The sequence below is a fragment of the Nomascus leucogenys genome, chromosome 15, assembly GCF_006542625.1.
Source record: "Nomascus leucogenys isolate Asia chromosome 15, Asia_NLE_v1, whole genome shotgun sequence".
Taxonomy (NCBI): Eukaryota; Metazoa; Chordata; class Mammalia; order Primates; family Hylobatidae; genus Nomascus; species Nomascus leucogenys.
The window spans coordinates 10,185,380-10,329,131 of NC_044395.1; the positions used below are offsets into that span (position 1 = coordinate 10,185,380).

At 44.0% G+C, this 143,752-nt stretch overlaps 4 protein-coding genes and 1 pseudogene across 7 annotated transcripts; 4 read left to right on the plus strand and 1 right to left on the minus strand.

The window, feature by feature from the left end:
• The first annotated feature begins 36,174 nt into the window (after positions 1-36,174).
• Positions 36,175-36,593, plus strand: LOC100587871 (annotated as a pseudogene).
• An 11,027-nt stretch (positions 36,594-47,620) lies between these two features.
• On the plus strand, positions 47,621-81,783 carry MSANTD2 (Myb/SANT DNA binding domain containing 2). Of its 3 annotated transcripts, none has more exons than XM_003253333.4 (4): positions 47,621-48,156; positions 73,261-73,516; positions 75,199-75,259; positions 80,245-81,783. In XM_003253333.4, the coding sequence occupies exons 1-4, from the start codon at positions 47,647-47,649 to the stop codon at positions 81,095-81,097; spliced, it is 1,680 nt and encodes a 559-aa protein (XP_003253381.3). In that variant the 5' UTR covers positions 47,621-47,646; the 3' UTR covers positions 81,098-81,783. The 3 variants fall into 3 exon arrangements, with proteins under 3 accessions (XP_003253381.3, XP_003253380.3, XP_030685278.1); XM_003253332.4 differs by having other exon boundaries at positions 73,417-73,516; XM_030829418.1 differs by lacking the exons at positions 73,261-73,516; positions 75,199-75,259; positions 80,245-81,783 and adding an exon at positions 69,098-71,687.
• A 4,046-nt stretch (positions 81,784-85,829) lies between these two features.
• Positions 85,830-94,921, plus strand: ESAM (endothelial cell adhesion molecule). Its single transcript, XM_030828840.1, has 7 exons — positions 85,830-86,185; positions 89,738-89,916; positions 91,494-91,695; positions 91,874-92,029; positions 93,288-93,410; positions 93,711-93,837; positions 94,086-94,921. Exons 1-7 carry the CDS (start codon positions 85,924-85,926, stop codon positions 94,399-94,401), a joined length of 1,365 nt encoding a protein of 454 aa, XP_030684700.1. The 5' UTR covers positions 85,830-85,923; the 3' UTR covers positions 94,402-94,921.
• A 91-nt stretch (positions 94,922-95,012) lies between these two features.
• Positions 95,013-100,579, plus strand: VSIG2 (V-set and immunoglobulin domain containing 2). The gene is made up of 7 exons (XM_003253334.2): positions 95,013-95,968; positions 96,466-96,623; positions 97,128-97,335; positions 98,175-98,333; positions 99,279-99,398; positions 99,504-99,648; positions 100,386-100,579. The coding sequence occupies exons 1-7, from the start codon at positions 95,908-95,910 to the stop codon at positions 100,516-100,518; spliced, it is 984 nt and encodes a 327-aa protein (XP_003253382.1). The 5' UTR covers positions 95,013-95,907; the 3' UTR covers positions 100,519-100,579.
• Positions 100,580-100,842: 263 nt separating this feature from the next.
• NRGN (neurogranin) lies at positions 100,843-108,132 on the minus strand. 2 transcript variants are annotated; one of them, XM_012495942.2, is made up of 4 exons: positions 107,943-108,132; positions 102,332-102,558; positions 102,071-102,088; positions 100,843-101,649 (listed from the first exon to the last, which is right to left on the minus strand). In XM_012495942.2, exons 1-2 carry the CDS (start codon positions 107,955-107,957, stop codon positions 102,337-102,339), a joined length of 237 nt encoding a protein of 78 aa, XP_012351396.1. In that variant the 5' UTR covers positions 107,958-108,132; the 3' UTR covers positions 100,843-101,649; positions 102,071-102,088; positions 102,332-102,336. The 2 variants fall into 2 exon arrangements, with proteins under 2 accessions (XP_012351396.1, XP_012351397.1); XM_012495943.2 differs by having other exon boundaries at positions 102,071-102,091; positions 107,943-108,129.
• Between the last annotated feature and the right edge of the window lie 35,620 nt (positions 108,133-143,752).

The following is a 143,752-nucleotide window of genomic DNA, read 5'->3' on the forward strand; positions in this document are numbered from 1 at the left end:
GCTAAGCCGCTGCTAGAAAGAGAGGGCGGGAGATGCCTTCGGAGGGCCCCCTCCAGGGCCTCGGAGAGGCCTTCCGCGGCTCAGCTCCCTGCGTTTAGCTTTCTCCTCATTAACTCCCCGGCCTCATTAATCAGCCCCGATGAAATGCGCCCCCGGGAACGCTGCCCGCCCGCTCCGCCGTTTGGCGCTTTAATTATCCTCCCAGCGGGGGGAGGCGGAGTTGGCGAGGCTGTGTGTGTGTGTGTGTGTGTGTGTGTGTGTGTGCGCGCGCGCGCGCACGCACACACACACATGCGCACACACACAAACGCACACATGCATGCACAGGTCCGAGGATGGTCGAGCCAAGCAGAGCCTGGGGCGTGACCCAGCCAGGGCTGCAGACCCGGCTCGCCTCCCAGGACATTACCTCAGCCCCAGGCAGCCCTAATGTCTCCTGGGCATCTGCCCAGCGAGCCTACTGCCAGGCGGTCGTTTGCATCAAGTCCCTTCCCTGCAAGAGAAGGGGGATCTTCTTTCTCTCCAAAACAGTCCATAAAGCTTCATCTCTTTTGTTTAATTTCATTGACTAATGAAATCCTTACTGGCCTGCACCTACTTTGTGCATAGGGAACATGATTGGGAACATGATCTAGGAGTTGGAGATACAGACATAGCCCCTGTCAGGCCTCAGGAAGCTCCCACACCGGGCAGGAGGGAAACAAGTGAAAAAACAAACTAAGCAAAGAACAAAACAATCCATCAGTGGCAAGATCCTCATCTTAAAGGAAGCCAGAATGCTATGGAAGTGCAGAGTAGGACATGGAATGCAGACAAGGCTTGCCAAAAAGGCTTCTCCTAAGATCAAAGCCTGGAGTGGGACTTAAGCTATAAGTGGGAGCCAGCCAGTGAAGCAGTGGATGTTTAAAGGAGTAAATAGCAAATACAGAGAGGACATAACATAGACAAAACTGTGTGCACAGAGCCCTGTGGGTATTCCGTCCAGCTGGAGGACAGGGTTGTGACAAGGAGACAGCATGAGGTAAGGAGCTAGCCATGGTAGAGCCCAGGACATGAGGAGCCTTGTGTGCTGTGCTAACGTTGACTTCAATGTAACCTAAAGGCAATGAGCAGTTAGTGACGGATTTAAAGACAGAGGGTGACATGGTTAGACATATGTTTTGGAAAACCTCATTGCGAGTGAGGAGGATGAGTTGGAGGAGGACAGGAATGGAGGAAGGGAGGCTAATTAGCAGGCTAGGTGGCTGATTGGATGTGGGAGGCAAAAGACAGAGTGGAGTTTGGAATATTCCCAAGTTTCCTCTGCAAGGTGTGTTTGGAAATGGGGAGGAAGGTTATCTTGAAGTGGTCCCAGGTCTCTGGCTCAGCTCAACTTGCAGGTGCGGCAGAAACCAGCTGGTTTTCCCTGTTTGCTTTACCCTCGTCTTGGTAGGCAGCCAGGAGACTTGTCTTCCAGTCTCAGGTAGGTAAGCTACTTCATCAGCTCTCTCATCTATAAGGTGAGAGACTTGGATTGGATCTGCTTTACAGACTTTCCCTGCCGGGCAGAGGGTCCAGGGTCTAAGAAGATAAAAGCATGCCAAGGCAAGAATGAATGCCTACTGAAGGAAGCAGTGCCCCTCAGCCAAAGCCTGCTCTAGTCTTGCTGGAAAAGGGCTCAAGGTTGCCAGATATTCTACAATAGAAGCCAGAGGTCAATGTTTTTAATATGACATTTCCTAATTTTAAAATGCCCAATCAAAATATACTTGGTTTGAAATACATGAGATATATTTAAATCCATTAGTTCATAAGTGATTTAAAAAAATCATTGGTCACCATTAGGGGAATCTGAGGAATCATCTCATTATTTTGATAAATAATAAGGGAAAGAATCAAGCATTTATCCTGCCTTTCCTATTTGACGTGTACCTCTGCATAAACAAATCATTGATGACAGATTCTTTTTAGAGAAGTATTCAAGCTCATAAATGAAGAGTGAATCATAGAACTAGAATGTCACAACTTGGCAATCCCTAATGAAATAATGGGTCTAGACAACGGTCATCACTGACAAGCAGACATTACTTTGGATCGAATTAAACTATGGTCTATGAATTATTCTTTAAAAAATCAAGCATTAATTGATCAAGCCTCTATATCTAACAACCAATTTACAGGAAATGTAGAGGTAGAAGAACATGTTTAATGGCACCATGGGGATACATTTAACAAAATCCAGACTGTGAAAAATTCTGCAGAACAAATGATCTGGTTTATTTAACAAATAAATTTCAAGGAAAAAAGGAGATTAACTGGGGGATTATCCGATTAAAGGAGAGAATGCACTGTGGAGATTCATTTGGATCCCAATTTGAACAACAATAAAGAAAAATAAGACAATTTGGGAAGTTTGAACATTGACTATATATTTGAGGACAAGGAATTATTATTTTAGGTGTGATAGTGATATTATTATGCTATTTAAAAGAATTCTTATCTTTTAGGACTACTTTTTAGTACTTGAAGAAATGATAGGATTTCTGAGATTTGCTTCAAATTCTGGAGGAGAGTGGGAGAATAGATGAAGTAAGATTGCCTTTGAATAGATTAAGTGCTGAAACTGGGTGGTGGGACTATGGGGGTTCATTATAGCATTCTCACTAATTTATATATATTTATGATCCACAATATGCTATTATTCATGATGGAAAGTTTAAAAAACACTCTATGGACCAAAATGTGTTGGTGGCCTGGATTTGGTCCACAGGCTGCCAGACTGTGGCCTCTAAATCTGATGACACTTCAGCTTCCATCCAACTGTAAATTGCCCGTGAGTCCAAACCATCAGTGGCGGGACCCCATATTACTAGACTTTGATTCCCCCAAACCTTTTTCGGGTCCCTTGTCAGGTCCTTTCCCAGAGGTTCCCATCCCACAGGGAACGCGATAGTGTGGCAGAGAGGAGCATTAAACAAAGCCATGACGACCAGCCAGAGTTCTCTGGGACGGAAGACACCAGAGGATTGGGGTGCTTAGGATTGGGGTGCTTGGAGCAGGGCGTCTGGAGCTGTCCCAGACTAGCGCTGCTCCTCTATCCAGTTCTCTAGCCTCCATGTTAAAGATACACACTGCATCCGGCCAGACCCACCTTTTGCCTGAGCATTCCAGGGCCCAGCCAAGGCAAAGGCATCTACTACCCAGGAAAAACTAATAATAAAAGGCTGAAGGCTCCCCCGCGGAGTTCGGGTTAGAGAAGAGGGTGGTCAATCTCAGGGAGACAGAGCGATTGGGGCAGAGGAGGGGAGAGAGTGAAAGTCCCCTTGTCCTAAGGCACGTGAGAAGGACAGTGCTGCAGACGGGCACGGAGCTATTTCCGTGCGGTCGCTTGTTTTATTGCATGCCCCCCCGCCCCACGCAGTGAACTACCCTTCCCTTGGCACGTGTCTGCGGCGCTGGCTGCTCATTTAGAAACTAAGGGGCCAGCTCGCAGAGTGCATCGCGCAGGCGGCCGCAGAGGGGACGCACAATAAGCAATCAGCGGCCGCGGGGAGGGCGGGGAGGGCGCGGGGGCGCTGCCGTGGGCGCCCGCAGCCTGCACGCTCCAAGGGCGCTTCCATCCCTCCCCAGCCCCGGGGCCTCTTATTGTTCGCTGGACCAGCTCCTGTTCGTCGGACTGGCGCTGGCGTTGGGGATTTGGCCAGAGTTCGTCTCGGCCGTTGCCCAGCCCAGGGTCCTGCGTGCAGGCGCGCCCTCCACTCGCCCGCGCTCCCACCCAGGTGTCCGCGTTCGGGGATTAGGCGGCCCGCCCGGCTCCCGCCTCCTCCATCAGCTGCTAATGGGCCGCCCTCAGCCTGGCCCCCGCGCCATTGTGTGCGCGTGGGGGTGACGCCAGGTCTCCGCGGCGCGGTGGAGGGTGACCGCGCGCCGCTGCCACACCGCTTCACACCTGCTCCCCGCCCCCAGCCCCGGCCGCGCTTCGTGTTCCCTCCCTCCCTGCGGGAGGGGTCTCAGCTGGGGCTGCACTTGGTAAAGAGGCCGTGGAGAGGCCGGCGGCGGCCCGAGGAGGAGCCATAAATTTGGAGCAGATGCGGCCTGACAGTCACCCAGCTCAGGGAGGTGGGGGAGGGCTCTGCGCCCCTCCCAGGCCGCGTCTTCTGGTTTGCAGCTGAGTTAGATGGATTCCAAGCCGAGATGACCCGGGACTTTGGACACACGGAGCCTGTGCTCCTCACGCCCCCACCTCTGCCGGCCGCCCATTGTGTGCCCACGTGCAGGGAGAAGGAAAAGGGGGCAGGGACATGCCTGCATTGGCTTATGACTTTCCCCCTAAAAAAAAGTCGTTTTCCAGCAGAGACTGTGACAAAGTCGGCCACCCTGGCTCTGAGCTGGTGCTTTTTGACAGCAGCCAGAGAAAAATAAGGAAGATAATAGAAGCAAGCTTCAGCTGTTCATGCTGCACTATTTTTTAAGTGCCTGTTTTGTGCTAGAAAGGTAAGGAGGCACATGCATCCAGGATGGGGAGATGGGAAAAGGTGGCAGAAAAAATACCAAGGACTAATACTTGCCATACTATAAGTATTGTGTGTACTGTAATTCTGCACATTAAATAGTATCTTCCTTTAGAAAGTGGCATTTCCTCCAGCAGAGGAGGGAGCAGGGTGCAGTGTCTCGGGGGTTGATGGAGTTCGCTCTCAATCCAGGTATCCCATCCACAAATATGCCTGTGTCAGGGGTGCTTTCCACCGATCTGGAAGGGAGTGAAAAGAGTTGGAGCTGCGCACAGGTGGGGTGGACACAGCCCTATTTATCTTACTTGTTCTGGGTACTGTAGGGATTCTTCTCTAGTGTCGCTTTAATTGAAGACTGAGTCTCCCATCTGAAGATCTTGTGACCATGGGTGATAGGGAGGTCAGTGTCCACAAAGCTGGTGCTGAGTTGGCAAAACCTCTGCAACCTCACTTTGTGGCTGTTCTCTGCTCCTTCTGACACTCTGGGCTGGGCCGGGTAACTAGATTGGCTTCTAGGACCCATTGCTTCTCCCCTTAGCTCCCACTCCGACAGGTCTCCCTGGTCTGTGCCCACAGCATCACCCTAAGACTAGAGTAAGCTTGCGCAACCCACGGCCCACAGGCCACATGCAGACCAGAACACCTTTGAATGCGGCCTAACACAGATTCATAAATGTTCTTAAAACGTGATGAGGTTTTTTGCAAAAAAAAAAAAAAAATTTTAGCTAGTGTATTTTTATGTGTGGCCCAAGACAATTCTTCTTCCAATGTAGCAGTGAAGCCAAAAGATTGGACACCCCTGGACTAGAGGTTCACAGCTTGCATGAAAATCAGCTGGAGGCCTTATTAACCCTGCCCTACAGTTTCTGATTCCTTTGATCTGGGGTACAGACAGAGATTTTGCATTTCAGAAAGTTTCCCAGGTGGTGACAGTGGTGATACTGGGGTCCACACTTTGAGAGTACTGGCCTACAAGGGAATGAAAATAGGGGCAGGTGAAAAAAGGAAGGAGCTGAAGTCTTCAGTGCTGGAGGAGGTTACTGGAAGCTGAAGCTCTCCAGGGTACTGGGGTATCTTCACCCTCTGTGAGGGATCCATAGGCCAAATCCCCAAATAATTGTGGACATATTCCAGAATTCATATTCCAGAATTCGAGTGTGTGTGTGTGTGTGTGTGTGTGTGTGTGTGTGTGTGTGTGTCTGAAGACCTAGCACTCCCCCTAATGGCCTCAGATGATTCTGCACTTTCCTCAGCCTTTCAACGGGAAGCAAGAATTACTCTTATTTTCACAGCCTTACTTGGTTATCCACTCCCATCTCTTTGTCACTGATGGAGCGGGGCATTGTCTTACACATTTGTTTACAAATTGATGAGCGTAGATTTTTTGACACAATAGTTTGTGTACTAGTGAATGAATTAGCGCTATCTTTCCTCTTTAGGAGAACGTTGTTCTCCTAAAATCTACCTTAAGTCACATTTGAAGTGTTGTAGAACCACCTACCAGTGTTCTAAAACACTTCAAATGTGTTCATAAGGGATTGAGTTCCAGAGGGTTACCTAAAAATTCTCCCCAAGGTGTCGGTGCCATTGTCATCAGTTGGGAACTTTTGGCTGGCGGCAAGCACAACCCAAGTCAGAGGTTAAGGATGGGTTTGCAAAGTGGAATTTTTAAGTGTGGTATATGGACAGATCAGATGAGAAAATCAGGTGGCATTTTATTTCTCACCACCAGGTGGCAGACCTAACCTCATTAATGAGAATCATCACTAGACCTGAAGCCTGGCCTGAATTCTACTTTTTTCATATATGAGCCAGGGCAAAAGAGCTGTTTCTCTACTTAAATGACTCAGATATTTGGGGTAGGGAGAACAATGCTTGAAAATATCTTTGTAGGCCGGGCGCGGTGGCTCACGCCTGTAATCCCAGCACTTTGGGAGGCCGAGGAGGGTGGATCACGAGGTCAAGAGATCGAGACCATCCTGGCCAACATGGTGAAACCCCGTCTCTACTAAAAATACAAAAGTTAGCTGGGCGTGGTGACGTGCACCTGTACTCCCAGCTATTCGGGAGGCTGAGGCAGGAGAATCGCTTGAACCCGGGAGTCGGAGGCTGCAGTGAGCCGAGATCGTGCCACTGCACTCCAGCCTGACGGAGCCAGACTCCGTCTCACGAAAACAAACAAAAAAAAGAAAATCTTAGACTAAGTAAAAAGTAAAACCCTCCAGCCCAGAGTGCTTCTCTGCACTGGGCAATTCACTTTCACTGCCAGAGCTGCCTTATACACTTTAAATGCTTATAAATACACTAACAGAGCCTATGGGAAACAATATAAGAGGATTGAATAGTAAGTATTTGGTTTTTTCTATGTACTTTGTTAACAGAATCAGTCAAAATATATTTATGGAATGCCCACAGGCTACATAGCATGGTACTTCACCCTTCATTGAAAATCCATTAAAACAATTACTGGGTCATGCTTGGAAACTTTTTTCACAAAGGAATTTTCTTTAGTTGCTGGGTTGACAGGAACTAATTTGAGATGCAAAACTAACAACCCCATTTGAACTAGCAAGCCCTTATGTAAACCACTACAAATGATATGTTTGAATTTATTCGCACTTGTACCTGTATATATGGACTTAAAAGCTAAAGATATCATGGTATTAACATGCATATAAGGGAAGAAGAGTTTTATAAGTTAGTGAATCTTCTACTAACTCTTGGTAAATGTTTACCAAGAAGGTTGTGCACTGGTTATAGGCTGGTAATGACCACCAATAAATAAAACTGTTTTCACCTCTATAACAGTTATGGAATGTCATTCCTTCTTGCCTTTCATACCAGGAAAACTAGGCTGAAAAAAGAATCACTTCTTTTTAATCAAGGCAAAAACAGACTCACCCAACCAAAAACCAACCTTTGGTATTTGAAATTAGTTTATTAACATAGGGAGATTTCATATCTTTTATTGTTTTCTCCCACCGCTAACTTTAAGACTTTAACAACCTTTATTAGAATACACACACACATCTATATATAAATATATCAAAATATATATAAATATATAAATATATATAAAAATATAAATATATATAAATATATACATATATAAATATATATAACTATATAAATATATAAATATATATAAATATATATAACTATATAAATATATAAATATATAAATAAATATATAAATATATATAAATATATAAATATATAAATATATATAAATATATAAATATATAAATATATATAAATATATAAATATATATAAATATATAAATATATATAAATATATAAATATATAAATATATATAAATATATAAATATATAAATATATATAAATATATAAATATATAAATATATATAAATATATAAATATATAAATATACACAAATATATAAATATATATAAATATACACAAATATATATAAATATATAAATATATATATATAAATATATAAATATATAAATATATATAAATATCTAAATATATAAATATATAAATATATAAAATATATAAATATATATAAATATATATAAATATATATAAATATATATAAATATATATAAATATATATAAATATATATAAATATATATAAATACATATAAATATATATAAATATATATAAATATATATATAAATATATATAAATATATAATATATATAAATATATAAATATATAAATATATAAAATATATATAAATATATATAAATATATAAATATATAAATATATAAATATATAAATATATATAAATATATAAATATATATAAATATATAAATATATATAAATATATAAATATACACAAATATGTAAATATATATAAATATACACAAATATATATAAATATATAAATATAAAAATATATAAATATATATAAATATATAAATATATATAAATATATAAATATATAAAAATATATAAATATATATAAATATATAAATATATAAATATATATAAATATATATAAATATATAAATATATAAATATATAAATATATAAAAATATGTATATAAATATATATAAATATAAACATATATAAATATATATAAATATATATAAACATATATAAATATATAAATATATACAAATATGTATAAATATATATATATAAATATATAAATATAAATATACAACTATATGTGATATATATAAATATACATAAATATATATAAATATATAAATATACACAAACATACATAAATATATAAATATATATAAATAGATATAAATATATATAAATAGATATAAATAGATAGAAATAGATAAATACATATAAATATATATAAATATATATAAATATATATAAATATATAAATATATATAAATATACATATAAATATATAAATATATATAAATATATAAATATATAAATATACATATAAATATATAAATATATATAAATATATATGAATACATATGAATATATATAAATATATATAAATATATATGAATATATATGAATATATATAAATATATATAATATATATAATATATATAAATATATATAATATATATGAATATATATAAATATATATAATATATATAATATATATAAATATATATGAATATATATGAATATATATGAATATATATGAATATATATAAATATATATAAATATATATGAATATATATGAATATATATAAATATATATAAATATATATGAATATATATAAATATATATAGATATATATAAATATATATAGATATATATAAATATATAAATATATATAGATATATATAAATATATGTAAATATATAAAAATATATAAATATATAAAAATATATAAATGTATAACAATATATAAATATATAAATAATATATATAAATATATAAATATATAAATAATATATAAATATATATGAATATATATATAAATATATAAATATATATGAATAAATATATAAATATATAAATATATATATGAATATATATAAATATATATGAATATGTAAATATATAAATACATATATGAATATATATATAAATATATAAATATATATATGAATATATATATAAATATATAAATATATATATGAATATATATATATAAATATATAAATATATATATACATATAAATATATAAATATATATACATATATGTAAATCTATAAAAATATATAAATATATAAAAATATATATAAATATATAAATAATATATAAATATATAAATAATATATATAAATATATAAATTATATATAAATATATAAATATATATAAATATATATAAATATATAAATTGTATATAAATATATATAAATATATATAAATATAAAAATATATAAATATAAATATATATAAAATATATATAAATATATATATATAAATATAGGCCAGGCGCGGTGGCTCACGCTTGTAATCCCAGCACTTTGGGAGGCCGAGGCGGGCGGATCACGAGGTCAGGAGATAGAGACCACGGTGAAACCCCCTCTCTACTAAAAATACAAAAAATTTAGCCGGGCGTGGTGGCGGGCGCATGTAGTCCCAGCTACTCGGAGAGGCTGAGGCAGGAGAATGGCGTGAACCCGGGAGGCGGAGCTTGCAGTGAGCCGAGATTGCGCCACTGCACTCCAGCCTGGGTGAAAGAGCAAGACTCTGTCTCAAAAAAAAAAAAAAAAATATATATATATATATATATATATATATATATATATATAAATATATATAAATACATAAATATATAAATATATGTATATATAAATATATAAATATGTAAATATATGTATATATAAATATATAAATATATAAATATATGTATATATATAAATATATGTATATATAAATATATAAATATATAAATATATGTATATATAAATATATAAATATATGTATATATAAATATATATAAATATATAAATATATGTATATATAAATATATATAAATATATAAATATATGTATATATGTATATATAAATATATAAATATATAAAAATATATATAAATATATATAAATATATAAATATATAAAAATATATAAAAATATATATATAAATATATAAATGTATATGAATATATATGAATATATATGAATATATATGAATATATATGAATATATATGAATATATATGAATATATATGAATATATATATAAATATATATAAATATATATAAATATATATATAAATATATATATATATAAATATATATATAAATATATATAAATATATATATAAATATATATAAATATATATATAAATATATATAAATATATATAAATATATAAATATATAAATATATATGAATATATATAAATATATATAAATATATATGAATATATATAAATATATATAAATATATGAATATATATAAATATATATAAATATATATGAATATATATAAATATATATAAATATATATGAATATATATAAATATATATAAATATATGAATATATATAAATATATAAATATATATAAATATATATAAATATATATAAATATATAAATATATATAAATATATATAAATATATAAATATATATAAATATATATAAATATATATAAATATATATAAATATATATATATATAAAATTGGTTCTGTCTTCTCTAAATCATTTGTTTAACAAGGAGTTTTTTTTACTTAAGGCACTGGTATAGAAAATCTACCCCATTTCTTGCATATCTTGCATGTTGTGGGGTCTTCTTAAGTGTTTCCAAGTTTAGTGGAATCACCACCATTTCTACCCTGGTCCATATTTTTAGTTCCAGATCTTCTCTGCAACCACTATCCCAATCCAAAACCCTCTACTGTATTCCCTGTCTTCTTAGTGCAGAGGAGAAAGAAAGAGCAGGGTTGGGCAGAGGGTCTTATTCTGCCTTAAAAGAAGGTTATACTTTCTGTCAAAGGATAGAACTCTGACTGACTTAATGAAAAATACAGTAGTATAAGTTTAGACCCAAGGTTGGATAGTCCTGGGGCTAAAGCTCAGATCCATCACTTAGCAATTATGTGATTTGCTGCAAGTCACCTAACTTCTCTGAGCCAAGGCTGCCCTTCTCACTTGTAAAGTGAAGCTTAAATAAGATAATACATATGAAAGGCTGGGTGTGGCAGTTGCACCTTAGTCCTTGCACTTTGGGAGGCCAAGGCCTGTGGAGCCCTTGAGCTCAGGAGTTCAAGGCCAGCCTAAGCAACATGGCAATACGCTGTCTCTACAAAAAATACAAAAATATGCTGGCTGTGGTGGCATGTGCCTGTATTCCTAGCTACTTGGGAGGCTGAGGTCAGGAGTTCGAGACTAGCCTGAGCAACATAGTAAAAACCCATCTCTACAAAAAATACAAATATGCTGGTCATGGTAGCGCATGCCTGTAATCCCAGCTATTCAGGAGGCTGAGGTGGGAGGATCACTTGAGCCCTGCAGATTGAGGCTACGGTGAGCCGTGACAGTGCCACTGCACTCCAGCCTGGGAGATAAAGTAAGACTGTCTCAAAAAGAAAAAAAAAAAATGCACATGAAATGCTTAATGTCTGCCCTACTACAAAGCACCAGCGAATAGAAGTTATTAGTGTCTACCGGACCCAAACCTCTGTGAGAATAGAAGCCTGCTTCACTTCTGTTGCTTTGGGCAAAACTTCACCTGTGATCAAGGGAGTATGTGTGTGTGATACTGTGAAATATATATTTGGTCTTCTCCTGTTTCCTAATATATAGCTCCCCAAATCCTTGGAATCTCTAAAGCAACAGGAGTCTTTTGTATGCTAATGAGGTAAATGGTGGCCCAGCCATGATTAGAGGGCTGAGACTTTCAGCCCCACCCTCCAACCTCTGGGGAAGGGAAAGGATCTGAAGTTTGGGTTGGTCACCAGTGGTCAATGATGTAATTATTCATGCCTACATAATGAAGCTTCCATGAAAACCCAAAAGGACAGAGTTTGGGGAGCTTCTGGATAGCTGAACACATGGAGGTGCCTGGAGGGTGGTGCCCTGGAGAGGGCATGGGAGCGCCACACCCCTTCCCTGTGCATCTCTTCCAGCTGGCTCTTCATCTGTGTCCTTTGTAACATCCTTTTAATAAATGGGTAAGTGTAAGTAAAGTGTCTCCCTGAGGTCTGTGAGTCACTCTAGCAAATTAATCAAACCCCAAGGTGAGGGCCCTGAAAACCTCAATTTATAGCTGCTTGGTCAGAAGCACAGGTTACAACCTGTACTTATGACTGGCATTTGAAGTGGGGCAGCCTTGTGGGACTGAGCCCGCAGCCTGTGGGATGTGACCGAGCCTGTCTCCAGGTGGAAGGTGTTAGAATTGAACTGGAGGACGCACAGCTGGTATCTTCAGTTTTTTTTTTCTTGCCTCTTTAGTATGCATGTGCAATACAACAGATAGCTAAGCACAGTGGCTAGCACCTGTAATCTCAACACTTTGGGAGAGGGAAGCAGGAGGATTGTTTGAGGCTAGGAGCTTGAGACCAACCTGAGCAACACAGAGGGAGAGACCCAGTCTCTTTAACTTTTTTTTTTTTTTAATTAGCCAGGTATAGCAGTGCATGGCTGTAGTGCCACTTACTCAGGAGGCTGAGGCAGGAGGATTGCTTGAGCCCAGAAATTCCAGGCCACAATAAGCCATGATCTCACCATTGCACTTTAGCCTGGTGATAGAGCAAGACCCCATCAAAAGAAAGAAAGAGGGTGAGAAAGAGAGAAGGGGGAGTGGAGAGGAAGGGAAGAAAGGAAGGAAGGGAGGCAGAAAAAAAGGAAAGGAAAGGAAGAAAGAAAGAGAGAAAGGTGAGAGAGAAGGGGGAGTGGAGAGGAAGGGAAAAAGGGAAGGAAGGAAGGAAAGGAAGAAAGGAAGGGAGGCAGAAAAGAAGGAAGGAAAGGAAAGGAAAAGAAGAGAGAGAGAGAAAGGAAGAAAGAAAAGAGAAAGAAAGAAAAGGAAGGAAGGAAAGAAGGAAGGAAGGAAGGGAGGAAGAAATATTGAACCACCAAAACCAGGATACTGCAGCATAGGACTTTCTTTTCTGGGAAAAAGCTGTGTTTTGAGCAGGATTAAAAGATGACCAAGATCTTTTGCCTTTCTCTAATTGTTGGTCAGTTGAGTTGGATCCTTCCAGAGACGGACACTGAAACAAGCTTTTGAGTGCAAGGAGTTTCTCTGGGGAAGATCACCAATAGGAAAATAAAGGCGTGAGAAGGGAAAGAAGCCAATACAGGGTAAATTGTGGATAGCTGGGGCTTAATTCCTTCAGGGAACTCTGGGAGAGATGGTTTAGGATGCACCTCAGAGTTTTCCTACCTCAGGGGCAAGGAAGTTGGGATATTTATCTACCAACTCCCTATCCATTGTTTGTTAAGATCCACTTCTGGGAGCATTAACTATTGCAGGCATGGCCTTGCCACAGAACCCTAGAGGCCAATACTGCAGGTTTCCTAAGAGAACTTGCAAGAGACTCTGTGTGGCCTACATGCCTGCAACAAGCATCTCTAGCACCGTGGAATTACCAGGCACATGGCCCAAGCAGAAAGACCACTTCAACTGCAAGTAGAACCTGCTGCAGAGTGTAGTCTTGCTCTGGGCCTCCTTCAAAATCCGTAGCCTTCTGAGTCACCCAATACATGAGTGGGAGCAGTATTCAAAGAGATGTGTTGCTATCTCCAAAATCCAAAATCCCAGCAGTACCATACCTCTAGGTGGAAGAAAAGCAAGGTACAAGAACTTGTCCTAACCCTGGGATGTCTTGGCATACCCCAGACAACTGGACCCCTAAAAATTTCACTGATATGGGAGGCCCTGGGTCATTTTGGGGTTTATTTTCTCACCTCTGGTGATACAATTGACATAATGTATCAAAATAGGGAAACTGCATGGAGTTCTGGGATAAATATCAAGAGAACAAAGGTCTTTCAGGCAATATTTTGAGGCTGCTCTTGGAAAAGGCCTTTAAGATTCTCAGAAGCCGTGACTGCAAGGTTCCTTCAGACATTGCCTTAAATCATTCAGAGGTTTTCACAGGGGTTCTTACAACCATACCCTTATGTGATTTTTGGCTTTAACTTTCAGGAAGTCCAGGTCTTGCTCTGTTGCCCAGGCTGGAACGCAGTGGCTCAGTCATGGCTCACTGTAGCCTCGAACGCCTGGCCTCAGACAACCTTCCTGCCTCAGCCTCCCAAAGCACTGCCATTACAGGCATGAGCCACCAAGGCTGGCCAACTTAGACTAATTTTTACCAGCTGGGAAAACAGAGGATAAGAGACAGTTATGTTTTCCAAACTGGCAAATCCCTGGGCTTCTGTAAGTCCTCTAAACTTTGCTTATAAGCTGAATGGTTCCTTCCTTTGCTCATCTCTCTTTTCTTGTATGTTATCATACACAGGAGAAGCCAAGTGGCACTTTCAACATTCTGCCTGGAGATCTCCTTAATCATGTTTTTAAAATGTTATTAGGTACATTATTTTTTTATCTTTCAAGTTTCCCCAGAAAACATTTTGCCAACTATTCCAATGACGACATAACACAAGTTGCCCTTTCTTCAGCCTGCAGTGACTGTTTTCTCACTGCCTTTCCAGCTCTAGTTGCCCTTTCTTCCGCCTGCAGTGACTGTTTTCTCACTGCCTTTCCAGCTCTAGCAGCTGTTGGTTTGCCATTTCTCCAGCCTCTGCTCACAGCTTACTTGGTGCTTTTCCAGCCTCTAACCACCAACTGGTCTAAGGGCAGAATTCCAAGAGAAGGAGAGTGGAAGCTACAAGCCTCCTAAGGTTAGGCTCTAGAACAACATCACTTCTGCCACACTTTATTGGTCAAAGCAAGACACAGGGCCTCTCCAGATTCAAGGAGTGGGGAAATTGACCCAACTCTTTTTGGAAAGAGTTGTAAAATAATGGAACAGTGTTTTTCAATTTGCATCAGACATCTTTTCACTAAAACATGGATAGATCTATAGAATAAATTCCTAAACGTGAACTTGCTGATTCAAATGCAAATATGTATTTGCAATTTTGTGATGTATTGCCAAGTCACCCTTCACAGAGGTTGTACCAATTTTGAATGTTGCTGCCAATGTATGGGCGTGCCAAATGAGGTTTCCCCAGATCTCACAACATGGTGTGTTATCCAGAATACAGAGTTTTTCCTCTGCCCATATGACAGGTAAGAATGGCATCTCCCTGTAGTTTTAAGTTGTCTTTCTCATATTATGAGTGAGATTGGGCATCTTTTGTTTAATTAAGAGCCAATTACATATTTTTTCTCAAAACTGGCTATTCATAAGTTTGCCATTTTCTATTTATCTTATTGGCTTGTTATCTTTCCATGCACTCAACAACTAGCATATGTTAGGAGTGGGGTATCTGGATACCAATTCTGGGACAGGCTGTCTCCAGACTCTGGACTTAATTTTCCTTAAATAACCAATTATGGTCTTGCTGAGGTCAACAAATTCTCTCTTCCCCTGGCAAAGGCCATCAGTATGAGGAGAATATAGTAGCTTAATTAAATAAAATATGTCCAATTTCACTCATTGTATGCAAAGTTTACTTACTTCAGACCAGCTCACTACAAAATAGGAGGTTCCTACGCTCACCCTCAGGTTCAATAATTTTCTAGAATGACTCACAGAACTTGGGGCTGACAACTATAGTTTTATTATAATGACAGGATACAAATTAGAACAAGCCAAAGAAAGAGACACATGTGGCAGAATCCAGAGCTAAGAGCGTCCTCAGGAATGTGTGGCAACCCAAAAAGCCCATCCTAGTTTTGATGTCCAGACTCTCTATTGAGGCTTCAGTAAATAATAACTCAATTATTACATGGGTATAATTGAGGGTGGCTGGAATTGGCTAAACACAATTTCCCACCACCTTCCCGCCCTGGAGGTCAGGCTGATTTCACTCCTGTAACTCAGGAAATTTCAAGGGATTCGAGGGAAACTTCCAGAGGCAGAAACAAAGGTCAGACCTTTCTTTGCATAGTAGTAATTCTTCACTACACAAATACCAGTAGTTTTTCTTTGCTTTGGTTTTTAAATCTTAATTTAAAATGTATTTTTCTACAAAAATTAGCCCAGTGTGGTGGTGCACCCATAGTCCCAGCTATACTACTTCAGAGACTGAGGCAGGAGAATCGCTTGAACCTGGGAGGCAGAGATTGCTGTGAGCCGAGATCATGCCACTGCACTCCAGCTTGGGTGACAGAGTGAGACTGTCTCAAAAACAAATAAAATTAAAAATAAGGCCGGGCGTGGTGGCTCACGCCTGTAATCCCAGCACTTTGGAAGGCCAAGGCGGGTGGATCACAAGGTCAGGAGATCGAGACCATCCTGGCTAACACAGTGAAACCCCGTCTCTACCAAAAATACAAAAAATTAGCTGGGCGTGGTGGTGGGCACCTGTAGTCCCAGCTACTAGGGAGGCTGAGGCAGGAGAATGGCATGAACCCAGGAGGTGGAGCTTGCAGTGAGCCGAGATGGCGCCACTGCACTCCAGCCTGGGCGACAGAATAATAAATAAATATATAGATAAATATATATCAAAAATAAATAAATAAATAAATAAATAAAATGTAGTTTTCTTACATAGTAGCATAAAAAAACAGCTGACACTTGCCTTTCACAACTTGTGTGGCCAATCCCATGTACTTTTGATACGTTTTGGTCCATTTCTGAGTTGTATCTTTTTTCCTTAAAGGACTGGGGCATATACACCTCCCACGGAAGGTCCCCTTCATTTTCCCTATGCTAATGTGATGGTGTACAAAGTCTTGGAAGGGACAGAGTGTCTTTCATGTCCTCCCCATCTTCCTTTTCTGATGTTTCCAGTAACCAAATCACCTTCCTTGTGCCCTGTGCACTTTGCTTACTGTGCCTAGGTCCTCCGTTCCTGCTTTTCACTCTTAGCCCTTGCTGGGGAGAGCAGTGTTCAAAATTTACCAGGTTACCATTTTCGCCCTACTCTCAACTAGTTATCTGCATGAAAAAACAATATAGTGAACTCTTTATTTTTTCTTTTTTCTTTTTTTTTTTTTTTTGAGACGGAGTCTTGCTCTGTCGCCCAGGCTGGAGTGAAGTGGCATGATCTCAACTCACTGCAACCTCTGCCTCCCAGGTTCAAGCGATTCTCCTGCCTCAGCCTCCCTAATAGCTTGGATTACAGGTGTCCACCACTATACCTGGCTAATTTTTGTATTTTTAGTAGAGATGGGGTTTCACCATGTTAGCCAGGCTGGTCTCAAACTCCTGACGTCAGGTGATCTGCCCACCTCAGCCTCCCGAACTGCTGGGATTGCAGGCGTGAGCCACCATGCCCCGCCCAATATAGTAAACTCTTAATGTTAGGCTATTAATGTCTGATACAGATTTAGTGTGTTCTCCTTTTCAGGTATATTTGATTTTGAAAAAGAGATTTTTGTAAAGCACATGGGGATGATTCTCTAATTGCAGAATTTCAGGCCAGAGGGGAAGATATACTTGACAGAGGTCCTGATGAGGGAGTGAACCATGTGGATATTTGGGGAAAGGGTGTTCCAGGCAGAGAGAATAGCAAGTGCCAGGGTTCTGAGGCAAACATGTGCTTTATATACTCTAGAATCAACAAGCAGGCCAGGGTGGCTACAGCAGGGGAGGCAACAATAGGAGATGAGGTCAGAGAGGCAACTGGATTATTCTGATTGTTTGGGTGAAAGTAGACTGAAGATGGTGGAAGGATTAGAAGCAGAAAAGTCACTTAGTTGGCTCTCAAAATAATCTAATCAAGAGATAATGGTGGCCAGAGGCGGTGGCTCATGCCTGTAATCCCAACACTTTGGGAGGCCAAGGCAAGTGGATCACCTCATGTTAGTAGTTCGAGACCAGTGGACCAATATGGTGAAACCCCATCTCTAATAAAAATACAAAAATTAGCTGAGTATGATGGTGGGGCATGCCTGTAATCCCAGCTACTCAGAGGCTAAGGCACAAGAATCACTTGAACCTGGGAGGCAGAGGTTGCAGTGTGCCACGATCGGGCCACTGCACTCCAGGTTTTGAGACTCCATCTCAAAAAAAATAAGGGGGGGGCGGTGATAATGGTAATGGTGACTTGAAACAGCAGTGGATGCTGTGAGAAATCCAATTTAGAATAAATTTTGAAGGTAGAGCCACCAGAATTTGCTGATATATTGGACATAGAGAAACAGATAATCACAACTCCATGGTTTTTAGTCTGAGCAGCTGGAATGATGAGGAGGACGGGAAGGAGCAGGTTTGGAGGGGAAGACCAGGAGCTGTTTTGTGCATATAGTTTGAGAAGCCTGTTAGGCAATGTGGAGATGTCCAGGAGGTGGCACATTATATAAGTGTGAAGTTTGGAAGAGAGGCTTGGCCTGGAGATATAAATTTGGAAGCAATTAACATGTGGATGAGTACTGAGAACTGGAAGACTTGTGCCCTCGATGTGGCACCATTCCCTGGGGTGATCAGCCCGCTATTTGGTGGCAGGTTGATTATATTGGACCTTTTCCATCGTGGAAAGGGCAGAGGTTTGTCCTCACTGGAGCAGACACTCCGGATATGGGTTTGCCTATCCTGCACACAATGCTTCTGCCAAGACTACCATCTGTGGACTCATGGAATGCCTTATCCACTGTCATGGAATTCCACATAGCATTGCCTCTGACCAAGGCACTCACTTTACAAGTAGAGAAGCATGGCAGTGGGCTCATGCTCATAGAATTCACTGGTGTTACTATGTTCCCCATCATCCCAAAGCAGCTGCATTGATAGAATGAGGCAATGGCCTTTTGAAGTCACAATTACAATGCCAGTGAAGTGATGGTACTTTGCAGGGCTGGGGCAAAGTTCTCCAGAAGGCTGTGTATGCTCTGAATCAGAGTCCAATATATGGTACCGTTTCCCCCATAGCCAGGATTCATGGGTCCAGGAATCAAGGGGTGGAAGTAGAAGTGGCACCACTCACCATCACCCCTAGTGACCCTAGCAAAATTTTTTCCTTCCTGTTCCCACGACATTACATTCTGCTGGCCTAGAGGTCTTTATTCCAGAGGGAGAAACGCTGCCACCAGGAGACATAGCAAGGAGTCCATTAAACTAGAAGTTAAGACTGCCACCTGGCCACTTTGGGCTTCTCTTACCTCTAAGTCAACAGACTAAGAAGTAAGTTACAGTGTTGACTGGGGTGACTGACCTAAACTATCAGATGAAATCAGTCTACTACTCTACATTGGAGGTAAGGAAGAATATGCATAGAATACAGGAGATCCATTAGGGCACCTCTTAGTATTACCATGCCCTATGATTAAGGCCAATGGGAAACTACAACAGCCCAATCTAGGCAGGACTACAAATGACCCAGACCCTTCAGGAGTGAAGATTTGGGTCACTCCACTGGGTAAAAAACTACAACCTGCTGAGGTACTTGCTGAAAGCAAAGGGAATACAGAACGGGAAATAGAAGAAGGTAGTCGTCAATACCAGCTACGACCACGTGACCAGTTGCAGAAACGAGGACTGTATTTGTCATGAGTATAGCCTCCCTATTTTAAGAACATATTTGCGCATGTATACACTTGTACTAAGAAAATATCTTCATTTTATTTCCTTTCTTTTTCTTTTATCATGTGACATAGGTTTATGGACTTCATGTCATCATTTAAGTGTTGTTAACTTTATGTAATAGCATTTAGGTTAAGGATTAGTGCACTTCCAGTTGTATGAAGGATAGCTGTATTATGCTAGGCATAATTATGACTGTATTATTGTCTTTATTTGAAGATTATGTATAATTTCAGGAGATGTGTATGGGTTCAAGTTGACAAGGGGTAGACTTGTGACGGTTAATATTGAGTATCAACTTGATTGGATTGAAGGATGCAAAGTATTGTTCCTGAGTGTGTCTGTGAGGGTGTTGCCAAAGGAGGTTAACGTTTGAGTCAGTGGACTGGGAGAGTCAGACCCACCTTCAGTCTGGGCAGGCACCATCTAATCAGTTGCCAGCATGGCTAGAATAAAGCAGGCAGAAGAATATGGAGTGAGAGAGACTTGCTGATTATTCCAGCCTTCATCTTTCTCCTGTGTTGGATGCTCCAAGTTCTTCAGCTTTTGGACTCTTGGACTTACACCAGTGATTTTCCAGGGTCTCAGGCCTTCAACCCTATACTGAAGGTTACACTGTTAGCTTCCCTACTTTTGAGGTTTTGGGACTTGGACTGGCTTCCTTGCTCCTCAGCTTACAGACGGTCTACTGTGGGACTTCACCTTGTGATCATCTGAGCCAATTCTCCTAATAAACTCCCCTTCATATATACATATATCCTATTATTTCTGACCTTTAGAGAACTCTAACTAATACAATATCCATGTTAGTGGTGGCAAATCCATAGGGGTCTACAGCAACCTCAATGTTTGCCTCCTCAGAAGAAAGAATTCAACCAAGAGGCATAAGGCAGAGTGAGAGACCAAGGCAAGTTTTAGATCAGGAGCAAAAGTTTATTTAACAGTATTAGAGTAGGAATGAAAGGAAGTAAAGTACACTCAGAAGAGGGCCAAGTGGGTGACTTGAGAGATCAAGTGCATGGTTTAACCTTTGATTTGGGGTTTTATACATTGGCATTCCGCATGTGCGGTGGCCTGCCAGCAGCTGGGAGGGGCCACATGCAAGGTGTGTTTACTGAAGTTGTGCACGTGCTCACTCGAGGCGTTCTTCCCTTACCACTTGAGCGTTCCTATAACAAAGTCATACACCAGTTAAACTCTGCCATTTTATCTCTTAGTGAGCAGCCTTGAGCCTACTTGCCCAACTCCTGAGATCTTATCAGGAAGCTGGTCAGCTTATCAGCAAGTTAACTTGGAATGGCAATGTTTCCAGGTCTTTCTATCTATTGGGAGACTGCCTTTTCCTGGCTCCAGCCAGTGTGACAGTGAGACAGACAGTGTGACAACCACCTGACCATCACCTGATGGTCGCCTAGACATTCCTGTTGTGGCTGGTGGGGTGGGTCTCTCCCGCCCCGCTCATGTCTGTCTGACTACCTACTGTAACATCAGGATCCCTCCCCTGAAGCTTTTAAAGAAATATATGGCCAGATAAGTGAGTATGGTGTGTGTTTAACAAGCATCTGGGTAAATAAATGTGCATTAATCATGGGAACATAAAATGGGAAAGGGAAGGGAGTAGAGAATCATAGCGCATTCCAAGGCTGTATTTCAAGATGAACGGAAACACATGTGCGGTTTGTCTCAAAGTTATATCTTCAGATTGGGGAGAAAGGAGGAAAGAAAACAAAGTTTTAAAATGTAATTTGAAGCCAAGCTGCTCAGTTACAAGATCACCAAGGAAGTAAGTGTAAACCAAAAATAAAATTCTAATGCCTCCCAACCATCTGAATGGAATTTCCCCTCAGCCAGGGCATTCTTAAAACTTAACCAGAAAGACTGGTTCAGGACATGATGGAAAGTGGAGGCTAGACATGCCTCATTATACCTCTTCAACATTAATATCAATACTGACCTTTGAGTCTGATAAAAAGCATTTATAATCTATTCTCTCTGTAGCCTGCTACCTGGAGGGTTTATCTGCATGATTAAACTTTGGTCTCTACAACCTGTTATTGCAACTCAGACATTTCCTTTCTATTGATCCCAGGTCTTTAGATAAACTCAACCAATTGTCAACCAGAAAATCTTAAATCTACCTATAACCTGAAAGCTCCCCCACCCAACATCCCCCCGACTCCTGCCACCCTACCCAGCTTTGAGTTGTCCTGCCTTTCTGGACCAAACCAATGTGTTTCTTAAACAATAATTGAAGTCTCATGTTTCCCTAAAATACGTGAAACCAAACTGTACCCCAACCACGTTGGACACATGTTCTCAGGACCTCTTAAGAGCTGTGTCATGGGCCTTGGTTATGCATATTTGGCTCAGAATAAATCTCTTCAAATATTTTACAGAGTTTGACTCTTTTGGTTGAAATAAATGTAGATAAAAAGAAAAGATCTAAGGACAGGTTCTGAGGTACCAGCAAAGGAGGCTAAGAAGTAAGATAATATATTGATAGAAGTAAAACTAGGAACTAGGAGAGCATAGTGTCCTGAAAACAAAGTGAAGATAGCGTGTCAAAGAGCAAGGTGAGACCACCTGTGTCAAATACTGCCGGCTGGTCAGATAAGATGAAAGTGAGACTTGACTATTGGATTTAGCCATATGGAAGGCATTGGTGACCTTGACGGGAGCACTAGGGTTCATGGAGGGTTAAAGCCTGATGGGTGGTGTTGACTCAAAAAAGAATTTGCAGGTGGGGAGGAGACAGGAATTGAGCATAAAGTACTAATCAGGCTTTCAAGAAGTTTTGGTTAAAAGAGAAGAATCATTTCTGGAAAGGCAACGTTGTTGTAGGACTTTCTCCTTAGTTCAGGTAAAAACGGGGTCCTTGTCACACGACCATGAAATATATTAGGCTCACAGACATTTCCAAGGGTGAGAAGGGCAGGGTTTATTGGGTGAAAAGGAAAAAAAGGGAAACAGGGACCCGGCAGAGCAAGTGTCCTGCCAGTAGTCTTCCCACCTCACAGAATGAATCCCAGGTTCCACCCAGAACAGGAGAGGCCAGGCTCCTCCCCTCTGCAAACTGAGTGAACTTCCCGAGGCTCCACCCCAGTGAGCACTCCTCCCAGTGCGCAGGTCAGTTGGAGGTTCTCTGGTGACCCCTTTACACTCGGCTGTCTCAATGTGAGGAGCTCCAAAGACCCTCTCCCCAACAAAACAACTGTAACTGGTAAAATTATTTTTAAAAATAACAACCTTTTAAAGTCCCTGGAAATTGTCCTAAGGGCATGCAGTAAATGAAGAAACATTTATTCAAGAAACTCTACTAAATCTCAGTAAGAATGGGCAGAGTCTGTGACACTTAAGCTATAATCTGCTCTCTCTCTTGCCCACTTCCCCCAGCTCAGCAGCATAGATGCTCTACTCTGGGTAGCTGCAGCCATGAAGACAGGGCTCCCAGCCAAGCACTGTGCTATCTCCCTGTTAGGGACAGACCACCAGCATTTCTCATACCCCTAAACTCTGTGTTGCAGGGGCCAAATTCCAGGGAGGTTCTCCCAAGAGGTTAGGAGCTCTCTTTCTTCACCCAGATCCCATTTTAGATCAGAGGCTCTATCCGGGAGTGGCAAGCCAATAATGAAACGACCTTTGCAAAAATTGTATCAATGAGAAAATTATGAGAGTGGAAGAGATCGGAGATAGCCCACCCTGGATCTTGTCTGTCCATTAACCATTCCTGGGCTATTGGGTGGAGCTAACTTTGGAAGACATTTAGGGTATTGTCTAGATGATGACAGGGCTTTCCCAAAACTCAGCAGCTTTTATAAAGCTCATGGGAGGCCATCAGACTGCAGAGGAGAGGAGCCTAAATCCTGCTAAGGGGCAGACAGAAGCGATTGCCAGCCATTACTCCAGAGGTTATAAGATATGCAACTTCCCCAATTATGCCTGCAGGTAACACCACTATTGTAGGTTGGCCTTTTGAGATATCTTTGCAGGTTTTTCACATGTCTAACACCCATGGCTCGACCTGGACCCACCAACCCCATTCCTGTGGCCCCACTCAGAAGTAATTCAGCCCACAGGAGGATGGCTTCAACCCCCTTGATTTCATCTGCAGCCCAATCAATCAGCAGCAAGCCTAGCCACCCCCACCCCTTTTCCCTAAACTGCTTCTGAAAAACCCCTAACCTACCAGTTTTGGATGAGATTATTTGAGCACAAACTCCTTCTGCCAGGTGGTATGGCTGGCCTTGTGTCTATTAAACTTTTTCTTTACTGCAATGCTGTGGTTTTTTTTTCTTTTGAGACAGAGTCTTGCTCTGTCGCCCAGGCTGGAGTGCAGTGGCGCGATCTCGGCCCACTGCAACCTCCACCTCCTGGGTTCAAGTTATTCTCCTGTCTCACCCTCCCGAGTAACTGGGACTACAGGCGCACGCCACCACGCCCGGCTAATTTTTGTATTTTTAGTAGAGACGGGGTTTCACCATGTTGGCCAGGATGGTCTCCATCTCCTGACCTCATGATCCACCCACCTCAGCCTCCCAAAGTGCTGGGATTACAGGCGTGAGCCATCGCACCTGGCCACTGTGGTCTTTCTTTATGCTGCTGGCAGGAAGAACCCCTTGGGTGGTTACAGTAATACTGGGGCTCCAGTCGCCCTAACCCTAGTTCACTCATAGGGCAGAGGTTCCACATGAAGATAGGCAAGACAAAAAGACCAGAGGCTGACCACCTCCATGATGTGCCCTGCAGAGGCAGGTCACTCTGAAACAAGCAGGCCACTGTCCCTGCCACCAACTTGGAAGCAGTAGTACCGAGATTTTGCACACGAGAGAAGTAGGCCATAAGAGTAAAGAGCGCCTGTGCTTTCCCCAAGGGAACTGACTTTATTTGGAACCAAGTGTGGGGAAGTTCAAGCCTAAGGGCACTTTTTGAAAACAATGAAGATGCTGGTGGTAAGCAATTAAAAGAAGGCTGGTAGCTCTATGAGAACAATAAGCTAAACTGTAGGCTAGCTAGTGTACCAGAAAGAACCAGGGGAAAAGACAGCAAAGAACAGCCTTCCTGGGGTCAAGACAAACCTCAAAGACTGTCTTTCAAAACTACCCCTGCAAAGGGGCCCAAATTTAAGTGGATTAGACTATGGAGCAATTTGCACCCCAGGTTATAGCATAAGACAGTAGAGCGATTTGTTGGCAATTAGCGGAACCTAACAGTTGGGTGCAAATAGAGATGTAAAAATCCTCAACAAAATACTAGCAAACTGAATCCAGCAACATAAAAAAGGGATTATATACCATGACCAAGTGGGATTTATCCCAAAAATGCAAGGTCGTTTTAACATATGAAAGTCATTTAATGTAATCCATCCACTATACAATATTAATAGAAAAGAGGACAAAAATCACGTGATCATCTCAATAGAGGCTGAAAAAGCATTTGAAAAACCAACACCCCAATGTCCCTTAGCAATAAAAATACGCAACGAACTAGGCATAGTAAGGAAATTCCTAAGCCTGATAAAGGACATCTATTAACAAAATCCACAGCTGACATAATTCTTAATGGCAAAATACTGAATGCTTTCTCTCTAAGATCAGAAATAAGAAAAGGATATCTGCTCTTGCCACTGCTATTCAACATTGTATTCTAGGATCTAGTCAGGGAATTTAAGCAATGCAATGAAGTAAAGAATATCCAGATTGGAAAGAAAGAATAAAACTATCTCTATTTCTTAGATGGCATGATCTTATGTATAGAAAATCATAAGGAATTCACTGAAAATATTAGCATTAATAAACAAGTTCAACAATGTCACAGGCTACAAGATCAATTACACATATCAATAGTATTTCCATACACTAGCAATGAACAATCTGAAAGTGAAATTAAGAAAATAATTCCATTTACAGTAACATCAAAAAGAATCAAATAGTTAGGAATATATTTGACAAATGAAGTTCAAGATTACATTCCAAAAACCACAAAAATTATTAAAAGGAATTAAGAAGACCTCCACATATCGAAAGATATTTTATGTTCACTGATAGAAAGACTTAATATTGTTAAGATGGTATCTTAGTCTGTATGTGCTGCTATAACAAAATACCACAGACTGGGCAATTAGAATATACATTTATTTCTTACAGTTCTGGAGGCTGGAAAAATTCAAGATCAAGACATCAGCAGGTTCGGTGTCTCATGAGGGCTGCTCTCGGCTTTCAAGATGGTGCCTTGTTGCTGCATCCTCATATGACAGAGGAAGTGACTGCTGTGTCCTCACATGGCAAAGGTGAGAAAGTATGAAGATACATTACAAGAGTGCAGCAGGCAGCACAGCAGAGAAGGTGGCAGACATCTTTGGGAATAGACTGATATACTGTTTGCAGCATTTGAAGGTGAAACAGCTGAATTGTAGAAGACACAAACTTGACTAGTAAGTTGAGATGCAAGTGCTGAAAGGAAGGAGAAGGGCTCCTCATAATGAGGAGGCACTGAAAAATGACATCCGAGGTTGAGATGTCGGGGAAGGTGACGGAGAAGGAGCAGATGGAGTAAGTGTAACTGAACATAAAAGTGGTTTGTCAGGGGAAGCATGTGTGGGCTCAATAAGTCCACCAGGTTGGAGAGAATGGAAGAGAGTAAAGGAAGGGTGGTTTAGAATGTCAGAAGAGTCAGTGGGGCCAGAGAATTTGGCCAAGCACATCTGACAGGTTCAGCAGAGATTGGGGTCCTGAGAGACAGTCAGGAAGGCCTGGACATAAAGAACTTCAGACCATTTCAAGAAATTATGTCAGAAGAGGTCAAGCTGTAAAACAGTATTGGAGACAATGGTCCCACCCAGAGGCCAAGCCTCCTGGTCTGGAAATTTATAAAGTGGCCATTTTGTTATTACATGAGAAAATTAGATGTTTCTTTTTGAAAGTCTGAGGGTCAAATTTATCCCAATGCTTTAAAATGCAGCCCAGGGGTGAGTCTGAGGGAATGGAAGGGCTTTGTCCCATAGTGGGTCCAGGAAAGAATCTCTGCTGGGGACACGAACCACAGTTTTCTTGGGGGCATCCCACTGAGGGAAAAGCGCTCCCCTCACATTCACTGAAGGACTCTGAGATGCACTTTACAAAGGGGCAGCGCACCTACCGGAAAGGATCTCCTGGCACTAGGGCCTTGTGTTAGATGAACACTGGGTGAGCAACCCCAGGTCAGTGCACGTACAAATCACACTGAGTGCTCAATCCAGGTACAAGGGGAAAAGATTGAAAGAAAACTTACCATCCCAGTGCTGTTTGGGTGATGGTGAAAGAACTCACCATCCCAGGGCTCACCTGGCTTAACACATCTGGAGCTGGCTGGTGGCTGTCTTCATGGAAGAATTTAGAGAAAGAGGGGGTTTGAGTTCCCCGAAACATGTGTGGATTCCTCCTGGTCAAGCTGCCACCACCAATTATGCCCCGCATAGGGATAGGGGACTTCTGACCAGAAAGGATAGGAGAGACCCTTCCTTCCTTTCAGGCAAGGCAGCCAAACCTGTTCACCCCCTGGACTTTAGGCTACACCAGGGAGTCACCCTGGCCAGTTGCCATCACTTGCCAGAGGGATACTAGAGATTGTCAGCTAGAAGACTGGAAAGTAAACCCTAAACTCTCATCCAACTGGGCAGTGGTCAGATGTCTTTCCACCAGGACCTTCTGTTCTGCCAGGGAGTGGCCTTGGCTAGGATTGTCAGTTGTCTCCAGGCCCGGACACTGTTTGCCAAGAGGTTGGGGTTGAAGTGGAAGAAGGGGAGAGTTCCCCATTATGGGCCACCAAAATATCATGGGTTGCGACTGGCTGGGGCTGGAATCCAAGGTGATAAAAGAATTTACCAAGACAGTTGTGAGTAAAGGAAGGCAGATTTATTAGAGAAAGCATGAAGATACATTGAAAGAGTGCAATGGGCAGCACAGCAGAGAAGGGGCTATCTGCCAAGAGGCAGTTATAAAGGGTCGTGCTGGAGGGGACTACATGTGGATAAGGTGTGCAGATAAGGGTGTGCTGCCAGGGCTATATGTGGAGCAAGATATTTGGGAACAGAATGTTGTACCAGCGGGTTGTTTGCAGTTAGCCATTTCTCAGAACAATTACTCTCCACAACCTGGGGCCCTTTCCTCATTGTTGCTTACTTATCAGGACTCCAGATCCACCTCTTTTTTCGTTTGTTTGTTTGTTTTGTTTGTTCATTTGTTTGTTTAGAGACGGAGTCTCGCTCTGTTTCCCAGACTGGAGTGCAGTGGTGTGATCTCGGCTCACTGCAACCTCCGCCTCCCGGGTTCAAGAAATTCTCCTGCCTCAGACTCCAGAGCAGCTGGGACTACAGGTGCATGCTGCCACACCTGGCTAATTTTTTGTATTTTATTTTATTTTATTTATTTATTTTTTGAGATAGAGTCTCACTCTGTCACCAGGCTGGAGTGCAGTGGCATGATCTCAGCTCACTGCAACCTCTGCCTCCTGGGTTCAAGTGATTCTCCTGTCTCAGCCTCCTGAGTAGCTGGGACTACAGGTGCGCACCACAACGCCCAGCTAATTTTTGTATTTTTAGTAGAGACGGGGTTTCACCATGTTGGCCATGATGGTCTCGATCTCTTGACCTTGTGATCTGCCCTCCTTGGCCTCCCAAAGTGCTGGGATTACAGGTGTGAGCCACCGTGCCTGGCCAGTTTTTTGTATTTTAGTAGAGACGGGGTTTCACCATGTTGCCCAGGCTGGTCTCAAACTCCTGAGCTCAGGAAATCCGCCCACCTCGGCCTCCTAAAGTGCTAGGATTACAGGTGTGAGTCACCGCGCCTGGCCTTTTTTTCCTTTCCTTTTTTTTTTTTTTTTTTTAGACAGAGTTTCACTCTCGTTGCCCAGGCTGGAGTGCAATGGTGCAATCTCAACTCACTGCAACCTCCACCTCCTGGGTTCAAGCGATTCTCCTGCCTCAGCCTCCCAAGTAGCTGGGGTTACAGGAGCCCACCACCATGCCTGGCTAATTTTTTTGGTACTATTAGTAGAGACGAGGTTTCACTATGTTGGCCAGCCTGGTCTGGAACTCTTGACCTCAGGTGATCCACCTACCACGGCCTCCCAAAGTGCTGGGATTACAGGCGTGAGCCACCATGCCTGGCCATCTACCTCTTGATGTAATCACATTGGATCTTAGGTTCTAGCATATGAATTTTAGGAAACACACATATTCAAACCATAGCAGATGTAAGTACTCCCCTTCTACAAATTGATCTACAGATTAAATGCAATCCCATCAAAATCCTAGCTTTTGGCTTTTTTTTTTTGCACAAATTAATAAGCTGATGCTAAAATTTCTATGGAAATGCAAGGGACCCAGAATAGCCAAAGCAGTCTTGGAAAAGAGCAAAGTTGGATAACTCATTCTTCATAATTTTAAAACTTACTATAAAGCTATAGTAATGAAGATAGTGTAGTACTGGCATAGGGATAGATATATATTGATGGACCAGATGAGAGTCTAGAAGTAAATCCTCATGTTTACAACCAATTGACATGGGGGTCAATTCAATTGAGTAACAATAGTCCTTTTCATAAACAGTGGTGGATCAACTGGATATCCAAATGCAAAAAAAAAAAAAAAAAGAAAGTTGGATCTCTCCCTCATACCATATGCAAATATTAACCCAAAATGAATTATAAACCTAAGTGTAAGAGCTAAAATTCTCAAAGTCTTCAAAGAAAATATAGGAGTAAGTCTTTGTGACTTTGGGTTAGTCCTAGACTTCTAAGATTTGACAGCAAAAGCACAAATGACAAATTAAATAATTAGGTGACTTGAAATTCATCAAAATTTAAAACTGTTATGCTTCAAGTGATGTTATCAAGAAAGTGAAAGACAGCCAGGCATGGTGGTTCACCCCTGTAATTCCAGCAACTCAGGGAGGCTGGGGTGGGAGAATCTCTTGAGGCCAGGAGTTTGAGACCAGCCTGGACAACATAATGAGACCGTTTCTACAAAAAAAATTTAAAAATTAGCTGGGTGTGGTAGCCTGTGCCTGTAGTCTTGGCTACTCAGGAGACTGAGGTGGGAGGATAGCTTAAGCCTAGGAGTTGGTTGGTTGCAGTGAGCTATGATCATGCCACTGAACTCCAGCATGGGCAACAGAGTCTCAAAAAATTTTTCTTCTACATGAATATTCATGGCAATATTATTCATAATAGCCAAAAAGAAGAAATAACCCAAATGGCCATCAACTGATGAACAGATAAAATGTGGTTTGTCCATACAATGGAGTATTCGTTGGCAATAAAAAAGGATGAATTACTAATTTATGCTACAATATGGATGATCCTTGAAAAGTTATGATAAATAAAAGAAGCCAGTCACAATAACCAACATATTATATGATTCCATTCACATTAAACGTTCAGGATTGGCAAATCTATAGGGAGAGCAAGTGTATTAGTTGTTGCTTAAGGCTGGGGTGGTGGGAGGAAATGGGGAGTGATAGCTAATGGGTATGGCATTTCTTTGGGTGACAATGAAAATGTTCTAAAGTTGATCATGGTGATGGTTGCATAACTCTGTGAAGGTATTAAAAATCATCAAAATGTACACTTTAAGTTGGCCAATTATATGGTTTAATAAAGAAAAAATAAAATATTAAAAAATTTAATAAAGTAGCTATATCTTTTTTTTTCTTTAGATGGAGTCTCACTCTGTCACCCAGGCTGGAGTGCAGTGGCACAAATCTTGGCTCACTGCAACCTCTGCTTCCCAGGTTCAAGCAATTCTCCTGCCTCAGCCTACCAAGTAGCTAGGATTACAGGCACGTGCCACCACGCCCAGCTTATTTTTGTATTTTTAGTAGAGACAGGGTTTCGCCATGTTGGCCAGGCTGGTCTCCAACTCCTGACCTCAGGTGATCCTCCAGCCTTGGCCTCCCAAAGTGCTGGGATTACAGGCATGAGCCACCGCGCCTGGCCGTGCTCTATCTCTTTTTAAAGGGAAAGAAATTGGACAGTAGCTGGAGGAAGAGGGTAGGTTTTGAGATTTTTTTTAATCAGACAAAAATAATGAAAGCATGATATACTGATAAGAATGATCCAATACAAGGGGAAAACAACTGTTGCTGAAGGAGTTAGAAGAGAAACTTTCTGGAACAATGTCCTTGTAGGTAGAGATGACAGCATTTAGTGCTTAAGCAGAGGCATTGATCTTAGCTAAAAGTACAGACTACTAATTAGCACTAACTAGAGGTACACCACGCAGGTAAGTAAATGTGTTGGGAGCTTTGATTCTAATCCTTTCCATTTCTTTTTCAGTGAAACAAGAAGAAAGACGATGAACTAAGAATGAAGATTGGAGAAAGAGATTTTCGAAGTTTGAGGTGGCCAAAGGCATAACATAGTTCTATAGGAGAGTGAGAGAATGAATTAATACGAGAAACGAAATGGTTGCTGAGCCACATTAAGAGCTCACTTGAAATCTGTGGTCACATCTAATTGAAAGGAAGACCGGTCGGCATAGTTTTGTGGTTTTTTTCTAGCCATAAGCAGTTATATGGTGCAGGCGTGACATAGGCAGACAGTTGGATTTAAACAGGATTGTGGTTTTGCCAAATGGATACTACAAAGAAAGGAAGGAACCAGTGAGCTGAGAAGTAATAGCCCTCACTTACAAGGGCTGAGGGGGAAATGAGACAGCCAAGTTTGAGTAAGAGCCAGAAAGTGTAAAGAATGATCAGATAAGAGATTGAGGACATAGGGACTTTTTTTTTTATCACCTACCCTGAATACCAGAGGATTTTGGAAGGAGTGAGTAACAGAATTGGAAAAGAGAATTTACGGAGTCTCTTGGTTACTAAATTCCAGAACATTTAGAGTGTCCTCAGATTCCTGGGCTTCTCATGGTGAGTCTCTTCAATGGGTAAAAGGGCATGATGAGATTGCTGTTGGTGGTTCCAAGTCAGATGGTGTGACAAGGCTGTCAGTGTTGGATAGGAGTGGGTTTGGGGATGGAAGCCCTTCCATGCGGATGGGAGGAAACAGCATCAGTAATCTTTCATTGTGTTTAGCAGTACCAGGCTCCATGCAAAGTACCCTTCATGAATTACCTTATTTATGCCTCATTCTTTCCTATGAGGTAGGCATTATGTCCCCATTGGGCAACAAATGTGACACAGACTACCTTCAGTGTTACAGTGGCCCAGTGTGGGCTGCACTGTGGAAGGGAGGAAACACTATTGCATTATTTCTTCCAATACGTCTTTTTTAAACAACTGATTTTCCTTTCTTAAAAATCGTGAGACCATCACTCCTTTCTATGTAAGAAAACAAAGATAAACAACAACAAAACAAAAAACCAGCATTCAGTCTAGCCAGTACTAAAACCAGTTGCATATTTATTTCAGCCCTTTTTAGAATTAACAAATGTAGGCCTATTTTTAAAAAAAAAACACATTTTAATAAGCTTTATTTTTTAGAGCAGTTTTGAATTTATAGAAAAATTGAGCAGCAGTACGAAGAGTCCCCCCTGACACCCCCCGCCTGGCACCCCCCACAGTTTCCCCTATTGTTAACATCTTGCTTTAGTGTATAGTACCTTTGTTACAATTGAGCCAATACTGATACATTAGTATTAACTAAAGTCCATCACTTACATTAGGGTTCACTTTTTGGGTTGTATAGTTATATGCTATGGGGTTTAACAAACATATAATGTTACATATCCGCCATTACAGTATCATACAAAAGAGTTTTACTGTCCTAAAATTCCCCTGTGCCCTATCCCTTAATCCCTCTCCACCTCCCCCATGGTAACCACTGGTCTTTTTACTGTCCTTATAGTTTTACCTCTTTCAGAATGTCATCCAGTAGGAAACATAGTCTTTCAGACTGGCTTCTCTCACTTAGGAATATGTATTTAAGTTTCTCTTATGTTTTCTCATGGCTTGTTAGCTCATTTCTTTTTATCAAATACTATTCCATTGTGTGAGTATACCACAGTTTGTTTATCCACTCTTCTATTAAGGGGCATCTTCCTTCCTTTCTGGTTTTGGTAACTACGAATAAAGTTGTTTTGAAAATTCATGTACAGGTTTTTATGTGGACATAAGCACTATTGCTGGATCACATGGTAAGACCATGTTAGCTTTGTGACTGTACATTTTGCATTTCTACTAGCCATGAATGAGAGCTCCTGTTGCTCCACATCCTTGCCAGCATTGGGTGTTGTCAGGGCAAAATGAGTAAAACGTAAAGCGTTGGGTGTTGTCAGCGTTGGGTGTTGTCAAATGCAAAATGAGTAAAATGTTTTGCATTTTACTCATTTTAATAGGCGTATAGTGGTAATTCATTGTTGTTTCAGTATACCAATCCCTAATGACATCTTTCCATGTTCATAGTTTTCAACTGCTTATCATCTTTGTATAGATCTTTTGCTTATATTAGGAAATTGAATTGTTTGTAATTCTTATTGTTGAGTTTTAAGAGTTCATTGTGTATTTTAGATGCAAGTCCTTTATCAGATTTGTATTTTGCATATATTTTCTCCCAGTCTGTGGCTTGTCTTTTCATTCTTTTAACAAGCCTATTATTATTATTATTATCATTATTATTATTATTATTTAGGAACATGGTCTCACTATGTTGTCCAGGCTGGCCTCCCGAATAGCTGAGACTACAGACTACAACTGGCTTAAACAATGTTATTTTGAACTAAGTTAGTTCATTTACTATACCATTTTTTATGTCAGAATAATATTTCATGGAATGAATATAGCAGTGTTTATTAACCAGTCTCTTACTGCTGGCTTTGTAGGTCAATTCTAATTTTTGATATTATCAACAGTATCTTGATGAACAATCTTGTGACTAAATCTTTGTGTGCAGTCTTGTTTTCTTAGCATACATTCCTAGAAGTGGGGCAGTTGGATCAAAGGGTTTTTATGTTGTTTAAGCTTTTGATATTTATTAAAATTGTCCAACAGAAAATTTCTCCCAGTTTACATCTTATTAGTAGAGTAAAAGAGAACACCTATTTTCCCAATCTCTTGTCAAGTAGGTACGGTAACATGCTCTATTTATTTATTGAGATGGAGTCTTGCTCTGTTGCCCAGGCTGGTCTGCAGTGGTGGCATCAAGGCTACTACAACCTCTGACCCCTCGGGTTCAAGTGATTCTCGTGTCTCACCCTCCCAAGTAGCTGGGATTACAGGTGCATGCCACCATGCCTGTAGAGATGGGGTTTCACCATGTTGGCCAGGCTGGTTTTGAACTCCTGACCTCAAGTGATCCACCCACCTCTGCCTCCCAAAGTGCTGGGATTACAGGCATGAGTCACCGTGCCCGTCCATAACATGCTTTAGGCATGGAAATGGCTTTTGTTCTTCCAAATATAAAATAACATTCTTATTCTATCATTTAAAATTATTTGCAAACTGAAAGGTTAAAAACAGTATTTCATTATTTTAATTTGTATTTTTAAATTGCTAATGAAGTTAAACATTTTGTCAGAAAAAATATATTATCTTTAGTGTCGCTTAAATGACATGAATTTGATGGATATGTAACAGATGATAACATTCCTTTTTTTTTTTTTTTTTGAGATAGAGTTTTGCTCTTGTTTACCAGGCTGGGGTGTAATGGTGCTATCTCAGCTCACTGCGACCTCCACCTCCCGGGTTCAAGTGATTCTCCTGCCTCAGCCTCCCAAGTAGCTGGGATTACAGGTGTGTGCCGCCATGCCCAGCTAATTTTTTATATTTTTAGTAGAGACAGGGTTTCACCATGTTGGCCAGGCTGGTCTCGAACTCCTGACCTCAGGTGATCCGCCCACCTCGGCCTCCCAAAGTGCTGGGATTACAGGGGTAAGCCACCAGGCTTGGCTGATAACATTCTTAAAATAGCATTTATTGAGCACTTACTCTAGCATGGCATTTTGCCAGGTATTACATAAACATGTATGGAATAATCAATCCCTAACTGCTAACAAGTCACAGTCCAAGAAAGTCAACGACTAGTTTATAAATGTTTATTGAGTGTCTACTATTGCCTGGAACTACTTTTTATAATAACTTTATTAAGGCATAATTAATATACAACAAAGTGTACATACTTAAAGTGTACAATTTGATCGCTTCTAACATAGGCATACAAGTGTAAAACTATCACCACACTCAAGATATCCACCACCCTCAAAAGTTTCCTTGTGCATCTTTGTAATCCTGGCTGACTCTGGCCCCTCTGTCCTCTCACCATTTCCAGGCAATCACTTTTTGTTATCATATATTAATTTGCATTTTATAGAATTGTATAGAAATTGAATCATGAAGTATATACTCTTAGGGAGCAGGGTCTGACTTCTTTGACTTACCATAATTATTTTGAGAGTAATCTTTATTATATGTATCAGTAATTCATTTCCTCTTCTTTTTTAATCCAGCTTGTGTGTGTCAGAGGTTTATTTCTTTCAACTGCTAGGTAGTAAATATACCACAATTTGTTTATCTATTCTTTTGCTGCTGGACATTTGGGCTGTTTCCAGTTTTTGGCTATTACAAATAAAGCTGCAATGAATATGCATGTATATCTTTGAATGACCATATGCTTTCATTTCCCTTGAGAAATGTCTAAAAATTGTAAGGTTGGGGCATAAGGCAGATGTATAACTTTTTTAAAAACTGCCAAACTGTGTTCCAAAGTGGTAGTGCATTTATCTATCAGCAGGGTGTGAGAGTTCCAGTTGTTCCAAATCCTCATCAGTTAGTATGATTAGTCTTCTTAATATTAGACATTCTAATAGGTGTGTAATGGTATCTCATTTTGTTTTAATTTGCATTTTCCCAGCGGTCAACAATATTCAATATCTTTTTGTGGGCTTATTTGCTATCTGTGTATCTTCTTTTATAAAATGTATGTTAAAATAATTTCTTAAATTGGATTGTTTTTCTTATTATTGAGTTTTGAGATTCCTGTGCATATTTTGGGTACAAGTACTTTATCAGATATGTAATTTACAATTACTTTTTTTTCCGAGTTCGTGGCTTATCTTTTTATTCTCTTAACATTATTTTTCAAGGAGAAAACATTCTTAACTTTAATGAAGTCCAATGTATCCATCCTTTTTCTTCTATGGATTGTACTTTTGGTGTCAGACCTAATATCTTTGCCAGTCTGAGAGATATGTCAGAGAGCTGAGCAGCTATGACAGCCTATTTCAATGAACAAGACTGCAAGCTATTGAACCCCAAGCAGGAGACCCTAACCCACATGCTGCTGGAGCTCGCCAGATCACTTTTCAATAGGATGGATTTTGAAGACTTGGGGATGTTAGTAGATTGGAATCACCACCTCCCCAGGACAGTCATCAGGAGCTCTCAGGCTGAGAGACACACACAAGTGCCCCATGTGCTTGAGGAGGAGACTGTCATTGGGATGCCTTGCCATTAGCTTTTCCATTCTAACTGCATTTTGCCCTGGCTAAGCAAGACAAATCCCTGTCCCTTGTGCTGCCAGGAGCTGCCTGCTGATAACGACACTTGTGAAGAGCACAGAGGAGATAAGGCTCGAAACAGCAGCAGCAGCACTGTCTGGAGAACCTCTACAGAGCCATGTACATATGAGAGGCTAGGGCTAAGCGCTGGCTCTCTACAAGGTCCTCTTCTTACACCTTGAACCCTCATTAAGGGTTTCTTTACCCACAAACACAAGAAAATATCTGCCTAATCCAAGACACAAAGATTTTATTCCCTTTTTTTCTGAGAAATTTTAGAGTTTTAGGTTTTTACATTTAGGTCTAGGACCTATACCTATTTTGAGTCAATGTTTGTATATAGTGCAAAGCGTGGATCCGAGTTCATTTTATGGATACCCAATTGTTCCTGCACCATTTGTTGAAGAGATTATTTTTTCTGCGCTGACTTGCCTTTGTACCATTGTCAAAAATCACTGATCATATATGTATGAGTCTATTTCTGGGACAAAACCCTTTTGAGGATTGTGTAGCACCGTGACTCATTAATCCTAACAATTGTGCCTCAATATTCTCTGCTATTTCATCCATTCTTCTAGTTATGGTGTTAGCTGAAAGAGGAACATGTACCACCTTTTGAACAGCAGCCTCTCCTAAAATTTCAGGACAAATGTCCTTAGCAGCAGGCAGGATCAACTCTTCATCAATACTAAAGGGCTTCTTACCTTTAATAACGTGGTTAGCCACTACGAACGATGCTCTCAGTACAGACACACTTAATGAAGTAGTGGCCTTCAATAATTACTTCTGTTCTCTGTGTTCATGTTTTTTCTTTAGAAAAACTCCAGAGGCTTGTCTTTTAATGCAGGGTGCTTGGTCTCCAGGTGATGAAGCAGTTTTGAAGTTTTCATGGCTTCCTTGAATAATGGGTCATCACATAATATACAAAGTGGGCTTAGAGAATGTGAATCACCTGTTGCAATTAACCCATAATTTAAGTAGAACTTTTGGCATTTTCTTTTTTTTTTTTTTTTTTTTTTCGAGACAGAGTCTCAGTCTGTCACCCAAGCTGGAATGGAGTGCAGTGGCACAGTCTCAGCTCACTGCAACCTCTGCCTCCTGGGTTCAAGAGATTCTCCTGCCTCAGCCTCCCAAGTAGCTGAGATTACAGGCACGCACCACCATTCCTGGCTAATTTTTTTTTTTTTTTTTTTTTTTTTTTTTTTTAGAAACATGGGTTTCACCATGTTGGCTAGGCTGGTCTCAAACTCCTGGCCTCAAGTGATCCACCCGCTTCAGCCTCCCAAAGTGCTAGGATTACAGGTGTGAGCCACCAAGCCCAGTCTGGTATTTTCTTTTAAGTGCAGCTTTCTTTTTGTTGGCAGTCTTAGAGTCTTCTGCTGTCTCATCATTGGATCTCTCTGACTTTTCAAAAAAGCTCTCCAGTGATGTTTGCTTTTTACTCATTTTAGCTAGGGTTAGCTTGTGGGTTTGCCAAAACTGTGACTGAGACAAGTGTTCAGTGCAGGAAAGAGGCACAGACAGAAGTGGTAAATAAAATAATGGGCAGGCCATGCAGACTAAATTAAATGTCGGATTCTGACTTAAAACTTGCCACCAGATACAGCTGTGCAATTGAAATACATCCACTCACTTGCCTTTATAAAGTCTGCCACCAGATGCAGCTTAATTGTCACTTGCCACTCACTGATAGGGTTTTGATATGAGTCTGCAGGCAACTGTTTTATTATGGTCTCCATGCAGTCAACCCTCTCTGCTAATGTTAATCTGTATTTGGGGCCACTCCCCAGCAACAAAATACCTACTACCTCCTAGCCACACTGCCTCAGCTGCACCTCACATCATCAGGCATTAGATTCTCATAAACAGCGTGCAAGCTAAATCCCTTGCATGTGCAGTTCACAATAGGGTTCATGCTCCTATGAGAATCTAATGCTGCTGCTGATCTGAGAGGAGGTGGAGCTCAGGTGGTAATGCAAGTGATGGAGAGTGATGGGGAGTAATGCAAGTGGTGGGAGCTATAAATACAGATGAAGGTTTGCTGGCTAGCCTGCCGCTCACCTCCTGCTGTGCGGCCCAGTTCCTACCAGGCCATGGACAGTACTGGTCAGTGCCCCTGGAGGTTGGGGACCCCTGCTCTACCTAATGCTCCATATCTATGGGGTCTTCCAATTGGGCTGTTGAGAACTGAAATTATTCCTGGTTTGTATGTGCTCCAAGTATTTTTCTCTTCATACTTTCAGGTGATTCTTCCCCTGGCCTTGGGGTGCTTTGTCACATGCACGTACTGATACGTGCACAGCTGAAGAGCTGAGATCTTCTGCAGATCTCTGAGGTTCTCTCTGTGCATCTGTTTTCTCTCTGGTACTCTGCTCTACAAACTCCAGCTGCCTTGGCCACTCTGGAATTTCAACTTTGTCTCCTCAACTCAGGGACACCACAGAACCTCCGAGGATCCTCCTCCCTGTGCCATGCTCGGGAAACTCTTTCCAGCTAGTAATGTTGGGCAATTGTATTCACCTTGTTTGTTTCCCATCTCAGTGTTTACTGTCCTTGATTGTCTGATGTCCTATGTCTTGAAAACCAGCGTTTCATAAACTTTGTCTGGGTTTCCAATTAATGAAGATAGAAGGGTATGTCTTTTTCCTGTTATTCCATCTTGGTTGGTGGGGAAAGCCTGCCTGGCATTCTTCTAAGTGCTGGATCTATTGGAAGTGAACAAAACAGACAAAGTCCTCAGCTTCAAACAGCTTACATGCTAGAAAGAAAATGCAGACAATAAATACATGAAAAAAATTAATATGCACAAACAAATGTTTTCTGAAAATAAGTGCTGTTGACAAAATGGTAACAGGCCTCTCTGGGGAGGTGACATTTGAGGAGATGAATTACAAGAAGGGGATTGTCACTGGAAGAGCTAAGATAAGAGTGTTCTAAGATAAGGAGATACGACAACTCCAAACGCTCCAAAACAGAAATAAGTTTGGCTCGCTTGATAGGACAGATGAGGTCAGGGTGGCTGGAGCATATTTGAGGTGGTAGATAAAGTTTGCACAGTAGGTTAAGCTCAGAGTAAAAAGGGCCTTACAGATTGTTGTTCCAAATATCCATTGCTATGTACAAATACCCCAGAATTTAGTGGGTTAGAACATAAAACAATAATTCATTTTGCTCATAAATGGAGGGTGCCTGGGGTCAGCTAGGCAGCTCTTAGGATCTCTGATATGGTTGTTGTCAGGTGGTGGCTGGGGCTGGGGTCATCTCAACACTTGTTCATTCACAAGTCTGGAGCCTGGAGTAGGCAGAAAAACAATTGGAGGCTGGAATATTTCTGGCTCATTGGCTATCTTTCTTGTTCTCTTTGTAGTCTCTCCATGTACACTTAGGAGAGCCTAACTTCTTACATGGTGGATGAAATGATTCCGAGCAAGTATCTCAAGAGAAACTGCCAGAAGCTGCAGGGTATTTTCAAATCTAGCCTTGAAAGTCACAGTGTCACTTGTATCGCATTCGGTTTATCAAGGTAGTCACCAAGACTCACCCACATTCAAGGGGAGGAAATATAGACTCAGTTAATTTCTGCCTGGGAGAATGTCAAACAATGTGCAGATGTGTTTTAAAACCATCACAGGCACGGCAAAGAGTTTGGATTATATCATTCCAAGGCAAAGCCATGGGTGGATTTTTTGTTTGTTTGTTTTTGAAACAGGGTCTTGCTCTGTCACCCAAGCTGGGGTGTAGTGGCTCGATCATGGCTCACTGCAGCTTCAACCTCCCAGGCTCAAGCAATCCTCCCACCTCAGTCTACCGAGTAGCTGCAAGTACAGATGTGCACCACCATGCCCAGCTAATTAAAAAAAAAAAAAAAAAACTTTTTGTAGAGACAGGGTCTCACTAGGCTTGGATTTTTAAAAGGAGAATGACGTACAATGATACACAATTTTAGTCAACTGCTCCATCAGGATTACTAGATACAAAATAAGATAATCAATTAGTATTTTTATATACCAGCAAAAACAATTACAAATTAGCCAGATGTGTTGGTGCATGCCTGTAGACCCAGCTACTTGGGAGGTTGCAGCAGGAGGTGTGCTTGAGCCCCGGAGGTTGAGGCTGCAGTGAGCCATGTTCACACCACTGCACTCCAGCCTGGGTGACAGGGCAAGACCCTGTCTCAAAAGAAAAAAAATAGAAAATAAAATTTAAAAATGATACCACTTACAAAAACATTTAAAAAAATCAACTACCTAGGAATAAACTGAACAAAAATGTGTAAGACCTTTATGAAGTAAATAATGTAACTTTATTGAGAGACTAAAGACTAAATAAATGAAGGTTTATACCATTTCCAAGGACTCTAAGGGTGATTACTGTACAAATGTCAGTTCTCAAATTGGTCCATAGATTCAATGCAATACCATTCAAAATAACCGCAGTTTTTTTCTGTAGAACTTGACAAACGAATTCTAAAATGTATAGGAGAATATAAAAGATTAAGAATAGCAAGCTACTCTTGGAGGAGGAGGAGGAAAAGCAAGAGGGTGAGATGGAGGCACTTGCTGTATTCGACATAAGACTTACTACAAACTCACAGTAATTAAAGCAGTGTGATATTATCACAAGCAACACAAATAGAAAAATGGATAGACAAATAGGCGAATGTAATAGAAGAGCCCAGAAACACACCCATGCATATAGAGACACTTGTTTTTGTTTTGTTTGTTTGTTTGTTTTGAGACGGAGTTTTACTCTTGTTGCCCAGGCTGGAGCACAATGGTGCCATCTCGGCTCACCGCAACCTCTGCCTCCCGGGTGCAAGCAATTCTCCTGCCTCAGCCTCCTGAGTAGCTGGGATTACAGGCATGCGCCACCACGCCCAGCTAATTTTTTTGTATTTTTAGTAGAGATTGGGTTTCTCCATGTTGGTCAGGCTGGTCTCGAACTCCCGACCTCAGGTGATCCACTTGCCTCGGCCTCCCAAAGTGCTGGGATTACAGGCGTGAGCCACCGTGCCTGGTCCAGACACTTGGTTTATGTCAAAGATGACATTACAAAAAGGGAAGGAAAGGATAATATTTCCAATAAATGGAGTTGGAATAATTTTGTATTCACATGGAAGGAAGAAAGGAAAGAAGGGAGGGAGGGAGGGAGGGAGGAAAGTAGGGAAGGAGGGAGAGAGGGAGAGAGCTATAGAAATACTCGGACATATGACCTGGGAGATGTGTATAAGAATGTTCATAGCAGCATTATTCATAATATCTCAAATTTGAGACAACCCAAAATTTCAACAGTAGAATGGATAAATAAAATATGATATATCTGGCTGGACATAGTGGCTCATACCTATAATCCCAGCACTTTGGAAAGTGGAGGTGGGAGGATTGCTTGAGCCCAGGAGTTTGAGACCAGCCTAGGCAACATAGTAAGATCCTGCCCTACAAACATTTTAAAAATTAGCCAGGTGTGGTGGTGCACACCTGTAGTCCCAGCTACTTGGGAGGCTATGCTGGGAAGATCACTTGAGGCCAGGGAGGTTGAGGCTGCAGTGAGTTGTGATTGTGCCACTGCACTCCAACCTGGGTGACAGAATGAGACACTGTCTCAAAAGAAAAAAAAGTGACATATCCACAAAAGAGCATTTTATAGAAAAAAATGAATAATCTACAGCCTCATACACATATATAATTTTTTGTTTTTTTTGAGAAGGAGTTTTGCTGTTGTCGCCCGGGCTGGAGTGCAATGGCACGATCTCTGCTCACTGCAACCTCCACCCTCAGGTTCAAGCAATTCTCCTGCCTCAGCCTCCTGAGTAGCTGGGGTTACAGATGCCCGCCACTACACCTGGCTAATTTTTGTATTTTCAGTAGGGACGGGGTTTCAACATGTTGGCCAGGCTGGTCTCGAACTCCTGACCTCAGGTAATCTGCCTGTCTCCACCTTCCAAAGTGCTGGGATTACAGGCGTGAGCCACTGTGCCTGGCCTGAAACTTAATTTTTAAAAACAATATTCAATTAATCAGACACAATACATAGTACATAATTTCATTTATAAAAAGTTCAAAACCAGGGAAAACTTTAGTATTTAGCAATGCATAGTAAAATAATAAAACTATAAAGAAAGACAAGTCAGGAGTATGGTTATCTTTATAAGGAAGATGAGGGTAATATTGGGAAGGGGTGAGTGGGGCAAGACCTCTAGAGCTTTGGAAATATTCTATTTCTTGATCTGGATGGTACTTATGTGGTATTTGCTTTATAATTCATATAATTGTACATATATGTTTTATCTATTCCTCTATATGCATATTTCACAAAAAAAGTTTTTAAAAAGCAGGTTCACTTCAGCTACTGTGTAGGCAGGCAAGTGTATAGGCAGGAAATCCAGTTGGTGAGTAAAGACAGGGTGGAGGCTTGGAGTAGGGTTGAGAAGTGGCCAGATTTAGGAAATATTTCAGAGGTAGAAGGAATAGGACTTGATGTGGAATGTGAAGGAAATAACAAAACAAATACACTGACTCATAAAACATAGTGCTAGAGCACGCAACAGAATTAACGAAGATTTTGAAACAGAAAACATCAATGTGAGGTGCCAGGTTGTATGAGTAGGTAGTAGATGGAGGACTTCTGTCCAACCATCTCAGGGAAGACATAGAAAAGCTGGAAAAACCAACACTTGACACAGATTGTGGAGGAAATGAATGAAGGACGATACATTTAAAGGGAGTAGTTGACAGTCTGCAGGTAGAAGATGAGTATGTATTGTTTTATTCTCTTTTGCACATTATATTATTTTCAAGACATTTCATACATTACTTCTCAAGTAGATTTTTATTTACTTATATCATTTAGATCCACAATTAAAGGCGTGCCACACTACTTCAAAAACAGTAGGCATTCCATAAATTGACTGGACTATGAAGTCTTGAACAGGAACCTCACACATCCCCCAAAACCCAGGACCAGCCATGGTAAGCCAATATGACAGACACATGATCTTGGCTGCCTATTCAGCAGTGCCTATATAGTATGCAATAAATACTAATAGCTTTTACAGTATTAGCTTAGTTTTAACTTTAGGATGTTGCTGGAAATTTCATTTTTGTTATAACTTTTTATCATTACATAGACTGATGGGTTTGGGAACAAGGTGGGGAAGGGGTAATACAGAAATAATGATTAGAAACAGAAGTTTGTGGGAAGGGAGACTTCCCAATCAAGCCATGTTATTTAGGAAGTCGTCCTGTATGATTCAGGGTTGATTTGAGAATCATCCAAAATTAGGCAATAGTGATGGCAGCAATGCCCTGTCTGGAGTGGCTGCTGCAAAAACGCCAGCTGCAGCCGGGCTGTGTGCTCCAGAGAGCCAGCAGGAGCAGGGAACAGACAGGAGCCGTGCCCCCTTCCAAGATGGCAGGGCAGGAGCCCCGCCCCCTCCAGGCACAGCTGCAGCCACCCAGCCACAGCTGCAGACCTGGGCATCCTTGTACTCTCAGAGACGTGGGAAGCTCCTGCCCCTGCAGGCTCAGAAGTGCCTGATCCCACTGCTTGGCCTCTCCCCACTCCCCGTGCCCACTCTGATTTTGGAGCAAGGTTGAGGCCGAGCCTAGGTGCTGTTGCGACCTGGCCAGGTGTGCTTGTGCTCAGGGCAGCGCTGACATGCCAGCCCCCTATTCCCTCAGCCCCCTCTGGACTTTGGACACCAACGAGCATGGGAGGGAGGATGAGGGCAGCTCAGTGTAGGCCTGCAGACACCCCTCAACACAAACAGCCTGGGTGCCATGGGTGCTGTGGACAGCAGGTTGACAGTGGCAGGAGGTAGTCTCCTGGGCAGAAGGGGGTAGGTCTCAATGAAGCCCCCACCTTCAAGCCAGGGGCAACCTGAAGCCTGAGGGCTGGGCTGCCAGTTCTGTGGACCAGAGTGAGAAGTTACCACGCTTTTTCTGGACCTGCCTATGGCCACCAATGGGACCAATCGGCATGCACTTTCTCCCCTCTGAAGCCCATAAAAACCAAGGACTCAGCCAGATTCAGGCAGACAACAGGATGACCTGCCTGCAGATAAGAGCTACCCACTCCAGTTCTCCTCTCCACTGAGAGCTGCACTCATTGGGACAACCTGCCTGCAGAAAGGAGTCATCCACTTTAGGTCTCCTGAGAGCTGTACTGTCTCTCAGTAAAGCACTTCTTTGCCTTGCTCACCCTCCGGTTGTCTGCATACCTCATTCTTCCTGGATGAGGGACAAGAATTTGGGATCTGCTGAATGGTGGAACTGAAAGAGCTGTAACATAATTAGGGCTGAAACACACATCTAATTTGCCATGTTGTGGGTGATAAGGAGAGAAGAGCTGTGAGCCTTTGGGAAGTCCAGACCTAGGAGCTCCCTGAACCAGGGCTGTGACACCCTCTTTGGGACTCTGCAGTTCCTGGTGTCGCCAAGCTTCTGGGAGCCACCACATTCCCTGGTACCAGCAGTGGAAGCTGCTCACGGTATGCCTGGTCCAGCCACAGCCTCACAGGGAGCCAGTGCCCATGCTGGCCCCTGGAGCTGCCCAACCTGCCATAGCTGATGTGCCTGGCTGTGTGCAGTGGCCAGACCCCACACTCGCTCGCTCATGCACCCCTTGCTGCTCTGTGCCTGGCTTACCCTTGGCAGGTGTGGGATGCGGGCTGGTAGCATGAGCTGAGTGCAGCCTGCCAGGCTGAGAGGGCAGAAGGAACCTAGTGGGCCCAAGCAAAACTTGGGCAAAGGCACCACCAGCCATAGAGATTTCTGGCTGGCAAAGCCACATCCCAAGGATCCCATGATAATAGGAGGAGGGGTTTTTGTTGTTGTTGTTTTTCAGACTTGTGGGACAATGAGAGAAGGTTAAAGTGGTAATTTAAAAACTCTTTGCAGGGCTGGGTGCAGTGGCTCATGCCTGTAATCCCAGAACTTTGGGAGGCAAAGGTGGGGGATCACTTGAGCCCAGGAGTTTGAGACCAGCCAGGGCAACATGGTGAAACCCCATTTCTACAAAAAATACATAAATTAGCCGGGTGTGGTGGCACATACCTGTGGTACCAGCTACTTGGAAGGCTGAGGTGGGAGGATCGCTTGAACTTGGGAGCAGAGGTTGCAGTGAGCTGAGATTACACCACTGCACTCCAGCCTCAGTGACAGAGCGAGACCCCGTCACACACACACACACACACACACACACACACACACCCCTTTGGTATCTCTGATTTAGTATATGATTTAGGCACAACTCTCCCTTTCATACACACCAAATACCTTATGACATTAAAACATTTATCAGCGGGCTGAATAAGAGTTAATTTTGTTTTGGTAGATGTTTCAGATTCTTTTACAGTCGTCACACAATGTTTACTGTGAACCAGGCACCGTTCTAAGGACTTTACCTGTATTAATTCTCTCAGCAATGCTGAGATGTCATCCTCATTTTACAGATGCAGAAAACAAGGCACTGAGAGCTTGGTTAAGTAACTTTGCTGAGGTCGCAGAACTGGAATTTGAAGCCCGGCAGTCTGACTTTAGAGTCCATATTCTTAACTGAGGTGCTAGACTGCATCTTTCTTTGGAAAAAAGGGAAGAGGATATCATAAATTCGGGAACTTCCTTAGGCTTCTTCTGTTAGCTTATAAACCTATGGTAGTATTTTCATATGACATACGAGAACAATTATCTCCTTCTCTACTTTATCCCTATTGCTTAATCCTTTAGCTTTTCAGTAACACCCAAAGACAACCAGTCATTCTCTCCAGTGAGTCTCAGAGTTAAAAATTTAGCTGTCCTCAATAAGAATGATACTTTGGACTTTGGGGACTCGGGGGCTCGGGGGTAAGGGGAAGGCTAATGAGGGACAAAAGACTACACATTGGGTACAGTGTACATTGCTTGGACGCACCAAAATCTCAGAAATCACCACTAAAAACCTTATTCATGTAACCAAACGCCACCTGTTACCCCCAAAAATCGATTGAAATAAAACAATAATTTAAAAAAGCACATACCCCCCCAAAACATAGCTTACCTCAGCTTAAAAAAAACCAACATACATTTGTTATTTTAAAAAATATTGCATAGTTTATTTGCATTCATTGGTCAGCATCCTCAGTTATGTCTGCTTTGAAAGAAAAATCCGCTGAGGTTTTAAGTTAATGATCCAAGATATCCAATTAAGATTTTCAGCTTTGAAAAACATGGAAATACGGTACAGCTGTGTACTGGATGTGGTGTGCTACTGTTAAGTTCCAGCACTTTAAGGAAAGTTTCAGGAGTGACTAATACACTAATTCATTACCGGAGGTCACAGAGCTGTCATAATTGACAGCGTTCTTTGAGTATGAAAAACCGGAAAACGATGCAACTTCCAAAGCACGGAAGATGGAGAATGGTATTGGAAAGTAACTTTTTTGCTGGGCTCAGGAGTTTTTATATGCTCAAGCTATAGACAACTGTACCAACGCAATAAAGACTAATGTAATCTAACTATTCTACAAACGGTCACACCTACCCAGACTAACTGGAAAACAATGGTTTATAACTGGAATTAAATAGTTGCTGTTCTTTAATTAATGAGATCGGTGTTCTTGAATAGCTACAGCGTACGAACTCTACCCTGGTCCATATCTGCTTTTTAAAGCCTTCCCCAGAACCGCTCTCACTTCAGCCTTGGTGCCTTCCCGGATATACCCTCCAGAGGCTTCCCTGCTCCCCATCCTGGACGTCAGCCTCTGCACCTAGAGGCCGGCTTAGAGGGAAGACGGGCAGAGGCGGGGGAGACAGGAGAGAGAGAAACGGTCAATTCCTCCTTAACTCCGGGCCCCCTCGCGGGCCTCACCCCTCCTCCCGGGGGCTGAGATTGGAGAGGAAGTGGGAAGGCTCCAATCTGTTCCTCACTCCAGCGCCCTCATGCCCCCACCCTTCTCTTCAGCTCGGGGCTTCGGCGCGCCTCGTCCCCGCCCTTCGCCCCGGGAGAGGAGCGGGCGGCGTGGGAGGGCTCGCGGAGAAAGGCCCAGGGGAGTGGACGACCTCCGCCCGGCAGCCACATCCGCGGCAGCAGGGACCCGGAGCCATCCGCCCGCGGGCGAGCCAGGCCCGAGGGCAGCCCCGGAGACCGCGGTGGCCGGATGCGCGGGCGCGTCACTTCCGGGCGGTGCAGCGGCGGCCGCTTGGAAGATGGCTGCGCCCTGTGGCTCGGAGCTGCCCGCCAACTCGCCGCTAAAAATCCCGAAGATGGAGGTGCTCTCCCCGGCTTCTCCTGGTGGCCTGAGCGACGGAAATCCATCGCTGTCCGACCCTTCCACGCCTCGGGGTGCCTCCCCACTCGGGCCGGGCAGTGCAGCGGGCTCGGGGGCAGCGGCGTCCGGGGGTCTCGGGCTGGGGCTGGGGGGCCGCAGCGCCGCCTCGTCCTCGGTCTCCTTCTCCCCTGGTGGCGGCGGTGGCGGGGCTGCGGCAGCCGCCGCCGCCGCCTGCCGGGGCATGTCGTGGACGCCGGCCGAGACGAACGCGCTCATCGCAGTGTGGGGCAACGAGCGGCTGGTGGAGGCGCGGTACCAGCAGCTGGAGGGAGCCGGCACGGTGTTCGGCAGCAAGGCCCCCGGGCCAGCCATGTACGAGCGCGTGTCCCGGGCCCTGGCCGAGCTGGGCTACGAGCGGACCCCGTCCCAGTGCCGGGAGCGCATCAAGGTAACCGGCCGCCCGGCCTGGGGCAGCGAACCAGAGGCAGAGAGAAGGCGGGGAAGCGGGCCTCGGGGGCGGGGGCCGGTCTGAGGGCAGGGCTCCCCTCCGGGGCCCGGTGGGCGATTCGCATCTCCTCCGCCTTTTTCTTCTCTCCCTGGGAAGGGGGCTTTTTCCCAGATGGCCGCCAGCCCGTAGGTTTCCTGAGTTTGAAGTTGGGCGTGCCTGCCGCCGCCCCTCTTTCTTGCCAATTGAGGATGTTCCTGCGCTCTGAAGTTGGTAGTTTCTCATTGTGCGCCGTGCGGCAGTCCCCGTGCCGCTGGCGCCTCTTGCCCCCACCGCCGGGGCCCCTCGCTTTGTTCCAGGCGGAGGGGCTCCCAGGCAGAGGCTTACCGGCCGGGGCAGGATTGAGGAAGGGCAGAAGGGGGGGCATTGAGCCCCTAGTTTAGGAATAGTTAATAAGTGGCCGTAGCGGAGCCATAGAAAAAGCGCCTTGGGACGACTGGCCTTTGTGTCAGTCGCTTTGCTTCTATCTTGAGCTACGAAGGACGAGTAAGACTAGAGATGCTTTGGAGAATTGGAAAGGCTTGATTGTAGCCAGATTGTGTATTGTTACCGCGGAGTTAGTGGACACCATGAAAGTTAGTTTGGCCAAGAGTTGGTCTGGAATTTGGATTGTCGATGCCTCCAGAGTTAGATTGGCTTGAGGCCCTGCGGTTTCTTAGGAAGCTCCTTCAGGAAAGCCAGTTTTTACCTGCTTCAGTTACTGTGCCGGATGTGGTGACAAGTAGAACTCTCAGTGTGCATCTGGCCATCCTTGTGTACCTGCATGTTTAAATGCAGAGGCTTAATTTGGGCTAGAAATCTTAGCCAGGTTAAGATTCTGCTACTAGAACTGACTTTAGGCGTTCATATTTGTATTATTGGCAGATAAGGAGTTGTATTTTAGTTAAGCTCATTTCCTCATCGTAATGGCTGCTAAAAAGATTGTGATAGGATTCTCCCAGTTTTTACTGAATTACTTATCCTATTATCTGTGCACTTCTTTTCTGATACAGCTGGCACTTTTTCTGGGAACTTCTTGAGGGAGGATGAAGACCACCAAGAACAATTATAAAATAAGAATGATCACACTAAAGAGCAATAATAAAGTCTAATAGGCGCAATCATGAGTTAGAGTAAGCTAAAGGAGGGAAATTGCACCAAAGTTCTCCAGGTCTTGGCTCCAGTAGTATTTCTTTGGGGATGTTGTTGCTTAGAAACTTGGTCCAGAAACTAAGATATTTAAAACCTACTGTTGTTCAAGGAATTTGCCACCCATTAATTACTGCATTACAAATTTAAATTAGTGTATTTGATAACATTTATCTTTGGGACTTCTTAAGCTTTCTCTTGTTTTAACGAGGACATTAAAGTAGTAGCTAACAGGACAAAGCTACTCTTCTCTGAATCTCATTTGTTCTATTCAAAGTCATTAAGGTTAAATTTTAATTTTTATTTATTTATATTTACAGACAGGATCTCTCTCTCTTGCCCAACCTGAAGAACTCCTGGGCTCAAACAATCCTCCCCAGTAGCTAGGACTACAGGCATGCCCCACCACACCTGGCTCATTAAAAATAGTTTTTTGTTGTTTTTTTTTTAGAGACAGGGTTTTCTACGTTGCTCAGGCTGGTTTTAGCTCCCTGGTCTCAAGCTGTCCTGCCTCAGTCTCCCAAAGCACTAGGATTACAGGCATGAGCCACCGTGCCCAGCCAAGGTTAAATTTTTGGGAGAGTTTTTGTACTGTCTTGGCTAGCGTCTATACATGACCTCTTCTTGAGTTTAGAAGTGCACTTTAGGCATTTTAAACTGTTTTAGTTTGATTGATTTCTGTCTGTAAAAACTTCCCAATCACACAGAAAAAGTGTGTTGTCAAAACCTCACTGAATATAAATCTTTGCATAAAATTGTTTCTCAACCAGGGAGTATCTCATTGGGTTGTTTCATTGTCCAGTTATGAGAAGGAGAAAGAAAAGGAAGAAAAAGAAGCAAGAAAAGGAGATTTATTTGAATAATTTTTAAAAGAGGATCAGTTTACCTGTGTCCAGACAGGTAAAACCAAGTTGACCTCAAGCTCTTAGGATATTTCGAGAATGTGCTGATGAGTATGGGTTCTCTGATCCATAGTAGCTGTTAACAAGGAGGGCAGATAACTGTTTTGTGTTATAAAGTGCTCTACTCTTTATGTGATTTCAATCAAAGAACCCAGACTTTTTCATTAGTAATGTTGAGTTTTCCTGCCAGAATTATAAGCTCTCTAAGGACAGGTTCTGGTCTCTCTTATTCACTGCTGTATTAGCATATAGTAGACACTACATTTTTAAAATTTGTTTTATGTTTATTTTTAATGGAGGCAGGGTTTTGCTGTGTTGCCTAAGCTGGAGTGCAGTAGCATGATCATAGCTCACTGCAGCCTTGAACTCCTGGACCTAAGTGATGCTCCCACCTCAGCTTCCTGAGTAGCTAGGACTACAGGCATTTACTACCACGCCCAGCTAATTTTTAAATTTTGTATTTTTATTTTTTTAGAAAAAGGGTCTCACTGTGTTGCCTAGACTGGTCTCAAACTCCTAGAATCAAGCGATCCACCTGCCTTGGCCTCCCAAAGTTCTGGGATTATAGGCGAGAGCCACCACATCCGACCTTATTTAATTAATTCACCAAATAAAGTCTAGAAAGAGAATTTTGGAAAATATAAAAATCTGCAGCATTATTCAGTAATACTGCTGTTTAATGAAAAAACAGACTTTGGAACCCAGTCTGAAGAATGCTGCATTTAAGGAGATTTAGTGTGAACGTAATCTTCAGCACAGAAGCAAATGTGGTCACTGAAATCATATTCCTACACAATTATGAAGTGGATGTTCAAGTAACTCAGATTATGCTTATGAAAATAAAACTGCTATCTTAAAATATCAGAGAATCTCAAACCTCTGAAAACAAGTCATTAGATCCCAGTTTCAGAAATGCAGATTTAAAACAAGTAGTTCAAAAATCTCTTTCACTTTGTGTTGATGAGAACTACAAAAAGAAACTTAGTAATACTTTTCACATTAGATTTTACAAAATAGAAGCAAAGTAGTAAGATGTGGAAAAGGAAAAGGAGGATCTTCTTATGCAGACTAAAGTACATGCGAACTCAATGTCAGAGGCTCACAGAGAAGGGGAGTATGTGTGAATCAATTACATTTCTGGTCTAATATATTTGAAATTCCTGTCAAAAATTCAATTATGAGCTGGGTACAGTAGCGCTTCCCTGTTGTCCCAGCTACTTTAGAGGGTGAGGTGGGAGGATCGCTTGAGCTCATGAATTTGAGGCTGCTGTGTGCCATGATCATAGCACCTGTAAATAGCCTCTGTACTCCCGCTTGGGCAACATAGTGAGACCTGGTCTCTTAAAAAAAAAAGGAATTCAACTATGAAAACCCAGTAAATAATTTCTTCTAACTTTAAAAGGAAGAGCTATACAGCAACTTTAATTTTTCCATGCAAACCTTCCTTTAGTCAGATAATTTCTGATTAGCAGCCTTCCTCACATTGTATAAAGGATCAGAAAGCTGAGCCTTATTGCACGCTTTTCTGACCACCTTCCTGAATCACCTTAAAGCATGTCACTTACCTTCTCTGGACTGTGCCTTGGTCCTCTTATCTATACAGTAAAAGTACTAAAATTATAAATATTGAAATTGAATTAATAATTTAACTCTTGGATTTTGAGACTAACATCCTACTTTTTAATACTGTCTAAATGAACATGTTTCTAAGCATACAAGATTTTAATTTACAGTCAGATATGAACATTTGTTTATTGCTGCAAAGTTTGATTTTGATGTCTGTCATCTTATTGATATTTGTTCTGTCGTTTGGGTAAAACGGATGTGTTTGACACTGCCTTACTACATAGATTGTTTATCTTGAAGTTTTGTTGCATTTTTGTTTGTTTGCCAGAAGAAAATTTGTCTGCTAACAATTCCAGCCCAGTTTTGGAGTCAGATACACAAATCTAGGTAGTTTTTTATCTAGTGATTGCATGATTTTTCTCTTTTACTACAGGCCTTTTCATATCTCCAGTCACCAAATACTTAAGTGCTTACTATGTGGAGGGCTGTCTGCTAGGTGTTAGGATGAATAAAAGAACTGTAGTTTTAAAAATAAAAATAAAGAAGTGTAACATACAACTCCTGTAGTCCAAGAGCATAAAATCCAGTTGAAGCTTGTATGCATACATCAATGAGTTAAAAAGCTGGACAAGACAACACAAAGGATGGAATGCAAGGCGGTACTTGATTTAGTGTTATTTGCCTAAAGCAGACTATAAGTGTGATGACTTAAAAGGAATGAACAGTCTCATCGCTGGCCATACTGTAGTAGTTGAAAGACCTATCTAGACTGGGAATTCATGAAAGCGTTCACTCTGAGCCAGATGCTGCATTCACACTTCAGTCAGTTAATCTGATGCACTGCAGAACTCATTCTCAAGTCCCATATTTTTGGGTGTTCTCCAAAAATTTGCCTCTTGAGAGTTGGCTTTATGTCTTTGAAACAGATGTGTACTTCTAGCTGTGCCTCAAGATGAAATGCAAGGTGATTGAATGTGACCTAAAAGACTTGCCTTTTCTAAATCAGTGCTGGTCGCTCATCAGACAAATTTAAAAATGGTAAAAGAGGCCGGGCATAGTGGTTCATGCCTGTAATCGCAATACTTTGGGAGGCTGAGGCGGGCATATCACATGAGCTCAGGAGTTGGAGACCAGCGTGGACAACATGGTGAAACCTGTCTCTACCAAAAATACAAAAAATTATCCGGGCGTGGTGGCACATACTTGTAGTTACAGCTCCTCAGGAGGCTGAAGTGGGAGGATTGCTTGAGGTTGGGAGGTGGAGTTTGCAGTGAGCCGAGATTGAGCCACTGAACTTCAGCCTGGGTGGCAGAGTGAGACCCTGTCTCAAAATAAATAAATAATAAATAAAAGATAAAAGAGTCTTCTGCCCAGAAAACAAAATGATGAATTTTCTGGGGACATTGCTTAGATTTATTCATCAGTAATTGTCATCATCTTTGGAACAAATTTTGTACTCTAACAGGAAAATCACCATATAGTATATTTGGTCTTTGATTTTAGCTCTGAAGCCTTGCAATTATTTTTAAGAACGAACAGGACAAAGATAACTAACTTGGAGCAAAAAGCTCCCATTGTCCCGGATAAGCATTTTAATAGACTCTGCCCATCTCTGAGGACTTCTCTTTGGTGTTTGCAGACAAGACATTTCTTCTACCTTCTCATTGAAAGATTTCTAAGAAATATGATAAGCTACTCAAATAGTTCATAAGAAAGGTTTAGATTTATTTCTTGTTATTTTTTATATATTTAGTCTCTGTTGTTACCATCCCAGTGTTACCTGAAATCTTGTGCCTTCCAGTTTGCTTATCTGCTTGTGAATTTGACAGATGCTTGATGTGTATCCTCAAAGAATAGACCATCTTTGACTACCAATCATACACTTATATTGAAGATTTCAGTTTTAGAAGGAAAGGAGCTAAGAAGCACATGTTAAAACTGAATGAGTAGAATTCTGGGTTTATTTTCTGGCATGTTTGGAAATATAGTGAAGGATGGAGTTAAATATTCTGGTTACTTCATTAAGAGGATATGTTAAACCTGAATGAGTAGAATTCTGGGTTTATTTTCTGGCATGTTTGGAAATATAGTGAAGGATGGAGTTAAATATTCTGGTTACTTCATTAAGAGGATATGTTAAAGGAAAAAATAATTTAGAAAGCATGTAGTATAAATAGTACTGTTCCATAAAATTTCGTGATGATGGAAATATTCTCTACCTACCTCAGTTCAGTATGATAGCCGCTGGTCACATGTGGCTCTTCAGCCCTTAAAATGTGTGGCATTGTGCTTGAGAAACAGAATTTTAAATTATATTTAGTTAATTCAGTTTTAAGTTATAAATAGGCATATGTGACTAGTGGCTACCATATTGAACAGTTTCAGGTAAAAAGTTGTTATTCACAGTATTAAATTCATCTTTGTAAAAGGATTCTCATGGCCACCCACTCAAACCTCTAGGGGGAGCTCAAAGTTCCTTCTTGACCTTTCTGTCACTTTACCCCATGTAGGAGGAACCTTGATAAAAGTCAGAAAAAATGGCCTGCCATTCCAGGAGGTGGTGCCAGGAATAAAAGTCTTATAACTTCAACTCACTGGGGCAAACAGTACATATTCTAGGTTCCCTAGGACAGGCCTGTCCAATAGAATTTACTGTGATGATGGAAGTGTTCTGAATTTGCACTGTCCAGTACAGGATTACTAGCCACAGGTGGCTCTTGAGGACTTGAAATGTGGCTAGTGTGACTGCAAAATTGAATTTTTAATTTTATCTAATTTACATTTAAATAGTCACCTGTGGCTAGTGACTGTTTTGTTGGCCAGAACAGCTTTTGAATAATGGGTGTTCAAACTTTTTGCTGGTGTACTCGCAAAAGGCTTTGAAACCCATGTATCCTCTGGAAGATTTTTAAGGTGACATTAAAATTTTTCATGATGTGTTTGGAAATTTATAGGAAATTAGCAGGACATAGAAAATGTTAAGTCTGGTATGAGATGAATATGATGAGAATTGGCGATAAAATGTACTGAATAACTAACTGAATCTGAAAAATACACATTAAGTCATTATTTGTGAGTTTTATCAACTGTCTCTTGAAATTTTTGGTGTTTAGGAAATATTCAAGTTACATTTAAAAGAAACAATATCACTAGCCTATATTGTTTTTGTTATTCTAAATTCAGGGGCCAGGATTGATAACTTAAACAATATAAATAAGAGGGGGAATGACAGGAATCCCTAAGGTTTCAAGTTGCCTCCTTCAATTATTAAAGGAGACTACCCCAGTTAAAGACTGCTGCTTTAGAACTCAGTATCTTTTTGATATCTTTCTTGGCTGATGTAGTGGTGCTGGGCTCCTGAATTCCCTTGCCATTAGAAAGCCAGAGGGAAACAGGGAAAGGTTACAGGGAAGAGTGTGGAGCTTAACTTTTGGCTAAAGTTCGGGTATCTGGAGGGGCGGGGGGGGGATTTAGATATTTTTCTCATTCCGTGTCATCAGATTCAACTGACAGATTCATCACAAGATGTCTTTAAATGCTAAGGTTTGAAATAAGCTCTTTATTTTTTTCATTATTCATCAATAGATATTTGAGTGCCTACTGCAGTAGGTCCGAGAATTACGGTAGTATACCATCACCTTCAAGATGTCCATCTTCTAATAAAGGAGTCAGATTACTAAAGAACCAATTACGATATTGTGAACAAGGTCTTGTGTGTCATGTTAATGTTATGCTTACGGTGCTACAGGAGCACACACATCCTAGGCTTTCAAAAGGTGGATCCTGAAGGTGAAGGTGGACTCAAAGGTAGATGAATAGTTGGTGTAAAAGCTCAAAGGCAGCATAACCTAGAATAGTGCAAACTGCAAATATAGTGAGATATACTTACCAAAGAATGCAAAACTGGAAGCATCCAAACAATGACATACTTTCAAAAATCTTTAAGTGTTCAGCTGTTTAAAAAGTCATGCTTTTTAATTGAAGAAGAATTTGCCAGTAGTGCATGGCATGTGGTGAAAGTGTGATGTGGGAGCCATAAATGATGCCTTGATGGTGTCATAATCACGTAGAATGGTGGAGCCAGTAGTTTTGGGATGACATTATAGTGAACTTACCAATTCCAGGTCATTTATATGTTGTGATGAGTAACAACTTTTTTATGGTGTTGAATTGCAGTTGCGCCAATATCCATTACATATCTCATTTTTTAATTTGTATACTGGAAAGTAAAACCAAAGCAGTGCATCTTTTTTTTTGACCACAACTCACAGGAAGAAGAAATATATTTTACCCTGGGACTTAGTAGTTGCATGACATATATATATAACTGAAACAAATTTCACAAAACAGTGATTATAACCAACATATAGTATTTTCTATGTGCCATGCACTATTCTAAGTGCTTTGTAAATATTAACTTAATCCACATAATGACACTATACCGAACTACCTGTAATATACTCTGATATGTTCTGTTCTAATTGAAGGCAGACACTCCAGCTGTAGAGCCTCTTTCATAACAGTATACACAGTGAATGCACCTAACACAATACCTGCCCCTGGCAGGGCATCTTTCTCTGCCCCACATCCTCCTCCTCCTACTACCCAGTGCTTGTCAGCATTGGCTCCGCTTTTCACCCCAGTCCCTGTGGGACCTCTCATCTTTCCTCTTCCCTAGCCACAGCCTTGGCTGTCTCCAGAAATGCCCTCACCAAATGCCGATGCAAAGAAAGTCTGGAAGGATGGAAGCTGCGGATCCCACTGGTATGGGCAGCGGGCTTACTCTTCGGAGACTGGCAGCTCAGGGTCACATTGGTGACCCTTCTGTCTGCACCCTTCTGTCACTTCATTTATCCCTTCTCCAACTCTTGCCCTCAGCCATTTAGGAGAGAGACTCGCCTGACCTCCCAGTGCAGGTGGGGAGGGGTCCGGAAGTCTGTGCTTCTCACTCATCCCGTACACTGAGTTCTAAGGTTTTGATGCTGTAGCCCCTAATAATGCCTTGTTTGTCTTGCACATTCACGGAGCAGCTGTAGGGGCCAGACACAGGGACAGGTTCTAGGAGGGCATGGAGTAGACCAAGGATACTCCAGGTTTGCTTCTTGTGACCCCATTGATGGTCAGTGATGGCATTCTCCAAATGTCCCTCACATGCACTCATTCTTCCAACCTGAACCAGCTCCCCATTCACCTTTTGTCCCTAGCCCCCTCTCACTGTCCCTGGGTCCTCTTCACCAGAATAGTTCACTTCTTGGTCCCTTACACATTATCTCTTCATCTCCCACTTGTGATGTTTAGAAAGGTGGTCACAACTTGCTAAAATTAATTGTACAACCCACTAATGGGCCATAACCTACAGTTAAATAAAAGAGGACTAGAAGATAATACAGTGAGATCAAGATTTTTTCATTCATTGTGTTCTTTTAGACTTAACATATCGAAACTCCAGAGACATTAATTTGCAACATCTCCTGTCCCAGATATTCTGGTGAAATTATATCACATAGTTTTAGATAGCTTGAGCCTAGGCTTTGAGATAAAGGGTGAAGCAGGGGAGTGGGAAGTAGTAAGAAATGAGACTGGAGACTTAAGAGGTCAGGTGATATGCTAAGGCGTTTGGACTTGATTCTAATCATCAAAGGATTTTAAGCCAGGCAATGACATGGTGAGTCTTAAATTTTAAAACAGTCAGTGGCTGTAATGTGGAGAATCAAAAGGGTAAGACTGGAAGCACAAAGATTATTTAGAGGCTTCTTGCAGTAAGCTAGATGGAAAGTGAAATAAAGCAGTGGTAACGAAGATGGAGACACAAGAATACATTTCATATACATCAAAACCAAGGACCTGTTTCAAAGAATCTGGGAATTTTAATATCCAGAATTTGTTAGATCCTAACCTGTGAGACAACTCACTATCTACTTCTCTACCAACTTACACAGAGGATTCTTGACTGCGGTCAAAGACCATAACAGTATTTCATAGCTGAAGTTTTCAGGCTTGATTTCTAAGAACCCAAGGAAAACCAATTGAAATACCAAATGAAGACAGTCCTGTCTGTATTGCCTCTACCATATACTCTGTACAGACTCTTCAGTTCTGCTTCCCAGTCTTCAGAAGTGATTATCCTGCTTTTCCCCCCACTTTTTCACAATATTACCAGAGAGTAAGAACTAAAATTCAGATCCAATATTTCAAATGTTAAGTGTCATGTAGCTAGATACCTAGATTTGTTCTCCTAGTGTTACGTTAACGTAGAACCAGCAGTTTTTTTCTGTGGAAAATGGTATCTGTGTAATATTAAAACAAATGAAATAAAATAGAAGGAAAAACTTTCTGAGTTTCAAAAACAACAGACCAGTACTCTGAAGAACTTTTTAGAACAATTAACTGTTAGGATTGCAGTTATGATTGGATATTATTTAATTCTGTTTCTGATGTGGGGTTCCTCCACTGTGTTCTGTGTGCTATTAATATTAACCATTGCAGAAGCTTCATTCAGTGTTGAAAATGAATGCTTAGTGGATCTGTGCCTCCTATGCATATGTTACAAATTATCTGGAGTTCCTAATCAATGCGGAGTTCCCCTCCCCTCCGATTGTTCTAAATAATTGAAAGATGTCTGCTGTGGAAAAAGGCATGTATTTAAATCTGTATGATTCTCAACTATTTTTAGTTGGGAAAAGTCCTTGAAAGCCAATGGAAATACTTTTTTTTTTCTTGGCACTAATCAAGTGAGTGTTACCTTTTCACTTGGTAGGATGTGTTGTTACTCTAGTAAAATAGAAACCTGTGTTTATTCTCAGGTATTTTAGAAACAACAGCCATCATTTTATTTTATGTGTGTGTTCTTGGCTGTATTCATAAATTATATATTTTGGGCTATTAAATATTACTTCATTCAATATAAATAACAGTAGTAGAAGCTGTATACTTAGATATGCTTTCTAGTTGCATTTTCTCAGCCTATGTAAGACTACTTTGTTGTAATAGCCTTTGAAATTTACAGTACTGTCTCTGCTATCTTCAGATTACTTGATTCAAATAAACCAATTATGTTTGTAATTGATATTAATAAAACCAGAATAAAAGTTCATATCTACCCAAAACTGCTTTTATTATTTTTTTAATTTGCAAATACTTTTTTCTAAAGGGAAATAGCTGGTTTATAATTTAGAAGGAATAGGATAGGTCAAAAAGCACTTCAACCTAATATTTGTTATCTCCACTACCTGTACACCATCTTAAGGAATTTTCCATTCATTCATTCAACAAAAATGTATTGCACCCCATTAACATGTTAGGCATTGATTTGGGCTCTGGGAATACCTCAGTGAACAAAACTGACAAAACCCTGCCTTCAAAGAGCTTACATTTTGGTAGAAAATAATGTGATATTTAAAATATGTAATTAAGCAATTAACACAATTAGGGAAAAAGACCCTCAAATATGATATTCCTTGATAAATCCTTGAAGTTGAGCTCTTTCATTATGCTTATGAAAGAAATTCATTTGCTATTGTTATATTAAGAATGATTTACATGATTTTATATCATTCCTTTGTCTTGTGTATATCCAGTTGTCATTGAGGTTTGTACCACTAAGCAGCAAAGTGCTACATTCTTACTCATTCAACCATCAGTTCATGAGCATCTGCTGTTGTGCCAGGCATTACGTGGAGCCCTAAAGAGTCAGTTTTAAGCAAAACCAAGAGAGATCCCTTCTCTGTTGTGCAGTTTAGGAAACATGGTTAATAGTTGGGCCTTGAGAAGTCAGAGTTGTGCCAATTTTACAACAGTACAAATAATTACTTTTTTGCTTATGTAAGTAATATAAGCACACTATAAAATTAAGAGGAAAAATCAGGAAAAAAATTCTAACTTCTTCACTGCAGCATAACCATATATCCATGAAACCTTTTGTTATTTTTCAAGAAACAATAGTGGTAAGTCTGATTTTAATTCCAGTAAATTTTGATGCACCAAAAAAGGAATGAAAGATCTACATGCTTTTTATTTTAACTCCAAGAGCATATGTGGGTTATTCATATTTCTTATTTCTATTCATGCTGAGTTTTGCCTGCCTTCTGCTTCTTGTAAACAGGTTGCCCAGCCAGTGAGGCCTGTTCCTCACTCTGCGTGGATAGTTAGGATTCCTTTTTACCCATTGGTTTATATGTCAGTGTGTTAGTCACCATATTCTTGCCAAGGCTATAAATCTTTCAAAATGATTAATTAATTGGCTTTTTTTTTTTTTTGAGACAGGGTCTTGCTCTGTTGCCCAGGCTAGAGTGCAGTGGCACGATCACGGTTTACTGCAGCCTCAACCTCCCCAGGCTCAGGTGATCCTTGCACCTCAGCCGCCTGGTAGCTGGGCCTACAGGCATGCAGCACCAAGCCCAGCTAATTGTTGTATTTTTTTTGTAGAGATGGGGTTTTGCCGTGTTGCCCAGGCTGGTCTGTAACTCCTGGGCTCAGGCAGTCTGCCCACCTTGGCCTCCGAAAGTGCTGGGAGCCACCACCCCCAGCACTAATTGGCTTTTATCTGTAAAGGAAGAACTGAGCAAAAAAGTCAAAGAAGCTATGGCAGTATAGCCAGATGTTTGTGAAACTCGAATAATGTATGAGCAAAAAGATGTTTATTTACATAGGTACTCCTAGGTATAAACTCCTTTTACCTATAGAGTTCACATGGTGACACAAACAGTTGTGTGAAATACTTTGAATAAAATGAAAAATCAAAAAAGTCTTTGAGACCAGCCTGGCCAGTGTGGTGAAACCCCGTATCTACTAAAAATACAAAAATTAGCTGGGTTTGGTGGTGTACACCTATAGTCCCAGCTACTCGGGAGGCTGAGGCAAAACAATCGCTTGAACCCAGGAGGTGGAGTTTGCAGTAAGCCAAGATCGCGCCACTGCGCTCCATCCAGCCTGGGCGACACAGCAAGACTCTATCTCCAAAAAAAGAAAAGTCAAGTTGGCATTCATTTAATGATGCTTTAGATGATGTGGTTTAGCTGAAGCTTGCTTTTCTCGACATGACTCTGACACTGATTGCTAGGGTAAGAGTTCTGTTGAGTATGTTACTCCTACATGTTATTCCTACCCATGTTGCGCCTCGTGATACCACACTTTGCTGCACTACTTTACTTGAACTAACCGTAATTCATAAGGCCCCTTGGTCTCCATATGGTGTGACTGTATCATTTTTGTAATAATTATAATAATAATGCAAACATTTACTGAGTGCAGGCAATTAAGCAGACACTTTTAAATGCTGTGTTTTCTCGTTTAATACAGCAAATCTATGATGGAGGTACTGTTACCAGCCCCACCATATAGATGAAGAAATTAAGGCACAGAGAGATTAATTTGTCACAAAGCTTGTAGGTGGTGACACTAAGCAGCATTTCTCTGGAACCCATGCTCTTCTTAACCACTTGCTTTTATCACCTTTTTCTGAATCAGCCCATCTTTATTAAATTTTGACAATTGAAGTCATGTTTTTGGCAACGGTGTGATTATCAACAGTCATAAATACATACCAAAATCATATAGTAACACCCAGATGGACAGCATTATGCTGATATTTCTTGTCATTGAAATGAAAAGAATTTTTTAAATTCTTGGGGATAATTTATGGTTTCCTAAGATTAGAAACAAGGAGATTTGGAAGTCCTAAGGAAGAATTTAAAATAAGTATTGAAACCTAGTAAGTAAAGACTTAATTGTAGATTCATTCAGTCATTCATTCAAGACCTCAGATAAATGATGGCATTTATTGGATGACCAACTCCTCCAAAAAGAAGTAAGTTTGAATTATAGGAGCAGAAACACAATGTAGAATTACTTTTTGACAGTAAAAGCAGGTAAGGATGTGGCTTATCAAAGGAGGCTATGGAATGTTCACTACCTTATGCCTGCCATTGTTTACCTAATGTGTAAATGGTTTGGGTACTTCTTAGAGATAGATGATGGGGATGAGATGAACTGTTTTTTAATATATGATATACCAAACAAAACATATCAGCATATTGAGAAAGCTAAAAGTAGAATCAGGAAATAAGAAAACAGAATGCCAGCTTGATGTGGTGGTGCACTCCTATAGTCCCAGCTACTCGGAAGGCTGAGGCCGGAAGATCACTTGAGCCCAGGAGTGTGAGGCTGTTGTGCATAATGATTGCCCCTATGAATAGTCACTGCACTCCAGCCTGGGCAACACAGACCCCATATTAAAAAAAAAAAAAAAAGAGAAATGATGCAGGGCAAATAGCAGTAACCTAGGTAAATATGTTTACTTAAACTAAATATTAAAATGAGCTATGAGCTTCCTGGCAACGGTAGCAAAAAAGTAAATACAGTGACTTGCCATAATTTTCAGTGTCTTCTGAAGAGAAGTATGCCAGGTCTTAGTTTTGAAACCAAAGATGAACTTACATTAAAGACACTGAAAGTGACTTTGGATAAGCTCTTAACCTTTCTCTGTCTTATTAATAATTTTCTTGTCTGTAAAATAGACAAGAAATATGATACATATATCTTAATATATATGTAATATATACATAAGATACATATATCTTAATATATATGTAATATATACATAAGATACATATATCTTAATATATATGTAATATATACATAAGATACATATATCTTAATATATGTAATATATACATAAGATACATATATCTTAATATATACGTAATGTGCTACCCAGATCCCTCTTCCTGGAATGAGACGCTAGTCCCCCCCAGCTGTCTGGAATGCTGACTGCTGGTGGCTTCTGGTTGATTTCTTCAGAATTTCACTCTGCCCAAGGGAACTGTCTCACCCAAGGTGAGGCCCCCCCAACTCTCTGGTGGCAGCCTGAATCCAATGACTGGTCAGTGTTGAAATACCAAGGTCCAGCCTCCTTGCCTCAATTCGGTATAACTCTGAAGGATAACCTGTGTTCTATACCTCATTTTAGGATTAGCAGCGGCTGCTGTTGCAGCTCTGTCTAATTTAACTTCTTTCTGTGCCCAGCCCTGCTTCTCAGTCTCTCACATGTGTGGTTCCCAAGAGCCTTCCCCAGCATACCTGCACAGTCTCCTCAGACTCTGTTTCCTGGGACACTCTCTTTTAACATCATTGTTAAGTAGGAATGATCATGTAAATTGCTTAGCCCAAATCTCAGCACACAGTTGGCACTCAGGAAATGGTAGCTATGATTTACCTTCATTATATGGCATGTTGAGCCATGTAAGGAAAATGTTTGTTTTTTGTAGAAGGTACAGAGATATTTTTTCATATGGTCGTTTCTCTTAGCAATCTTCATAAAGCTAAGAATAGAATATAAAAATTCTACCAAATGAGCTATAAAAATAGTTATGATTGCCTGAATTTATTTCTAACAACTTCCTAAGTTCAGGTCACCCAGGTTAGTTGCTTTTAATAAACCATGCTTATTTTCAGGTTTTTCTTAGAAAGGATATGTGTCAGGATATGAAGATGTATTCTTTTCGTGCATTGGTGATCTGTAGTTTACACTGTGTAAATGCAAAAAATATATATTTTTTGAATGTTTACATTTTCACAAGCTAATGAATCTGGATTTAATGTTTGTATCCAGAGGTCTTGAGGGAAGATTTCAGATAACCTTAGTTTTTGTATGATTTTTTCTGCCTCTCAGGATTCTTTTTCTCATAACCAAATGTGTAAAATTTACTAATGGAAACATCTCTATTATAGGTTATCTTTGCACTATAGATGGTAGTTTTTAGTGAGAAAATAACTACAGAACTGAGAATCACATGGTCGACAGATGAAAGGAATAAAGTGGCCTACTGCTTCAGGGGAAGCCTGCTCTGCACAGTCTCCCTTTTAAACACTGGTCTCATGAATGGAAACACCTTCGTATTTGGGAAGCAATACGATGTTGTAATGGTAAAGCTGTGTGTGGATTTTCGAGGTGGCGGGAGGTTTTTAATTTTTAGACATTGTTGTCCATGGAATAATTAGTTCGTAGTGGAGGGTGTTTGGGAGTACTTTAACGAAGACTGGTTCTCCCCTGCTATGCCAGAAATATTTTAGATAATTTTCTTGAATGTGTTTTAGATATCACATACTAATAAAAGTATCATTTTTAGTGTATCTGAATACCTCTTTGATGTAGTCCCCCAAGGTGTGAACTGAGAAAAAGATTCAAAGAGGTGCTGACATAGCAACTTCAGAGGTGATGTAGGAGGTCAAATGAAAATAACCTGTAATCCCAGTCAGTTCTTTGCCAACAACTGATTTTTTTTTTTTCCCTTTCAGGTGAGGAGGAAGTTCTAGACAAATAGTGTTACCTGCTATCTTTGGTGACTGCGGCTACCTATTGCTGCTTATATACTGAAATAGTTCAGTATACCCTACTTTTTTGACCTGTATTCTAAATAGAAAAGCACTTGAGAATTCCGTGTCTTGAAGGATTCTTGTACCCTAAAGAAGCCCTTATACGTGAACATGCATGCTAGGTGTGACTTTTACAAGTATTACTGCCCATCTGAGACCATTGTATGAGTGTCCCTGAGAATCACACATAGCGTAGGGTCAGAAGCTTTATGGTTACATGAATTGAGTTCCTTGAGCCATGGAAGATGTTTGTTTTTAACAATTAGTATTGTCCTTCCTTAGGGTTTTTTTCTTAGTAATCTGAATGGGCACGACCCTCAGCTGCTAGCATGAAGGAACCTAGAAAACTTAGAACTTGATATTCATTGACAATCAAAATTTCCTGAATTTTATATTTTTTTAAAGTTTTGTTTTTACTTTCTTTTATTTTTTATTTTTGTTTTTTTGAGACAGAGTCTCACTCTGTCACTCAGGCTGGAGTGCAGTGGCACAGTCTCAGCTCACTGCAACCTCTCCCTCCTGGGTTCAAGCAATTCTCATGCCTCAGCCTCCTGAGTAGCTGGGACTACAGGAGTGCATCACCACACTCGGCTAATTTTTGTATTTTTAGAAGAGACAGGGTTTCTCCTGTTGGCCAGGCTGGTCTAGAACTCCTGGCCTCAAGCGATCTGCCTGCCTTGGCCTCCAAAAGTGCTGGGATTATAGGCTTGAGCCACTGAACCTGGCCCTGAATTACTAATATATATTCTAGGCAAGAATCTCTTCTCATGGAGGCAGTATTGACCAGTTCTAAACCAAAGTGAGTGAGTCATTGATAGCCAGATTCGGAATGAAGTGCAAGCTGATAGGATTCAGTCCTGGACAGTTCCCCATAAAGAGTGAGGCTCCAGAGCGATAAGATCTCTTCGTTTGTGGTGGTCATTCTGTTTGACCCTATTAAAATCAGGAAACAATTGAGTCTTTCCCCCTTCCTGTCTTTGACAGAACTACCTTACATTCTTGAATATTTCATTTGCTTGTTTACTTTGTAAGGCATAAGAAATAAAATTTGGACAGGGCTGCAGAGCTCCCTTTGGCACATGGCCTGCCTGCCCAAAGAAAGGTATAACAACAAGAATGATAGATATTTTTAAAATAGCCTTGCCTAGCTATTTTCAAAAGGTTTCAGGAGCCCTGCCCATCAAGATTCATTGATTTTATAATTTGTTTTAGTTAAGCAATGAATTTTCTGATGTTCTTTGCTAAGAAAAATTTTATCCTCTTGCTAGTGATTTACTACTTTAAAATTAGCTTATGTATTGAATAAATATATATTTTGAATAAGCCTCATGTGATAAGCACTGTTCTGGGCTTGGGGAATAGAGACAACCAAGGTAGATAAAATCCTTACCTCATGGAGCTTACAGTCTCGTGAAATCACTTCTTAGGAAACATTAAAGTTTCTTAAGTGGCATTTGATAATTTTCATATGCCAAACTCCTCTTAAGGGAATACGTATCTTTGGGCCTTGCTTCCTCATTTGTTAAGTGAGGAAGATGAACTAGATGATCTCTAAGGTTCTTTTATATTCAGAACTTGTATTATGTTTTTCTATTTTTTTTTTTTTTTTAGAGACAGGGGTCTCACTCTGTTTCCCAAGCTGGAGTGCAGTGGCGTGATCATGGCTCAATGCAGCCTCTACCTGCTAAGCCCAAGGGATCTTCCTGCCTCAGCCTCCCCAGTAGCTGAGACTGCAGGTGCACACCACCACACCTAGACTAATTTTTTTTTTTTTTTTAAGCAGAGACAAAGTCTTGCTATATTGACCAGGCTGGTCTTGACTCCTGGCCTTGAAGCATCCTCCAGCCTTGGCCTCCCAGAGTGCTGGAGTTACAGGCATGAGCCACAGTCCAGCTCCATAATGTTTAGAGGATGGAGCCTGGTTTGTAATTAGAACCTTAGGCAATTCCACCCACCTTTAGTGGATCAGTATATTACAAAAAGTGTTATAAAGAGACATTTGCCAAAGACAGTGATATCAGCAGGTGGTGAAGAGTATCAAATGCTACAGGGAAGTCAAATGAGTTAAGGACAAAGTTTGAGGACCATTCAGTTATTAAGAAGACATTGGCCAGGCGTGGTGGCTCACACCTGTAATCCCAGCACTTTGGGAGGCCAAGGCAGGCAGATCACCTGAGGTCAGGAGTTTGAGACCAGCCTGGCCAACATAGTGAAACCCTGTCTCTACTAAAAATATAAAAATTAGCCGAGCGTGGTGGTGGGTGCCTGTAGTCCCAGCTACTCGGGAGGCTGAGGCAGGAGAATCACTTGAACCCAGGAGGCGGAGGTTGCAGTGAGCCCAGATTGTGCCACTGCACTCCAGCCTAGGCGACAGAGCGAGACTCTGTCTCAAAAAAAAAGACATTGATGATCACAACAGGAACAGTTTTAATAGAGTCATAGATTAGACTGTGATCCCATTGGGTTGAGTATTGAATTACTGTAGACATTGCCTATTCCTGTGAGACCCTTTAGACATTAGGCAGTGTTAAAGCTGGAAGATGTGAGAGCTTAGCCATAGAGACTACTAAGGAATGTAGTCAAGACTTACTTTACTATAATTGTTTCTGGATGTGTGTTTTTCTGTTTTAAGTTGTTACTTGAGGTAGTTTATCTGGCATCTATATTGATAAGTTAATCAGATAATAAGTGATCAAGTACTGTGTGATGCACTTGGAACAGATAATCAGCATAACAAATCATTTAATATCGCTTAATTATTACTTCAGAAAAAAGATTTCTTGCCCAGCAGGTAGAAAGAAGTGCTATATTTTTTAGAAGAGTAAAGTAATATCCTTGTATGCTTTCACTTTTTTTTTTTTTGAGACGGAGACTCGCTCATGTCGCCCAGGCTGGAGTGCAGTGGCACGATCTTGGCTCACTGCAACCTCCACCTCCCAGGTTCAAGTGATTCTCCTGCCTCAGCTTCCTGAGTAGCTGGGACTACAGGTGCCCACCACCACGCCCAGCCGATTTTTGTCTTTTTAGTAGAGACGGGGTTATCCCATATTGGCCAGGCTGGTCTCAAACTCCTGACCTCAGGTGATCCGCCCACCTTGGCCTCCCAAAGTGCTGGGATTACAGGCATGAGCCACCACACCCGGCCCTTGTATGCTTTTACTGATAGAAATTATTTCCTTCAAGAAATGGGAATTTGGCTAATTTACCTCTTAAAGGAAATATTAATGCTGCTTTATCTAAATGAACAGGATAGTGAGTGAACTGATAATTGTACTTAAAGTAGTTGTTCCAATCTTTAGAATCTCCTATAAAATCTAAGATACAAGTTTACCTTATTTTAGGGTTTCAAACTAATGTATGTTATATTTTATGGAGGAAAGAACTACATAATGTAGAGCAGAATTTTTTAACAAGAGGTTCTTATGTGGGCTCTTTAGTGAGTCCAGGTACCCCCTTGAAATTGTATGGGACAGGTTGTGTATGTGTGCATTTTTCTGAGGAGTGGATCCATGACTCAAAAAGGTTAAGAACTTCTGCCCTGGAAAGGAAAAGCAAAAGATTGAAGAGTAAAAACATTTTGTATTTGCCAAAACTTGCTCTGTAGCAGTACGTGTGAAACAAGTTTGCTACATTTTTCTTTTTGGTTTTACTTTGTTGGGGCTTTTTTGTTTGGTTGGTTTTAAAGGATTTAGGGGATTGGCAAGTCAGTTTGTCAGATGTCAGTGAACAGAAAACCTAAGAAAAAAGGTAGCAAAAGTTCTGCTGGCCCCAGATGGATTTTGCCTTAAGTAATTTCCTAATCATTAGTTACAGCTCTTTGTCAAAAGATGTATATAGAAATTTATGCTAGATTCTTAACATCTTTCTTACTGTGTGCAGAAATGTTTTTTTATTTATGTATGCTACATAAGATATTTTCTCTCCTACTTTTATGCTCACAGTAACAAAATATAGCTCAAGAAATTAATGTTTTTCTCAAAGATATTAAATGGTGTTTTGTTTTGTTGCCTCAATTAACTAAGAGCAACTAGTTTTAACAGTTACAGTAGTAACTTCAAAGGAATAAGAAAGATCTATTCTGCAGAGATCTTTGTTGCTTCAAAATACAAATCTGCTTTAGTCTGAGGTATCATTTTTAACAATTTTATAAGAAAATTAGTCACTGGAAATTTACTCCCAACGTAATTTCTTCATCTCTCGTGGAGCATAATATGTGATTTTTAAGGCCTTGTTTGTGAATAAGTGTGCTCTTTGATCATTTGGGTAAAAGGAATCTCAAATTTATCATGTGTACTTGGCAGTGGATTAAGATAACTATGTAATCCATTTCTAGTGTGGCCAGCTTGACAGCTGCATTTGAAAATCTGTTTCACTGCTTGTTTTTTCTTGTAACATTGTTTCCTGCTATTATAACTAAGCTGTCCTTGCAGATTGACTTTATTTTTCATCTGACATCTTAGACTGATCAAGCCAATGTTTTCTAAACAATACACTTGTATAGCTGTTATGCCTTATTTCTGTTCCTCCACATTATAATGCTCCATTCCATGTATGGTCAGTTAGCTAGAACAGTGTTTTTGTCCTGGTGAATATTTTATGATTGTATGAAATGGGGCAAACCTTGAGAAAATTATTAAGCCAATACTGGAATTGGTTGGCATATGCCTTTATGATTTATTTAGTTTGTTTTCTACTTTGCCCTACCAGGGAAGAATTTAATTCTTCCCATTTCCTGAAAGTCAAAGGACTGGAGGACACTAAAGCAAAATAAACCTTAATCTCACCCCAAAAGTAGCTTAGATAATGCCAGGAAGGGCTTTGATGAAACCACTGTCCCTGCTTATAGATCTTATTTTCCAAGCCTTTCAATATTTTATTTGCCCTTTTCTGAACTCTACAATTTCCCTCTCTTGTAGCTGGTTCGATGCCCAGAACTGAATGCTGTGCTCCAGCTGTGGCCTCACCGGTGCTGAATAGAGAGGAAGAGCCACCTTCATAGCTTACATGTGATTCCTCTGCTTATACAACCCAATACTGGATTTACTTACTTTGGCAAGATAGCTGCATTGTGCACTGTATTTAATGTTACGTGTACTGTAACCCTGGGTCTTTCTCTGCATTGCTGCCGTTAAACCCCCAATCCTGCCAATCTAAAACTCCTGCCTTTGTTTACCTTCCCCCTCCCCCATAGACTCCCCATACATTCATCCACAATGAATGTCATCTTTTTATTCTCTCATTTCCTTTTACTCTAATCTTAAACTTTGGCAAAACTTTCACTCTGTCCTATAAATTGTCAGTTGTCAGCCATCTTATTTTTCTCCCTGCTTTGGTAATGGGACATCTTTGAAGTCTTTTCTCTGGCTCTTTTCCCTTCATAGTCATGAAGCACTTGGCATGGTGGATTTAGTAAGCATTCTCTTGCCATTGCTTCCAAATCAAATACCATGAACTCCTCTGGGTTGACCACCGATCAAGTTGTTACCTATGCTTTAGTTCTTCAGTCCAGGTTTTCCTGACCCCTCCTGACCTCTATCCCTACAGCTTCGTTCAGGATACAGTATTCTCTCACGACTCTTCCTCCAGGGGGAGACAACAGCATCATGTCAATTTACCGGGGAGATTTCCGACAGTCAGGAAAATTACAATCTCTAATTGTGAATAGAATAGTTTTTAATAATTTTAAGCACATTTCTGCCCCTGCCCCAGACCTTAATTTTTAGAAACTATTAAGCTTAAGTTACTACAAATTTCTAGGATGAGTAAAATAAAGGAAGAAGAAAAGGAAGCAAGATTTTTGTGTTGAATAGGACATGGTTCTCCAAGAAAGCCAAATTGAGGTTCTTGCTGGATTTGAGAGCTGTCTGAAATGGGAATTGAGGCTTCGTTTTTCTGAGCATTATTGTAATCCCAGCTCTAGAGTAGGTTTTTAAATTGGTTTATTTAGGACTGTTGACACGCACAGTCTTAATTACATGCTTTGGCTAATTTAGAGTGTGGAAAGTGTAACCTTTTTTGCTTTATTGTGGGTGATAATTGGAAGGTCTCCATAGTTCCTTTTTATCCATCTCTAAACTCCCTCAAGTTTAACTAAATCCCAGTGCTTCTTACAGTACCAGTCAAGCCGAAGTTTCAGTTCTTACTGCTTTTTTTCTTAGTTGATGTGATTTAAATAGCCTCTCCTTGGATCTGTGGTCTTGACTGAACCCAGAAGTTACCTCTTAAGTGCATTTATATCTTGAGAGAGTTAAAATCAGTTGGGAAATCTTTTTTAACATGATTTCAATACATCAAATTCCTATCATGGATTTAAAAGTTACCAAACATCTTTCCTTCAGGCCCCTGATAGATATTTTACCTACTAGCATAGTGCACTATTCAAGTGTATTACAAAAGTACACTACAAAGTAAGAGGTAGCAAGATCTGTTAGTGTCTTTTGATAAATTGTAAAATGTATCACCTGACTTTTCTTCCATATCTGTAACCATTAGATACTGCTAGTTTCCTTATTCACAATTACATAAGCCAAGTGAAGTATTAAGCTCAATTTGGTGGTTCCAAAGACAGTAAGAGTCTTTTCTGTGGTTTCCTACCATGTCTATCGCCAGAGATTGGTGGCTTTGCTTATGCTTGTGTCACTTCTTGTTAAGTGTGGTACCTTTCTTGAAAGGAATGTTAGTTTTATTCCCTGGCTTCTGAAATAACCCTCAGCAACAGAGCCAGCTGGGCCCTTGTGTGTGCTGAATGCTTGTCTCCAGACAGTCAGTAAGTAGTGAGCAGTGGCATGGTTTCCTTCTCCATTTATGGCCTTGGAAGGGTGAAAGGGACATGGTTGGGACTCTCCATTTACGGTCCTTGGAGGAGTTGAAAAGAGTGGTTGGGGTGTTCTTGGAGGCAGAAACTAGACATTGTGAGATAAAAATAAATTGGCAAGGGATGTTTGGAATTCAAATTCCAATCCCTGCAAGGAGGGCAGAGGGCGCTGGGAAAGGGGGAGTGTGTAGAAAGTCAAATGAGCTCTGCCGCAGGCATTTGTCTCCTTCCATTGGAAGGTTTGCCCATGACACACATTTGCCAAGTTCGTATTTCTGGTTTGTTCTAGAAAATTTTGTTTTATGTAATTGTGAGTATCTTTTACAAAGAGGAAGAAGAAACACTTTTAAAAAGAGTGTATTGTTGGAAACCTCAGTTCTCTAAGGCATCATTTGAGGCTCCAGAAGAGACCTCAACAAAGGGAGAATGAGGCAGGTGCTTGTGCAGGGGGTAGGCCGGCTGGCTTTAGGGTGGGAGACTCTTAATAGTTGCTCTGTTTTTGTGTGAGGAAGATCACACATGTGGTTCTTTTATTATTCCTTTTACCCATCTAGATTTCTGGCTTCAAGGGACAATTTTTTAACGTATCTGATAGAGTGTCTTGTAGATTGTCAACTGTGATTTAAAGATACTGAACTTCCTGGCTGGGTGCGGTGGCTCACGCCTGTAATCCCAGCACTTTGGGAGGCCAAGGCGGGCGGATCACCTGAGGTCAGGAGTTCGAGACCAGCCTGACCAACATGGAGAAACTCCGTCTCTACTAAAAATACAAAATTAGCCAGGCAGGGTGGCGCATGCCTGTAATCCCAGCTACTTGGGAGGCTGAGACAGGAGAATCGCTTGAACCCAGAAGGCGGAAGTTGCAGTGAGCCGAGATGGCGCCATTGCACTCCAGCCTGGGCAACAAGAGCGAAGTGCTGTCTCAAAAAATAGATAAATAAAGAGACTGAACTTCTTTGGAGGCTCTATAGAGATTATTAAGAGTTGTTTTAGTTTGGTGAAAATAGTTAACATATTGGCTTATGGAGAGCAATCTCACGTTTAGGATAAATTTAGTCTGGCAATGCCTATAAATTAAGTCTGAGCTGAACTACTTTTGAACAGTTGAGTTAGAAAGTATTTGGTAGCCACCAGGGAAAAGAGATCTTATTTCAAGAAAATTATTAGTGAAACTCAGTAAAGTAGAAGGGAGATTAGAAGGAACAAAGGGAGGCAGAGATGGGATAGAGACTGGTTGCAACTTAACTAAATTTGGAAGCTGAGATTAAGCCCTTGATTTAGCTTTTGAAATGCCATATAAGATAGCATAAGATGTACCATTAAATTCAGGAAACTGGGCTAATAATCGGAAATATGTGTTAGAAATAAAGACCATGGTAAAAATGGAAGGGTTGTACAAGAGAATAAAATTATTCAGGTTTTATCTGTGGATTTGCATAATGATATTTATTTGCTGTGTGCCACATGGCAGAAAAGGAAGTGAAATAACACCCCTCTGTCCCGTCCTTCTCCCCAGAAAGAAATCACTGGCTTCATTTGTTGGTTTGTTTAGCTGGCAGCTCAAGTTGGTAGAATAGACTAGTAGATTGACTAGTTTTAGACGTAGGTATTAGTGTACTGTTTCTTGATCATTGATGTTTGAGTCCTGGAATTTGTAGCATTATTGATTTGACCTCTGTTTTAAATTTTAGCGGCTTCCACAAAGACTGAGTTAGTAAGGAATACAACTATGTAAGTAATATATTTTACTAGCTAATTTGTTTAGGCAATTATTTTTACCCTGTATTCATTCCTTCTTAATCAAGAGTAAGGCAGGTATTCTTTGCTTTGGGAAATTCTTCTTTCTGTCCTCCCTTCCCTCACTTTTTCCAAATTCTGGGCACAACAGCAACTCTCTCTCTTCTGTGGCAGGTGTGCATCCTATTGGCTGGCTGGTATTTCTTGTTTTTTTCCCCCCTTATTCTTTTTAAATGGGGGTGGGGGTATAAAAATATGTGTATGGGGTACATGCAATAATGTTGTAATGTTTCTTGTTGTTTAATGGATAATTAATTGCAAAATAATTGTTTTAATTATAACATGTTTGAGTAAATGCTAAATTAGTATTTTTTTCTAATATAATAATGAATTTGAAATCTAGCATTCCTGTAACAGTGTGTCTATGTTTGTCTGTCTGTGTCTGTCTAATAGTAATTAATATCTGTGGTCCGTACCTGGAAGAGGAAGTACAGCTTTAAAGGAATAACAAAAGACTTTGTGTCTTAGACCCTTCGCAGGTGTTACAGTCGGGTGAAAGAACATGGTGTTGGGAAAAGAAAGAGCAGTTACACATTTGAACAGTTGGAACAGGTGTTTGGTCAGGGAGGATGGGATGCTCAGCCCTGCCAGCCTGTACTTATTAACAGTAGTGGCTTGTACCAGGAGCTGGAGTCAGATGGCAGCACTATGGAGGACTATTCACAGGAGGACTGGGGAAACCACAGTCAGGATCTCCATGGCTATCCAACAGATCAGGAATTGGGTAAGAAAGCCAACATAGATGATGCTTATGTTTGTGTATATTTATATACCTTTATGTATGTGCACCAATACTTATTACCTATAAATATCTTTGGTACTATTCCCTGTAGTGGTCAGCATAAGGCATAAAGGGCATCTCTGCCTTGTATGTCTTTTATGAATTTGCATGTTCCAGTCTATTTGGGACAATATGGGCATCCTTGGTTTAGCCTTAAACTGCCAACTGGTGCTTGGTGTTGTTCATTTGGCGAGTTGTTTACCAGCAGGATTCCCAAAGACACAGAAGAATTTCTAATTCTGAGCTATACAAGTACACTCAGTGACAGGTAACATCCTATGCAATTCTAAATATCCTGTACCTTCTAGTTCTAAGATGACGGCTAAGATAATGACTCTTGGCCCAACTGCTGTAGATGTTGTTTTTAGGAATTCCTTCCTTTATCCCAAATACATTTTTCTTTTCTGTTTATGATTTGGAAAAGGTTCTTCTCCCAGACTTGAGCCTGAACAAAAAATGAGGGGAAGCCTCCATTTATCTTGAACAGAGCTGTTATTTGAACTGTGTGATCATGCTCCTTCACACTTCTTAAGGGATCCCATCCCAACAGTAGCTGGAATTATTTATACAGTCATAGCGACTAAAAATGGAAAATAAAATTCCTGGTCATCAAATCTAAACTTGTGAGGCCTAACTAAGAGTATATATGTAGTTGTGGGGTTGTTCTGTTTCTTTATGCATTACATGCTCCAATTTCTATTTTCATAATTTGATTTCATAATTTGGAAGTACTGATCAATCAGCCATTGTACATTAACAGCAGGTTATGTAATGAGTGCTCGCTTAGAAGGGTATGTTCTTGCTCCCAGCCCTTGGTACTCAGGCAGCCCCCAGGGAAGTGTAAGTAGGGTTGGCAGTAGGGTTGGCAGTATAAACATGCTCCCGGAGCTTCAGATCAAAGTCCACGGGTTCTGTTTTTTACCAAATTCTTGATGATAGAAAAATGTTAATTCCAAAGAAAAAGGACTAAATGCTAATATGTTTCTTAGCAATGTTGTTTTAAAAATACTCTTCAAATATTGGAAGAGAGTCAAAGAAGAAAAAGGTTATAAAACTGTAAGACTAACAGCATATAAGAGATGGACTTAACGATTAGAAGAATAAAAGGGGTAGATGGTAAGCGATCACTACCGATTAATTTCAAAGGAGTAATAAGGTCTAAATTACTTTGGCATTCCATAACACTGGTTTTGCTGTAGAGAGTTAAGTCACTCAAACCTTTGGGAAAAAAGCAATATGCAGAATATGTTGATCCTGACATTGGGGGAATAATTGCTTTGTAAAACCTACATAGAAAATCTAAATAGAACAGAATTATTTTTATTCTTGGCCTTTTAAAATCATGTCTGCAGTGAAATTAAGCTTTAAGCTCCTAGCTAGAAATCCACTGGTGACCTTGAAGAATTTTATACTTGTAGAGCTGGTTTCTGATCTTGCATATAAATGTATGCATCTCATTATATAAGAGCTATATTTATAAATCTGACATTGGACAGTGTTTGACACTAGAATAAAAGCCTGGTTTTGGAGAGTATGGAATGATCAGTAAACATAGCTACTTATCTACATACATGCATGCCACCACTTAGGAAAATATAACTTGTTTCAAAATCTTTGCTTTTCAGATGAAATACCTGTCACAAAGAGAACATTAAAAATAAAACAAGAGTCTTCTGAAGAAGCACAGTAAGTAGATGCTTCACCTTTCCAGAAAGTGTGTCTGCCCAAGTTTAATGACCATTGGGAAGATCAGAAAATATTTAGACATGTTATGAAAGTTCCGGCCATTCACCAAGGAGGCATGTCTATTCATTCTTTAGGTTTAATCAGGGACTCACTTAAAGCTATTAGAAAGCATCACAAACATAGTATCACTGGTAATTCCAGAAACTGTGATGTCTATACATTCTTTTTTTTTTTTTTTTTTTTTTGTTGAGACGGAGTCTCGCTGTGTCACCCAGGCTGGAGTGCAGTGGTGCGATCTCTGTTCACTGCAAGCTCCACCTCCGGGGTTCATGCCATTCTTCTGCCTCAGCCTCCAGCGTAGCTGGGACTACAGGCGCCCGCCACCAAGCCTGGCTAATTTTTCGTGTATTTAGTAGAGACGGGGTTTCACCGTGTTAGCCAGGATGGTCTCGATCTCCTGACCTGGTGATCCGCCCACCTCGGCCTCCCAAAGTGCTGGGATTACAGGCGTGAGCCACTGTACCCAGCCAGATGTCTATACATTCTTTCGTATCTTAGCTTAACCCTTCCAGTGATTATCTAAATGTTGAGAATTTCGTATAGAAGAAGAAATAAATGTGTTACAGGAAAACAGGCGTGTCTATGGTGTTTGCCTGTGTGTGGATGTGGACATCTGGATGTTTAATTAAGGCACAAAGATGAGTCACAGGAACCTGAGTTTATCTGAGGTTAGGTGAAATGATAGGCAGACCAGAGGGACACCTGAAGTATTTTGGGAATCAAAAAGAAAGCTCTTAGATGACCTACTATACATTTGGAGAAGAAAGCAGTTGCTAGAGGAAAGACTAAGAAAGTCCAGGGACAGAGTCCTCCCTGGTCCACACAATTTGATCTTCCCCGAGTTTAGCATTATCTTTTGTGCAAGGACATCGTAGTTCTTGGAATTACCAGTGACATTATATTTGTGGTTCTTTTTAATAGCTTTAAGTGAGTCCCTGATTAAATACAATTACTGAGGAGAATATACTGACAGAAAATTTATGGGGAAAGTAAGGAACGCCATTCATTTTTTTCGCCTGTTAACCTTGGAGCATTGATAGAACCCACTTATTCTTGAGTGCTTCATCCCACACATGTGATCTTAATGTCTGAGAGATGGTAGAGAAGAGGCAAAAAGGGCTGTGATAGGTAACAAGAAAGCATTGTGATAGCACAACAAGAAAGCATTAGTTGTTTTTTGTTTGTTTGTTTGTTTGAGACAGAGTCTTACTCCATCACCCACGCTGGAGTGCAGTGGTGCAATCTTGGCTCACTGCAAGCACTTGTAATTCCAGCCCGAGTAGCTGGGACTACAGGTGCGTCACCATGCCTGGCTAATTTTCATATTTTTAGTAGAGATGGGGTTTTGCCATGTTGGCCAGGTTGATCTCGAACTCCTGACCTCAAGTAATCCACCTGCCTCGGCCTCCCAAAATGTTGGGATTACAGGCGTGAGCCACAGCGCCCGGCCACATTAGTTATTTTTATTCAGCAAGCCACCACTACCACCTCCCCTTTGTAAATGCTCGTTTCTTTTTCAGAGTCTCTCTTTGGAATCAAAGAATTCCCATTGTCATCTGATTCCATGTCTGGGAAGAGGGTGAGAGTTCAGGGATGAGGAGTTTTTCCCCCAAATTGTAGCCATTATTTCATTCCTCAAAAAAGAAGCTAATCGCCCACATCAGTAAGTTTAAGGCCATTTCTTATTGGGAAGTAGTTGTCTTTTAGGAGTGTGACATCAAAGTGTACCAAAGAAAGGGAAACTGATTAATGTTGTAAAAAATAAGTTGGGCGTGATGACTCACGCTCACGCCTTTAATCCCAGCACTTTGGGAGGCTGAGGTGGGTGGATCGCTTGAGGTCAGGAGTTTAAGACCAGCCTGGCCAACATGGTGAAACCCTGTCTCTACTAAAAATACAAAAATTAGGCTGGGTGCAGTGGCTCACGCCGGTAATTGCAGCATTTTGGGAGGCCGGGGCAGGCAGATCATGAGGTCAGGAGTTCAAGACCAGCCTGGCCAACATAGTGAAACCCTGTCTCTACTAAAAATACAAAGAATTAGCCAGGTGTGGCAGCGGGTGCCTGTAATCCCAGCTACTTGGGAGGCTGAAGCAAGAGAATTGCTTGAACCCAAGACATGGAAGTGCAAGACTCTGTCTCAAAAAAAAAAAAAATTTAGCTGGGCGTGGTGGCACACACCTGTAATCCCAGCTACCCGGGAGGCTGAGGAACAAGAATCGCTTAAACTCGAGGCAAAGGATGCAGTGAGCCGAGATGGTGCCACTGCACTCCAGCCTGGATAACAGAGTAAGACTCTGTCTCGAAAAAAAATGTGAGTTATTACAAGGCAAAGCGCGGTGGCTCATGCCTGTAATCCCAGCATCCTGGGCGGCCAAGACCGGAGGATTGCTTGAGCCCGGGAATTAAAAACCAGTCCGGGCAACATAGCTAGACCCTCATCTCTACAGAAATTTTTAAAATTCACTGGGTATAGTGGCATATGCCTGTAGTCCCAGCTACTCAGAAGGCTGAGGCGGAGGGTTACTTGAGTCTGGGAGGTCAAGGCTCCAGTGAGTCATGCATTCCAGCCTGGGTGAAGAGCAAGATCCTATCTCCAAAAAAAAAAAAAAAAAAGTTATTATAAATCTATACCTTCAAACCCTTATTCTCCAAAAAAAGTCACTGATTTTTTCACTGAAGTGTCCTATCTCTTCCTTATAATCATTCAGGACCTTCAAGGGAGGCCCAGTTGGTATAACTAGGAATGAACTCAAATTTTATGGATTTCATGTCACCAACCTCGAACCACTTAAACTTTTCTGGTGATTGGAACTTCAAAAACCAGGAAATCTCACAGACAGTTGGCAGGAATTGTTTAAATAACTGAGTCTAGTTCTCATTGTGAGTTCGCAGGAATTGTTTAAATAACTGAGTCTAGTTCTCATTGTGCTCCAGAGCTTTGAAATGCTGGTTTGACTCTTGAGCCCAAATCAGCTTCAGGCTCAGATCAGCAGGGCAGGAAACTGACAGGCTCTGCAGAAATATCCAGCCTGTACTGCCTCTCCACCAGGTTTTAGCTCTCAGGGTGAGATTCTGAACAAGGTCTGGGTAGGCCATTTATTTTCCAGTGCAAGAGTTTCTTTAAAACGGTTATTTGCAGGGTCTAACTATAGCATTGGTGCCATGACAGTGCTGAATAAAATAATGTGATTTGGGCATGGGATTTCTTTTTCTCTGTAGGTATAGGTGGGATTAGCTGAACCTAGCTAATCCCCTAGTCTGCTCATTTATTCAACACACATTTCTGAAGTGCCTCCTATATGTCAGGCATTGGGATACTTCATCGAGCATAATAGACAAAAATCTCCGCTCTCCATCCCGACTCCTTAGCATAGTCCTCTGTAAGATCAATAAAACGTTTCAAAGGAGGGCAGGGAAAGATGGTAGCTATGAAAGATAATTTTCCTTTAAAGCATCGACCTATGCAGAAATATGATCTATGTCTTAGCCTCATAAGCACCACAATCAGACATCCTAAAATTGACCAAGTGCTTTTGTCTCCTCTGAGAAGAGGAATAATTCCCCAAGAATGTAGTGATTTCATCTAGATAGCCACTCTCATACTTGAAAGCTTTCAAGACAAACTAAAGGATAGAGGGTAAATTCAGGGCAGTCTTAGCTCCAAGAAGCAGCTGATAACAAAATATTAATTCTTTGCCATCTTGCAAAGAAAGTCAAGGAGAGCGAGAGGACAGACTGAGAATGGCCATGTGAAGCCTCCCCAGAATGTTCCCAAAGCTCCTCCCTAGAAGGTATGAGAACGTAACAGGAAAAGTCTCAAGGATCAAGCTCCTTGCAGAGCCTTTTTTCAAGAAGCTGTCAGCACGCACACCCGCCTTTCTTGCCTGTGTATGATGGTATGTAAGTGTGGTAGTTGAGTGTTTTTATAGGTTAGACCTGTAATTGATGTGGAGGGTAGTAGTTTGCTGCCAAGTTAATATTTAACAAACCAATCTTCCAGTATCAAAGTTTTGCTGTACTTGAGAAGCAAACTTTATATAGCTTCATATATATACAAATTACATGATTTAAGCAGCCTGTGAAATAAAAATTCCAGCATTTTCTGTCTTCTTCTGTTAAGTATATGAATCAAAATTGAAATAATTCCTATATTTTTGCTTCCCTTTATAAAGGGTTTTCTAGAACAGTCTCAATTTATTAACTTGAATGTTGCTCTCTTGAAATCTAAGCCTAATGTGAGCCTTTTCCATCTGAATTCCCAGATCTTAATTCTGTGCTAACCTGACTTCTATTAATTTTGGGATTAGTAATGAATTTCAGATAAATAGAAAATGTCATTTTAAAAAGGTCATTAGTCATAATCAGTTGTATATTTTCCCACAGCACACACAAATCCCATTATTGGACTTTCTGAATTTCCAGGTTAGAAATGAAGCTGTTAATTAAAGTGACGCCAGATACTTTTCTTTTCTAAATACAGCATTTTTCACCTTATTTTGGTAGGTAGTTAGGTCTGAAGGCCATCATAGACATAATAGCCACTTTAAAATGTTATGATCCATAGATTTCTGAAATCCTAGAGTCTAAGGTATTGATTCTGATTATACAGTGAGGCTGTAGAAGTCATGGAAAGCAGTTTATCATTAATTCTTAGAAACTTGCTAGGGGTGTGTTTCTTTTCATTTTAATAGGTTGATTGTCTAGACTTACACTGCCCAGTACAGTAGCTACTAGTCATATGTGGCTATTTAAATGTAATTTTAAACTAAATATAATTAAAAATGTAATACCTCAGCCGCATTTTATAGTCTAGTGGCAACCATATTGGACAGCAGATACAGAACATTTCCATCATCACAGAAAGTTCTATCTGACACCGCTGTTCTAGATACTTAGGGAATTTGACTTTTATTTCTCTTTCCAGGAAGAGAGACATCATGCAGAATATTGTACAGATTTTGGAATCGGTACAGTTGAAATGGGAACTTTTTCAGAGCTGGACAGACTTTTCAAGGCTCCATCTTTCTAATAAACTGGCCATTTTTGGAATTGGTTATAACACCCGTTGGAAAGAGGATATCCGTTACCATTATGCTGAGATCAGCTCCCAGGTGCCCCTTGGCAAGCGACTTCGGGAGTACTTCAACTCTGAGAAGCCTGAAGGACGGATCATTATGACCCGAGTGCAGAAAATGAACTGGAAAAATGTTTACTACAAATTTTTAGAGATCACTATTAGCGAAGCTAGGTGCTTGGAGCTGCACATGGAAATTGACTGGATACCCATTGCCCACTCCAAACCAACTGGTGGGAATGTTGTTCAATATTTATTGCCTGGGGGTATTCCTAAAAGCCCAGGCCTTTATGCCATTGGCTATGAAGAATGTATTGAGAGGCCCCTCTCACCACACATGGAGCAACGTTCCCTGGACCCAGGAAAAGAGGGCCGGGTTGACCTGGAAACCCTTTCAGCACAAGCCTCATTACAGGTGGAAATAGAACCCACCCGAATTATCTATTGCTACCTCGGGATTGCTGAGGTCAGGACTCTACAGCAGTGCTTATTTTTACATTTCCAAGCGAATACCAAAACCTTCAGCAAAGATTGGGTTGGTATTAATGGGTTTTTGTCTCAGAACTGTATTGTGGATCCTGGAGTTTCCCCCAAATCCATCTACATCAAATTTGTGGAAGTAGAGAGGGATTTTCTTTCCGCAGGCTCTTTAGTTGAGTGCCTGGAAAAAGCCATTGGATACCCCTTAAAATTTAACAACTGAATGTCATCCTTCATAAGGATTTGGGCTCTTAGCTCCTTCTTCTCTACTCACTTCCCATTACCCGGACCACCCCTCATCCAGATGCCGCCATCAGAATCTTCATGGAAACCCTTTCTTCAATTGGGCCAGTACGACTTCTAAGGAATCATAGTAGACTTGGGCCAGAAAAAACAGACCTCACCTGAAAATGCTCATTTTGAGCAAGCAAGATATATAGCGAACTTGCATGGTGGGTCAGCTATTTCTTTTTTATAAACAGAAAAACAATTTTTAAATGGATTTTAGAGCCCTAATATAAACAAATATAGGTACATTCCATATTGGACAAAACTTATACTTTGAGTTTCATATGAAATTGAAAAATTGTATTTTTTTCACAATGTTTCATTTTTACACATCTCTATGTCTCTATATAAGTAATATTTACAACCCTGAATAAATAAGCAATAGATAATGGCAAGTTAAATCTTGATTCACAGTTAAAAAGACTTTTTCAATATCACCCTTAGCTACTATTGTATATAATATAGATTTTCATTTTTTTCACCAACCAAGTGTTTTGCTATTTCCAATCAGTATTGCCTGCAAAGACCTTTGTTTCTGTGATGTACCAACTTTACAGTTGTGTTGCCATTTAAACCTTTTTTTTTAAAAAAAAAAAATTAAAGTAATTCCTGGCCCCTTGGCGTACTAGTTGAGCTTTTTGTAGCAGAGTGTGGCTGCACTGGCAGTGGGGGCTGTGCTCTAACCTGACTGCTAAGAATGAAGAGAACAAACAAAGCAGGGTATCTTCACATCCTTTCATTCTCTATACCTCACTGACCAATATCATTATTTATTGTCAGAGTACCAAAGGTCACTGGACATCTCATTTTGTAATTCTTTGAAAAATGACTAGGATAATCCTTTTGACCCTAAGTACATCAATTTGTAAAAGACTCATTCCTCATCTTTTACACTCAGTACTCAGGGGCAGCTCTCAAGGAGTACAACTGGAAAATTGATGTAATCTTGCTGTCTCTCAAAAGGAAGGAAGATCCAGTAGAAACATTTTTTTTTTTTTTTTTTTTTAAGACAGGGTCTTGCTCTGTCACCCAGGCTGGAGTGCAGGAGTACACTCATAGCTCACTGCAGTCTCGAACTCCTGGGCTCAAGTAATCCTCCTGCCTCAAAGCTTCCTGAGCAGCTGAGACTACAGGCTCAAGTGCTACCACGCCAGCAATGTTTTTCACTTTTTTTTTTTCTTTTTTTGGTAGAGACAGGGATCGTGCTGTGTTTCCACTGAGCTGGTCTCAAACTCTTGTCCTCAAGCAATCCTCCCACCTTGGCTTCCCAAAGTGCTGAGATTACAGGTGTGAGCCACTGGGGCCAGCCCGAAAGTATTTTTTTAGGAGAGGGAATTGACAGGTATGAGTCCATTAGGAAGGTAACTGTCATGTTTAGATCTTTCAGAGATTTCTAATGGGCCAACAACCACTCCACTTACAGGTTAGTACTCTTGGCTCAGAATCACTTACTAATAGAGTAGTCAAGGATCACTTTGGTCTCATGGCAGGAATTTGTTAGATTGGTTATTTATTTTTATGATTTCCCAGCATCTCTCAGGTGCTCTGCTTTAAGTGGGCCGCAAATCCAGGTAAGAACTCTTGTTCTTCTCATTTTTCTATACTACTGAAGATATAGTTACATATTAACAAAAAGTGTTCTTTTCGTGCAGCCTGAATGTTCTCAAATCAGTGATTTTCTTATTCTGATGCCTGTTGGTTGATTGATGCTTATTTATTTTTGTAATAACTAGAGAGCTTATAATCAGTGAGATGGCTTTTATTTCTGTTATTTGAGTCTGGGGTTATGGAGTTGGGTACTAGTTCAGGGAGAATATAAATAAAATGAGAATGCTTCGAGTGTAGCACCTGTTCTTCCCGGGCAGCATCTATAGGCAGAGGCCTGAGGAAAATTTCTCTTGAGTTTGCTTTTCTTTGGAACTTAGAATTCTGATCCTAAAGGCTGAGGCAGTCTTGACCATCTTTTAGCCATAATCTCATAGTATTCAGTGCTAAATGCTGTAGGAAAAAAGCATTACCAGGAATTCTTCATGGCATCTCTAAAACATTGCCACTGACCAGTCCCAAAACTAACATTATGCTCCATGCATTTTTTTTCTGCATCTTCCCATTGTTATTAGTTGCTTAGCTGGGGCAGAACATTTGGGGAACATTTCATGAGGATGTTTTAGACCTACCAAACATTACTGAGAATGGGACATTGCTAGACCCACTATGAGCAGCATGGAGAAGATAGCAAAGGCTGGATCCAATAGATGTTTTCACCATTTGCCTTGGGATGGGTGAGGGTAGAGAACAAAGATGAGCATTGGGAAACGGAGGTTTACCAAGAAAGTAGCTTGCTGATACTGGATCTCCAGTCTCTTTGGCCAGAACAGTCTAGAAAAGAAGATAGCAGGATGTCAGATAACTATGAGCACTGCTGAAAATAAGAAATGGACTATTTAGACCTTAATGAAGCCTTACAACTGATTCAAGGGGGACAGAGAAAGTATATTCAAATGTAAAGGTAAATATTAGGAATGACTTTCGAAATCTAAGATGAGATGTCATTGGAAGAAACACTAATGACCTGCAAGTCTCTAACATATGAAACTATGAACTAGCTCTTGCACACATTTATGTAAGCAGTTCCCAGGTCACACATAGATCATCTGTGTCAGCATTCATGATTTACACCAGGGTGGAGAGCAGCCCACCCTAAAATGCATCTTGGCAAAAACTTTCACAAAGTAATGGAGCTGCTCTGCCAACTTGTACGACTTGACTGCCTCAGGGTCAGAAGAAAGAAACAGCTGAAATAGGAGACAGGAGACAGTGAGGACAATTCTTTAGGGTCAAAGAATCTTGAAGAGACTGCCCCTGTGTCACATGGAAACATTCACTGACTACAGATCATTGGTCACAGCTTTACTTCTCATGTCACAAGTTATTTGGGATCTGAATTCTGAAGGAAAAGTTAGCTACAGGGAATGAATGTTGAGGCTACACCTTACGTAGCACTTGATCAGGATAATAAGCACAGCCTGTGTGATTAGATACTTGGTGTTTCTGGGTTAGAACCAAAAGACTTTGTACTTCCTCTCTGGTGGAAGGAGTTACTTATTTGGGGTGACTTGCCTGGAAACAAAGGAGGGGTGTTTACAAGAGATGGTTTGCAATGCAGACTAAAGCCAAGAAAAATTTGAGTGTGATGAAATAGGAAAGCCAAACCAACAGCCCCCAACCCCACCACACAATCTGCTTGGCCAAGTCCAAGTTTGTAGTTCCCTACACAAGAGTGTGAGACTGGTAGGTATCTCTTCCTGTTGTCTTTGCCGCCACTGAGCTGCCAAGTACTAGATTCCAGGGTTTGCATGAGCAGTTTTGTGTTTGCATAGGCGTTTCTCAAAGCCACTGCATGGCAGGTATTTGAAGAGGAGCCAGGCAGGTCACACTAGGAAGAAGCAGCTGAGAGGGCGTATGGGGCACTGTATAGAAAAAGACCTTGTGTGAAGTGTGGGCCCAGGGACTACACTCTGTTAAAACAGCAGAACTATGTGCAGTAAATGGAATCCCGCAGGCCTACCTGCTTTTCTTCCCAGACCGCAGAGCGGGCAGCGCCAGGAATTCGTTGTTATGCTTTCTGCCCTCACTGACCTTTGCTGGGTGGTTGAGCTGTGCTGGGATGTTTGAAGCATCTTTTTTTTTTTTTTTTTTTTTGGCTGTTGAACAGAAAAGCAAGAACAGGTGCGTGCCTTTCTGTAAGGGAGCGGCGGCCGCCAGAGGGCGCAGAGGTGCCTTTTGACCGAATGGCGCGGGGAGGGGGGCGTTAAATTCAATTCACAGCGAGCAAGATCTAGTCTCGGGAATTAAAGGATCAGAGCGCGCCTGAGCCTTTCACGGCGGGGATGGGAGGCACTGAAAATTCGGGGGATAAAGAAGAAACGGAGGGACTGTCCTGTCTTCCTTCCCGCAGCCGCCCCTCCTCCCCAGTCAGCATCAGGCCCGTACGCCGCTCATTTCAGGGGCTAAGCTGGGAGCAGCACGCACGTTGCCTCAGTTTCCCGCTCAGCTCCTGGGACTACCTTGTGCCAACCTTCCCTGCTCAGAGTATGAGGCACAGGCCGGGGTAATCCTCCAGCCTGGGTCGGGGTCTGCGGAACTCCCGGAGCGCTTTTTCCTGCCCGCAGGTGAAGATTCCCCGCGCTGCCCGCCAGCGCTGGCACGTTCCGGGGCGCCCTGGGCTTCCGCGCGGCCTCTGCCGTCGCCCTCGGTGCGGCGCTCCGGTGGCCGCGCAGTCCCCGCCTCCAGGAAAGCCACAGATTTCCCGCGGTACGAGGAAGCCCGCGCGGCCGGCGCTCCGGCCTCTCCCTGCAGCTGGAAAACGCTGCTCCCCTCTTCCTCCTTCAGGAAGGCCGCCCTGATTGGGCCGGGGATGCGGTACCCCCAAGCTTGGAGCCAGAGCCCAGGAGCGTTTACATGTCAGGGGTTACGGGTGGTTCTGACTTCGGATAGTCCCCAAATTTCCCACCCTTCCTGGTAACCCTTCCTATCCCACCCCAGCGGAAGGGGAGGTTACGGCTCAGGATAGTTCTGGAGCCTCCTCTTCCCCCTCTGCTCCCTGGCTGGCTCGTGGGGCATCAGAGCTTACCTCTCCCCTCCCTGCGTCCACACCTGGAAGAGGCCTCAGGACCCCGCCGTCCGCGCCCTGGGGGCGCCCCCAGGAGGCGGACTCCGCGCGCCCCGCCCGGGAGGACGGCGACCTCTCCGCCCCCTCGAATGCCCCGCCCCGCTGTCGCCGTCGGTCCCCACCCCACCACCGGCACACAGGCGCGCAGACTTGGGCTGGAGCCGCCCTGGGTGTCAGCGGCCCGGCTCCCGCGCACGCTCCGGCCGTCGCGCAGCCGCGGCACCTGCAGGTCCGTGCGTCCCGCAGCTGGCGCCCTGACTCCGTCCCGGCCAGGGAGGGCCATGATTTCCCTCCCGGGGCCCCTGGTGACCAACTTGCTGCGGTTTTTGTTCCTGGGGCTGAGTGCCCTCGGTGAGTGAAACCCGGACCTGGAGGGGACTTGGGATGCGGGATGGGGTGAGTTCGACCCTGAGGGAGAACTTTGGCCAATGCTGCGGAACTGGGTCCCACGACTCGCCCTCCTCCCCTGACCTCCTAATCCCACTCCAGGGCATCACTGGCTGGCGCTGACTTCTCGCTTTGGCGGGGACAGCTCCCAGTTTGGGTGTGGGGGCGGATGGCGGGGGGAGGTAAGGGCATCTCTCGGAAGACCTGGGGATACCTCTGGGGTGAGTTATCGGAACCATTATTCACCCTGTCCACTCCCCAGCCCCCACCCAGCAGAGCCGGATGAGCTGAGCCGCTAGATGAGACACTGGCTAAAGAGCTTAAGGACTTAACTCTAGCCCCCCTCATCCTCGACCCCACATACAAGCCGATGAGGAATATCCCCCGGGGAAATACCCCTGGTCCCCAGGCTTGACACACGCACTTCGTGTCAATTCCCCAGCGCAGATGCTCTCTCTTGCCCCCTCCTGCTTCCTGCCCTGGGAATCAAGGGAGGTGCCCCAAAAGGACGACCGTGAGGTCATTTGGGACACAGGAAATGGGGGAGGGGTTCAAAAGCACAGAGAAACAGAATTGTGACCCCCCCCACAAGGCCCACCACCCCTATTGGTTCCCAGAGCCAAAGGGACGAGGGAAAATTGGGAGGAGGGTGGCCAAGGGTCAGAGAGGAAGGGAACCTCCTTGGAGAAAGTGTTTGGGAAGTGTTGTAGGCCTCCAGCGGCGCTGGCTTCAGCTGAAGCTGGGGTGGCTCAAAACTCCATCTGGGAGAGAAGGACCCGGCAGGACTAGGCCCTTTTAAACTGTTTCACTTGCTGTCCCTCAGCTTTCTCGCCATCTCCCTTCAAGGATCTCGAATGGGAGTGAAGGGTGGGTTTAACTATATTGACTTTAACTCATTTCTCAGGTTGGAGGATGTCAGGACAAGTAAGGCCTGGAAAGCTGTAGAGTGAAATTCAGCCACAATGATGGGGACTAAGATGAGGATCACCAGTGTCCCCTTTAGCCCGTTCTGTGCCCCACAGGTGTCGGGGCGTGCAATATTATAGTCCTTGGACAAAGTGAGTCTCAAGTACAGCCCCCCAGGCCACACCAAAGCCAGGAGTAGCCTTCTGTCCCTCTGGGCTTGGTGGGCCTGCTCCAGGATCCCTCAAACTTCTCATCCCGGCTTTCCCAACTTCAACTTCAGCTCTGTTCCTTCTGCATTCCACCCCAACTCTATCCTCCTTCCTTGTGGGGGGTGGGGGCTGAGAGAATCTCTGAAGCGAGGGAGGACAGTTCAAGTTGGCTGCCTGAGTGTCCCAGGCTTCACCTGCTGCTCATCTGCAACCCTTTGTCCTACCCCAGCTTTGAGCCTCAGTTTGTCATATTGAAGACCTGGACTCAAAAGTTCCAATCGGTCCCCCTGGGGGTTGTCCAGTTCCCGCCAGCCACTCGAGGGTTAAATGGCTCTGGTGACCCCGGGGCAACGGGCAGGCGCCCGGCTCCTCCGCTCTTCTGGGCTCTGGAGGAGGCTCTCCGGTTCAATACGCTCCTCGGTGGCTCAGTGCTGCTGCCCTTGGGGCGTGAGAAGCCCGCGGGGGGAGTTTCTCAGAGAAAGAGGGAGACTAAAAATAGTAGCCCCGGGGAGCGGGCCCATTTCGCTCTCCTTCGGCCCCTGCCGGCTCCCTCACTCTGGCCTCGGAGAGGGTCCCTTTCTTGGGCTGTCCCAGTGTCCTTCGCTCAGACCCAACCAGCCTCCTTTTCTCTCCCAGTGTCTCCGTGGACCCTGGGACCGAAAAAAACGGACCAGTTGGGTGACTTCTGAGCCAGCAGACACCCGGGATAGAGAGCAGAAAAGCCTCAGGCCCTCTTCTGTTCCTAGTTTCTGACAGGGCGAAGGGCAAGGAGCATGTGCCCAGACCCCAGTGTGTCCGTTACTATCTCTTTTAACTCTCCTCTACCTTCTGGAATTACAAATGTGGGACCTAGGGAGGTCGCTGGTGGTCCACAAGGTGAAGGAAGGGCGCGCCCCTTCTGGGCCCCAGGCAGTTTCCCGGCGGAAACCGTTTCTGGCCGCTGGGTGTGTGTTGTAGAAAGGCTGGGGGAGAGCCGGCAGCACCTGCAGGCTCCAGGCGTGCCCGGCCTCAGCGGAATGGCCAGCGGGCCGGGTCCCCAGGGGGCGTCCAGCTCCTTGAGGCAGGGATTGTTCCCTCCCGTACAGCCTCCGGTCTAGTGGCCCCCCCTTCATTGTCTTCTGCCTTATCACTGGGTACAAATTTCCTGCCCAGACCACAGAGATCCTTCAGGAAATGGGAAGGGGGATGCGGCGAAGGCCAAGTAACAGAGGTGGGGGTTCTGTACGGCGCAGCCGGGAAGCGGTGGGGGTGGCTTGCATCCTGGCCGGATCGGCTCCCAGCCCTTAAAGGCCTTCAGCCTGGCTCTCCGAGGGCGAGGGTGGAGAGCGGGGCCTGGCTGCGGCCTCCTCCCGTGTCGTTGGCCGCCTGCTCGCCACGCGGATGTGGCGTCTTCTGCTCCCAGGCAGAGGCCGAGGCCTGGAGGGAGTAGGGCCCGGAACTAGAGCGGCCAGCATCCTCAGGCCTGGCCGTGTGCAAGCCCAAGGTTACTCCCCAAAGGGCTTACCCGTTGGCTGCTCTGTTGCCTCCCCGAAGGGCAAAGGATGAGTATTTCTGGGCGCCGTGGTGCAAACGACGGCCCCCTCCTTGAAACCAACACCCCGGTCCACCCCCTGAGCCCCGGACACACGCAGGGGAGGCTTTATACTTGTCTAGAAACCGTCGTTCGCGCTGCCCTTAATTCCTTGCCACCTGAGAGGTCTCTGCCCAGATCGCCCGGACCCCAGAAGGGCTCCGAGGAGCTTTCTGCGTTTCAACCCTCCGTTTTCCGAGGGAAGCCCGCCTCTGGGACTTCGCAGGAGGGCGGGGAGCATCGCATTCACTGGGTCTGGCTTGGGCGCTGGGCCGCTCTGCTCTCTCCAGCTCCTGGCAAGCTCAGAAGGAGCCGCAGGGTTAATAGGTAACCAGGCGGCCTCCCAAACCCCTCCGCCCTTTGAGAACTCGGGAGTGAGGGACCCTGGCGGACCTGAGCAGCGTCTCTACTCTCCCTTGGCTCTCCCTCAGGAAAACTAGGGAAGCAAGTGGGCTACGTGGAGCGTACAACAGAAACAGTCGATCTGCCCTTTCTCCTGATATCTTCCCCTCCTCGCTGGAAATCTGCCCCCTCTCTCTGATGCTCAGAAATCTGCGCCTCTGGATACGAATAAATGCATAGAAATGTGTCCCCATCCCCGCTACAACTGCAGAGGCTGGCGGCGGAGAGAAGTCGTGATGAAATGGGAAGCAGGACACTGAGCCAGTGGTCTCTGGGCACCCCTTGAGGCCTCCAGGGGCCGGACCCCTCAAGGTTCCTCTTTCCAGTTAAAGCGACTTTCCTCACTCTCTCGTGAAGCCGCGTCGGGCAGGGTCCGCGGGCGGAGCTGGGAGCCTGTCTTGGGCACTCACGCCTCGCTCTTGTCTCCAGCGCCCCCATCGCGGGCCCAGCTGCAACTGCACTTGCCCGCCAACCGGTTGCAGGCGGTGGAGGGAGGGGAAGTGGTGCTTCCAGCGTGGTACACCTTGCACGGGGAGGTGTCTTCAGCCCAGCCATGGGAGGTGCCCTTTGTGATGTGGTTCTTCAAACAGAAAGAAAAGGAGGATCAGGTGAGGGAAGAACGCCTCTCAGCCTACCGCAAGTTGCGCCCAGCGGGGGTTGTAAGCAAAGAGCTGGTAGCGGTGGGAGGGGTGGAGAGGGAATGGGGGCCGGGGAAGGAGTTTCAGGGAAGAGCAGAAGTCTTCACCAATTCAGTTTTTGTTCTGATGTTGGAGACTTAACCAAACGATTATCTCTTGCCGACTTTCCCCAAAAATCCAGCACACAAAATACTGTAAAAGTGGAGAGGCATTTTACTTGGTTATGGGGGAGGAGTGGAGGAGGGGAAGAATGGAAGTTGAGGACTGGGAAACGCTTAGCGGAAGTAACACACACGACTTATAAGTTAGCATATCTCTAGCCTGACTCAGTGACTCATACCTGTAATCCCAGCACTTTGGGAGGCCGAGGCAGGCAAATCACTTGAGGCCAAGAGTTCGAGAGCAGCCTGGGCAATATGGTGAAACCCTCGTCTCTGCTAAAAATACAAAAATTACTCGGACATGGTGGCACCCGCCTGCAATCCCAGCTACTTGGGAGGCTGAGGCAGGAGAATCGCTTGGATCCACGAGACGGAGGTTGCAGTGAGCCAAAATCCAGCCACTGCGCTTAAGCCTGGGCGACAGAGTAAGACTCTGTCTCAAAAAAATTTAGCATATTTCTGTTTTCACATTCTCTGCTTTGAATACTGTCAAGTCACAGGCCACTTCTCTTCCCAGATAATTCTCATCTGTCACCTTGCCCCCCTTTATACCACCTCGAGAGCCAAGGGGCCGTCTCCTCCCACAATCTCCCACCCATCTGTCTTGACACCAGGCTTACATCCAAACACAGATTTACCCAGAAGAGAATGAAACAATATTCAGAACCCCTGAAAACTGTGTTCAAGGAAGTCATTTGGATTTTTTTGAGACAGGGGTCTTATTCTGTTGCCCAGGCTGGAGTGCAATTGGCTCACTACAGCCTCTACCGCTCCTGCTCAAGTAATCCTTCCACCTCAGCCCCCTGAGTAGCTGAGACTACAAGCACACGCCACCGTGCCAGGCTAATCTTTGTATTTTTTGTAGAGACTGTGTTTCACCATATTGCCCAGGCTGGTCTTGAACTCTTGGATTCAAGCAATCCATCTGCCTCAGCCTCCCAAAGTGCTCACAGGCATGAGGCAATGTGCCCAGCCTCATTTGATACTTTCAAAATAGATTTTCAATATTTTTTTCCTCAAAGATGCCTCCCCCATTGTGTAAGTTTCAGGTCTTACAAACCTGGACCCACCCCAGCAGTCTAAGTTGCATACGTACATACCTCCTATTTACATGTCCCTCCTCCCAATATTATGTCACCTTTCTAAACACCGCAACTGGGAGATGAGACAATGCACAGGAACCAAGAACTGTTCTGGTGAAGAGGACCCAGGGGCAGTGAGAGGGGGCTAGGGACAAAAGGTGAATGGGGAGCTGGTTCAGGTTAGAAGAATGGGTGCATGTGAGGGGCATTTGGAGAATGCCAGTTGGGAGAGGGAGAGTGGCTGAGCCTGTAGGCACAGTAGACACATGTAGTAATGACGGGGATGTGTTATGCCCCACACCAGGTGTTGTCCTACATCAATGGGGTCACAACAAGCAAACCTGGAGTATCGTTGGTCTACTCCATGCCCTCCCGGAACCTGTCCCTGCGGCTAGAGGGTCTCCAGGAGAAAGACTCTGGCCCCTACAGCTGCTCCGTGAATGTGCAAGACAAACAAGGCAACTCTAGGGGCTACAGCATCAAAACCTTAGAACTCAATGTACTGGGTGAGTGAAAAGCAGATTTCCGGACCCCTCCCCATCCACACTGGGAGGTCTGGTGAGTCTCTCTCCTAAATGGCAAAAGTTGGAGGAGGAACAAATGAAGCGATAGAAGGGTGCAGGGTGGAAGGAGAGGATCTGTGGGTCTCCTGGGTGTGGTTTTAATCTGTCTCCCCCTGCCCAGTTCCTCCAGCTCCTCCATCCTGCCATCTCCAGGGTATGCCCCGTGTGGGGGCAAACGTGACCCTGAGCTGCCAGTCTCCAAGGAGTAAGCCTGCTGTCCAATACCAGTGGGATCGGCAGCTTCCATCCTTCCAGACTTTCTTTGCACCAGCATTAGGTAAGGACACTTCTGGAAACAGCCGAGACTGTGGCTGGGTAAGGGGAAAGATGAGAGGTACCACAGGGACTGGGGTGAAAAGGGGGGCCAATGCTGATGAGCACTGGGGAGGAGGAGGAGGATGTGGGGAGGATGGGGGACAGAGAAAGATGCCCTGCCAGGGGCAGGTAATGTGTATTGTGTTAGGTGCATTCACTGTGTATACTGTTATGAAAGAGGCTCTACAGCTGGAGTGTCTGTGTTCAAATTCCAGCTCTTCTAGTGACTAGCTGTGTGACTTGGTGCCATCATTCCCGAATTTGTAAAATGTGGATTTTACACATATCAGCTTGAACTCATTAGTGTGACTTGAACACACCAGTTATAAAAAAAAATTTTAGGGATAAGTGAAACATTTTTAATATGAAGTATTCGATGATTTTAGATAGTTATGTTATTAATTTCCTAGGCATGGCAATGCTATTGTGGTTATATGGAACGATGTACTGCTTTTTTGGAGATTTATGCTGAAGTATTTACTTTAAAATATCTAAGTAAAAGAAAGAAATCAAATAAATATGGCAAAAAGTTAGCAACTGTTGGATCTAGGTTGTGGGAATATGGATTTTCATTTTGCCTCTCTTTCTACTTTTCACATGACCATTTTTATAATAGTAGCTTTTTCTTTTAAAAAACAATCTTTATTACCTCACAGGTTTGTTGGGAAATTGTGGTAAGTTCATACACATAAAGAATCTAGAGCAGTCTTTGGCACAGAGTTAGCAGCCAATAAACATTCACTGTTATAATGATTAGTCCATATAGTCCTTTAACACTCTCAGGTAGGTCATATTGTCCCCATTTTACAGATGAAGAAATGGAGATCCTCAGATATCAACTAACTTGCTTCAAGTCAGTCACATGGCCTGTTCTGGAACCCACGTTTACCAGTTCCTACCCCAGTGTTCTTTCTCTCTCATTACGCTGTCTTGCCGAAATAAAAGTAAAATGGTGTTTTGGTTTCTCTGTGCTTCACTTTCTCTGTGGCCTCCTGTCGGATATCCACTGGGGGCACTGACTGAGGACTGGCAATGGAGGTTATTGCACTAGCCAGTCTGCAGCTGGGAGCCAAGCCCAGCTGTCACACCTCTCCCCCCATCAGGGAATAGACAAGCCGTGACTCCCAGAGGGTCAAAGGGGACATTCCAGAGGAGGGACAAGATTTTTTTTTTTAATGGGAAAGAGGGTCCCTGGACTGATGGCTAAATTGTGTCCACAGATGTCATCCATGGGTCTTTAAGCCTCACCAACCTTTCCTCTTCCATGGCTGGAGTCTATATCTGCAAAGCCCACAATGAGGTGGGCACTGCCCAGTGTAATGTGACCCTGGAAGTGAGCACAGGTCAGTGAGGGGTAAGTGTGGTTAAGAAGAGTGGTCAATGGTGGGGGAGGGGTTGCAAGTGGGGAGGAGGCCTGTCTGCTGAGGCCTCTCATTGTAACAGGGCATGGAGCTTGCCCTGATCAAATGTTTGTACAAATGGTTGGTCAGTGACTGGTCATTTCCTGCTCAACAGCCACCCCTCTCCTTAACAGGGAAAAAGAGGGAATGTGTATGGTGGCAGATGGGGTGGGGGGAGTGGGACTGGAGAGGGGCGAGAACCCCTCAGCTGGGTGTCCTCCCCTGACAAGACGCCTTTTCCAGGGCCTGGAGCTGCGGTGGTTGCTGGAGCTGTTGTAGGTACCCTGGTTGGACTGGGGTTGCTGGCTGGACTGGTCATCTTGTACCACCGCCGGGGCAAGGCCCTGGAGGAGCCAGCCAACGATATCAAGTAAGTGTCCCTGGTGTCTGCTGCAGCGGGGGCTCTCCCAGCTCTCCTCACAGAGTCTGGGAATTCAGGCAGCTCTCATCTTTTGGGATGGGGCCAGTGGCTGAAACATCATTCCTGTGGGCAGGTGTTAAGGGAGAGGGAAAGGAGTCTTGAAGTGTGCAGGCAGAGGTGGCATATAAGACCAAGCATGTAGAAACTCCTCCTTCCCCCACCCACTTCTGACCTCTTGTTATTTCTTTGATGACTAGGGAGGATGCCATTGCTCCCCGGACCCTGCCCTGGCCCAAGAACTCAGACACAATCTCCAAGAATGGGACCCTTTCCTCTGTCACCTCCGCACGAGCCCTCCGGCCACCCCACGGCCCTCCCAGGCCTGGTGCATTGACCCCCACGCCCAGTCTCTCCAGCCAGGCCCTGCCCTCACCAAGACTGCCCACGACAGATGGGGCCCACCCTCAACCAATATCCCCCATCCCTGGTGGGGTTTCTTCCTCTGGCTTGAGCCGCATGGGTGCTGTGCCTGTGATGGTGCCTGCCCAGAGTCAAGCTGGCTCTCTGGTGTGATGACCCTGCCACTCATTGGCTAAAGGATTTGGGGTCTCTCCTTCCTATAGGGGTCACCTCTAGCACAAAGGCCTGAGTCATGGGAAAGAGTCACACTCCTGACCCTTAGTACTCTGCCCCCACCTCTCTTTACTGTGGGAAAACCATCTCAGTAAGACCTAAGTGTCCAGGAGATAGAAGGAGAAGAGGAAGTGGATCTGGTATTGAGAGGAGCCTCCACCCACCCCCAACTCCTCCTTATGAAGCCAGCTGCTGAAATTAGCTACTCACCAAGAGTGAGTGGCAGAGACTTCCAGTCACTGAGTCTCCCAGGCCCCCTTGATCTGTACCCCACCCCTATCTAACACCACCCTTGGCTCCCACTCCAGCTCCCTGTATTGATATAACCTGTCTGGCTGGCTTGGTTAGGTGTTACTGGGGCAGAGGATAGGAAATATCTTTTTAAAACTAACATGAAATATGTGTTGTTTTCATTTGCAAATTTAAATAAAGATACATAATGTTTGTATGAGATAAGAAACAAGTTGCCTTTTCAAACTAAGAATTCTAGAAATTGAGCTTCAGGAGGACGCAAAGTGGACCCCTTCCCAAGCTGTGTACCCAGGAGGGCTTCTCCCCACAGGCTCAGAGCAGCTCTTCTAGTGTTTAGAAGGGTCCTTGTTTGTCACGTGGAGAAGGGGAGGAGACTCTAAGCTACTCTGAACAGCAGAGGAATGGAGTTGGTACACTTTCTGCTGGAGCTCGAGTGCTCCCAGCTAGGGGGTTACGTGTACCTCATCTGCTTCTTCTTCAGGGACAGGGGAGAGGAAGCTCACGTGGGCTCCTCTCCCACACCACGGAATCCTTAACAAAACACTTCTTGCCCATCTGGAAGAGATCTCTGTTGTTACTGACGGAGAGCTGGGCATAGTATGAGGTCCAGGTGTGTGTCCAAATTCTGCCATGTTCTTTCCTACCAAGGGTGAGGTCTCCTTTAGGTCTCACTTTCTCTGCCCCTAAAATGGAGTGGCTCTGGAAATGGAGAGATGCTCATTTCTACAGAGCCTCCTACCTCAGTAAGTGGTGAAATGAAAAGGAGTGTGGACAGGAAGGGTCTGCGGCCTGGGGCTCACACCCACAGTGAGGCTCCGAGGGGACGCCACTTGCCAGCTCTGGGGTATCAGGACGCCTTCCAAAGTCAGCTTTCCTTCCGTCTCTGCAGAAGGCCCACCCCAAGCCCAGCCCTTTTCCCAAGGCCTGACAGCTTCAGACCTTGGGGAGAAGAGGAAGGAAGGAGGGAGAAGGGATAGAGGGATTGCAGAATCGGGGCTGGAGGAGAGGAGGGAGGAGCACTTTTTTTTTTTTTTAACTTGCGGTGCCGGCCTCTCCCCTGTTTGCTCTGAGATACCAGTCTCGCTCCTGCCCAGCCCGGGCGGCTGCCCTTGGGTGCTCCCTTCCCTGTCCGACAGCCAGACCGACCTTGACCGCCCACCTGGCAAGAGCAGGACCGGACGGCCGGACGCGGCCATGGCCGAGCTCCCGGGGCCCTTTCTCTGCGGGGCCCTGCTAGGCTTCCTGTGCCTGAGTGGTGAGGAGGGGCCGGGCGGGACCACGGCGAGAGCTGGGGGGCATAGGCCTGGCTTCCCCGGCTCCTCGGGACCCACTCTGTCCCCGCCAGGCCAGATGAGGCTGCCGTGGGCCGCAGGGGCCCTAAGGCGCCTGAGGTGAGGCCGGAGAGTGGGCGTCGAAGGCCCGGAGGGAGGAGGAGAGAGACCCCCAAGCCGGCGGGCGAGTTGGGCCTCTCCGCGGCACAGGCCGGAACCACTCCACCGCAGGGCTAGTGTTTTCCTTTCTCTGCTAAACACACACACCCTCTTACCTGGCCCGGTTCCGGCCCTTTTACCCACAAAGACCCGGCCCCTCCCGGAAACCTCAGGTTTTGGGAAGGGAGGGGTTGGATTGAGGGGAGAGGGTTGTGCTCTGGGGAGGGAGCCCCCAGCTTCCAATGTAGATGCCTGGGGGTGGGCCCGACCCTCCAGATCACTGGAATTTGGGTTCCCACCTCCCTCTGGTCCCCGGCCCCAGGGCTGGCCGTGGAGGTGAAGGTACCCACGGAGCCGCTGAGCACGCCCCTGGGGAAGACAGCCGAGCTGACCTGCACCTACAGCACGTCGGTGGGAGACAGCTTCGCCCTAGAGTGGAGCTTTGTGCAGCCTGGGAAGCCCATCTCTGAGTCCCATCCAGTGAGCTGAGAGCGACTGCATGAAGCTGGGTTGGCCTGCAGAGACAGGAGCCCAGGATGGGGGCATGGGGGTAGGGAGGGGGCGTTTGGGGATCAGTTTGCTTGGATGAAAAGGTAAGTGGGCTCTCCCTAGATCTCTTCAGAGCTGCAGTCTGCCTGACCCTGTATCTTTCTTTCCTCTCCCATAGCTCCTATTTCCAACTCCCCTGCCTTAGCGTATGTATCCATTGACACTAAGGTGTTGTGACTGATACCAAGATAATATGCTGCCTCTTCTGCCTCTCTCTTTGAGAGAGAGAGAGAGACCAATGAATCAGGTTCATTTAGCACCTGAAAGGGGGTGGTGTTTGGGGACAGAGATACCTTTGAGGTTCCAGCTACAGGATATCAGCCTCCCTGGCTGATGTAAGTCAGGGGCCTCTTATACCCACTTTGATGAGGAAGGACTGTAGAGTTGATGCCAGGCAGAAAAAGGCACATATGTGTGTCTTCTGCCTCTCCCCAGATCCTGTACTTCACCAATGGCCATCTGTATCCAACTGGTTCTAAGTCAAAGCGGGTCAGCCTGCTTCAGAACCCCCCCACAGTGGGGGTGGCCACACTGAAACTGACTGACGTCCACCCCTCAGATACTGGAACCTACCTCTGCCAAGTCAACAACCCACCAGATTTCTACACCAATGGGTTGGGGCTAATCAACCTTACTGTGCTGGGTAAGGCAGGCTGGGGATCCACGAGCCACATACTCTTTCACATACTTGGGGGGTTTGCACTGGTCCTGCTAAATCTCTGGTTTCTGACTTTTAGCCCAAGCACACAACTGCACTGGGGGCCCCAAGCGAAAATACTCCCTTTCCAAGTCTTCTAATTCAGGTGTTCATACTCCAACTCCATCCTCCACCGCGAGCATCTCCTCCATCAGAGCCTAATAACAGAGTGTGTGAGAGAAAGTCCTTCCCATACATGGGGATCTGAGCCTGCTCCCAGCAGCTCCATCATGGGGGAGCCTCTCATTGGTAGTTGGATTCTGTCCCTCCCAAGGTCAATGGCAGAGAAGGGGAGTGGCCACCAAAGGAACAAGGGCCCCTATTACTGAGCACCAACTTCATGCTCAGAGCTTCTGTCTCACCCCAAACTAGAGCCTGTTCAGAGATGAGCAACCAGAAAAACTAACAGAGACTGACGGTGTTTAGATGGAAAAGAGAAGGCCTAGGATGGGTGTATTACTGCTGGGTTCAACTATCCGAAGGGCTGTCATGTGGAGGAGAGATTTTAATTTCTCTTTGTGGACCCAAAGGGCAGGAACTGAAACCAATGGGTGGAGGTTATGTTAACACACATTTTGGCTCAACATGAAGAAGAATTTTCTCTAACCATCAGAATTTCCAATAGTGGAAATCCCTCAGTTCCTGGGGATGCAGTGGTGTGTGGACCCAAGAGGACCACTGTTTGATAGGGGTATTGAAGTAGAGAATGTAGCACATAATGGAGTTGGGAGTGGGGTTGGAAGATTGCTGAGGAACTTTCTGTTTTTTGGTTTTTTTTTTTGCAGTTCCCCCCAGTAATCCCTTATGCAGTCAGAGTGGACAAACCTCTGTGGGAGGCTCTACTGCACTGAGATGCAGCTCTTCTGAGGGGGCTCCTAAGCCAGTGTACAACTGGGTGCGTCTTGGAACTTTTCCTACACCTTCTCCTGGCAGCATGGTTCAAGGTAAGGGCCCAGGGCATCAGGAAGAGAGTACTGGAGACCTGGGCAAATCTGGTCTCTAAATCCCACACACCCGTATTATCAGTTCCATGACTAGGGGTATGAGACAAACCACTATACCTTTCCCTGTCTCTTCCTTGGCTTCCTGTATTGTTCCCTCCTGTCTGTTTTCCTGCAGTCTGTGGCTGCATGATCTGGGAGTATTTCTCTAGCTGAATATACTACTGATAACCTGGAAGAGAGTAGAGGGCAGGGAACATTCTGATGATGCCTACCCATCTGCTTTGGGGAGATTTCTTTTAGGTTTCCTAAGGGTCATGGGTCACTTCCAAACTTCCTAGAGAGGAAACTGAGGCAGAGTACCACGGACTGGCTGGAATCTTTTAACCAGTTTCTTTGGAGGAGCCTTAGTTTCTCGGCTTCCTCTCCCTGGATCCAGTTCTTCTCTCTCCAGCCCCAGGAAACTCCTTTATCAATCCAGAAATGAATGACCCACCCCCAGATCACCTTCCTGGTATGTGCTCTGCCTTCTAAGGCAAAGTTAAACAGTTTAGAAAAGCATTTGTGTCAGCTTAGAGCCACCCTACAGGATGCAGTTTCTAGCAATCAAGACTTTTACCCCAAACCGGGAACCTGACATCAGCCAGTAAGCACCCCACCCCGACTCCATTGCCAGTTTCTGAGTCCTTCATGAGTGCAGTCCTCCTCCTCCCAAAAAGGCAGCTATGTAGGGTGGAAAGAACAGGTAAGTTGTAGCAGCTTTGGAATTCCTCTCTGGGTCACCTCAGACACACTACTTCCTTCTTCTGAACTGGTTTCCTCCCCAGTAAAAAAAAAATTAGTTCCTCCCTGACAGGATTGTTATAAGGATGACATGAAATGTGCTGTCCTCATAGAGCTGCTCACTGAGTTGAATGAGTCGTGGAACACTTCCTCTTCATCCTCTAGATGAGGTGTCTGGCCAGCTCATTCTCACCAACCTCTCCCTGACCTCCTCGGGCACCTACCGCTGTGTGGCCACCAACCAGATGGGCAGTGCATCCTGTGAGCTGACTCTCTCTGTGACCGGTAGGGATGCTGGGTGGAGGACAGGCTGGCAGCCTTGTGTTGAGGAAGCTGTCAGCTGGTGGACCGAGGAAAGCCTGCAATTCTGAGGGTCCTGTATCTCCTTAGAACCCTCCCAAGGCCGAGTGGCTGGAGCTCTGATTGGGGTGCTCCTGGGCGTGCTGTTGCTGTCAGTTGCTGCGTTCTGCCTGATTAGGTTCCAGAAAGAGAGGGGGAAGAAGCCCAAGGAGACATATGGGGGTAGTGACCTTCGGTGAGCAGGAGGGCGGGGTGGGGGGGGGTGTTGGTGGTGCAAGGAGGGAGGAAAGGGCTTGAGTTAAAAGCGGGTGCCTGCAACCCTCGAACTCCAACATCGTTCAGTGTGTTTAGGGGCAGGAGGTGTTGTTCAGCCCTGGAATTTGCTGGTGGCAGCAGTATAAACTGTGTATTTGAGGGTACAGGCAAGCGGTACAGGGTGGAGTGGCTGGTCCACAAGCTGTGGCAGGGAAACTCAGTTTGCAGGACTGCCCTGCCCCTCCTCATATTTAATAAAGTTTACTTTTCTGTTCTGAAGGCATTTTCATATATTTTAACCACCTGGGAGTAGTAGTGGCTTGTAGATGCCGGGAAATGGATTTGTCCTGAGCAGTCAGCTGAGTTCAATTCTTCTGTGGAGGAAATCAGGAAAGGGGAGGGGAAGCTGCCTCTGCCATCCACTTTAGCTGCCAGTCAGGGTCTAGGATAGGGATCAGAGCAGTATTTCTCCAGGTGGAGTCCTCAGATTACCTGGACAGAAATCACCGGGAACTAGTTATACATTCAGATTCAGGCCACTTCTAGCCTTCCTAGAGTTGTGCGTTGGGGAGTGATGAGGCCCAGAAATTTCATTTTAACCAAAGTTCCACAGATTATTCTCAAGCACAGTGAAATTTAAAAGTCCCCAGGTTAGAGGACAGCCCTCCTCTGCAGGAGGCTTCTACTCTTCACTCAGAACTTGCCTATACCCATCAGGGAGGATGCCATCGCTCCTGGGATCTCTGAGCACACTTCTATGAGGGCTGATTCTAGCAAGGGGTTCCTGGAAAGACCCTCGTCTGCCAGCACCGTGACGACCACCAAGTCCAAGCTCCCTATGGTTGTGTGACTTCTCCCGATCCCTGAGGGCTGTGAGGGGGAATATCAATAATTAAAGTCTGTGGGTACCATACTGTCTCCTTCTTTCTGCTGGTACGGCGAATTCCTCTAGGCAGCTCAAAGAGTATTGACAGTAAGAGAAGGAATGGGCTTGAAGTCCGAGAAAAGGTAGGCAGGAAGTTTGGTTGGGTCAAAGGGGTAGGTTTCAACCTAGGTGCCTCTCCACTTCACCCCCCCAGCCCCCGATTTTTGGTTGTTGGTTTGGCCCAAGGAGACTTGTTCAAGTTCCAAGCGGAGGCCTTGTGCACCCAAACTCCCTCCCCCTGGCACCCTCTGAACACTTGGACATTCCTCTTTATTGTTCACATTCCAACCCAGCACAGTCACATGCACACGCGGAGATTAAAAACCTTTCGGCCACAGCCCCAGGAGCCCGGCGGGGGGGAGGGCGGGACCGACAGGGGCGGGGCGGGGCCGTGGAAGACTCCTCCTACCGAGCCTCCCAGGCGCTCGGCGTTTGCATAAACAAGAGAGCTGGAGAGGCTGCCCTCAACAGTGCGCTGGGGAAAGGGGAGCGAACGTGACAGGCAGGTATGGGATAGGGACTTCTCTTCCGGTCAGAGCAAGGGGCGTCCGAAACCATAAAAACCCTCTTCCCTTCATCTCACCCCAGATCCAAAGTCTTGGGGCTAGGCTGGGGCGGGAGTGGCACGGAGATGTAGGGCGCCCCTTTTAGCTGCGCACAGAACGAAAGAACTTGTTTTTTCTTTAAGTGAGTGTACTTGGGTGACGCTTAGGGCGCCCTCCGCAGTGCGCGCAGGAAAGCGCACTGAGGCTGCGGAGGCAGAGCTGCATGCTGGGTGCGGGGAGAGGTGGGCGAGAAGCAAAAGAAGGAAGACTGGGAGCGCATGGTTTAGGGTGGGGTGGAGTGGAAGGGCAAATGGGGACCATACTAGACTGCAGAACTAACTAAAAGGGCACGGACTCAGCGGCTCCGCGACGGAGCCTGCCTGGGTGAGGGAGTCTCTGGGACGCAGGGGGCTCCTGTAGCTGGCAGGTTGCTGGGCAGGAGGGGGTCACAAACACGGCAGGGAAGTCTCGTCGCTGCGAAGGGGACGCGGCATCCATCTCTCCTCGGGAACTGAGGAGAGAAAAGGTCTGAGAACCTGCCCTCTTCTGCTACTTCCTCTCGCCCTCCCCCTTCCGCCTTTCAGTACCAGGATTCTTTGGGCGGTGAGTGCCAGGGGGCCCCTGTAACCCAGAACCCCCACCCCGGGTCAAAGCGCTGAAATGAGCCCCGCGGCAGGTATGTGTGCGCGCCGCGATGTGTTTCTGTCCCTCGGCCGGGCTTGTGCAGCCAAATGGGGTGGCTGCGCATGTCGTGGTCCAGGTATGTCGCCGTCGCAGCCTTGGGCGTCTGGACGTATCAGAAAACCCGCAGGGGCAGGGTGCATTTTCCCCGGCTGGGAGGGGTGAGGGCGGGCAGAGGGAAGGGCTGGGGATTCGATCCTTTTCTCCCACTGACGGGTCCCACCCCGCCGCCTAGGGGCCGTGTTCATTACCTTTGAAAATGCTCAGTTCTTCTTCGGTCCAGGGCGGGGCAGAAGGGAGGATGCAGAGGGGAGAAACAGGTGAGCTTCTGGAATCCGCGCAACCCTCAGCCTCTTCCCACCCACCCACCTCCCATCTCGGATTTCTATCCCCCAACCCTTAGCTCCCTCCACGCCCCCTGCACCTCCAGCCCGCCCTTATTCTCCCCCTGCTCCTTCTGGGGAGGGCTGGGGAAGGGCAGCTGTCAGCCTGCCGCGCGCCGCCCGCCTCACCTGGCCTAGTCTCCGCTGGGGCCGCCGCCCGCGCCTCCCCGGGCCACCCCAGCTCCGCCAGGCCCCCCAGGGCCCGGGCCCTTCCGGCCGCGCTCTCCGCTCTTTATCTTCTTCCGCGCCATGTGGCCCCGAAAACTCGCCTGGATTTTGGCGGCGGCCGCGTTGGCGCCGGGATCGTCCAGCGGGATGTCTAGAATGTCGTCGTCCGGCTTGGAGCAGGCGTTCTCCTGGGGGCGAAGGAGGAGGGTTCTTGTGGGGTCACTGGGTCTTGATCCGCGGGAGTGGGGTAGGAATAGAGCCCTGAGCGGCAGGGACTATGGCGACGCCGGGGTAGGAGGTGCAGAGAGGGGTGTCGAGCCTGGAGCAGGGCTATGGCAGGGACACGCACTGAGGAATGGGCAGCGACAGGCGAAGAAGGTTCAGGGCCAGGTGGACAGTCATGTCTCAATTCAGGAAAGAGAAGTGCAGGCAGGATTGGGTGCGGAAGAGCCAGGCCCATCACCAGCACCGAGTTAGGGGTCTGCAGAGCTGATTGGAGGGTGGGTTTGGAGGGGCAAGGAAAACAGCAGCAGGCACTCCTGGAGTGGCCGCCTGTCCCCCTGCGCTCAGAGGGTACCTCCAGCTCAGAAGGACCCAGTCTGAGTCCAGGGTTTTCCGTGGAGAGGGTGGAGAAGCCTCAGTCCGCCAGCTTTCTCCCCAGTAGAAATGCAGAAAGCTCACAGCTGGAATTAGGGAGAGGATGGGGATACTAGTCAGTGAGCCAGCCTGCCCCAACCTAAGGCTAGAGGCCCAGAGATTGTTTTCCCATTGACTCTTCATTTTCCACTGCCCAAGGATGAACTCAAACACAGGAGATAGGAGATGATTTGGATGAAGTGATAGAGAAAAGGCTTCACTCCAAGAAAAAAAAAAAGAAAAGAAAATGAAAAGAGCAGCAGGAGCAAGAAGCCCTTTCCAGGGTGTGCTTATGAGGAAGAAGGGAATTATGGTGATAGCTACCACTTAAGCACTTACCTTGTTCCAGGTGCAGTAACCGTGTTTTACAGGCATTAGTTTATTTAGTCCCCCAAAATAAAGCTATTATGTACCTTTTTATCATTACACCTAATAAAACTAATGATTGGACTGTTTAAAAACCTACCTGGGTCATACAGTTACCAGGGACCCAAGATTCAAACCTTTGTATTTCAGAGTCCAGAATATATTGTTACCCCTACTTTGTAGGATAAGAAAATGCAGCCCAGTCAACCAGCCAAGGTCTACCATTTGCTACAGGTGTGTGGCCTTCGGCACGTTATCTAACCTTTTCCTATCTCAGCTCCTTCCTCTAAAATATCAGGATAATAGCATCCACCTCTATGAGTTGTGGGGAAGAATAAACAGCATGATATGCATAAAGTCTCTTGCACAACCTAGCTGCTCAATAAATGGTAGCTCTTATGATTGTCTTAAAAATAACATTAAGTTAATGTGAAATAGTCGTTTTTGCAGGCCAAAAGTGGTCGTATAATAACAATTTCATATGGTTCAACCTAATAATAATCAGGCCCATCTCTGTGCCCCAAACTAGGTTTCTGTTTCTCTGACAGCCTGCCCTGGCTGAAAGCAGAAGGAGTGAGGGGATTGATGATATAGATTGCAGAGGAAAGGCTATGGAATGGAGAGGAATTCAGCCTCTGAGCCCCTTTGTTGCTTAACATTACTTGCAGTATTAGCGTGGGTCAGGATGGGGATGGTTACTATGAAGTTAGAAGGACATTTCTCCTTTGATCTGGCTCTCTGGCTTCTAGGAATTTGCCTCCTTTTTTTTCATGAAGTCTTCCACTGCTTTGACTATCTTTTTCTTCTAGGACACGAGATGACCAAGGTTTCACATAATAATGGTAATTCAGTTCTGCACATTCGCTGTCCCTGCCATCATCCATCCAGTTCATAGAAGTGGACAGGATATGAGCAAGGCTTCAGTGATCACTGTCCTAGCCAGATTCTGCCCCAGGAGCACAAGCTTAAACTCCAGATGCCCAAGCCCCAGCTTATAAATTGCTCCCCTCGCCATGTTTCCTAAGGTTAGCCTCATTTCCTGGGCTTCACATTCTTCAATTTGTGCTCAAGATGCCCACAATCGATTTAAACACAGATAAAAGGAGTTACATTTTGGTAGAAGACTCCCCCCAAAAAAAGAGTTATAAAAAGGCAGGTATGGTCGTGGAGAGGCCCAACACAGGTCTAGAGTGCTCAGAAAAGTCTCCTTTGGAATTTTTTATTCTTAGAGCTCAAGTCTTTCTTGGGATATCCTCAGGGAACAGTGAGGCTTCTTCTCAAAAGAGGGTGACAACCATAAAAAAGCATTCCTGACCTACCTCTCCTCCTTGGCCTCGCAGCTGTGGAGGAGTGGGAAGGTTGAGTGGAGGAGGGGATATCTGCCTCCAACCACGCTAGACCCGACCTGCTGTCACCGCCCGCCCCAGCTGGATCCAGAATGGAAACCTGGAATAGCAGGCAAAGCCACCCCCGACGCTCCATGTTCCTCCCCAGAACCAGCTCCCTCTCCTGCCAGCTGAATTTTCAGGACAGAGCTGCCAGGTGGCCAGTCCACAGGTGGAAGAGGAAAGAGATTGAAAGGACCTGGGAAGAGGTTCACTGGTCATGGTGCCTGGCTGGTGCCTTGGTGCCTTCCAAAGCCAAGGTTGCTGGTGTGTGCCTGAGAGTTACATAGGAACTAGGGACTTCTGGGAGGGAGAAGGAGGTGGAAGGTGCCCTGGTCAGCAAAGCAGGAGCCAAGGCTTCTAGTCCCAACTGTGCACATCGCTTCATCTCTGAGAGTCTCATTTTCTTCAGCCACAACTAATGAATAAAGTCTCCTTCAGCTCCCAAATCCAAATAGCTTTAAGGATTTCCCCTGCTTGCTGCTTGTTATATGTCAGGCCCTGTGCTAAGCGCTTTGCACATATTACCTCATTTAATCCCAATTTTGGAAGTCAGGAAACAGCCTCTGAGACATTTTGTAACTTACCTGAGGTCACTCAGTTGATAAATAGTGAAGTGATGGGATTCAATAGCCTCTGCTGCTAGCCACTGCCTCAGGGCAGGTAATTATTTCTATGAATTCAGCAGGGCCAAGCCAACTAGACTAAGCAAAAGAAATGAGGAGGATCCAAAAAAAAAATGTTTCTTTCATGCGCGGTGAATGCAGGAAAAGTCATATATATATATGGCTATGTAAATCAGCAACTGCAATATTTGAATCAACAGGAAGAAAAAACCATTCCTCTGTCTCTTAAAAAAATAGGCAGATCTGTTTTCTTCTTCCTCATTTCTATTTGAGCCTCTGTACCAAGGAGAAACGGGAATAAGGCAGGACTAGATTCTTCCCAAACACCAGGTGATGCGGTCAGTGAGGAGAGCTCCAGAATCAAAGATGAAGAGGGACCTGCCTCTAGCCCCCAAGAGGTATGCTGTTCTTCCTACACATCTCAGCTCTCTCCCAGCACTGAGTCCAGCCCTCCACAGAAAGGGGAGGAAAATGCCCACCCCCAGCCCTGCCCTTCCCCAACCCTCCACACGTCACTCCTTCTTCTTCTTCCTGCCCTCCTGCACAGTCTGATACTGGTGCTCTCTCTTGCTCAGCCCTTTAGTCCTGCAGACCTAGGACAGGGCATGACTTGGGAAGGCTCCTGTGTACAGGGTGCACTGGAGGAGGTGCCCCAGACCCTGGGCCACGGAGATCTTTGTGTATCTGCTTCTTCTTTACCTTTTGGGTGGGTAGCTTCTCCTTTTTTAAGGGACACTGACTTCAACCATGTCTACTAATCCCTCAGTATGGCTCCCTGGGCACTCAAGAGCAACAGTTCCAGGCAGGGACCCCTACATCCTACTCTAATTACTACTGCAGACACAGAGGAGACCAATTCCATTCCTTCCCTGGCCTCTTGGATTCTCTGTTTACTCACCTCTTTCCAGTGACCATGTCTCCCACTTCCCCTTCCCCAGCAATACTCCCCTCTCATCCTCACCTCTCCCCTCCCCCCACATCATTTCCCAGAACCCACCACCCATTTGTCTTTTCTACTTTATACAACACTGCTGGGAGGAGGGGCTTTTCCTCAGCGGAGCCCAGGAACCTCCATGAGGAGCCCATTTCTCCCTTCACAACCAAAAAATTGCTTCCTGTAGAATAACAAGCAGAGGGAAAAGGCTAGAAGGAGATATGTTATCGGGGTGTTCTCCAGGGGGTGGGACAGTAGGTGACTGACATGTTTCTTTTTCATACTTTTCTCTAGTTTTTACGTTTTCTATTATGAGCAGATTACTTTTATAATCAATAAATATTTAGAGGAGAGGTTAAACCACAGCTTTTCGAAGAAGACAGGGCTATGTTTGAATCCTGCCTCCACAGTTAGGAGTCATGCTTCCTTGGAAAAATCTAACTTTCTAAACCTCAGTTGGCACATCTGTGAAATAATACCTACTTCACAGGGTTGTTGCGATGATTAAATATAAAGTGCTGCCTACAGGGCAGGCATTCACAAACTGGCAACTATTACTGAAACTAATAAGAGTTAAAATCGCAACAACCACCACTTGCCCCTAAGTTTTCTATGCCTCTTGGTACCCAGGTATGGGAAAGTCTCACCTATTGTAGAACTGGGCTATCCTTTCTTTCCAAATCCCACTTTTTTTTCTTTACTATGCCATAAGGTGGCAAAGTCAGTAACCTTGTGTATCATTAGCTGGTTGACTGAATGACTGAAAATACAAGGACTTTGGAATAGTCTTTCTCCAAGTGCAGAGGCAAAAAATAAATAAGCAAACAAATAAATTTCATATACGTATGATCACTGTGCTCTTCCAGGGAGGCAGGAGCCAGGGCCTGTGCCAGGCGCTTTCATACCGAGTCACCTTAGCAGCAACCCCCTTGGGCGCTGGGCACTTGCAGTACCCAGGTTTCCGCGTGGGCGCTGACAAATTGCAGACACTTCCTTCCCTCGCCAGCAGGGCTCTCTCGCGGTCACTTCACCCAGCCCCTTCCGAGCGAGAAGGCCTTGGGGGCCGGGACAACCCCTCCCCGGAACCACCCTGACTAGGCTCTTTGCAGCCAGCATCACTACCGAGCTAACCAATATGGACCAGCCTGCGCTGCACAGGGCGCTTAGGCAATCGTTGGAGGGTCATGAGGATCAGCCTGTCCGCCCACCGACGGCCGCGGCAGTGGGATGGGGAACCGGGTGGGTGCCGAAAGACGGGAGAAAGGAGTCGCTGCAGTATCTCCAGGCGATGGTTTCCAGCGTCTCACTGGGGAGGAAGTTCCTCCTGTCATCCAACCCGCAGTTCCCCTGATGCAGAGCCCTGCCGAGCTCCCAGTCCAGCCTAGACTGTCTAGCGGATGGGCGCTCAGACGCCCCCGCGAGTTGAGGAGCATTTTTCCTAGGGCTTCCAAGTCGGGCGGGCGCCTTCCCCCATCCACCACCCACGTCTCGGCAAGGACCCCTTTTCTTTTTGCTCCTAGGTCTTCCGCATCCACCTCCATCCCTCTCTCGCCCTCCACGGCTTTCTCAGGCGCCTCTCGCAGCAGACCCCGCCAGGTGCCCCTCCCCCGGGCCCTCTAACTTACGGTGCAGCAGTCCATGCTGGTGTCGGGGGTCCTCGGCGGGGACGAAGGCTGGCGGAGGGCGGGGGTGGGGTCTGTGTGGTGCCGGGTGGGGGCTCTGGGACAGTCGGCCGCCAGCAGACCCGCGCCGAAACAGCAGCTCTGCTCTCGGGTCCGGTCTCCCGCGCTCGGCTCCGCTCGCGAATGTAACCTGAGCCCCGCGGCCGGGAAGCCAATCAGGAGCAGCCTCCGGCAGGGTGGGCGGGGAGAAGTGGAGGGAGGACCACGCCCTCTCGCGTCTCTCTCCACCGCGCTCCCGCTCCTGCCCCAGCCCCTCCGCCTACACGCTTGTATCCAAGCCTCCTACGCACTCCATCCTCCCGGGCGCAATCCCCTGGCTTGCTAGGCGGCGGACTGCCAGGCAGATGTACGCCGGAGTAGGCAGAAGGAGGCCCCCGACACCCCGAGCACAAACACCCACATCTGGGCACAGCACCTACTCCCGCTCAGAGAAAACCACGCACCCCTCACCCACCCCTCCATACTTCCACAACCTAGCAGGAGTCCCAAATATGGCTCCCTCTAACTTCACTCCCCCTCAGTCCGCAAAGAAAGGCTCCCTAATGGGCCGTAAAAAGGTCTCATCATCACTCCTGCTACAGACGGAGAAACCTGTTGGTACAACCTGGCAATGGGCATGCGTCCACAGAAAAGCTCACAAGCCCCGCATGTCCACATATGATTTTCCCAGGCCTTCTTCCAACATACAGACACCGCAGACACAACCTGCAAAAATAACTACGCAGCCCTTCAGTTGCAGGTAAATGCGGACACCCTGTTGTGGGCGCCCGCGCGCTCACGCACGCACACGGACAGTCACCCAACTCAAGCTGTCGGCATGACGTATCTATTATCGATCTGTCTACATGAGCTGCAACAAACAACATCATATAGGCTCAACACCTATTTTGTATGTATTTATATATGAGCACAGACTTGTGCCCTTTATACCGGACTCTGTGCCCTTTCATACCAGACTCTGCCTAACCTTTTGATCTACTGCCTCAGAATAAGACAAAAGCTGGCCATCCTCGCCCTTGCTCCTGAGAAGAAAAATACCCTAAACCCAAGTATAGAGAATTCGAAGTAATTGGCTCTTGGGTCCATGATGAGGCAGGATGTGGGCTTCGTGAGAAGCTGGGAAGGGGAGCTATGGAAAGAGCATCTGGGAGGGACAGACTGCCACTGTTGTGGTCGTCAGCCTCCCCCAACTCGGCAGGGTACAAGAGCTGGCAGTGTGGCTTGTTATGTGGGTAGGGTGGGCCTTCTCTGAGAAAACTAGAAAGTCTTTCTCAGCTAAGGTCCCAGAGAAGGGAAGGAGGAAAGGATGGCTCTTGCTGGGAGCAAAGGTGGGAAATGCCCTGTGGCTCTGGTTGGGACAGCAGATCCTGAGACAGCTCTGCTGTGCATCCCCAGCCCCTGGCCATGACCAGGGACCACATGGCGGTGACATGCTTCCTTTCCACCTAGATGTTTGGGCCCGAGGCTCTGCTTGCCAAAGGAAAAATGAGTGGGAGGGAAATGCCTGAGTCCATTCAGGGTGGGGATAAGGTTAGCCAGCTTGGGGTCCCGCGCTGAGCTGGATGCTGGCCGGGATTCCAGGGCTTGGGGTGTAGGGGTGTCTCTCCCAGCATGTTTGGGACCCACCCACTTTTGTAACGAAAATCTGTTCCCCAATCTGTCTCTGGCACATCTTCCATCTCCCCACCTCCTCCAAGTGGCCAGATGTCCTGGGAACTCAGGCCCTTGCCTAAATGACGGACACATCTGCGGCCTTCTGTTGTGCCAATTCCTGCTGGACTTCAACTCAAGAATCCAGAGAGGAGACGAAAGGGGGAAATTGGGGGACAGAGTGAATACCAGGCCTAGACTCTGTGCTTTTCTCTTCCCAAATTAGAGCTGAGGAATTCGGGATTTGGTGAGTTTGCAGTAAAGTCTCCCAAGTTGCTAGGCAACATCCCTCTGCAGACTGTGCTGCCTCTGGGCCCTTCTTCCTGCTGGTCAGAACTGAAGGGGGGGTATCTTTACAACACCCCCCCCCCCCACCAACTCCCACACAGGCAACACAGCCCTTCCCTCTTCCTGAAGGACACCTTTGTGTGGGGTGAGGGTGTCTCTGAACACTGGAGGGCCCATAGGAGAACAGATACGGCAACTGTCAGTTCCATCCGCAAAGCAACCATTTCAGCAACAGCCCACTCAAGGCGCCTACGCAGAACTGGCCACAGTGCTGGCCCTGGGGGATGGGCAGGCTCTGAGGTGAGGAAAAGACAGAGAGGAAGGCAGAGCCTGAGATGAGAAGACAGACACTCACAAACTCAAATACCAGTGGCAGGAGCAGTAACACATATGGCCTCATAGAAATTACACACACAGACCCAAAGTTGCAGACACACACACTGCCCACACACCCAGAGACACACACCCTGCACGGGCTGTCACCCACTGACATCCAAAGACATGCTCAGCGTGGGCCCCTTAACCACTGTGGGGCCAGGGCACCCACTAGCACTGGTGAAAGGTCCCTCTTCTTAGCCTCTAGGTGGCTGGGGTTTGTCAGCAAGGTGGACTGGTGGGACTCAGCCTGTGATACTCAAATAGATGAGCTAGGAGAAAGGACAGATGCAGTAAGGGATGGCTGGGTCTGCCACTGCAGGCTCCGGTCTTTGGCAGAATGATGCCAAGTTATACTCCCCATGGTAACCTGCCTGTCCTAGGGCCTGGGTGCCACAGGTCAACATTTGGAGTATGACCTACTGTCCAGATGGGCTTGGACTTGTAGTTGTTCTTGACTTTTCAAATTTTAAAGCTCCTCATCTACAGTCTCCAGCCCCCATAGCTACTGAAGAAGAACTGCTGGCCTGGAAAGGAGATGAGCTCTGGAAGGGAAGGGCCAGGTTAGAGGGGCAACTGGGGCATGGTGGTGGGTGCCGTGGGATGGAAGCAGCAGGAAGCATGGAGGTGAGAGGGTGAGGAATAGAAGCCAAGGCAGGCGAGGGATAGACAAAAGAGAGGATAAAAGATGGATTAGTGGGAAGCTCCTGTGGTCCAATACAGATTCTTCTTGGGACAGATGGAAGGGGATTTGGAGAGGGTTGGTCCTAGTAAGCAGGCAGAAAAGCCAAGGCACGTGACAATCTATTTGCCAATAACCTGTGGCTTCCCCTTCTCGGAGTGGGCACCTTCTGAACTTCACATCCTGGCTCAAGCCCATGGAGGGACCCATAATCAGAAGGGGGCTAGAAAGTAAGAGGCCTGTGTCTTTGGTGGAGCTGATCTGGGGGCTTCTTAGGTCAGGATTTTACCCATTTGAGTGGAGGGGGTGGAGGTAGCAGGAAATTCAGTTTTCTCTGCAAATATTTCAGCTTTTGCTGTTGTAGTATTTTTAGCAACCTGGTTGGCAGAGGAGGAGCCCGGGTACATTTTTAAAGGGGCCTCCGCCAGGCTGGAGGCCTCTTCCCACCCTCACCCCACATGTCAGAAAGGAGAGGGGGAGAAAGCACGTGGCTTAAGGGGTCCCTTCAAAGGTAGAAATCAGGTTCGCTGGACATTAGGTGACCGTTAAGTCATTTTCACCAGTAGTCATTTTGTTCTGTCATTGTCAGCATCATGATTGTTACCGGCATTATCAAGAGGAGTAAATATTTCTTGAACTTCTGCTATGTTCAGGGTGCTGCTAGGGAGGCAGTACGGAAGGCTTGATATAATATATTTGCTAAGATGGGGAAAGAACCAATATTCTAGAGTGAGTTCTAGGATAAATCTGAATAGCACTTTACAAAGTGCTACCACATCCATTATTTAAAGTGGTGCTCTCGAGAACAGTGTGAGGAGGTCTTTCTTTCTTTCTTTCTTTCTTTCTTTCTTTCTTTCTTTCTTTCTTTCTTTCTTTCTTTCTTTCTTCTTTCTTTCTTTTTGAGACAGAGTCACACTCCGTCACCCAGGTTGGAATGCAGTGGCACAATCTTAAGCAACCTCCACCTCCCAGGTTCAAGCGATTCTCCTGCCTCAGCCTCCTGAGTAGCTGGGATTACAGGTGCTCACCACCACGTCAGGCTAATTTTTTTGTGTTTTTAGTAGAGACAGGGTTTTATTATGTTTGCCAGGTTGGTCTCGCACTCTTGACCTCAAGTGATCTGCCTGCTTCAGCCTCCCAAAGTGCTGAGATTACAGGCGTGAGCCACCATGCCCAGCCTAGGAGGTATTGTTATTTCTAACCTCTTTTTCTGAGGAGGAAACTGAGGCTGGGAGAGGTTAAGTGACTTGCTATTTGTCCAGCATTAGATCTCTGATGAAATGCAGAACTAGGACTAAAACCCAGGAGTTCTGACTTTGAATTCTGCGTTTCTCCTCTACAGTGCTCCTAGCGTAAACTAAGCAAATCAGACATAATCTCTTTTCTCTTGGATGTTGTAATCTGATGGAAGAAGTACATATATGTGTGCATGTGTGTGTATAAAATAATGAATGATAGATACCAAAGGAATTAAGCAGACAGTAAATGTTATAGGAGTTGAGGTGTGGAAGAAATGACTGAGAATTTGGATGGTCAAGGAAGGCTCCCTGGATGATGGTTTGAAGCAAGTGTGAATCCAAAAGTATCTGAGACAGGTATCAATCAATTTGGAGAGTTCATTTTGCCAAGGTTAAGGATGCACCGGTTGACACATCTTCAAGAGGTCCAGATGACATGTGCCCAAGGTAGTTAGGTATCAGCTTGCTTTACAAGCTTGTACAAGGGGTACAGTTTGCTTTTATACTTTTTAGGGAGACATAATACTCAATCAATACTTGTAAGATGTACATTGGTTTGATCTGGAAAGGTAGGACAACTTGAAGCTGTGGTGGAGGGTGGTGGCTTCCAGGTTATAAGTAGATTTAAAATTTTTCTGATTGGCAACCAGTTAAAAGAGTTATTATCTAAAGACCTGGAATCAATAGAAAGGAAATGTCTGGCTTACCATGATAAGCAGAGTTTTATCATGCAGACAAAGCCTCCAGGTAGCAGGCTGCAGACAGAATACATGGTAAATATTTCTTATCAGTCTTAAGGTCTGTGTTGATGTTAATGCTGGTCGGCTTTTCCTGAATTCCAAAAGGGAGGAGGGTATAATGAAGCATGTCAGACCCCCTGCCTTCCCATCATGGCCTGAACAAGTTTTCCAGGTTAACTTTGGAATGCCCTTGGTTGAGAGGAGGGGTTTGTTCAGATGGCTCGAGGGAGCCTTAGAATTTTATTTTTGGCTTACACAAAAATACAACTTAGATAAGTGAAGAGGGCCAGGAGTGGGCAGAAGAGTCTTTGAGGCAGGAGCAAATGTGAGCCATGCACCACACTTGGTGTCCCTGTGAGTGCATGCCACCCCAGCCCAGAAGGGCCCTGAGGTCAGCAATCCCAGTATCCTTCCTCTTACCCAGGGTTTTATGTCCAAAGCTCAGTGCTCTGAATTCATCTACAGTACCGTAGCCCTGCTGCTCCTCGGAGCTCTAATGCACACCTGCCCCTTGCTCCTGTAGATGTGCCAGGTGTCTGGCTCCTCTGCCTTCATCCCATTTTTTCTAGGTCTCAGATGTAGTTCAAAGTCCTGGACGTGGTAGCTCCTTATTCCTATTTTGCTCCAAACACCTACTTGTTCTTACCTTTCCGCCTCCCTTTCCTCAGCTTGCTTCCCCACCTCTCCTAATGTGTGAAAGCTCCTGATGCTAAGCAGTGTGTGTCCCTGCTGGGCCTGCACTCCTGCCTGCAAACATTAGACCAACACAATATTTTTAATAACAAGGCGCCAACCATTTGAATAACAAACTCTAGAACAAACCTAATAATAAGCATTTCGGTGTTGGTTCAGACAAAGACCTATTTTAATTGATTTCTGCAAAAAGACTTACATGAGATGTAGTTTTTACGTTATTTCTTAGTCCATTTAAGGACGTTTGCTCCTTTTGTGGTTCTGCTGGATAGTCAGATACAAGAAATTCCTGGTTTAACCAGCAATGCATGCCTGCTGAACCAAGAGAGGTTCAGGCCATTCTCCCCATCATTGTCTACCTCTAGGCAGAAGGAAGGGGAAACTCTTGTCCAGGAGAGGGTTATCCTCTTAAAATCATCCAGAATGAGTGGCTCTTGCCTGCGTGTATGAGGTCAGCATCCCAGGCTCACACTTTTCCATGCCGATGCTCTCTGGTCTGAGAGTTTGGACTGATCGTTCTAATCTGGATCCACTGGCTATGGCTATGTCATTAATTTGGCATCTAGTATTTACTGCCTCATATTAACACTTAAAAAACTTTTTTATTTTAGAAAAACTTAAACATATGCAAAAGTAAATAAAGTAATGAACTCCACTGTACCCATCATCCACATTCAATAATTCCTCAACTTATCATCAAACTTATTTAATTCGTATGCCTTCTGATTCCCCCATTATCATTTCATTCATAAATATCTAAGCATGTCTCTCTGAAAAATAAGGACCCTTTAATACTTATTTTTAAAGCATGTATATGTTCATTAGCCTATAAGTTCTGTGGGGAAACAGATTAGATTCTGAGGATCCAATGTACAATATGGCAGCTACAGTTAATAACACTATATTGTTTACTCGAAATTTGCTAGGAGAGTAGATCTTAAGTGTGATCACCGCACACATGTACACCAAAAATGGCACCTATATGTAGTGATGGATGTATTAACTAATTTCATGTGCTAATCATTTCACAAAGTATACATATATTAAATCATCCCACTGTAAATTTTGAATATATACAATTTTTATTTGTCAATTATACCTCAATAAAGCTTGAAAAATATAAAATGAAGGCTGGGCATGGTGGCTCATGCCTGTAATCCCAGCACTTTGGGAAGCTGAGGCAGGCAGATCAATTGAGCCCAGGAGTTTGAGACCAACCTGGGCAACATGGTGAAACCCCATCTCTACAAAAGATACAAAAATTAGCCAGGCATGGTGGTGTATGCCTGTAGTCCCAGCTAGTTGGGTGGCTGAGGTGGGGGATCACCTGAGCCTGGGAAGTCAAGGCTACAGTGAGCTGTGATTGTGCCACTGCACTCTAGCCTGATAGAGCAAGACTCCGTCAAAGAAAAGAAAAATACAAAAATGTAAAGAAAAAATAAAGAAAGAGATTAGAGATGTTTTCTTTACCACGGTAGCCTTAACACAATATCCAGAACATAGTGGATACTCAATAAATAGTTTTTGAATAATTGAATGAATAAGGAGGAGAATGAAAGAATATATGTCAGAGGAAGCAAGCAGTAAAGAAAAGTATATTGCTGTGGTCAGGCATGACCTTCTTTGCAGCAGGCCATGATTCTGTTAGAGGTCCAGGTGTGTCTTCAGCAACAACTCAGAAGTTAGGCCTTAAATAGGGAGGCAACTCTTCATCTCTCTGAGATTTGGTGTTGGGGCTTCCATTTTGAGGAGTGAAGATAAAGTTGATGCTGAGGTGGCCTCTTTTGGGGAGCAGTGGGGAGATAGAACAAGACTGGACCTGAAAGCCAGGAAGGAGCCACGTCTGTTCCAGTGTATCTGATTTAATGTCACTCTCTGTCTAGTTCCATTTTATTATTTCCTTCTTTAATTTGGTTAAGCAATTCTACTTTGTCTTAGCTATGTGAGGGGACATTCAAAGAAGAGTTATATACTTGGCCTCGGGCCAGAGAGGCCAGGGTGGGGCAGTCAGCTTGGTGGCAGCAGTTCTTACGGAGGCATCACAAGAGGAAGCGACTTTTAGTCTTCGTGGCCTTAGTGTCTTGTCGCAATGCAGAGATTTGTTTCCAGTGCTAATCTTGGAGGGTTTTATTTTTATTTAAAAAGAGGAGACATTTCTTTCACTGGGTGGTCCGACATAGCGGATCCCAATTGCTTAAATAAGCTCACAGGCTAATGACTTCTGCCTACCAGGTCAAAGCGGCAGCCTGTTGGGTAGACGAAGACCACCTTTTCACTGCTGTTTATGAGGAATTAAGGGCCTAACACCTATCATCTTCTCTAAACCAATCCAAGTCAGCCATCTGGCTGAAGATGGTGTTACCAATAATCACCTTCTACTGAGTTTTCATGTGAGCTTCTCATAGTAAGTGTTGGCATGTTCTGAAGTTTTAGACTTCAGAAGAAGGAAGACATTGACAGGATTGTTCCAGTGGACTGTCACTATGGCCAAGATACAGATGAGCAGATATTAGAAGTCAGCCATTGCAAGGCCTGGGTGGCAGGCCATGTGCAAGCCAAAGCTTCTTCAAGGGTATACCCAAAGTGAAAGATATTTCACATACCCCTGGACTTGGATCATGACACAGGAATTGATTATATGAACAAATGTCTTTCTTTATGTAAAAATGAGAGTTCTCTTACCCAGATAAGCCCTGCCTCTAATCTTGGAAAGTGATGATTGTTTTGACTTTTCTTTTTCTTTTTGGTCAGACTGAAGCACTGAAAGGTAAAGGATTATTAACTACAAATTTTTGCTATTCTGTAGTTTGGGTGAGACATTTAAGTTTAATGAGATAGGTACCGATAGTTATTTGGGTTGCTGTATTTGTGTTATTTTTGCTTTGCCTTCATGGGATTGTGTGTTGGAGTGGGGTGACTGAGGGGAGAGCTGGAACATGAGCTGTTTTTGGATTGGGTTGTTAGTGGAAATGTTCTCTCTGCTCAGAGAAAAGACATGTTTAGAGAGAAGGAAATGAAAGTAAAAACCACACTTCCTTTTGACCCTGGGGTCTTAGGATAACTTTTCCATAGATGTTCAGTGTTCATATATACCTAGTAGAGAGAGTCAAAGGTTTGTACTGGATACAATCCTATCTAGTGATGTTCTTCAAAAGAGGAAGAATATAAAGCTTGATCCTTAAAGGAGAGACAATATTGCTGTTTTTTTTGTTTGTTTGTTTGTTTTTAATCTGGAGTCTCACTCTGTCACTCAGGTTGGAGTGCAGTGGTGAGATCTCAGCTCACTGCAACCTCTGCCTCCCAGCTTCAAAGCGATTCTCCTGCCTCAGCCTCCTGAGTAGCTGGGACTACAGTCACCTGCCACCACTCCTGGCTCATTTTTGTATTTTTAGTAGAGATCGGGTTTCACCATGTTGGCCAGGCTGGTCTTGAACTCCTGACCTCAAGTGATTTGCCTGCCTCAGCCTTCCAAGTGCTGGGATTACAGGCATGAGCCACTGAGCCCAGCCTCGTTCATATAGAATTACTATATTATATTATAGAAAGACTGAATATACATATACATATTATACATATTATTATAGAAAGACTGAATGACAGTGGCTTAAGTCTATAGGATTATGAGGGTTTTTTTCTCTCATGATTTTATCATGTTGACATTTTGCTTCATGGTCATAAGACAGCTGATACAGCTCCAGACTTCAGCTCTGCATTGAGGGAATGAGAAACAGGGGCTGGTAGTACCATCTGCCCTCTCCTATCTGGGAAGTAGGAGCTTTTTCAGATTTCTCAGAAGAAATCGGCTTGTATCTCATTGGCTATATCTGTGTGTCATGATTAGCCCTAAACAGGCTTAGACTATGACCCGTTGTCATGTCTGGATCCACAACCACCCCAACAAAACTGCAGCTGCATTATCAAGCAAGAAGAGGGAGTGCATGGAATATTGACTAGGTAAGCAACAGTGTCCGCCATGATGGTTTCATTACAGTCTACACAACCCCACTTATTATCCCAAGTGCACTTATTATCCCACTTATTATCTCCTGCTGAGGCAGGAGAATCGCATGAACCCAGGAGGCAAAGGTTGCAGTGAGTCGAGATTGTGCCACTGCACTCCAGCCTGGTAGACAGAGCCTGGGGGACAGAGAGCGGTTTTTTTGTCTCAAAAAAACAAAAAATAGATTTATGTGAATGAATCCCTAATATGCCACAATAATACAAGAGATGTTCGAATGCATCAGATCAATGCACCTATCTTTTTGACAAGATGAGGACAGCATGTGGAAGTTGTTTCCAGGGATTCTTTGACAACAGACCCTGAAATGTCTAAGTTGGGACGCCTTGTAATTCAGACATAAATTTATGCAATCTTGTGCAACCTTGATTTCCTAATGGGTTGTTCTAGCTTGGCTCTGCTTAGCTGAAAGAACCATTGCAGGATTCCAAGTGACTGTTTGTTGTTCCCGTAGTCACACTCAAGCCTTTGTGCCCTGGTCTCTCTCATTATTTCTATCATGTCAACCTCTCCCAGTTGTCCCATGTCTGGAGTATGGGCTTGCTATAATTTGAATTACTAGTATCTAAGGAAAATTCCTTTAAGACAAAGATGAGGACCCAGAGATAGATGAAGACTGGATGGGTTTAGGCATTTTATCTCTTAGCCAAAAGGCCAATGTATATTGGTTTTAAAAAAGTGATAGGCGGTAGGCCTTTACCCCCTTATGAATGGCAGTGGCTGGCTGATCCTCATTCCATCCAACTGGCCACTGGTTTGGCCTGGTAGGCAGCAGTCATTAATCCATGAACTTAGTCAAGGGAATTAGGATCAACCATGTCAGACAACCCAGTGAGGAAACTTCTCTTCTCTTTCAATAAAAACAAAACTCTCCAAGGTTAGCACTGAGAGGAGATTGATTAAAGGCAGAGTGAATGTTCATCTAGAGTCCCTCATTTGTGCAGCCTTTGGAGCTCCTTTGGGGGGTGGTGCCCGTCCTCTGCCATTCCTGCAGACAGCACTCGGTAGTCCATAACACTTGCCAATCTAGTTATTCGGATATTCTGAAAGATTAATTAGATACCCTTAGGACAAGGACTCCCTAAAAGTTCTTGTCTCCCTTAAAATGAGTATTACTTACTTTTAATTATTAGATGGAAGTGGCTTATACTGACAAGCAGAAACCTCTGGGACACTGGTAGGGCACTTCTTTTTATTATACATTTTTATTATTGTAAACCAATGTATATATACATATATACAAGGGCTTAAAAATTTATTTTAGGCTGGGCACTGTGGCTCACACCTGTAATCCCAGCACTTTGGGAGGGCAAGGCGGAAGAATCGCTTCAGCCCAGTAGTTCCAGATTGGCCTGGGCAACACAGTGAGTCCCTGTATTTACAGAAAACAAAAATTAGCTGGGCATGGTGGCACACGCCTGTGATCCCAGCTACTCAGAAGGCTGCTGCAGGAGGATGGCTTGAGCCCAAAAGTTCAAGGCTGCAGTGAGCTAGGATCGCACCATTGCACTCTAGCTTGGGCAACAGAGTGAGACCCTGCCTCTAAAAATATAAAAATAAAAAGAATTTATCTTAAATTAAAGCAAAGATTCTATAAATCTAGAAGGTCTTAAACCATTTTCCAGGGAGCACTTTCTGTGCCAAATCTTTATTATGAGCATTTATTATGTGCCATCTGCTTTGTACTAAGTGCATTATATACTGTATTGATCAAGACTCTTTGGGTGGAAAAGGATAGAAACTCAACTTACATTAACATAAGCACTGATTCACTGAAAGGGCAGAGGTGGAGTTCCAGGAATGTAAAATCTTATTAAGACTGTCTTCCTCCCTTTATGCCGCTTGTTTCTGCTTCCTTCTGCATAATGCTGACATTTCCATAATGCTGGAACGGTGGCTGCAGGCAGCTCTGAACTTAAGCCATTATAGCCTTGGGACTAAGGAAGAAATAGAATTCTTCAATTCTGACCTCATTAATAATAATTGTAAAATTCCCAGAGGAGATCACCGATAAACCAGATTTGAGCCTCATGCCTATCCTAGCACCAACCCTTGTGGCTAGGTGAGGGAAGTATTATAATTGACCCAGCCTGTGGCACAACCGTGTGGCCAGCTGGATTCGGTGACTGGCAGGGCCCTGCAGAACAATTTGGTAAGAGTGGGGGAAGAGCAGTTCCACAAAAGAAAAGGGTGTTTTGGACTGGATGACTAAAGAATGCACGCGCATCTCAATACATTATGTTGTGTCATACTCACAATAATGCAAGCAAATACCAATGGTGAAGAAAAACCATTCCCCAATGTTTTATAGGTAAAAAATATACATATGGGGAAAGGAAAGGTTAAGTAACTTGAACAAGGCCATACAGCTGGTAGGCAGTAAAGCTGGGCTTCTATTCAAGTCTGTTTGACTCCAAAGCTGTCCCCACTATTTGGCCACCTCTCCTGCCTGGATGAATTTCTCCTCAATCTGTGTATTTTACTTAGAGTGACAAAGCCATTAAGACAGAAGACTAAATTTGCATATTAAGCAACATTCTCCCTCTCTTCTCCCCTCTGGGAAAGGTCATTTTGGCACTGAGGGCCCTCCCAGGGTTCTGCTTCCTTCTGGAATAACTATCTCATCAAACCTGGGGATGTTATGAAGCCACTTAACTGGGCTGACGTGGCTGGACCAGGGGCGTAGAACAATGCCATCAGGTTTCTGTCTCCCTTTCCATTTTTCAGCAGTGCCTCCCTCAGGGTGTCTCTGTGTTATATTCACCCTCAGATTGGCCTTTTATGGTGGTGGAGAAAGGAAGGTTATTAGAATCCCCAAACTCTCAAGAGAAAAAGAAACGTCTCTCTCTATGTACCTGTATATAAAATTTCATGAAAGGGCTCTAAGCAACCTTTCTTGGGCGTTTGCTCATGTTACTGGCAAACACTCCAGGACCACACAGACTGGGGCAGGGGTGAGCCAGCCCTGGGAAGGGACCTTGGCAATCAAAAACATGGCCATGTTGACGCCTAGCAAGGCAGAATCATTGCAGAGTAAAGAGCTGTGATCGGCTCCCCCATTTCCCTGTATGCCCTCTCGCCAAGTGTGTGCCTTATTGGCAGTCATCACACTGCCTTGCCCTTGTTTCTGTCTTACCTTCCTCACTAGGCTGTGACTGCCTATAGAACCAGGATTTGGCCTTTCATTTTTTTTTTTTTTTTTTTTTTTTTTTTTTTTTTTTTTGGTGGGGGAGGGTGGTGTCTCGCTCTGTTGCCCAGGCTGGAGTGCAATGGTGTGATCTCGGCTCACTGCAACCTCTGCCTCCCTGTTCAAGCAATTTTCCTGCCTCAGCCTCCTGAGTAGCTGGGACTACAGGCGCCTGCCACCACGCCTGGCTAATTTTTTGTATTTTTAGTAGAGACGGGGGTATCACTATGTAGGCTAGGCTGGTCTTGAACTCTTGACCTCAGGTGATCCACCCACCTCGGCCTCCCAAAGTGTTGGGATTATAGGCATGAGCCACCGCGCCCAGCCTGGCCTTTCATTTTGACATCCCAGCATCTAGCATAGCGTTTGACACATGGTAGGAGCTCAATAAATATTTAATGAATGAATGACTATAATACAATGCTACAGTTTATATGATTTACAATGCTATGGTTAAGAAAGCAAGCATTTTTCAAAAATCTGGTATGCACCACAATAGTAAAAAACCTACCACTTAGATGCCATTGCATAATTTAAAAAGTAAATTATAGGTACTTGGTCAACAAATTTTACATCTGTATCTCATTTAAACCTAAACACTATGGAAAGTTATGTGCCACTTCTTATCAGCCTTGCACTTGGCTGGATGAGGGTGAGGGAAGTTCGCAACGTAGAGGACGCAGTCTGTACAAAGTGTTTGGTCTTATGGAGAGGCAAGACAATCAAGATAATTAGAAAACCTCTTCCAGATGATGCATAATAAGTTCTTCCATTTAAATCGATGCTTAGGTGCTTCCTGGCCAAAGTCCGGTGTCTGTTTGGGGTTGCAAGGAGGAATTGGGGATATTTTCAGAGCAAGGTTAAAGGAGTGACAACAAGATGAGCTAAAAAAAAAAACATGATGTGTGGAAAGGTTCACGGAACGGGAATGACTCAGGTTGGAGAAGAGAAGACCGAGAGGAAACTGAATCATTTCCAAGACAAAGAAGGGCTCTCTTGCTGGGGGATGATGGCCAGCTGTCCTCCTTTGCCTCTGCTTGCAGAGCAAGGGGAAATGGGCTTAGACCGAAGGCAGGGCTAAGATTAGAGAGAAGGAAGAACTTGGCAGTGAAGGATGTTGTATAACCTAGTTTTTGAGACAACTTGGGGACTGAGGAGACTCCCACACGCCTGGTCTGAGCCCAGTGGACGTGCATGTGGGGTGATCTGGCTGACTGGCTGGGAAGGGAGGAGGAGGTCCTGAGGCTGCATTTTTTTCTGTGTCCTCGATTTCCCGTTGGAAGTTAAGTTCCCATATTTTGGAGCTGGCAAGGCAGCACCTCCCCCACCCACCACGCACTGCACCAGTGTTCCTGGGCTGGGTAATAATGCCTGTCATTTCCTCTCCCGGGGGAGTGGGGCTGCAACCGCCCTGACAGCCCCGAGGGATTGAAGGCAACTAAAAATAGTGCATTAAATATAATCTGTTGAGGGGCACATTTGCATTGCTTTTCTTTCCCCCTCGCCTGTGTCTCTTCATCCTTTCTGGCAGGCCAGGCCTGGGTCTCACTCTGGGCACTGGGAATGAGGTTCTGGGCACTGGCTGCTCTCATTTTGTTGCAGAAGGGCTCTCTAGACAAGAGGCCCGAGGGAGAAAATCCATACAGTACAGTCAAGGATCCCCAAGGGTGTCCCATTCCACTCCTCTCCATTCCCCCTGGGCCTCTGGGTCCTTCAGGGCCTTAAGGTGCAGGGGGAGGAGCTGCAAGTAGGGGAGGCAGTGTTGAAAAGGAGAGCCAGCCAGGCCTTTGTTCTCCCATCAGCCACTTCCGTCTGCTACACAATCTCTCTGAGGTTAAATATTAATTAAGAGCAGAATGACAGTGAGAGCTGAGCAGTGTCACTTTCTGTCCCAACACAAATGCTAATTTCCTCCCCTGTAGAAAGTGACTTTGGAGTGGGATTGGCAGCGCAGGGGGAATAGCTGGGGAGAGGGGAGGAGAGGCAGCAGGGAGAGATGGGTGGCGGCAGCAGCAGCCCTGCGTCAGAACTATTAAGACTGATAAGGCAAGGAAGGTGTTTGTGCTGGGATTCCAGAGGGAAGACAGGACATATCCAGTCACAGAGGACACCATCACGGCACAATCCTAAGCTCTTCCCACTTTAACGATAGTCATCTAAGAAGTTGAGGTACAGCTGGGTCTCCCCACTTCCCTATGACTGAGTTCTTAATCTTGGGTCTGTGCATTGGTTTCGGGGCTCATCAAACCTGGGAAGTTGTTTGCGAAACTGTTTCTGTGCACATCACCAGTTTTTTTGGATACAGAGTTTCCAGCAGGGCTGGTATGTGATCCACAGTGTCATCCTCAGCAGGTGGTGCCATCTTTGAGGTCAGCTTATGGTTTGAGATGGCTGCTGGAGCCTCAGCTGAACACTTAGATTCTAGGCAGGAAGCAGGAAAAAGTTGGTGGGCAGGAAAGACCAGAAAGTTCCACTCCAGTTTTCTGTCCCTCTTTTAATGAGCTTTCTTAGAAATCCATTTCCGTCTTACTGTCCACACCTACCTGCAAGAGAGGCTGGGAAAATATGATAGTTTTGCTAACATGGGGCATCTCCATGTAATACTGGTGTTTGTGTTTGTAGGAAAGAAAAGGAGAGAATGGTAGACAACTAGGAATTTCTGCTGCAATGTCTGTCTCACAAAAGGTCAACAACCTTGGATTTGGGGGGGAGGAGATGCTACCATGTCTCAAGGGTCTTTGTGCTCCTGCTCAGACAAAGCTGACTGGAGGAAAAAGCCTACCATGGAGATGCCTACTTTGGTATGGATTCCTAAGCTCACAACGGGTCCTCAGAAGCTGGTCCTCCTGAGTGAGGTTGGCAGGGTTATTCTCTGACCAGGGCTTGGTTATTAGAAAGGAGGCTAAAAAGGAGACACTTGTTCCATTAAGGACCATGGCCTTGTGGGGGGCTTTGCATCGTATGCATGGGAACACCTTTGTTTGGTCTCTGATAATCATCTTCTTCTTGGCAATACTTTGCTCCGCACAGCCTGGAACAGGTGGCTGAGGAGAGGGAAGACATTTTCACTTCTTAAGGAAAGATGAAGTGAGGAAGGCTCTGGGATGTGGGTATGGAAGGGGTGAGCTGGGCCAGTCTGAGATTCTGCTTGTTTGGGACCTGGGTGGTATATTTACTTCAATCTATTTCTCTTAGATCTTCGAGCCTTTGCACAAGCTCTTCCATCTGATTGGAGTGGTTACCCATTGGTGGACTCTTAAGCCCTCTCTAAGAGTCAGGTCCGTGAAGCTATTCCTGATTTTTCTTGACCATTCTCTCTATCCCCAACCCCTGCCCCAGGAACCTTCTTGTGATTCTGTAATCCTCTGTATGTGTTCTGTGATCTTCACAACAACACCTGTCACATTGTTTAAAACTATCGACTTGCCTTCCTCCATAGTGCTAAAAGCTCCTTCATGGTAGGAAATGTTTTGGGCCATCTATGGCATACGACTCTCAAAGTGTTCGATGGGGATGAACAAACTTTACAAAGTGTTAATGAACATCTGCTGTGAGCAAAATGCACTGGAGATAAAAAGGGGATTAACATTAAAAATGACAAAGACAGTCAGGCATGGTGGCTCATGCCTGTAATCCCAGCACTTTGGGAGACTGAGGTGGGAGGATCGCTTGAGTCTAGGAGTTCGAGAGCAGCCTGGGAAACATAACGAGACTCCATCTCTACACAAAAAATTAAAAATTAGATGAGCATCATGGCACATGCCTATAGTCTCAGCTACTCGGGAGGCTGAGGCAGGAGGATCGCTTAAGCCCAGAAGGTCAAGACTGCAGCAAACTATGATCACACCACTCCACTCCAGCCTGAGCAAGAGAGTGAGACTTCGTTTCAAAATAATAATAATAATAATAATAATGAAGACACTGGCTTCTAGGAGTTCACAGTCTAGTGGGGGAGACAGAAGTGTAGATTATGGATCTGATAAAACGGTAACCGTGATAAGGTGCAGGGATCTTTAGAACAGGGGAGGGAGAGACTCAGAGAACTGAGCGGCTCTGGGAAGACAACACCGATTTGTGCTAAGGCTTTGAAGGAAAAGTCACATCTCTATCTTTAGGGCAGAGAAAGGGCAAGGACAAAGGAAAAAGCAGGAGTCATCTCTGGAGATCAGGTGTTTTGGGGTTGGAGAATCCACAGGGAATCTGGGAGCATATCTATTTGTTGGGTTTTTTTAAACATGGGGAAGCTGGTGCTGTGTGTGTGTTAGGTTGATTTGAAGACTTGACCTGTGTCTGCTTTTAGTGTAAGAAGACTGGGCCATTTGTTCCTGTATGGATTGAAGGTGTTTGTGAAAGTGTCAGGACTGGGTGATGGTGCCGTTCAGGGAAGAGGAGGCAAGAGGCCTCCTCTTGGGGACAGGGTGCGGACAGGGTCTGGGATGGTTGTCACCTTGGTCTGAGTGTTTTGGGGGCCTGTGGGAAGGAGGGCCCATGCTAGGTTCTCCCCTCACCCTTTCCTTTTTTGTCTTTCTTAAAATACCCTGTGTTCCTGCAGCAGTGCGGCTGCTAATCTAAAATAAAAACAGCAGGAAATGCAAATGGTCAGGTTCTCCTAGCAACAGGAGCCAACCCACGCAGGGCGTGTGGAGCAGAGCAAAACTGTCCTGAGGCTGGGATGCGGGTGGCTGGGGTAAGGAAAACGTCTTCTCGTACAGCTTGGCCCCTCCAACTTCCAAGAGGGACTGGTTGGTGGACAGCCACCTGCTGTGCAGAAGAAACCCTCACTGGGCTGGACTGGGGCAGAGGACTGTGTGCCAGGGAGAAGGTGCAAGGGTTGGGGAGAGAGCAGAGCCCTAGTTGAAGACACCTGACTACAGTGGCTGGAATGCTGCCTCTCAGAGAACGGACACTGGGAGTCTAACTAGGTGCATGGTTGGGAAGGGCCTGGATTTGTGTATACATTTCCATGTGTCCATTTCAATAAACCTGTGGAGCCTTGTCATTTTTAAGATGATGAAATGAAAGGATGTACAAGGTGGCTCAGATTCCTAGGTAAAGGGTTCAAAATCAGGAAACTGCAAGATTCCTAGAGACATCTGGTTCCATCCCCTTTTGTTACAAAGGAAAAAACTGTAGTCCAGAGAGGTAAGTGACGTTCTCAGAACACAGACGTCATTAGTGGAAGGGGTGGAAATGGAAAACAGGCATACAGGCTGAGACATTTTATTTGAAGTAGAAGCTGCCGATGTCTCTCCTCTGTTCATAGCTAGACAGTTAGAAGCCATGATAACCTCACTGGGCCCCTGGGGGGTTGCAGGGAGAAATCATCTTAGGCACATCAAAGAAGGCTGAAGACATTTGAGAGATAAATGGGGGTCACATCCCCAGTGGGGTGCCGTGGAAAAGTGAGCACCTGGAGGTGAGAGGGGCATTGGCTGGGGGTAGAAACCAAAGGGTGTCGCTCAGACTGCCACGCAGCTCCGGCGGTCGCTATGCACAGCCATTCTTTGGGGATCTCATCATGGAAAAGGGTAAAAAAGAACATTTTGTTTCAAGGCTGCACAGCAGGAAACTGGAGAAGGTGAGGTGACTTGCTCAAAAAGACAGACCCAAGTGTGGGTGAACTTGGAAGAGAACCTTGGAATTCTGGCTCCCTGGATCCCAGAGAAGTCCGTGTGCCCCAGATAGTGTGGCTTCCTATTACACAAGCAACTCTTATCACTCACACTCGCTTGCTCCTGCAAGACTCCTACAGTACCTCCCCCTAGAAAACACAGTGGAAGAAAAGGGTTCTTCGTTCCAGCTGAGTCTTGGTGACTTGAATGCCTGGTCACTCCTAAGGATTCCAGGGTAACTAGGGAGGTGAATAACAGCAACAAGCCGCGTCAGGGAAACTGGTGCACTCAGAGCTTGATTTCAGAACCGTGGGCCTGCAAATGATCTATACATACATCTGCATGCTTCAGTTCCCCATGGCTGCATGGCGCCCCATGGCCAGAGCACTCTGAGTGCACTCAGTGCCTTCCCATGCTGCCTCATCCTTTCTGGCCAAAGCCCCAAATAAGGCAGTTGATGAATAGAAGAAAGAACATGGGCTTTGATATCTGCAGCCTTGACTCAAATTCTAGCGTAGTAACTGTGTGACCTTAGGGAACTCGCTTAGCTTCTGAGTATTGGATTCTTTAGCTGTAAAACAAGAGCAATTATGCCTATCTCATAGATGTACATAAAATGCTAGCACAGCCAGACATACAGTAGGCACTCAACAATATTGGTTTCTACACTTCTTACTTGTGGTTGCAGTTGCTCAGGGACCAGGTGGGAGTTTCAATTGCTATTGCCAAGGCAGGGAATGCTATTTTCCAGGTATTCCAAGATGGAGCTCAGAATGCAATGCTCCCACACCAAAGAATAGTTTGCCTTTATTATTGATTAAATAGGTTTTTATGGGTGGATCTGGGAATGCATCCTCTGTTTTTCACCATTATATTCCCAGCATCTGATAGAGTAGACAACCCATAAACATTTGTTGAGTGTTGCATATATGAGAAAAGGCATTCTAAATTATAGACAACCACCTTACAAAATAATATTTGAAACATAATGAGGTTCATAATACTTGAAATGTAAGTTCAATCTACTTATAGAACTCTTTGAGGTCAGGCCTAGGAAGACAGATCTGGGGACCCAGGGTGGTACCTGCTATGCTAGTGACTCTACCAAGCCATGACCTATTGCAGCCCAGCCCCTGGACAACTCCCTGGGTCAGACAACAGACTGCGCTAATCCCTGTACGTGGGTTTTGAGGATGTGGGGTTGGGGGTGGGTTCTTCCCAGGAGACCTCTGGGTTGATGGAGCCAGTAGAGTGTATCATCATCACCCTTGGCCTTGGCCACTCCATCCTCTATTCCAACCTTCCAGCAGCACAGACTAGGGTCATATTCAACTGAGATCTCCTCCCTCCAAGGAGTTGTTTGTTCTTTCCTCTTAGTCATAAAATCCCCTTTCCCCTGTCTCTCTCCTTCCTCCTTCTCTCTCTCTCTCAAACACACACACACACACATACACACACGTGCACGCACACACACATAGAGCTATGAATTTGAATATTGATTCTGCCATTTTAACTCCAAATTCTCTTTCTCAAATGTGGGTAGTGTTGGCTTACTCACTGTTCTCTTGTTGCTGGAGTTGTAAAAATCAATGTCCCATTGCTGAGATCGAAGCTCTCTGTGTCTCTGGGGGGCTCAGCAGGGACGATGGCCTCCAGAGTGGACCTCTGGGAAATCGCAGAGGCATCAGAGCTGTGGGCTGAGCATGTGAGGTCCCCAGGGGGCCATAGACCCCTCTTCCTGGGAAGAGTGCTCCTGCAGAGCTTATTTGCAATCTCCTGGAGTCCCAGACTCACCAAAGGATTCAGATCCTCTTCTTTTTGCTTCCTACATAGAGCACATTATAGACTTGAAAGAGGAATCAGAATTCCAGACTCCCTTAGTGAGAGACAAAGTGTTAGGTCTTAGCTTTTTCCTTTCTAAATTAAGGGTCCTCCCTGGAATCAGGCTGCCTGATAGCATTATCCGTGAAACTGGTGGAGAGTAGGAAAATCGTATTTCTCTTTATGGGTGGGAAATCAGGTCATCCTCTGCAAAGGTATAGAATACTCCCCCAGGCTGTGGAGAGCATGTTCTGGTTTCTAACCAGAAAAACTACAGAGGAAAACGGTGGCTGCCTACTACTGAGTATCAGGGGAAAAAGCAGAGATATTTTTAACAGACGGAATATCAGTGAACAGAATGCTAAGGAACTAGAAAACTTATTCCAATAAATAGGAAGCATATGCTCTGCCTAAAGCAAACTCAGCTTTTGCTATATACAAATTTCATGAGGGAAAATAATGTAGGAAATTGCGGAAATATCTGACCATAGGTGGGCTACTACCACTTGCTACAGGAGACTGGAAGGCTGTGCAGATGGATTGGGGAAAGTGACCGGTGCGCCACGGTGCGTGGAGCACTTGGCCATCTTGTCACGTGGGTCTGGGATCGTCCAGACTCTCAAGGGTCCTGGGGGCACAGGGTCCAGACGGACACTCCCCCCCCACACACACAACCCCACTGTGTAATGGGGTGCACGACACTGACAATCCGAACATCTCCGCTGGCTTCACCTCCCTGAGTCTCCAGGCATGGACGACGGCAGTCTCAGTGGCAGAGATTCCTGGGCTTTGGGTTTTATGCCACAGTTTCTTCTTCTTGCAACTAGGAAAAGCAATTTGTATGCATCTCATTAGCGAGATGCTAGTAATTGGGGATATTAATTTTATTGTTAAACCTGACAAATATTTTACTGTCTCCTGTAGTGGGTAATTGCATCCCCAACAGCCTGTCCTTTTGTGCTGCCAGATGGAAAGTGTGTGTTTGCCGTTTTCATTAATACAATTAGTACCTTAGCATCTCGCCTGCCTGCTCCCTGGCTGCAGGCTCCCTGCTCCCCTGAGACGGGGAGGAGAAGGGGAAACGAAGCGGGAGGCCTGCCCGGGGCGAGGCGCTGGGACGGTGCAGAGGGGCAGGTGGGAGTTACTGGGATCCGCAGCCGCCAGTCGGGAACGCAGCGGGGAGAGGCGGCGCTCCCAGGCGCTAAGCCACAACCATAATACCGCCGCTGACAAGTGTGTGGTTAGGGGACAACAACTCATTAAGCTGCCTAAACCTCCCCCTGCTTCATCTCGATCCCAGAGCAGTTCCCCACACAAAGGGCACCGCACACGTGTGGGCGTCGCTGCCAACCTCCCTCCCCGCAGTCTGACGGCGGACTCCCTGCTGCGGCCACTCCCGACCCCGCCGTCCCCATCCTCTGTTCCCGTCGCCTCAAGTGCAGCCGCTCCCCTGGGAGGTGCTGGAAGGCCCCTCCGGCCAGGGGGATAGCAGCCTGTTCCCTTTCACTCAGGAATAGGAGCAAAAATCCTGCTCCGGCTGCAGGGGCCTGCACGTTGCCCTCTGAATCACTCAGTCCCTTCTCTATTCCCGCTCCGACGGCTGCTAACTTTGCCAAATATTTACTATGCTCTTCGCCCAGGCTCCTCAGTCATCACAGGACTGTGACTGGCAGACTCTCACTTCTGATACGGTTTCCCTCTCGAAGAGATGCAGGCAATGGCATAACCTTCCTGATGGTCCCACAGAGGAGAACGTGAGTAGAAGTGGGTTCTAATCCTGGTGGGAAACTGAGTTTAATATGAACTCTCTCATTTAGGAACACTTCCTGAGCCTGGGATTTTTGAAACAAGGCTACATGGAAATACACCAGCTGATTAGCTGTTTTCCCTGACTGGGCCCGACTAACCCTTCCTTTCCAGCATGTGACCCCTCAGCTTTACTATTGCAAAGAAGCTTTCCTTGAACATAGCTGTGCAAGATAACCCTTCTGGAGAATGCACTACCTGCTGCGTTCACTTACCACTTGGTCAGTGTTATCCTGTGTGACTCAGTGAAAGGATAGCTTGCCTGGACCTGCTGCGAAGTGTTTTTTGTTTTGGATCCCACTCAAAACAGACAGTCTTATTACCTTATTATGAGCTTCCCGATAAATGGGTAGAAGGAATACATTCGTGGGTGGTATATTTTGATTCTAAAATCCAAACAGACTTGCCAAGCGCTATGCCTCTTTCTTTGGTAGGTAGACGCAACCTGTTGTTTTTTAATTTTTTTAATTTTTTTTTTTTTGAGAGAGTCTCGCTCTGTCACTCAGGCTGGAGTGCAGTGAGGTGATCTCAGCTCACTCAACCCCTGCCTCCCAGGTTCAAGCGATTCTCCTGCCTCAGCCTCCCGAGTGCCTGGAATTACAGTCGCTGACCACCACGCCTGGCTAATTTTTGTATTTTTAGTAGAGACAGAATTTCGCCGTGTTAGCCAGGCTGGTCTCGAACTCCTGACCTCAAATGATCTGCCCACCTCGGCCTCCCAAAGTGCTGGGATTACAGGCATGAGCAATTGCCCCCAGCCATTTTTTACTTTAAAAAGTATATCTTGAGATGAACTAGACCTGTAGACCTTTATGAGCTTCACTGAAGTGGCAAGCCTTTGAACATTCTATCATGTTACCAATACAATGGACTAGTGTGATGTTCTATAAAATATTAAGACAATCAAGATTCTCCAGGCTATATGGTGACAATGTGCAGGAGCACTGCCATAGCCTGAGGTAAGAGATTGCTTCTGATTTCCTTTGGTGGTATGAATGGGTTGCGGGGAGGAATTTGTTAGGCTAATATCTGCATACCAGCTTCCAAGGGCTGCATTGTGGCACTGCTGATTAAGTGTGTAATAATCCATAGTCATTCTCCAAAACGCATCTGGCTTTTCTAAGAGCCAGGAAGGCAGTTAAGTGGAGATGTGGTTAGAATCCCACCTCGGCCTCTGTCAAGCCTTTAACGGGTGGCACTAACTCTGCAGTTCCTCCGGGGTGGTGGGTTTACTTTGGGTTACTAGTTTGGCATGGGGGAGTGGGTTGGGTAGGGCAATTCTAGGGTCTTCTACTTGCTACTGGCTGCTCCCTTATGGCCATAGAATACCTCACTCTGTGAGCTAGGAAATAGATATGAGGATCTTGGCAGTTTTTTGGGGTTTTATTTTATTTTTGAGACAGACTCTCACTCTGTCACCCAGGCTGGAGTGCACTGACACGATCTTGGCTCACTGCAGCTCAGATGTGACGGTCTTTTGATTACTAAATATATCTATTTTAAATATACCTCCTGAGGCTGGGAGCCACAAAATGAATCCATGATTCCACTGGACTTAGACCAAAACTCCCTCTTTTACCTGACTTCCATAAGCACATTCTGATTAGTGAACCAAGGTAGGATTTCAGGTTTTAGGATTAGTCAGTTTAATTCCTTTCTTACTGCCTTAAAGAAGTGAGTATCCTCTGGGCCCTCCTGGGGGGATATGGCTAGGAGGGGTTAATCAAGCTGCATGTAATAGATCCATTTTAGCTTTCTCATGCCTGTTCACATTTAGACTTCTTCCTCTGTCTATAGTATGCCAAGTTCTGGCATTTCAACTTTACTGACTGTGGCTTGCTGTTGAGATTGACCAATCTAGCCAACTATTAATGCCACTTCCCAAGTGCTCAAACCATGACATTAAATACTGATTCCCAATTGTGCACCCATTTCAATACATTCAGCTTAATCAAGTCTTAAGTTACATTCTTCTTGGCCTACCAACCTTACAATCCACTTAAATAAATGTTCTCCAGACTCCTGCTGTTAAAAGTTAATGAAGTTCTGCAACTCTTTTGGCATAAAGTCTATCTCCTTGAGGCCTAGCTTCTATACTTTGCAATCTGGACTATGCTGGCATTTTACTTTCCTTGTGGATCTGGAAGCAACGAGGGGCAGTGGAGGTGAGTCTTGAGGAAAGTCACATTTTTTTTTTTTGTAAGGGAACTGCCAGAGGAATAGCCATTGAAAGGATTTTATTCAATGGAATTGGGGTTGCAGGGTATAAACCTCCTCAGAGAGGTTTAGGGAGATTTTAGGATTCAGATTCTTAGTCTCATCCATGTCTGCACAAATGTCTATATCGCATCTCTCAGGGTCCCATATCTCTTCCATTAGTACCCTTTGCTTATTGTAAGAAATTGAAACTGAAGGATTTGAGTATTTAATTGGTTTTGCGTCTCTGCAACTATTAACATCATTTTCTAGATGTGGTCTTCTTCCATATCAGTCCATTGACTACAGGAGAAGGACTCCATTAGAGCTACTGTGGAGACATTCTGATTTCCCATCATGTTTTCAGTTGGGTATGCAAGGCTTTCAATATTTTTTTTCCCTGTTTACTCTTTAGAGCCATCAGAGACAGTCAGTTGACTCCACAGTCTTTATAATCACTATTGTCACCATGGCGACTAAGTACCACAGTCACTTTATTTCTATTGCCATCCTCCTTGAATTTATTCCTTGCCACCAACAATGGTAAGTCTAGTCACTGTTATGTCACTGAATGCCATGGATTACCAGTATCCACTGTTCTCCTGGTGAGGAGGTTACTTAAGAAGTTTTGTGCTTCTTAAGTATAAAAGCAATAGAGAATATCAGACTCCTAGTGTGGGGGTCTGTTTTCTTGGGCCCTTCCTGGTACCTATTCTTATATTTCTCTGGAGCCCAGAAGGCAACATGAGGCAACCACTAAGCCACACTCAAATGTGGCTAAGCTCTAGGTGCTCAGATACACAAAAAGAGGGGTATTTGACATGGATTTAATAAAGGTAATATTTATAAAGATGAAGGCATGGTGGCAGATTAAAAAATTGACTTCAATTCTTCATTCCTATCTGTATCTGTATCCTTTCATGCCCTCTTGATGGGTGGACCATGCTTCCCTGCCTTGTGTCACTGGGCTTGGCCTTGTGATTTGTTTTAGCCAATGACATGTGAGTGGGAATGACAGCATGCCAGTTCCAAGCTTAGGCCTTCATAGGCATCACGTATTTTTGTTTGTTCTTGTGTGCCTCTGCCACCACAAGCAACATGTTTGCTGGTCTAATGAAGATGAGATACATGGGGAACAGAGTTGCTCCAACCACCCCATAGATCTACAGTGGGAAGCATAGCTGCTGTAGCTAGCAAGGCATGATGTGAAGATGCTCAAATGAGCCCAGCCTAACTCAGCCCCGCTCTAGCTGACCTGCAGATGTATGAGAAAAAAATAGTCTTTTAAAAGACACTGGACTTTGGGGTAGTGGTTATGCAGCATTAATGTTGCAATAGATAACTGATGCTCTGGAGTAAATAAAAAACAATAAGAGATGGGACAGAACCTCAGAGATGTTGATGGTAGGCCGAAGGAGAGGAAGCAGTTACTAGAACCTGGAGAGTAGCTAGAGGAGAGGACTGTATGATAAGAGCTGTGGCCTTTGGTTGAGGGATGCAGGCAATCCATGAGAACCAGGGAGGGAGGCAAGGGGAATGAATAGCATCACCTCGCTCTCCTCCTACCTTCTGATCTCCTCTGGTGCCTGCCATTGTCCAACCTAGAAGGCTAAGGAGCTCATTGATGCAGGTTATTTAAAAAATCCTCCTAGTGCATAAACACAGTGAAGAATAGGTCTAGAAGGGAAAATAGAAAATATCTAAGCCATTGTGTGTCTGAAAATATCTTTGTTTTACCCTCATACTTGTAGGAGAGTTTGGTGACATAGAATTCTAGGTTTGAAATAATTTCCTTGAGAAGTTTGAAGACAATCCCACTACTGTGTGTGTATCTAAAGGAAATAAAATCAATATGTTGAAGAGCTATCTGCACTCCCATGTTTATTGCAGCATTACTCATAATAACCAAGATATGGAATCAATCTAAGTGTTCATCAACAGATGAATGGATAAAGAAAATGTGGGGCCACGCGCTGTGGCTCACACCTGTAATCCCAGCACTTTGAGAGGCTGAGGCGGGCGGATCACGAGGTCAGGAAATCGAGACCTGGCTAACACAGTGAAACCCCGTCTCTACTAAAAATGCAAAAAAATTAGCAGGGCGTGGTGGTGGGCACCTGTAGTCCCAGCTACTATGGAGGCTGAGGCAGGAGAATGGCATGAACCCAGGAGGCAGAGCTTGAACTGAGCTGAGACTGCGCCACTGCACTCCAGCCTAGGAGACAGAGTGAGACTCCGTCTCAAAAAAAAAAAAAAAAAAAAAAAAAAAAAACAAAGTGGTACTTACACACAATGGAATACTACTGGGCGGTAACAAAGAATGGAATCCTGTCATTCATATGGATGTGGATGAACCTGGAGGACATTATGTTAAGTGAAATAAGCCAGGTACAGAAAGATGAACACTGAATGATTTCACTCATATGTGGAATCTAAAACAGTCAATTTCATAGAAGTAGAAAGGAGAACGGTGATTACCAGAGGCTTGAGTAGTTGATGGGGGGATAGGAAGGTGTTGGTCAAAAGATATACCATCATGTGTCACATAATGACATTTCAGTCAATGACAGATGGCATATACAACAGTGGTCCCATTAGATTATGATGGAGTTAGTTGAAGAAATTCCTGTAATCTAGTGACGTCATAGCCACCCTAACCTTGTAGCACACTTATTATTTTTTACAAATTTAGTGTAGCCTAAGTGTACAGTGTTTACATGCCTGGCTATTTTTTTTTTGTTTTTTTAGTAGACACGGTTTCACCGTGTTGGCAGGATGGTCTCGATCTCTGACTCATGATCCACCCGCCTCGCCTCCAAGTGCTGGATTACAGGCGTAAGCCACCGCCTGGCCATTTTATTTTTTTATTTATTTTTGAGACAGAGTTTTGCTGTCACCTAGGCTGGAGTGCAGTGGCGATTCGGCTCATGCACTCCGCTCTCAGTTCAGCGATTCTCCAGCACAACCACATGCTAGCTAATTTTGTATTTTAGTAAACAGTTTCACATGTTGCCACTGTGTCTTGAACTCCTGACCTTGAGTGATCCTCTCACTTGCCTCCAAAGTGCTGGATTACAGCATGAAGCACCGTGTCCTGATTGTAGACTTTAATGGTAATTGTATGACATATGAATTATATCTCAATAGTTTTATTTTTTAAAAAAAAAGTTTGAAGAAATTTCCAGTGGACTCTACAGTAGTGTACGGTAATATCCTAGGCCTTCACATTCACTCACCCTCACTCACTGACTCACCCAGAGTAACTTCCTGTCCTGCAAGCTCCATTCATGGTGAGTGCCCTATACGGGTGTATTATTTTTAATCTTTTATACTGTATTTTTACTGTACCTTTTCTATCTTTTGGTATGTTTAGATACACAAATACTGGCCATTGTGCCACAATTGCCTACAGTATTCAGTACAATAACATGCTGTACAGGTTTGTAACAGGAGCAATAGACTATACCATATAGCTTAGGTGTGTAGTGGGCTGTATCATCTAAGGTTTGTGTAAGCACACTCTATGATGTTTGCACAATGATAACATCGTCTAAAGGCAGAGTTCTCAGTATGTATCCCTGTCATTAAGAGATGCAGAACTGCATAATTACAGTTAGGATAAGTAAGTTCGAGAGATCTATTGTACAGCACAATGACTATAGTTAATGATGATATATTGTATGCTTGAAAAATGTGGCCAGGCGCAGTTGCTCACTATTGTAATCCCAGCACTTTGGGAGGCCGAGGCAAGTAGATCACTTAAGTCCAGGAGTTCAAGACCAGCCTGGGCAACATGGCAAAACCCCATCCCTACTAAAAATACAAAAAACAAGTTGGCCAGGCATGGTGGCGTGCACCTATAATCCCAGCTACTTGGAAGGCTGAGGTGGGAAGATCACTTAAGCCTGGGAGGCAGAGGTTGCAGGGAGCCAAGATCACACCACTGTACTCCAGCCTGGGTGATAGAGCAAGACTCCATCTCAAATACAAAATAAAAGAAAAAGAAAAAAATGCAAAGAGAGCAAATCTAAGTGTTCTTATCACAAAAATGATAACCATGTGAGGCAATGCATTCGATTTAACTGTTCCACAATGGATATATACTTCAGAACATCATATGGTACATGACAAATGCATACAATTTTATCTGTAAATTAAAAATGTCAAGAATAGGCAAATATAGATAGATAGAAAGTACACAAGTGATTGCCAGGGCCTGAGGGGTTGTAGGGAGAGGATGGGGGCAGAGAGAAACAGGGAATGACTACTAATAATTATGGAGCTTTTTTGGGGGTTAAAAAATGTTCTAAAATTGATTTTGGTGATGGTTGCAAACTGCGAACATACTGAAAACCATTGGATTGTACTTTTATTTTATTTTATTTTATTTTAGACAGAGTCTCACTCTGTCGCCCAGGCTGGAGTGCAGTGGCGTAATCTCGGCTCACTGCAAGCTCCGCCTCCTGGGTTCACGCCATTGTCCTGCCTCAGCCTCCCGAGTAGCTGGGACTATGGGCGCCCGCCACCATGCCTGGCTAATTTTTTTTTGTTTTTTTAGTAGACACGGGGTTTCACCGTGTTGGCCAGGATGGTCTCGATCTCCTGACCTCATGATCCACCCGCCTCGGCCTCCCAAAGTGCTGGGATTACAGGCGTAAGCCACCGCGCCTGGCCCATTTTATTTTATTTTATTTATTTTTTGAGACAGAGTTTTGCTGGTCACCTAGGCTGGAGTGCAGTGGCGCGATTTCGGCTCATGCAACCTCCGCCTCTCAGGTTCAAGCGATTCTCCCAGCACCAACCACCATGCCTAGCTAATTTTTGTATTTTTAGTAAAGACAGGTTTCACCATGTTGGCCACTGTGGTCTTGAACTCCTGACCTTGAGTGATCCTCTCACCTTGGCCTCCCAAAGTGCTGGGATTACAGGCATGAAGCACCGTGTCCGGCTGGATTGTAGACTTTAAATGGGTAAATTGTATGACATATGAATTATATCTCAATAGTTTTATTTTTTAAAAAAAAAGTTTGAAGAAATTTCCAGTGGACTCTACTGAGAGGTCTGAAATTCTTTGGAGTTCTCACTCTTCATGTGGGAACTGTTTTGTCTCTCTCTGTCTATCTCCATCTGGAAACTAGTAGAACCTTGTTTTTGCCCCAGTCAAATTTTCACAAATTTTTACCATGTGCTTTGCAGTGGACTTGCTTTTATTCATTGTTCTAGACAATTATAAGTTTCTTTCAGTCTGGAGACTATGTCCTTTTGTTCTGGAATTGTTTCTTGAATTATTTCATCCGTAAGTTACCCTATTTTCTTTCACTGCTCTCTGTTTCCAAATTTCTATTTTTCTCTCTTCTATTCTCTCTCTTCGTATTTTTATTCTTCTTTCTGGGAGATTTCCTTAACTTTTTTTCTTCAGTCCTTCTATTGAGTATTGTTTTTAATAGCATTGTTTTTTTTTTTTTTTTGAGATAGAGTCTAGCTCTATCACCCAGGGTGGAGTGCACTGGTGTGATCTCAACTCACTGCAACCTCTGCCTCCTGGGTTCAAGCCATTCTTCTGCCTTAGCCACTCAAGTAGCTGGGAGTACAGGCACGTGCCACCACACCTAGCTAATTTTTGTATCTTTTGGTACAGATGGGATTTCACCACATTCACTGGGCTGGTCTCGAACTCTTGACCTCAAGTTGATCTGCCCAGCTCAGCCTCCCAAAATGTTGGGATTACAGGCGTGAGCCACTGTGCCCGGCTGAGTTTTACTTTAAAAGCATTTTAGAATTGAAATATGCTTCACATAACATAAAGCTCACCATTTTAAAGTGTATGCTTCAGTGGTTTTTATTATAATTACTACATTGTGTTTTTAATATAATTACTACTTGCATAATTGCACAAATTACATCATCCCCAAAATATTTCCATCACCCTGTACCTATCAGTAGTTAGTCCCAACTCCCCTCTACCTTCAGCATTGAAAATCACTAATCTATTTTCTATCTCTGTATTTACCTATTCTGGACATTTTATACGAATAGAATCATAAAATATGTGGCCTTTTGTGTTTGGCTTCTTTCACTTAACATAATGTTTTGAGGTTCATCCATGTTCTAGCGTGTAACAATATCTATGTCATTATTTTTTATGCTTGAATAATATTTCGTGGTATAGATAAACTGCATTTTTTTTATCCATCAGTTGATGAATGTTCGAGTTGTTTGTTTTGGCTACTATGAATAATGCGACCATGAATATGTGATCACTAGTTTTAGTGTTCGCATGTTTTCAATTCTCTTGGGATATACCTAGAAGTGGAATAGCTGGGTCATATGGTAACTCCATGTCTAACTTTTTGAAGAACTGCCAAACTCTATTTATAGAGTTTTAAAATTCTGCTAACAAGCTTTACATTTCTAAAAGCTCTTTTTATTCATTTTCTGACTGTTTCTTTTTAAAAATTGAATGTAATATCTCTCTTCCCTCTCTGATGATGTCAATACTTTTTTTTTGAAATTTTCTTCTCCCTGCATAGTCTGTCTTACAAAGTTAATTTAATTTTTTTTTAATATTTGTTTTCCCAAATATCTCAATCCTTGGCTAAGCTAGAGTGATTGTATTCAGGAGTGGGGAACCAGAAAGCTGATTGGATCATGGTCTTGATCATGTGGTGTGGGTTGTCTCAACTTAGGGTTTTAAAGTGATTTGATCGGACATTTGTTGAGAACTCCTAATGTCAGTCATCTTTAGGCCAGATGTTTTCAGAGAAGGACCTTCCAATCTCACATCTAGAAGGTTAGGATCTTTCTACCAGTGCTCTGAGGAGTGTTTGGGAAAGACGATTGGAAGTCTCTGTACTTATGATTCAGAAGGCCCATGACCACTGAATCCTCTTCTTCGGGCATGGTATGTCCATCCTCAAAGGGGCCTGGTACCTCCCAGTCTAGAGACTATTCTATTTCCTCTGCACTCTACACCTCCAGATTTCTGCCAGTACAAGGGAGGGGCAGGCTCCCAGTGGCATGGAATCTAAGGATCAAATACCTCTCAAACAGCTTTTACCCATGGTTTTTGAAATTTAGCCCTCTTGACTTTTACTTTTTTTTTTTTTTTTTTTTTTTTTTCGGACGGTGTCTCGCTCTTTTACCCAGGCTGGAGTGCAGTGGCATGATCTCGGCTCACTGCAACCTCCACCTCCTGGGCTAAAGTGATTCTCCTGCCTCAGCCTGCTAAGTAGCTGGGATTACAGGTGCCCACCACCACACCTGGCTAATTTTTTTTTTTTGTATTTTTAGTAGAGACGGAGTTTCTCCATGTTGGCCAGGCTGGCCTGGAACTCCTGACCTCAAGTAATCCACCCGCCTTGGCCTCCCAAAGTGCTGGGATCCGACTTTTACTTCTAGTTCTGGCAGTATCTGGTACTTGCTAATCCTGTGCTGTTTGTGAATTTTGTGATGCTAATTGTGTTGATTCTCAGCCTTCCTCATCCTGTAGGCTTGGGATTTGGCTCTCGTAGTCCTGCTGGATGAATTTGATTTCCAGCTTTCAAAACGTGTCGATGCTGTCTCATTTCTTGTTGCCCTACCCGTGTGTTAGTTAAAATCATTTGCTGTTGTTGTAATGGAGTTTTTGGAGGATGCAGAACTAGCTGTATGTTTTCAGTCATTCGTGTTAATCTAGAAGTCTCCAATCCACCTTTCTAAGTAAATAAATCAGACATTTTTATCTCTATCCAAATCAGTCATGGTCTAATCAGAAGACAGAAACCACTATACTTATTTTAACAGATAGAATTTAAAATAAATAATTGTTAGGTATAAAGAATTGTTAGCATAGTGACCGAGAAAGCTCAAAGAGAAGACACAGCTATTGTGGAGATAGAAACTTCAAGAAGCAGCTACCACCCCTAGGCCCGAAGCCCTGAATTACTAAAACTCTGAAACTTGGAGAAAGAGCCTCAGGGAGCTGAAACTCAGTACTCTGAGGAGGAACCTGATAGGCTGGGGCTGGTGTTTCTGAGGGAGCATGATGAGGGCGAATGCAAGTGCTGGGACACTGGATTCCACTGTTCCTGGACTGAATTGCTGCTTGGGAGTGAGGAAGAAGCAATGTGATACCGACAGGCATTGGAAGATTGTGCCACTCTCCACTTCCAGCCTTGAAGTCTCCTCTAAGGACCCCTATTCTCCGAGCCTAAAAAACCCACCTGGCAGGGGAAAGAGGTGGTTTGAAGAGCCCAACTCCAGCATCACAAAGCCAACTAGAAGTGGGACTGGAAGCTGAGCACCCACAGCTTAGCAGTTGGTATGGTCTACCACTTCGGCTACTCGGATTCATATGCACACGACTAAACTCACTTAAATTTCTACACAACCACAAAACTGACTGTTTCTACCTTCCTACAAACAAAGGCATTTTCACTTTCTCCCCAGTAGGAGGAGACACAAAGTCCAGGCAGCAATGGTATTCGTATGGGGGAGAGTCTCATGATCTATTCTGGGCTATATATTAACTACCGGTCAAATTCAGTCATAGTCCAATCTGAATATTCTGTTTCTAAATACTACCTTGCTTTTGTTTCCTATAGAGATGAGGTCTTGCTATGATGCCCAGGCTGGTCCCAAACTTCTAGCCTCAAGCCATTCTCCCATCTCAGCCTCCCAAAGTGCTGCGAATACAGGTGTGAGCCACTGTGCCTGGCCTAAACACTACCTTTTCTTCCCTGCTTTCCTCCTTAGTTTCCCTCAACTGGTTCAGAATTTGGGTTGGGAAGAGGGGGTATTATATATTGACCTCTTAAACTCTGAGTGTGCTTATTATTGTGTTTATTAGCTATGGTGCCCATTTACATTTGTAAGAGCAGTATAAGTGAGTTCCCGTCATTCCACATCATCCACTTAGTATTGTCAGACGTTTTAATTTTGCCAATCTATGAATGAGAAATTACATCTCACTATTGCTTAATTTGCATTTCTCTTGTGGAGGAGGCTGAGCATCATTTTGCCATATGTTTATTGAACTTGAGTTTCTCTTCCGCTCATGTATTTTTTTTTTTTTGAGACAGGGTGTGGCTCTGTTGCCCAGGCTGGAGTGTAGTGGTGCCATCATGGCTTACTGAAGCCTCGACCTCCTGGGCTCAAGTAATACTCCCACCTCAGCCTCTCAAGTAACTGGGGCTACAGGTGTGTGCACCATGCCAGGCAAATTTTTTTTATTTTTATTTTTAGTAGAGATGAGGCCTTGCTATGTTGCCCAGGCTGGTCTTGAACTCCTGACCTTGTAATCTTTCTGCCTCAGCCTCCTAAGAGTTGAGATTACAGACGTGAGACACTTCTCCCAGCTGCTCATATTTTTTGCTTAATTTTTGAGATTTTTTTCCTCCTGATTTGCAAGAATTCTTAAAAAATTTTTTTTGGGGAAATATATTTGAAACATATAGATAAGAATAGAAGATAATTTGAGAGATATTCATATTCCCACCATCCAGCTTCATTAAATCTTAACATTGTCTTATTTCTTTTAAAGAAATAAAACATATACATACTTACCGTCCTTCGGGCCTTCTTCTTCAACCCTATTCTCCTACTGTTCTTCCCCTATGATAATCACTATCATGAATTTAGTGTTTACCATTCTCATGCAAAGCTTTTACACTGAGTAGGAGTTTATATTCTGGATACTAATCATTTGTTAATTTTATGCATTTTGAATTGCAAATATCTCCTCGCATTCTGTGCTGTGTTTTTCACTTTGCTTATGGTGTTTTTTGATATATGAAAGTTTTTAATTTTAATATGATCATATTTATCAGATGTTTCTTTTATGGTTTGTGCTTTTTGCAGTATAACTTTTCTGTGGATGTATGTCTTATCTCCTTGGTGAATATCTATTTTTCCTTAAGGAAAGGACCATGATTTTTATACTTTTTGCATCCTCTACAGTCTTATTATTATTATGATTATTTTTCTGAGACAGGGTCTCATTCTGTCACCCAGGCTGGAGGGTGGTGGCACAATCTCCTCTGACTGCAATCTCCACCTCCCAGGCTCAGGCAATCCTCCCCAGTCAGCCTCCCAAGTAGCCTGGGACCACAGGCATATGGCAGCATGCCCTGCTAATTTTTTATATTTTTGGTAGAGATGGGGCTTCACCATGTTGTCCAGGCTGGTCTCAAACCTTGATACTCGAGGCATTTGGGCCAGATAATACTGTGTTGTGGGAGGATATGTCCTGAGCATTACAGGATATTAGGCGGCATCCCTGGCATCTGCCTATTAGATGCCAGCAGCACTCCCCTTTTCCACATGGAGCTGTGATGACCAAAAATGTCTCCAGATATTGCCAAGTTTCTCCGGGGGCGGCGGGGGGTGAAATCACCCCTGGTTGTGAAACACTATCCTAATTAAATGGTCCTAAATTATGGGTTCAGAAATAATGACAGGCTGCTGAGTGATGGAAGGTGCTGATTGGCTTAAGCTAATCTAGATTTATCTCCAGGTTTGGTTCAACCTTTGTTCTGGGTTAATGAATGTTCTAGAAACAAAAAGAAAAGTTAGGTACTAGTAGAAAGGGAGAAGGTGGAAGTGGAAGTGATGCTAAATAATCAAGAAATGGTCACCCCCAGAAAATTCTGATATGAGGCTCAACATGGCAGCTAACTGATCATTGCCAAACGTCTCCCATTTTAATATCCAATAATTAATCCAGAGCCCTCACCAGCAGCTCATCCATTCCAATTTTCTCTTCCCTTTGTCACTCAGGTATATACATTATAGCAAAATTAGAAAGGAGTAACTATGTCAGTGGTTCAGAAAAGATGGCAAACACTGACATGGTATTAAGTTTTGCACATATCAGGTGTTCAGTTGTTACTTACCTTGGTCTTTTTAGGATGCCATAACAAATACCATAAGCTGGGTGACTTAATAACAGAAATTTATTTTTTCACAGTTCTTGGGGCTGGAAGTCTGAAATCAGGGTGCCAGCATGGTTGAGTTCTGGCGAGGGCTCTCTTCTTGGCTTGCAGACAGCCACCTTCTCACTGTGTGCTCACATGGCGTTTCCTTGGTGCCTGTGTGAGTGGAGGCTGGGTTGGGGGCAAGCTGTCTGGTGTCTTTTCTTATAAGGGCACACCCTTATAAGGGACCCACCCCATTAGCCTCATCTAATCCTAATTATCTCCCAAAGTCTGTCTCCAAATACCATCACATTAGGGGTTACAGGACTTCAACATATGAATTTTGAAAGGAACACAACTGAGTCCATAGCATTACTAGTTGGGGCTTTGGTAATTGTAATTCATTTAGAGAAGAAATGTGTATTTTTTTCTTTTATAGATTATCCCCTGACAAGCAAATATGCCTATCATTGAATTTTTATACACGTCACATTAGAGGAAGCAAAGGGTTTAAAAATGTGCAAGCATGCCAGAAATTTGCAGCTTAATCGGTCA

Bases quoted from the DNA above. Each gene is read 5' to 3' on its own strand.
- MSANTD2 (XM_003253333.4), top strand. From the start codon at position 47,647: ATGGCTGCGCCCTGTGGCTCGGAGCTGCCCGCCAACTCGCCGCTAAAA. The intron at 48,157-73,260 runs GTAACCGGCCGC...TTTGTGTCTTAG, and splicing joins AGTGCCGGGAGCGCATCAAG to ACCCTTCGCAGGTGTTACAG. The intron at 73,517-75,198 runs GTAAGAAAGCCA...TTTGCTTTTCAG, and splicing joins TCCAACAGATCAGGAATTGG to ATGAAATACCTGTCACAAAG.
- ESAM (XM_030828840.1), top strand. From the start codon at position 85,924: ATGCCCCGCCCCGCTGTCGCCGTCGGTCCCCACCCCACCACCGGCACA. The intron at 86,186-89,737 runs GTGAGTGAAACC...TCTTGTCTCCAG, and splicing joins CCTGGGGCTGAGTGCCCTCG to CGCCCCCATCGCGGGCCCAG. The intron at 92,030-93,287 runs GTAAGGACACTT...TTGTGTCCACAG, and splicing joins TTTCTTTGCACCAGCATTAG to ATGTCATCCATGGGTCTTTA.
- VSIG2 (XM_003253334.2), top strand. From the start codon at position 95,908: ATGGCCGAGCTCCCGGGGCCCTTTCTCTGCGGGGCCCTGCTAGGCTTC. The intron at 95,969-96,465 runs GTGAGGAGGGGC...CCCCGGCCCCAG, and splicing joins AGGCTTCCTGTGCCTGAGTG to GGCTGGCCGTGGAGGTGAAG. The intron at 96,624-97,127 runs GTGAGCTGAGAG...GCCTCTCCCCAG, and splicing joins CCATCTCTGAGTCCCATCCA to ATCCTGTACTTCACCAATGG.